General features: G+C 38.3%; 1 protein-coding gene across 1 annotated transcript; it reads left to right on the top strand.

Moving 5' to 3' along the window:
* The first annotated feature begins 38,689 nt into the window (after positions 1-38,689).
* LOC131073925 (RNA-dependent RNA polymerase 6) lies at positions 38,690-115,346 on the top strand. The gene is made up of 2 exons (XM_058010443.2): positions 38,690-42,162; positions 113,930-115,346. Exons 1-2 carry the CDS (start codon positions 39,472-39,474, stop codon positions 114,812-114,814), a joined length of 3,576 nt encoding a protein of 1,191 aa, XP_057866426.2. The 5' UTR covers positions 38,690-39,471; the 3' UTR covers positions 114,815-115,346.
* Positions 115,347-144,179: the final 28,833 nt, after the last annotated feature.

Below are 144,179 nucleotides of genomic sequence, written 5' to 3'. Positions count from 1 at the left end.
AGTCAGAAAAAATGCCCCCCATGACAAAAAGGGCACCAATGAGTAGAGAAGTGGTAGGCTCTGATGATGGCTTTGTGTTCCACCCCTATACTCATAACCACTTTCGTAGACAACATTTTTCATGAAATTGCCACACTCAAGATTTGGTGTCATTGAATATGAAGGCAAATAAATTTGGGCCATGATTGAAGAGAGATCAAATCTTAATGCTCTACTACAACACATGTTATGGGCGACAACAGTAAATGTACTAATCAGACAAAAAAAAATTCAAATCCTGTAGAAAATTGAAGTTGATCCCTATTGGAAAGGAAAACATTTGGCAACTATGAATGCCTACCAAGACAAATGTGAAGGTACTACTAGCCAAAAATGCTTGAGCCTACAAAATACCTCATGCTGCAAGCATAAAATGCGGGCCCAACAACCAAGCATGATCAAATCACATCACATGGAACAACAAATCACATAATAAATGTACTAAAAAAGGAGTGAAGAAGGCCAATATATCAATGCTACTCAAACAAAGTGTTTCAAGTAAAAATGAATGCAATAATTTCTAATAACAAATCCGCCACTACAATGAAGATGCAAGTACAATCAAATGAGAGTACGACTCAAATCTTAAACAACAAATAAGAAACTAAAAAAATGTCTCGATATAATCATTGCAAGAATCTCCACCACGTAGGATGATAAGATCCTTATCAATAGGACAACCACAAAGACATGTCTTTCACAACAAATGCTCTAACCTCCAAGGAAAAGATAATACACCTGGCCAAAGAAAAATGCAGTTTAAGGAGTTTCTCCACCCAGTCATATTTGCTAGATTGTTGATAAAAAAAAAGATGCCCAAAAGCTTTTAATGTGCCAACAAATTGATTGACATGGACCTAATGTACCCAATATTGCAAACATAAAATCACATGAAAAATATGGAGGCCAACCAGTGAATTTGAGGACAAAACTAAATGAAATTTGATGTAGTTACATGACAATACACAAGCAAAAATACCTTTAGAGAGCATTCACAACAAATCTCACAAGTCGAGCAAGTTTCCTCACGAAAAAACGTCTCTCTTAATTCTACAAATCCACGATCAAGTGGAATACTTCAGTGGTGGGAAATATGACCTCTCACAAAAAAATGATGCAAATAAAGGCCCCAAACCATACAAACTATCGATCTAATCTAAAGTATATAGTTCAAGCTCAAGAAAGCAATGACTAGAGACTGACATAGATCCCACAAGCTTAAACAAGAGATTGATGCATGCCAATAATCACTATGACAAAACTAGTCATCAGTCGCTCTCGAAAGAAAGAACCAATTCCTATTAGAAACATGCAATTTATTGCAATAGAGGTGCATGGTTGATAATTGAGGGTAGGGAAATTTGATCACCAAAAAAAGACAAGCTACTAGTCAATGAAATCATTTGACCACAATCAAATAAGCCACCAGTGAATGAAATCATTTGACCACAATCAGGCACACCAAGGTTGATCCAAGGATGAGGAACTTAAAAAATTGAATGCCTCCAATAACCAGACAGGTCAAGACAATCCAAGACCTCAAAACTTAAAAGTGACGAAGACTATCTAAATAAGAAGGAGAGAATGGGAGGCTTTGATACCATGTAGGTGTCTCCACTCAACCTAGGAGACAATTTGTAGAACATCCTCCACAACTAAGAGAGATCCAACACACGATATCATATTGAAATGAGGTGAGTGTGAATGTATAAGGAGCCTTGCTTAAATAGGCAAGAAAAAGTGATAAGAGTACACAAGCTTTGGACATGTGTCTCCATCTGGAAGAGTTAGAGTCTAAATAAAATTCCACAACTATCCATCTACATAATAAATGATGTTACCTAAGTTAAAACTTGAGTAAATGTAAATATTTAAAACTATTTACTCCAACAAATCCATCATAAATCTTAAACCAAATTAAACCTTAACCCTAACACCTAATAAAATTGAACCCTAATACTAAACCAGATTAAAGCCTAACTCTAAGCCCAAACCTATATTGCACACTTACACCTAGAAAACCTTAACATGAATTAAACACTAACCTTAAACCTAATTGAATATTAAATTGAACTATAATGCTAAATCTTAAAGCCATTATCATCAAGTTTATCTATTCTAAGGTTTAGAGTATTTGACTTTCCAAATTCTACTACCATGTTCGATGAATTTTTAAAGTCATTGTTAGATTCAATTAAGTAATATTAAATAAAAAATACAACCATATTATAAATGAAATTGATAGAATATTTAGTTTTGTCTATTATATAATTGGATCATGAATTAAGATTGATTGATTATTATTTTTTTTGCTCGATAATAATTTTGATTTTATTATTATCCAAAAAAGAGTTCACACAAAATATCCATACAACACCTTAAGTATATGAAACTACGATAAAGGCAATTTTGCCACCGCAACATAAGACTACAAAAAACCTACCAAACTTGCCAATTAAAGACAACCACAAAAAAACTACCTTATTACATCAAAAGCTCCTGACCAATCCAAGTCTAAAAAGACGTATATCAAAAAAGGCATGATACCACCAAAAAATAGAAACATCACCAACTCACAAGACTTTTCTCCTAGGCTTGCTCCTCGCCACCCCTACATCTTTATTCTCTATTACCTTCGGCTATCCAGGATGCAACACACGTCTCGAAACTCCCTCGGCCTCTCCCTTGGCTTGTGCAATCACCTCATCTAGTTCTTTAATTTCTACTATCAACTTCAAAGCATCCCAACCCCTTCTTGCCTCTTGTCTGCGATGAAATTTGCACATACCCTTCACCCATAAAAGAAAAAGATACACGCCTACATTTCCACTGTTTACACCTATCTCCAGTCCATCCCCACTAGAAAATCATCATGTACAATCATCTGCATTACCCTTCTCACCGTTGCAGTGGACTCTCCCAACTCCAAACCCCAAGCCATGATGAGGGAAAACACATCCATCTTCATTTTGTACCTGAATTTAAGCAAGTTGAAAGCACCCCCACCACAATTGAAGCACTTTGAGCCAACAATTCATCCGAAAATTTAAACATCCTTTGCAGTTGTCTAATGGTTATTTCCCCGTAGAAGGAATAAAAATGTTTCCTACTATGCAACGTGAAATTTGCTTCCATATTTGCCACTCTCCCCGCTTCACCACCTCTCAAAACTATGATAGTTTGCTTCCAAGAAACCCTTCTATGATTTTGGCTTTCTTCTCAATGAAGCCTCAAGAAAATGAGGATAGTTTTAAATACAAAATCAAATACTTGAAAGCCATCATTAATAGCCTTCCTCGCCTAACACAAATGCTACCCTTTTTTTATCAAACCTCTGGCATCCGTACTGAACTAGTTGTTGTGACATTAATGCCCACTACCCGCTTCCTCCTCAAAACACACACTCTGAAAGTCTTCCATTCTAAAATCACCAACTGCATCAAATGTAAGAGCCCATTTGGAAAGAATATCTGCCTCTACATTACCAGTATGCCTCACATGGATTAATTGGAAATCATCAAAATATTTTAGTTCTTCAATGATATTGTAAATCCAACCTTGCAGGTGCCATGCCTCAATCCCCTCCTTCATTAATGCCAGAATAATAATTAAAGAATCTCCCTCTAAATGCAATTGTCTAGTGCCTAATTGTTTACACATCCTAACAGCTAGCAACGTCGTTGGTGCTTCAGCCAAATTATTTGTGCCTTCAACCAATCTCTAAGCTCCTAGAGCTAAGACCTCACCCTTCCAATCCCTCACAATGATCCCTACCCTTGATGGTTCTGAGTTGCCTTTAGAGGCCCTGTCAAATTTCGCTTTCCACCATCCCTCCATAGGTCTCTCCCACTCAAAATTCAAACACCCTTTGTTGGTTTGAACCCAGCTAAGCCCCTTAACGGGCCAAGATTGATTGATTATTATAATCAAATATATAATACAATTAAAATAGTGATAAGGAAAGAGCATAGAGCATAGTGATAATAGATTAAGATTGATAGATTATTCATTTGAAAGCAACGTTTTATTAGATTCTATTGCTAAGTTGTAGGTTTTATTACATTCAATTTCTTGCATGTATATCTATCTTGTAAATAAGGCTCCAATACCAATGCAATATGCGTTTTAATTGTTTTAAATTGTAAATCTTGTCATTTCTTTATATTTATGAATACGATTTAAAAAATAATAATAATTGATATCTCTCGGCGTCCTCTACATGAATTTTATTTATATAATATATGTATGCTAGTTTTTAATTTTTGGACTAGTAGGTGGTGGGCCCATTTTAATTTGTAAAGAAATTGATGCTCTGCAAAATGGGAGATTGTTAGACAAAAACTTGTGGTGGTATAACACATAAGAAGCACAAGAAACAAAGAGAAATGTTAGTGTTATTCAACCAAAGACTAATCTAAGCAGGCATACCAAGAGAGACACTAAAAACATAATGAAGCATTTAACTATGAAAATAAATGCAAGAAGGCATCTCCAAATGTCTTCCACCATGCTTGTAGCTCCTCCTCCCTTGTTCCTCTCCTCTCCAAGTTCCAAGTTAGTGTAGCTCTTAGCAGCTTTTTGCACTATGGATGCCTTATGGAGGTTCAAGATTGAAATGCTTTAACTATGCTATGCAAGTGTGAAACAAACTAGTTATGATATGCTATGAAATGAACTAAGATTTCTTTTAATTCAAAATGACAATATATTTGTGATTTATGCTAAATGCTCTCTAAAAATAACTATAATGTAAATGCATACAAGTTTTCTGGATTATGGCTAAGAATGCTAAATGCTTGAGGATGCTTGAGGATTTGAAAATGAGGAATGTGAGTTCTATTTATAGGTAAAATGGAGCAATGAATGGTTGAGATTGAGTAATCTCAAGAAGGGTCAGGATTAAATGATATTTAATCCATGTGAGAGATTTCAACCTAATCCCAAGATGACAAGTGTCAACATGAGATGGGTTGAGAGGAGAGGGAAGAAGCATTAAATGTTTGACATGACCGGAGGGTTAACTTGGGAGGTAAGTTTAATGTTGAGTTGAGTGAATAAATTCATTATTCAAAGAATAATGCTTTTATCCAATGGATATACTCTTGTGCAAGAGTTAGTGAGGATAATCATGGTCAAAGAAATAAATTCTTGAGGAGACACATGGGTTACATGAGGGTTGAGTTAGGAGTCAAAGTCTCTAACCATGTGGGTGAGTTGAGTCAACCATTAATGGTCATGTAAGAGCTATAAGTGGTTTGGAAAACTTTAGATGTTAGCTTGTTGGACACATAAAGCATTAAATGCTTTTCAAAGACTTTGGAGTCTTTGAGAAGTGACTCCAAGTTGCTTAGGAATGTGACAATATTTAGGGGATGGATTACGCTAATTAGGAAGGGGTTAGAAGAATCTAGAAGGGGGTTAGGATTGCAAGTGGGTTTGGTGGGTGAGGGAAAATAGGGTTTTTATTAAAATAAAATTCATTTATTTCAACAAATAGGTGCAAGTTGCATTTTTAGGAGAATGCAAGTGCGGGGGGGGGGGGGATTTAATGATTTAAATAAATGTTTTATTTAATTTATTTAAAAGAAGAAAGGGGATTAAATTAAATAAATAGGATTTATTCATTTAATTGAATGTGAATTTAGTTTAATGAATTAATTAAAATAAATTGAATAATTTATTTAATTAATAGGAGAATGTTTGCAGATGAATTAATTAAATATTGATTTAATTAATTGATGGCTAGTGGATTTTTAATCAAATAAATAGCAAATATTCATTTAATTAAACTGTATAGATTTATGTAAGTACATTTGCCCCTCTTTGAGACGGTGTGGTTTATCGTGTCATTTCAAAGAAAGAAAAAAATAGGTGTGAAGAAATATGCCCCATAAAATGTTGATTTAATGGGTGGTATGCCCCCTCGAGAGATGGGCCGAAAATTTTGAAAAATTGGGCGATCTCTCGAAAAAGAACGAAAATTGGCGGGGTGGTAGAAGAGACGAATTTAGCAATACTAGTGAAAACATAGAAGAAAATCGGAGATAAAATGGAGAAATGGGAGGCTCTGGAAGTTCACGGGGACCACGGCAGTGAGCGGGGGAAAATTAGGTTTACGACGGAGGGTATATATGGGGGTGAAGGGGTAAAATCAAGGTCATTTGCATTCGTCTCCATAGTGATTTTTGAGCTCTGATAGTGATCGTTTGAAAGAGAAAGCAGCAGTCAGGATGCCGGTATCGATAGAAAATCATCGGCTAGAGCGAGTTCGTCGATTCCAGCGGTTAGATGACTACGGACCAGCGGTATGTGAATTTCAATTTTTGAATTTTATGCATTTTTGATAGGTTTTTTAGCTTGTCCAAGTTGACTCAAAACAATAGCACTAAAATTATGTTTTGGTGTTGTTGTCAACTAAATTAGCACTTTTGTGCTGCTATAACACTTTTGCATAGTGGTTTTAGCGCGTTTGCAAAGTGTAGCGCTATTGCATAGTTGATTTAGCGCTTTTGTAGGTTTAGCGCTATTGAGCATGGCTTGTAGCACTTTTGTTTTCATGTGGCGCTATTGTATAGTTGATATAGCGCTATTGTTGGTTTAGCGCTATTGGGTAGTTGATTTAGCGTAGTTGTCAGAATATTAGTGCTATTGTTTGCAGAGTAGTGCCTTTGTTAGGAAGGTAGATGCCCTAGTGTTTTGAAAAAGAATCTCCTGATGCCAATGGTGGATGGATGGAGATGTGAGTTGAGAGTTGTTTTGAACCATAATAGCCCTGTTGAGACTTAGGTCATTAGGATAAATGTCTGTTGTAGTCTAGGTGTGCCATGATTGCTTACCTATTGAGACCCGAAGATACTTGATCAAAGTATTTGTTGATAGTCTAGGTTTAAAATTAAGAAAGTTTGAAACAAAACAACTGATGATGATGGTTGATGCACGTGTGTAGGAGGATCTTCGCGTCTTACAAATGCACGAGAGGCATCCAGCCACACAGGTGCTACGCAATCGATTGATAGAGGCCGAGGTGGATTGCATTACAGCGATAGGCCTGTATGATGTTATGTATATGCCCGTGATTCAGACGAATCACGGTTTGATCACAACATTGGCAGAGCGGTGGCATAGCGAGACATGCACATTCCACTTAGCGCAGGGGGAGATGACGGTTACATTGGAGGATGTGTGGCACATCCTACACATTCCCATTTGAGGAGAGCTAGTGACGTATGATCGAGCTTGGGGGACAACAACAGTGCAAAGATTTTTTTGATGAGGATGTATTTATTCATGATGGCTCGTTAGCATGGGAGGATATAACTTCTTTGTATGAGCCACTACCGTCTGTTTTATCAGGTATTGTTGGGGGATTGCTATGCCTAGATCGACGATCGCATGGACTGGCCATTGGTTGGGGCCAGGTGATAGAGCAGATGATGATAGAGTGGAGCTTCTTTGCATGGGGACCATGCGTGCTATCACACTTATATCGGGAGCTACATGAGGTAGTATATCGAGAGGTGATCTCATTGGGAGTGGGGATCACTCTTCTTCATATTTGGGTGTGGGAGCACCTTCTTGTGACTCAACCGGTGAGTTTGAGATTTAGGGTAGTAGACCAGCCCTATGTATATATGTATGGTGGTATGATGAGTCAGCCCCACCTGGGGAAGTTAGAGTGGTGGTGGTGAGCACTGGATGATTTAGATGCAGTGACCTGGAGGTCCTACATTAAGTGTGATCCCTGAGAGGATGATGCAGAGGCCTTTCCGTATGTGTTCATGACATGATACCTCATTGGTAGGACAACCCACAATGTGGAGAGACAGGTACTTGGGAGAGTGTTGAGATAGTTTGGACAGAGGTAGGGATTGCCTAGTAGATTTGGAGAGTATGCACGAGTGGTCCGAGAGAGGTTCCAGTGGGGACCAGTGTTACCTTATGATTAGGCTTTGGTAGAGTTCCGCACATTATAGGCAAGACCATGGAAGATGAGGCTAGGGGTGGTAGATGTAGGGGTTACGAAGGAGTATACACAGTATATCGTGGCACATTTGATTTCTCGGATATCAAATCCAATAGAGCCTATTCCTTCCTTCAAGGAGGAGAGGAGATAGAGACAAGGAGGAGAGGAGATCACGTAAGTGGACAAGGGAGAGGGGATGGAGGTGGAGGGGATGGAGGAGGAGGTGATGGAGGAGGAGGAGGAGGAGGGGGAGGAGGATTTGGAGGAGGAGATGGGGGTGGTGGACGGTTACAACAAGGAGGGAGAGGTGGGTAGCGTTTGCGGTTATCACAGGGACCTTTGATGCAGGGAGGTGTGAGATTAGGTGGTAGGGATGCAGGGGAGGGACAAGCACCTATGGATATAGGGGAGGGAGCCATTGGAGAGGGAGCCACTGGAGAGGCAGCTAGAGATACAGGGGAGGGAGTTGTTGGAGGAGATCTGCGGGATCATATGATATTAGTTTTGCAGACGCGGCTAGAGGATATGGAGGCAGAGGTGGCAGCTAGAGATGTGCAGCTGTTTGCATGAGAGTCAGAGTTGACTGTGGTGTTGCGGGAGAGAGATTAGGCCATTGATAGGGTGATCTAGTTACAGGAGAGAGTGTGGGCCTTGGAGGGAGTACAGGGACATGGTTCATCGACTGATTCCCTGGCGAGAGAGTTACGGAGAGTAGGTGCAAAGGTTGATTACTGGCGGGGTCTATATGAGAAAGAGGTGCCATTTAGTCTGCGAGCACTGAGTTATTCATAGATGCATCGAGAGAGATCAGAGCAGTCTCAGAGGATGCAGAGCAGTGATGGTGTGATGGGTCCTCCATGGTGAGGTAGTGCGGGTTGTGCATGGGTAGTGGGGGAGCAGGTGGTAATGGTGGTGCAACATCTAGTCAGAGTGGCATCTGAGAGAGCATTTATGTATGTTATCATATTGTCATTTTGGACTATGTCTTGGATGGCTCTTGGTAGCCGATATGTTTGGACTTCATTGTACTCTGATACATGTATGTTTTTGCGATGATATGATATATGAGGAGATCCCATATTTTTGTGATAATATGTATGTTGATGATATGTATGGTTTTATGCAGGATGATGATCTATGATGTATGCTTAGATTGATATTTGTACTTTCTATATGTATGTGTTTTATGAGATGATGTATTTATATGATGTCTATATGCATGTTTTTTGAATATGGTACTAACATGTGGATGCAGGTTTTATATGTATGCATGATGTGTTGGTGAAATGCTTTATGTATGTATGAAATACCATGATGATGATGATGTATGCATAATAAAATGATACTAATGATGTTAATGATGGTACTTTGTATTCTATGTTGATGAGATAATGAGATGATGATATGCAGTGATGATTGATGTAATGTATGAATGATTTATGTAAATGCATCTAGATGGTTAAAATGAATGCAATATGGATAAACAAATGTAAATTACAAATGTTTATATGATGATATCTAAATGAAAAATGTATAAACCAATGTTGAGACAAATGGTTTTGTTATGATTCTAAATGTTGATAAAATATGACTAAGCGAAATGATAATGTGATGATAATGCAACTTATGGCTAATGAATAACTTCACCTTAATTAAAAGGATAATGAATGCTTTCTAATGAATTTTGTTGTAAAATGCAATGAATGAGTATAAGAATATATTAGTGTTGGCAAATGTACACTCCAATGAGAAATTATAGGTGATTGAAGGTTTTGTCATTGATGGCAACCTTGAAATCATATGACACCGACAAGACAAAGATATCGGCACCGGCACCAATAGACTGACTCTACACCGATATACAGAACACCGGTAGTGAAAGGAAGGATACCGACACCTTGGCCGACTTCAATTTTGTTTATAATGTATTTTGTAATTAATTGTAAAATCATTGTAAGCCGACATGGCGAGTTGTAATATGACTCATATATGTATGAGATCATTGTAGATCATTTAAGTAGCGAAGTATGCAAATATAATAGCAGACCTAATATGCGAATTATTGGTTAAGGGTTTATGTATGTAGCAGAGCTGAAACCGGTACTGGATCTGGCATAGCAGATGCTAATCTGAAGTAGTACAAGACATTGGATTAGTATAATCCAATTTTGTAAGTCAGTGTGACTTCTTTTGTATTTGAGCAGTGATCTCTAGGCACTTGGCCTTCCTACATGTGCAGGCCCCTATTGTAAAAGTAATATTCTCTTATTGGCCAGTAAGCGAATATTGTGGGTCACAAATCCCACCGAGGTTTTTCCCACACTGGGTTTCCTCGTTAAAATACTGTGCTTCTTATGTGGTTATTGTTATTCTTAGTTACTGCATTATTTTTGGTTTACCGGTACACAGTTTTGATATGCTTTTCATGTTTTAAGTCAAGTAAACTCATATACCGGTTAGATACTGATTCACCCCCCCCTCTCAGTATCTTTGGGAATCCTAATAATTAGATGAATAAATAAATGCACTTAACTAATGGATAGATAAATAAATGTATGCAACTATGGAAATCTAAACAAATGTATGGTAAACAAGTTTAAATGAAGATAAATGATGAGGTGTGAATAATACTACATGAATGCATAGTAATGGCTAAAAATGGCGGTAAATGCAATGATGAGAAATTTATCATACAAATGAATCTAAATGTCATGATTGTGCAACAATGGAATGATAATGAACTTTAGGTATGTAAATAAAACTAAATGTAATGAAATGATGATGTGCTCATGATAGATGAATGCAAGGTTGTTTAGACTTTGTGTGATGAACTGATGATGTATTAGAGAACTTTGTCGTGATTGTATCCAAGACCAATTCGTTTTTCAAATAACTTCTCATATTAGTCGTGTTCACACTTGCATACAAAACCATGCATATGAATAATGAATGATTAAATGGATTGGTGACATGCAACGAAATGCAATATAAACAGATGAGATGGAATGACGATCCATAGTGCTTTATTTTCATCATTGAGCATGGTAACATCAAACTTGGATGAGGCAGTAGGAACCAAGGATGGAGCATTGTACCTGCAAACAAGTAGTATAAATAAAGAATAAAGAATATGGACCCTCCATAATGGTTCATGCTCATATGGTTGAGGTATACCCTGTAGTCAGCAAGCCTTAGTGATCCATGACTGTATTTTGCATAGGATCACGTAGCTTAGTGAACTTCCCATGTAGACACCATTAGTACATGCCCTAGAACTTCATTGGAATAAATCGCAGAAGATACACAAAACAATACTTAGGATCCATCCCGGCCACTCTAATCACTCGTGGATATCCCGGAGTAGCGTAGGAACCTGATATAAATGAGTAAATAACCTACAAACCAACCAAGTACTTGATAGCTGAAACAAAATTTTCTTGTCAAAGAAAATGTGATCTTGTCTGTGTTTTGATAAGGAAGGATGCATCCTTGTTAAGACAATGTGCATATCGATGTTGATTGTTTGGTTGATGTGATAAGTGGTCATCGTTGGAGTATTTCAAAATGTGTGTTTGGTATCTACTTGGATTCATATGTACAATGTGTTGCCATGTTTTTTTATTGATTTTTTATGTTTTACCATGTTTTTGGATTTTGTGAGTGTTATTTGAATGTTTTTGGTATTGTGTGATTGTTTTGAATGTTTTTGGTATTTTTGCGAGACAGTTTTCCAAATGAAGAACCCAATGAATTGCAAGTAATGCAGAATCCACTTCCATCAATAGGTTAAGGGCATTGCCTCCAGTTTTAGACATGACTATGAAAAAGCGGGATGCAAGAGGCACGAAGTACTATCCTTGATTGCAGATCAATAAGAAGCTATGATTTGAATGATGGATGAGTGGATGTAATGAATGTGACCACAACAAGTCTGAAAGACACTGGAGCCATATTCTTTACGAGTGGCACCTGTTTGCCAAGTTTTCACCATCACACTTACCCAAGGTGCCACCAGAGTGGTTGTTCACCGTTTGGATGCATGATTTTTCTTTACTATTTTTATTTTTTATTTTGTTTTTCTTCAGGACAGTTATTTGAATGTTTTTGGTGTTTTTCTGGTATGTATGGGAGATTGATGGTCTATACAGCTTATGTATAAAACCGTTTGAGGTGCATGTTGTTGATTGGATCTGTGAGTGGTTCTCCTTCTGAAGTAGCCAACTGATATGCCCCGGACCCAGATACGACAGTGATAACATATGGACCTAGCCAGTTGGATTCAAACTTTCCCTGATGTTCCCTGTTTGGTTGGTTACGAGGATTTTTACAAAGAACAAGATCACCTACCTCAAATGTACGAGGTCTAACTCGATGATTATAGCTTCTTCTCATGCGCTGCTGACAGGCTGTGAGGTGATTGTATGCAGCTTGTCATTTCTCATCAAGTAGCTCTAAGTCTTGAAGACGTGAGACTCGGTATGATTCATCATCTATAAGATTATGCAAGGAAATCCATAGAGATGGTATCTCAACATCAATAGGAAGGATGGCTTCTACGCCATAGACCAATGAGTAGGGAGTTGCGCCTGTAGGGGTTCGAATGCTAGTTCGATATGCCCATAGTGCTAAATTTAATTGAATGTGCCAATCACGACCGACATCATTGACTGTCTTCTTGAGGATTCTCAATATGTTTTTGTTTGATGCTTCGGCCTGACCATTTCCTTATAGATAATAGGGAGTGGAAAAGTGGTGTTGGATGTGAAACTTCTCACAAAGCTCACAGACATCCTGATTTTTTAAAGGAAGACCATTATCTATGATGATGGACATGGGTACACCATACCGACAGATGATGTAATTAAGGATAAATGAGGCGATCTGCTTGTCATTGATTTGGGTAAGTGGAACTGTAAGGAAGTTAAGTAGCGGAAATAACTTCCTACGCTAACCTTGAGAGGAGGGTAATGCAAAACTTTTTCAGATCGTTACAACAGTTACAGAAAATAGAAATAGATATAATAGCATTCATACCACAACACAGTGATTTACGTGGGGAAAACCCTTTCGGGAGAAAAACCCCACCCTCCAAAAGCAGCTCAATATTTTATTCAGCAATCAAAAACAGATTACAACATACTTGCAGAGCAAGCTCTTCACAGGAGTACCACTAATCAGAGATTCAGAGGCAACTCAATAGCCATGAGACTCTTACACACAACCTCTATCTCACACACCTCATAAATAGGAGATACAATACAAGAAATCGTCAAACGGTATTACAAAACCATGGGCTAAAACCACCCAATAAGGTGTAGCCGACCTTATCTCCCTTCTATGACATGTTAAAGCACACATCAACACGTGTTGCTCCCTTTTACAGCTCATTTATGTATCCGATACAAATTATTTTTCCTATTTCAGGAGTACAAACTTCCGGAGGCCATAACTTGAGAACCGGGTGTCCGATTGATGAACCGTTTGAAGCGCCGAAAAGCTCGCGAAGTGCTCTATCACCTCGTAACCCGCTTTGCCAGTTACGGCCACTTTTCAGGGTGTTTCGGAGCTTCTAAAGTCCCCAAAATTAAGTTTAAACATTTTATTGCACCCCTCCAAGATGAAAACTTTAATATCTTCAAAACTAGCCGTGACCTTGCGACGCAACTTTACCGGAATGCTTATCTAGCCAACCAGAAGCTTCAGGGAGAGTTTCGCACCATTTTGTGCTCAAATGAAAACTTACTATAAATAGTAACCTCACATAAATGCAAGGTTGAGACACCATTTTTCCCAACAAATCTCCCACTTGTCGAACACCTTGCATGAGCGGAAGGGAATGTCAACACAATGAATCAATTGCTACGGGCCATAAGGCCCATAGACTCTGAACACCATCTGAACTTCTCTGTGCTCACAGCCTTAGTTAAAGCATCTGCAACATTCATCAAAGTTTCCACCTTAACCAGCTTCACCTTACCATCTTCGACCATATCTCTAACAAAATGATACTGAACATCAATATGTTTGGTCCGGGCATGAAATGTCGGGTTCTTAGCTAGGCTAATTGCACTCTGACTGTCACAGTAAATTGTCACTGTACCTTGTTTTATTCCAATATCCGAACACAATCTCTTAAGCCAAATGGCCTCTTTACAAGCATGAGTAGCTGCCATATACTCTGCTTCAGTAGTGGATAAAGCAACCACAGCCTGTCGCTTACTCATCCAACTAATTGCACCACCAAACAAAGTAAACACATAAGCACTGGTGGATCTTCTGCTATCAATATCACCTGCCCAATTTGAATCCACATAACCATGGATATCAAGGGAAGTCATGTCTCCAACTGAATTACCATGATAACACAAAGAATACTCTGAAGTACCCTTCAAATATCTGAAGACTCTTTTGACTGCATCCCAATGAACTCTACCAGGATTAGACATATATCTAGAAAGTACTCCCACTGCTTGGGCAATATCTTGTCTAGTACAGGACCATAGCATACATCAAGCTTCCAACTGCACTCTGGTAAGGCACTCTGCTCATTTCTTCCATCTCCAATGGGGATGTAGGACAATCTGAAACAGATAGTTTCGTTCCAACTGTAAAAGGAACACTCAATGGTCTACAATTCTGCATGTTGAACCTCTGTAACACTGAATTCACATACTTACTCTGGCCTAGCCATAGCTTTCTGTTCACCCTATCTCTTCTAATTTCCATCCCAAGAATGTGCTTTGCTGCACCAAGATCTTTCATTTCAAATTTAGCAGCGAGCTGAGACTTCAGTTCTAAAATCATACCTTTCCCTTTACCAATGAATAACATATCATCAACATACAATGCAATGAATAAGAAATGATCACCATCAGATTTATAATAAACACAGTGATCTGATTTAGAATGTTCAAATCCCAAACCTAACACATATGTATCAAATTTCTGGTACCACATCCTAGGACTTTGTTTGAGGCCATACAAAGATTTCTTCAATTTACAGACCAAATTACTTTTGCCTTTCACCACATAGTGCTCTGGCTGTGTCATATAAATATCTTCCTCCAAATCACCATGAAGGAAAGAAGTTTTCACATCCATTTGTTCAACCTCTAAATCATAAGCAGTAGCAATAGAAAGCAAAAATCTAATAGACGTCATTTTTGCAACAGGAGAAAATATCTCACCGTAATCAACACCCTCAACCTGAGAGTAGCCTTTTGCAACTAACCTTGCTTTATACTTTTCAATGCTTCCATTTGAACCAATCTTTTTCTTGAACACCCATTTACAACCAACAGGTTTTCGTCCTTCAGGCAATGGTACAAGATCCCATGTATCATTCCTTTTCAAAGCTGCCATTTCTTCCTCCATAGCAATCTTCCAGGATTCTGCATCATTCATACCTAATGCCTCTTCTACAGATTTCGGTTCATCCACACTAGTATTCAGAGAAAAAATACATCTCCAATCATCAGGTGAATACCTTTCAGGTGGTTGTCTATGTCTTATAGACCTTCGAACAAGCTGAGTTGGAGGTTCTTCCTCCTCTTCTGAAGATTCAAAGCTAGACGAGCTCTCCTCAAATTCTTGCCTATCTAGGGGTCTCGATTCAATTCTTTCAGGTGTAGAAGGAAGTTGAATCACATCTTCTTTTTTAGTCTGTTCTGGCTGCAATGTAACAGAAGGAGATTTAATTTCTCTAAAAATAACACTTCTACTGTGAATTACCTTTTGTGCAATAGGGTCCCAAAGCTTGTATCCTTTCACACCATAACTATACCCGATGAAGATACATTTCACAGCCTTGTTCTCTAACTTTGTTCGCTTCTCCTTTGGCACATGTGTATATGCCTCGCAACCAAAAACTCTAAGATGTCTCAATGAAGGCTTGTGACCTGACCATGCTTCCATAGGCGTTTTATCAACAAGAGCTGATGTAGGAGACCTGTTAATCAGGTAGCAAGCAGTGGCAACAGCTTCAGCCCAAAACTTTTGTTCGAGACCAGCACCACTCAACATACTCCTAGCCTTCTCCATTAGTGTCCTGTTCATTCTTTCTGCAACTCCATTCTGCTGTGGAGAATATGGAGTTGTCTTCTGCCTGTTAATTCCACAGTCTTTACAGAATCTATCAAAATCATTAGAGCAAAACTCACCGCCATTATCAGTTCTCAAACATTTTATTTTCTTTCCAGTCTGCAACTCAACCATTGCTTTAAATTCTTTAAAATGACTAAAAACTTTAGATTTACTCTTTAGAAAATAAACCCATGTCCTTCTACTAAAATCATCAATAAATGAAACATAATATGTGGATTTTCCAATCGAAGAGACATCTACTGGACCAAACACATCAGAATGGATAAGATCCAAAACACCACAAGTTTTATGAGAACTCGAGTAAAACTGAATGCGGTTTTGTTTTCCATAAATGCAATGCTCACAGAAATCAAAGTCAAGGTTACAGTCATTCAAACCTTCAACAAGGTTTTTATTTTTCAAGGTCCTTAGACCCTTTTCTCCAATGTGGCCAAGTCTCTGGTGCCATAACATAGTCTTCTCTGCAGGTAACTTTGCTTCAGACGAAAGAGCACCCTTAGGTACCCAAAAACCATTTCCATCTGCTGAAGGTGAAACCTTCAAATCTTCCAGTGAAGTATCCGCAGATTTACTTTTTATAGAAGTGCTATTACACTCAACAGTGTATGCTTCAAGCTTATACAAAGTGCCAAACCTGACACCTCTAGCAACTACCATAGCACCCTTAATCATCTTACATCCTGCTTCAGAAAAGACTACTTGCACACCTGCATCTATCAGTTTGCTCACAGATAACAGGTTTTGTTTTAATCCAGGGATATGCAGCACACCATTAATCCTTTTTATTCTACCATCAGAAAACCTGATTCTAACTTTACCTCGACCAACAATGTCTAGATGTGAATCATCACCCAAGTACACCTTACCTCCATTAAATCCTTCATATTCAGAAAACCAATCTCTATTGGAAGTCATATGAAAAGATGCACCTGAGTCAATTAGCCAGGCATCATTACCTGCATGAGTCGCCAAAGCCGCAATAAAGGCATCGCCATCTTCCTTGTCGGACTCAGAATCAGAATCGAACTTTTTCTTTTTCTTCTTCTTTTCTTCTTTGCAGTCCTTATGGATGTGACCCAGTTTACCGCAATTCCAGCAAATGACTTTGGACTTTCCAGGAGATTTCGATCTCCCTTTGGATTTGGACTTGCCACGCTTCTCATTCTTCTTGCCTTTCTCTTTAGGTCCTCCACGAACGGTTAGGGCTTCCTTTGAACTGATGGATACCTTCCTTCGCATCTCTTCACCAAGTAGGGCACCCACCACATCTTCAGATTTCAAAACAACAGAAGTACTACCGATAGCCATAACAAGAGAATCCCACGAATCAGGCAAAGAACAAAGCAAGATCTGGCATTTCTCCTCCTCGTCTATCTTAACACCGATGGATACTAATTGAGCCACCAACATATTGAATGCTTCCAGGTGGTCTGCAATTCGTCCACCCTCTTCCATCTTCAAGGAATACAATTTCTTTCTTAAGAAAATTTGATTTAATAAAGATTTCACTTGATACATCTCACCAAGCTTAGTCCATAGCTTCTTTGCAGAGTTTTCTTCATGGACATTGATTAGAACAGAGTCTGCCAGGCACAGTCTGATTAGACCCTTGGCTTTTCGGTCCATAACATCATACTGAGTTGCCGCAGTAGGATCTGAGGGCCTTTGGACATTCGCATCAACAGTATCCCAAAGATCTCGATCTATTAGCAGATCTTCCATCTTCAGCTTTCACATCTCAAAATTACTTCCATTAAATTTCTCCACCTCTATTCTCCCTGACGAACTCGCCATCTAAATATTCCTGCAACAAGATCAAAAAGTGTCTTCTGCACAAGCTCCCACTCAAATCTGGATTAGTTCAAAAAACCCAACTGCCCACAATTGAAACCAAAGGTGATCAGGCTCTGATACCACTTGTAAGGAAGTTAAGTAGCGGAAACAACTTCCTACGCTAACCTTGAGAGGAGGGTAATGCAAAACTTTTTCAGATCGTTACAACAGTTACAGAAAACAGAAATAGATATAATAGCATTCATACCACAACACAGTGATTTACGTGGGGAAAACCCTTTCGGGAGAAAAACCCCACCCTCCAAAAGCAGCTCAATATTTTATTCAGCAATCAAAAACAGATTACAACATACTTGCAGAGCAAGCTCTTCACAGGAGTACCACTAATCAGAGATTCAGAGGCAACTCAATAGCCATGAGACTCTTACACACAACCTCTATCTCACACACCTCATAAATAGGAGATACAATACAAGAAACCGTCAAACGGTATTACAAAACCATGGGCTAAAACCACCCAATAAGGTGTAGCCGACCTTATCTCCCTTCTATGACATGTTAAAGCACACATCAACACGTGTCGCTCCCTTTTACAGCTCATTTATGTATCCGATACAAATTATTTTTCCTATTTCAGGAGTACAAACTTCCGGAGGCCATAACTTGAGAACCGGGTGTCCGATTGACGAACCATTTGAAGCGCCGGAAAGCTCGCGAAGTGCTCTATCACCTCGTAACCCGCTTCACCGATTACGGCCACTTTTCAAGGCATTTCGGAGCTTCTAAAGTCCCCAAAATTAAGTTTAAACATTTTATTGCACCCCTCCAAGACGAAAACTTTAATATCTTCAAAACTAGCTGTGACCTTGCGATGCAACTTTACCAGAATGCTTATCTAGCCAACCAGAAGCTTCAGGGAGAGTTTCGCACCATTTCGTGCTCAAATGAAAACTTACTATAAATAGTAACCTCACATAAATGCAAGGTTGAGACACCATTTTTCCCAACAGGAACAACTTCGATCCACTTTGTGAAGTATTCGGTAGCGGTAATAATGAATTTGTGGTCGTTGGATGAAGATGGATGAATATTACCCACAAGGTCAAGTCCCCATTGACAAAAGGGCCATGGTGTTGTGATTGGTTGCAATTCCTATGCTGGAGCATGTATCAGGTCTCCATGAATTTGGCATTTCTTGCATTTTCTGACAAAATAATAGGAGTTCTTTTCCATGGACGGCCAATAGTATCCAGCGCGTATGATCTTCTTTGCTAGGAATGGGCCACTTGCGTGAGTTCCACAAATTCCTTCATGTACCTCTTCCAAGGCCTTTGTTATCTCATCCCATTCCAAACATCGAAGGAGAGTACCATCAAGACTGCATCGGTATAAAGTTTCAGCAATAATGGTATATTGAGAGGTTTGGCGAATGAAAGTTTTACGTTGGTTATTCGTTTGGTTAAGAGGAAGTGTGTGATCACAGAGATAGGTGTAGAACTCATTGTACAATGGGGATTCAGAACCAACAAGGTGACATATCATCTCGGATTCAGGGATATCATAAGAGGGAATCCAAAGTTGTTCTACCAAGAACTCATAGCGTGTTAAATTCTGTGGAAGATCGAGGAGAGATGCGATAGCAGCCATAGCGTTAGCAACTCGATTCTGATCTTGGCGTATCTGCTCAAAGGCGATAGTAGTAAATGATGCCTTTAAACTATCCACCATTTGTTTATACAACATAAGCTTATCATCCTTGGTCTGATATTCATGGGTTACTTGTCAGATGACTAGTTGGGAGTCACCATATATCTATAGCTCTTTCAATTTCCATTGTATGGCTAGTTTGAGTCTTGTGATCAAGGCCTCATATTCTGCTATGTTGTTCATGCATGGAAATGTGAGCCTGTAAGACTCGGGATGCTGTCACCTTGAGGTGTGATAAACAAAATGCCTTCCCTCGAGCCATGGCTAGTGTATGAACCATCAAAGTATAGTTTCCATGGTTGTGTTGTTGTGATCATGAATATCTCTTCATCTGGAAAATTGGAAATGAGAGGATGATCTCCTATGAGTGGTGCATCGGCCAACTAATTAGCAATAACTTGACCCTTGATAGCCTTATGGTCCACATACTCGATGTCAAATTCACTTAGAATCATCACCCATTTGGCCAAGTGGCTAGTCAATGCTGCTTTGTTGAGTAAGTATTTTAGTGGATTGATCTTGGCAATGAGTTGTACTATATGTGTTAATAGATAGTGCCTCAGTTTAGTGGCTGCCAAGATTACTGCTAGGCAAGCTCGCTCAATAGGTGTGTAATTTAGTTCATAGCCGACTAGTGTGTAAGAGATGTAGTAAACAACACACTCTTTCCCTTTTGCATTGTGTTGAGCCAGTAGCACTCCCAATGATGTATGTGTTGCTAAAATATAGAGAAATAGAGGTCTACTCAGATCTGGTGGGATCATCAATGGTGTATTCATGAGATAGTCTTTAAGCATCTAGAATACTTACTGGCATCTGGTATCCCATTGAAAGTGGATGTTCTTGTGTAATAAGTGTGTAAAGGGGTGGCACTTATCTGCAAGTTATGCAATGAATCTTCGGATGGATTGTAGTCGCCCTTGTAATGTCCTTAGCTGACTGATGTTGCGTGGAGGTGGCATGTCCATGATTGCTTTGACCTTTGCAGGATCGACCTCAATGCCTTTGCTTGAGACAATGTATCATAGAAGTTTCCTTGAGGTTACTCCAAAGACACATTTCTTTGGGTTGAGTCGAACATGATATTGTTCCAGTCCGTCAAAGATTTTCTCTAATATGTCCAGATGACCCTCTCTTGTTAATGATTTTGCTAGTAAGTCATCAACATGATCTTTCATTATGGTATGCATCATATCATGAAAGATGGTGTTCATAGCTCTTTGATAGGTTTCTCTTGCATTCTTTAGACTGAAAGGCATTACATTCTAGCAGTATGTTCCCCATGGACAGGTGAAGGTCATCTTATGTTGATCCTCTGGTGCAATCTTTATCTGGTTGTACCCTGAAAAACCATCCATGAGAGAAAGCGTAGCATGTCCTACTATTAGATCTATGATTATATCGATGTTTGGTAGGGGGAAGTCATCTTTAGGACATGCTTTGTTCAGATCTCTGAAGTCAGTATAGATACAGATGGCCCCATTTGGTTTGCCAACATGCACAATGTTGGATATCCAATCTGCATAATCAATTGGTCTAATAAAACCAGTTGACATCCAGGAGTTTCTTAAGTTCTGCTTTGACTAGTACTACAATCTAGGGATGCATCTTGTGAAGCTTCTGCTTGACAGGTTTGTCTCCTTCTGCTATGGTGAGGTGATGCATGACTAAATCAAGATCAAGCCCAGGCATATCTGCATATGACCATGCAAAGTTAATCTAGCGCTTCTGGAAGAATTTGACAAACTTAGGCTATTCCTTTGGAGTTAAAAGAGATGTCAGATGTATGCGTTGAGGAGTTTCAGGAGTCCCTACGTTTTATTCTTTTGTTTCCTTGATAAGAATCGTTGATCATTCCTGCTGTGTACTAGAGGGGAGAATGTCAAACCTTTCATCCTCTGGCACCTCAGAGAGGTTTTCACGGTTGGATACGCTCTTTCTTTTTACTTTTGTGGGATCAAATAGTGCCACAGTGTGGTTTTCACTGAAAGATCCATGTTTTATTGTATATTTTTGTAGCTGAAAGGTTTGGCATTTGCCCCAAAGTATGTTGCGCTATTAAGTTCAATGACAAATCCAACTTTGTGATCCCCGCTTGGTATGTTGTCCCTTAGTTCCAAAAAGTCATTGATTGCCTCATCGTTTTGGAAATGGTCAAGACATGGGGGATTAGGTTGGTTCCATTCAATGAGTTCAGGATGTTTAATAGGCATTACCTCATCGATCAGGTTAAGTCCATGAGATGTTTCAGTGAGGCTCAAGACGTTGTGGTGAAGGTCGTTGATGGTACTTTCCCTGTCAGAATCAGGTAGAGGATGTGACGTAGGGTCTGTGGAAGATGTTTCCAGTTCAGGAACGCAAGAGGTCTTTATTTGTGCTTCTCCGTAAATAGGGGTGTCTTTGCAAGGTGGAGGTAGTGATGTGTCTTCCTCATTTGAAGTATTAAGCTAGACGAAATCAAATTCTCACTCATGTAAGCACTTCATTTTGGTGCTTAAAACATAATGAAGCATTTGACTATGAAATTATTATACAGAAAGCTAACAACGCTAAAATAGGAACAAAAGTGCTACCTAATGGTCAATAGCGCTATATTATAGACAAAAGCGTTAATTTTGGGACAATAGCGCTAAAAGACCAAATTTGTGATAGTGCTAAAGCGTGAACAAAAGCACCGAAGCGCGACCTGTGTGTCAAGTAAAAGAGTCAAAAAAGTGAGTATTTCAATAGTTTTTTGTTCGATTCACGTCAGTTTCACCAAATGATGCTCTACAAGATGGGAGATTGTTAGACAAAAAATTGTGGTGGTATAACACATAAGAAGCACAAGAAACAAAGAGAAATGTTAGTGTTATTCAACCAAAGACTAATCTAAGCAGGCATACCAAGAGAGACACTAAAAACATAATGAAACATTTAAGTATGAAAATAAACGCAAGAAGGCATCTCCAGATGTCTTCCACCATGCTTGTAGCTCCTCCTCCCTTGTTCCTCTCCTCTCCAAGTTCCAAATTAGTGTAGCTCTCAACAACTTTTTGCACTATGGATGCCTTATGGAGATTGAAATGCTTTAACTATGCTATGCAAGTGTAAAACAAACTAGTTATGATATGCTATGAAATGAACTAAGATTTCTTTTAATCCAAAATGACAATATATTAGTGATTTATGCTAAATGCTCTCTAAAAATGACTATAATGTAAATGCATACAAGTTTTCCGGATTATGGCTAAGAATGCTAAATGCTTGAGGATGCTTGAGGACTTGAAAATGAGGAATGTGAGCTCTATTTATAGGTAAAATGGAGCAATGAATGGTTGAGATTGAGTAATCTCAACAAGGGTCGGGATTGAATGATATTCAATCCATGTGAGGGCTTTCAACCCAATCGCTTTCAACCCAATCCCAAGATGACAAGTGTCAACATGAGATGGGTTGAGAGGAGAGGGAAGAAGCATTAAATGTTTGACATGACCTGAGGGTTAACTTGGGAGGTAAGGTTAATGCTGAGTTGAGTGAATAAATTCATTATTCAAAGAATAATGCTTTTTTCCAATGGATAAACTCTTGTGCAAGAGTTAGTGAGGATAACCATGGTCAAAGCAATAAATGCTTGAGGAGACACATGGGTTACATGAGGGTTGAGTTAGGAGTCAAAGTCTCTAACCATGTGGGTGAGTTGAGTTAACCATTAATGGTCATGTAAGAGCCATAAGTGGTTTGGAAGACTTTAGAGGTTAACTTGTTGGACACATAAAGCATTAAATGCTTTTCAAAGACTTTGGAGTATTTGAGAAGTGACTCCAAGTTGCTTAGGAATGTGACAATATTTAGGGGATGGATTAGGCTAATTAGGAAGGAGTTAGAAGAATCTAGAAGGGGGTTAGGATTGCAAGTGGGTTTGGTGGGTGAGGGAAATAGGATTTTTATTAAAATAAAATTCATTTATTTCAACAAATAGGTGCAAGTTGCATTTTTAGGAGAATGCAAGTGGGGGGATTTAATGATTTAAATAAATGTTTTATTTAATTTATTTAAAAGAAGAAAGGGGATTAAATTAAATAAATAGGATTTATTCATTTAATTGAATGTGAATTTAGTTTAATGAATGAATTAAAATAAATTCAATAATTTATTTAATTAATAGGAGAATGTTTGCAGATGAATTAATTAAATATTAATTTAATTAACTGATGGCTAGTGGATTTTTAATCAAATAAATAGAAAATATTCATTTAATTAAACTAGACAGATTTATGTGACTATAGAAATTAACGATTTTTTTTATATTAAAAATATATATCAAATGGACAACATATTTGATGGAAACATTAATAGTTTTCAATCTAATTAAAATTTAAATTTTTTACATTAGTGGAGAGAATTTTGAAATAATTTTGTAATTATATAAAAAATAAGAAAATGTATACAATAGTTTTAATTGTAAAAGAATATAAGAATAGGTAAAATTAAATTTTAGGTGAAATGAAATTTCATCTAAAATTAAATTTAATATATATTATAAAGTAGTAATTTTTTTTTTATATGAATGGTTTAATAGATTTAAATTATTATTATTTTTAATTTAGAAAGATAAGTGTAAGCTATTACATCTTTATTAAGAGTTTGATATTTAAAAATATTTATTCAATTAAAGTCATTTGAGCGATGATTCTAGTCTCTCTTATAGTAATAGAGGTAAAATTTGATTCTTACTAGATTCATTTAGAGCCATTCAATTTTGTTAGAAATAGATTAAAAAAAAAAAAAATTACTTATCTAGATATTAAATTACCAAATCATCTATAAATTACAAAATTCTTGTTCCAAAAATCAAGAAAACTTATTTCTAAATTCATAGGTAAAGTCAGATTATAAATTTAAAACCATTTCAAAGTGAGACTTAAACAATTAAATTTTTCAAAATTTATTGTAACTAATTTTTTCTAGAATCCTCCTCTAACTTATTTAAGATTACATGCATATTTTTCTCTCATTATTTTCATCTTTGAAATAAAAATATAAAATATATTTGTAGATTTAACAAATTTCAAACTTTCAATTATTAATATCAATTTTTTTTTATGGCATTACAATTTAAAATGTATACAATAATGTCCTTGCCTAATTTTAGCTGTTCTTCCATTTCCTCTTTGAAAAACTAAATATTTTAGATTCATAAATAAATAAAATGTTTAGATTTTATAATATATCTAATATAATCATGCTCCACTCTTATGCCTTTTTTATCGAATCAAGTAAACGAAAAAAATACATTATAAAAGGCAACCAAAATTAAATCTTATCTTTCTCCAAAGTCTACAGGAACGCACGAAGCTCTGCAACCAAGAACGCGATCCTCTAAAACCATAAGTCAAGAGGTTGTGAGGGTCGGTGACAGGGCTGCAGGCGGCCATTGCAGGAGAACGTGAGGCAACAGTGAGGGTCGGTGGTGGTGACGGGAGTTGCAGGTGAGGTCATGCCAGGCGTTGGCGATGGGAGATGCAGGCGAGACCGTGAGGCAGCGAGACTATGTAGGCAGCCATCGATGGAGGTCGTGAGGCAACGAGATCGTGCATGGTGAGAGGAAGTTGTGCATTGAGTAACTTGGAGTGATGCAGCGAAACATGCAACCAGGGTTACTAGGACCTGGACTTGTGGGAGTTAGGTGGGCTACGTAGCAGCTACACGATGATATATCAGAGAATAGATGCTCTTTTAATGGAGTCCAGCGGTTTCTAGGTAGGCTTCATGATAAGGGGAGAGAAAGAAGATTCATGTGACATCGTTTTGCATGCCGACTAGATAGAACACCAACATTTGCGAGGGGACACCACCGTTCTCACATCATTCTTTATATGAATCGCAGGCTAATCCTGCTAATATTCCATCATATGTGACTTGGCCAAACAATACCCAGTTAATAAACTCCAAATTTCTTTCAACCCCAAAGAATTTCCCAATAAACTACTTGCACCAAGGAGCACCCTTCAAACCAAAACAGATTACAGATAGCTGGAGAAAGAAAACCCCTTGCATATTTCTACCCAATCTACAAGCACAAAATTTGGATGCAGAAGGTAAAGGGCAATGTCTAAATGATACAGCTAAAGAGGGTAGCCGGGCTCCAGTCTCGCCAAAGAACAAGATTGTTGTTAATACTGGAAAATCAGGCAAATCTGAAGGTGTGAATAAGTCATTTTTCTGGACCACCTTATTCAGCCTCAAATAGATCTGCTACACACCACAACCCTCATTGGTAAACTTCATTCTACTATTTTCTTTATGCAACTTTCATTTTGGGCTAAACAGAATTGGCTGGGCTTGAAGGATATTTTTTTGATGGATAAGCAGTCTCTCTTTTGTATTGCCATTTTTGATTCTAAAGAACATAGAAATTGTGTTCATACATATAAGGGATGGTTCTGTAAGGGTGTTGGTATTATCACTTTGGCATGGGTTCCAAATTTTAGCCTGGCGTCAGTTTCCCCTCTTTTCATGCCTTTTTGGATTACTCTCCCGGGGCTTCCACTTGAATATTGTGATCCAGATATTGTGGAAATTTTGGCTAACCAAATGGGTATTTTTATCAAGCATGATCTTATCCCATATGAACTTGCCCATTTAACCGTCAGGGTATGCTTGTTTCTAAACCTCACAAAGCCACTTCCCAAGTCCATTATAATGACTTCCTCCATAGGGAAATGGAATCAAGACATTTGCATATAGGGTACTAGAGATATTGATGACCGAATAGATAAATTGGGTCATTTTAATTCGCGGTGTCAAGGATTGGGCATTGATGTTATTAGGGTCTGCAATGACTTTATGACTGATTACCATAAATGCTCCTTTTATCAATATGCTCCATCTCCTCCTTCTACACCAAATGGGATAGCAAGTGTAGTTGACTCAATAGAGAGATCCATACCTCTGAACAATGTTGATAATATTGCAAGACCTTTCCAAGGTGTTCAGTTTCAGGATGCTCCTCCTCTCTCTTTGATTCCTTATCAATCCTTTTTGGACTCTATGACCAACGTTTTACTTCCAGCAGAAAAAAGAACAAAGCCCTCCAATTTGAAGAAATCTCCTCACAATCAGGTTGTTATTTATGGTTTAAGTTCTCTGCAAAAATTTAGGGGTAGATACAAGAAAGTATCTTTTAAGATCTACTGCTCTTCAATCCTAGTTGATTGGTTGTATAAGAAAATATTTGCTTCCTCTCTCTTTAGGCAGCCCACTTCTTCTTTTTTGAGTCTAACTTCTTTGGGAACCTCAGATACTCAATTCCAGGAAATCTATATATCACAGAATGCAAAGGTTAACCTGATTCATAGCTTGATGTTTAATTGCCAACCTTTCCATGTGATTCATCGCAGTCCTCCCATTTTTGGATCCTCTTCGGATACTCCAAATATTGAATTAATGGGACATTATATCTTTATCTCTGTTGCATCGAACTTGATAGATGAAATTGCTCTTGAGGAATATTTGGAAATTCAGGGTGTCCCTGCTGTTGATTCTATGCCTCTTGCTCTCAATACTTCACCACCCATTTCCTCACCCTTATTAGAATCTAGTCATGTTGAACACCTTGTGGTTGACGATAATTCATATCAGCCCTTTCAACCTCCCACACAACTTGACTTTGATTTTGCTCAACATCTCTCTCTTGCTCAAATAGTTTCTTCATCTCCTTTGTTATATAAAACACCTAAAAAAAGAGGTCAGAAGCCAAATATTATTAAAACCCAAGAAGAGATCGCAATAGGTATCCAGACTAAAATTGTAGATAAGCTTTCACCCCACACAAGATCGAGAAGAACATGTTGTTCTTCTCGGAAGCAATGAGGATCATATCTTGGAACGTCAGAGGTTTGAATGCCTTTGACAAGAGGGGACGGATCAAGCAGCAACTGGATACCTCCCAAGCAGACATCATTTTATTACAAGAAACAAAACTTTCAGATGAAGCCTCTCAAAAGATTTTTTAAAAAAGGACTTAATGGGATTTCATACATATTCCTGCAGTAGGGGCTTCCGATGGTATTTTGACGTTGTGGAATACCAGGACAATCAAAGAAAAAAAATTGAGCCAGGGGACAAATTGGCATCTTATTCTTATTGAAAATTTTGATTTATCCTTTGTTCTCTTTAATATCTATGGCCCAACAGCTCCTCAAGAGAAACATGCTCTTTGTAATACTATAACTTGTCAGATCCAACAATAGGGAGTTCAGAAAATCATCTTAGGAGGTGATTATAATGCCATCTTGTCTCAGGATGAGAAACAGGGAGGCAATCCTACTGCATCTAAGGTGATTGAAGACTTTAGATCTTTTGTGTCTGATAATGCCCTTTCTGACATTTCACTTTCTACTGGTCAATTTAATGGACAAACTGGAGAACTTCCCTTCAAATTGCAAGTAGATTGGACAAGTTTTTCACTTCATATGAATGGATCCTTCAGAAATATACTTTCAACTCTAAAATTTTATTGTTCTCTGAATCTAACCATTTTCCTATCTCATTATGCCTAGATAAAAATCAAGTTTCTCATCATATATCTTCTTTTAAGTTTGAAAGAATGTGGTTTCGACATCCACACTTTCATGCTCTGCTTCGTCAATGGTGGGTGAGTGCCCCCTTCTGTAGGGGGAACAAAATGTTTCAACTTTATATGAAAATGCAGTTTGTAAAAGCAAATATCAAAGTCTGGAATAGGGAAGTATTCAAAAATATCTTTGCAGAAAAAAACAAATGTAGAGAAGGAATTAAAGGACGTCAATGAACTTCTCTTTTCTACTAGGATTAATCTAGAAACTTTCTCAAAGCAGAAGCATTTACAAAGCTACTGGGAAGAATTGTGCTCTAGAGAGGAGGAGTATTGGAGACAAAAATCAAGGGAGCTATGGCTAAGAGAAGGGGATAAAAATACTAAATTCTTCCAGGCATCTGCAAAGATTAAGCAAGCTACATCTACTATCTTTTCTATAAATGCCTCTTCTTCGGGGGTAAAATTAACTAATGAACAAGAAATTAGGGAAGAGGGTGAACTCTTCTATAAAAATCTTCTTGCTCCCTCTCCTCCTTTTGTTCCTGAGGAGTCCAATGTCAACATATTGCTAGACTCCATCCCTTGTCTGATTTCACAACATGATAACGATTATCTGATGCAACCTTTCTCTCTTGCTGAATTACAAGAGGTGGTAGTTTCAATGGCTCCTGACAAGTCTCCAGGCACCGATGGTTTCACCATACTATTCTTTCAAAAGTGTTGGGATGTTTTAGGCTTTGATATTTTAATGGCTTTGGAGGAGTCAAGACAAAAAACTTTTATTCTCAAGAACTTCAATTTAACTCTGCTCTTATCCTTAAATCCAATAACCCTCAACCTTTTGCAGATTTTAGGCCTATCTCCTTGTGTAATTTAGTGTACAAGATTTTCACAAAATCTATCTATCTTCAGTTAAAATCCTTGATACCTAAAGTAATATCTCTTCAACAAGGAGGTTTTGTTCCTGGTAGGGAAACATCAGAAGGTGCACTTGTGGCCCATGAATTTTTGCACTCAATTAATTCTTCACAGTCCCCTGCTTTCATAGCTAAATTAGACATGTTGAAAGCATATGATAAAGTATGTCGGTCCTTTCTTTTGAGAGTGCTTAAAAAGTTTGGCTTTTCAGATAAGTGGTGCAAATGGATCAAAAATTGCCTCTCTGGGGCACATTTTTCAGTTATTGTTAATGGTAATCCTTCTAGTTTTTTTTGAGCCACCCAAGGAGTTCGACAAGGTGACCCACTATCACCTTTTCTCTTCATTATCATGGCAGAAGCTTTTAGCAGATTGGTCAATATGCAGTTGAGTCTGGGTCTTTGGAAGGGGGTATGCATCCCTAATACCTCAATTTCTATCACCCACACTTTATTTGCAGATGATACACCTTTATTTGGTTGTTCCAATACACAAGAAGCAAGGCATATTAAGAAAATATTGGACATATATACTTCTGGATCTCGACAAAAAATCAGTGCGCATAATTCTAAATTATTCATATTCAATACTTCTAAAATGGTGTCTAACAACATTATCCATACGTTGGGCTTTCTAGTGGATTCTCTTCCATCATCGTACTTGGGTATCCCTTTCTTTATGGGAGCAGGGAAACCTTCTTTTTGGAATTTTGTGATTGACAGATTAAAAAGAAAAATCTATGTGTGGAAAGCTAGATTTTTATCTCTGTTAGGCAGAATCCTTCTTGTCAAAACTATTTTGGCTACAATTCCAAACTACTACATTTCAGTCCTTCAAGCCCCGAAATCTATTGTTTCTCATATCGATAAAATTATTCAAAATTTTATTTCGAAAGGTAATCTTTCATAAGATAAAAAGATCCCGCTTGTGTCTCTCAACAAAATGAATCCAAGCAAATCTACGAGTGGGGTGGGTCTGCACGATATTTCAAAAAGGAATAAGGCCTTTGGGGGAAACTAGTTTGGAATATATATGAAAAACCACATGCTTTGTGATGTCAAATTATGCAAGCAAAGTATTTAGATACTCCTACCCCTTCATTTATATTTACTATCCTTGATCCTCCATCAGGGTCTGTAGTTTGGAACTTCATGATGGACTCTAGGAATGTGATTACTAGATACTTATCGTGGAAAGTACATAGTGGCAAAGAAGTCAACTTTTGGCATGATTCACGGAGTGGTCTCCCCCCTCTTAATCTTGAGGAATCCCTAGTAGATGCGATCCATATATTTACTGCTCATTGGGGTTCTCACCTTTATGATTACATAGATGATCTTGATAAGCCTTCAAATTGTGTCATTTGGAAGAAGCCAACTCTATTCCCAATCTCCACGGGTCAAAAGGTAAAATTTTCTTTGATTCTCAAGAACTGCATTATATTTATCTCTAATGGTTTGGACAAATTGAAATGGTGCCTTGCGAAGAATGGAAAGTACTCTATCAAGGAAGGGTATAAGGCAATTCATCAGATGTCTATTCAATCCTATTCACAAAGAGCCTACAATTTCTATTGGAACAACAGTGTTCTTCCCAAGGCAGGGATGTTTGCTTGGCTTCCTCTACATAAGAGAATACTCACCAGTGAGAGACTTGTTAAATTGAATATTGCACATCCATTTTCTTGTGTACTTTGTGGTGAACACAATGAAATGTTAGATCATCTCCTCCTCTAATGTGATTTTGCTCACTATTGTTGGATGTTTGTGCTTGATAAGATTTCCTTTAGCACCCCTCTTCCAAATAATGTATGGGATTTGTTCCAGTCATGGCCAGTCTTATATTCATTCTCTCTTTTTGCATGTATTTGGAAAGTGATCCTATCCATAGTAGTATGGTCACTTTGGTGGGAAAGAAATAAGCGTATTTTTAGAAAGCAAACATCTCCTCTTTCTGATATTTTCAATTATATTGAAAAATCAGTATCAGAACTAGTTAATGCTCATGTTTCAAATAAGTTAAATTCAAATAGGGAATTTACTTCTTGGGATGGTCAAGTTATTAATTGCTAGAAAGGCATCTCTATTCCTGTATCACCTTGTCTTCCGAGAGTGAGAACTAGTAAAATTGATAGAAATAAAGTGAAATGGTGTCATCTGGATTCAATGCATTTCAAATTGAATTTTGATGGCTCCTCTAAAGGGAACCTAGGTGATGCAGGGATAGGAGTATGCATAAGGGATCACACAGGATGTGTTTTTGCTTTAAAATCTTCTTTTATTCCACCGGGTACGAACAACTTTGCAAAGACAAATGCTTTACTTGAAGGCATTCTACTAGTAAAAAAACTGAACATCTCTTATATTCACATTGAAGGCGATTCAACTATTATTATCAATGCTTGCATAAAGAGAAATATTGATAATTGGTAGATAAGATATTTACTTGAACAAGCATGGACACTAATTGATACATTTGCAAACTTTACCATTTCACATGTGTATAGAGAAGGGAACCGGGTTGCAGATCATTTGGCAAATATGGGAAGTTCCAAGGAGGAACTTAATATGATGGGTCTGAATTGTGATTTTGATTCTTATCCAATTCTCAAGGGGAGAATTTTGGAGGATATGGGTACAGGATAATATTACATATAGCTATGTAGTGGTATTTTTAATTATGATATAAACTGGTATGTGTGGTATTATAAGTGTAGGGTCCTATGGTTCTGTTGTATTTGTATGTTGTGAATGGATGTCGATTAGAGAAGCATGTTGGATTGTAAGTTGGATAAATGCATAAGTGAGACAAATTGTGGACTGCTATGTAAATGTGTACAACTCTTGTGATGTTTTGGTTCAGACTGCACCTTGTTCAATATATTCCAGAAAGCATTCGATACTGGGGGATATTTTGTGGCACTCGGTATTTTGGACATTATAAGATATTGTATTTATTTGGCATATTTGAGATTTAAGTCTGACAACCTTTCTATGTATTATAGAGAAAGGATCGAAGTTTTTCTTACTGGTTCTTTTCTCCGGGAGCTCTTTGAATCAGCTTTATATAAATAAAATATATTAAGTGGCACTGCCACCTTTAAAAGAAAAAAAAAAGGCAACCAAACAACTACCAATGTCCACCAATAATACAATAGCCTATAACATCATGGAAGATGATGGAAACAAGAACAACTCCAAATGATCATAAGACCATTACAATATAGTTATCCATAACAAGTGTGAAAATGAATAAAACAAGAGCAACTCTAAGGAAGCATAAAACCATTACAAAACAAAACCCTCAAATTTTGAATTTCAACATTTGTTGTAGCTTTTTGGAACATGAAGTATCACTTCTATGAAGGTATAACAACTAAAAATTGATTCCATCTAGAGGGTTTTTTTATTTTCATTTGTTCTTTTTAGGTTGCAAAATGCATGTCATTGAATATGTTTGTTATAATGATGCTCCTCAAAGTCTTATCAATTGACATATACCCTTAGGCTTACTTATTTAATTGTTGAAATTTATTTTGTCTCTATTCCAATAAACACCTATGTCATCTATCCATCATCGATTCTAGAACTATGTACAACTATACCTTTATATAATTATAATACATACTTCAATTTTAATTTTGTGCATTAGATGAAGTTCATGATAATTGAGATCAAACTCATGGAGCTTGAGGTCCATCTACATCATTCTCTTTATCAATTTAGAGTTTGAAACATTCAACAAACTAAAATAACTAATCTTCCAACAATGACAAAATATTCCAATCAACACCTACACCATCTATCTATCATCGATTCTAGAACTATGCACACCTATTCATATCCATAGAACATTTTTAAAAATATCCAATTAATTTTTTCTTTAAAAAGTTAAACATAAATATAACTCCCCGCACGCATTACACAACTTATCATATATAACCACCTTTCATATACTTAAAATAAAATATAAATTCTACTTATTAAAAACTTGTACTTCATATAAAAATGTGTAACTAAATGGTCTTCCTTCACACACTATTGTTAAAATAAAAATAAATAGAATATATACTTATCTCTATCTCTTTATCGCTCTATGATAGCGCCACATATATCTTTATTTCTCCCTCTCCTTCTCCCTCTATATCTATATATCTATATCTCTTTCTCTCCCTCTCTCCTTATCCCTATATATTTCTCTCCCTCTTCTTCTCCCCTTTATCTTCATCTCTACTTTTATCTACTATAAATTTACCAAACTAATGTCAGGAACATGATGCTTTACGTCCCTTATTCACCTTGCTATCAAGAGAAAGTATTCAAGTGTTTTACACAATCAACAAATCAATTTTTTTTGCAACAATAAGGGTTTTTCGATGAAGCGATAAAACAATAAGTTTTCCAATTTGTACTAGTAGTGTTATAAGGTGTTAAAGGTTGATTTGTTAATATTAATGTCAATTTTAGGTTGTGGTGATTGATATTACACTCTAAAACCCTTTGCCTATAAACCCTAGCTCTCTTACACTAGAAATAATGAGCCAAACTAGCCAAGTATCCACCCTTGCTGGTAAATGGCGACCTCTTTACCAATACCTTTTAGACCTCCCTGTAATAAAAATAATGTTTATATTGGATAAAAACCTCTTGACAAATTTCTATGAGCAGTGTCGGGATGTAGACATCCTTATCTCTAGATGGAATTTATTTAGATATTTCTATAGTAACAGATTTAGGGAGATTCTTGTGTCCAATGTATGACATTATAATTTGGGAGAGCTCATTGTGTCCAATATGTTCATGGATGTTGATTTCCTCAAGGTCTTAGCTAGGGCCTATGACCCAATTACTAAAATTATCAGGAGGTGGGATGTGGCACCATTGGTTGCCACAACAAGAAAATAATTTTAGATGGCTTTGTGTTGAGTAGAGAAGCAACAATGGAGATTGATTTTGAAGAGATTAAGGAGAAATACGAGAAGAAAAAGGGAACCCTAAGATATGGGGAGGTCCCATTGTACAAGTTGGAGGGATTTAAGAACCAACCTATTGCCAACCCTATGAAGGAAGAAGAGCCCTTCTTAATAACCACTTTTGAAAGGTACTTTGTTAAGACCTTTCATGCACTCTACCAAGTCTTGGGAGAAGATAGTTGACAAAAAATACATGTGGAGTTCATGTGCATGACAATACACATCCAAAATAGCAAAGTTAATGTAGAATAAATGATTACGCCTCTTATATTATTAAAGAAATTCATGAGCGATTGATCGAGATAAAGGAAAATGAGAGAACATAAATTCCAAATTTTATTCTCTCTTGTGCCACTTTATATTGTATGAAGGTAGAGAAGGTTGGGACAAGAATATGCAGCTACAAATGTATGATGAGAATAGTAGAAGACAACCTATCCAATGTTGGACATATGTCTAGGACATGCATTGTTTCAATGTAGATTATATTTTTCATTTTTCACAATTGTTTTGTTGTAAGGACCGTTGGATTTCTCAAAGCCATTTTGGAAAGATCACTTGAATAAATTGTAACCTTGTTGAGGCCATTGGAAAGAAGACCTAATTCTGATCACGAGCACAATTGGGGCGACTCCTTTATCCATTCAGATTTTATTCTGTAGGTTATATGGTTGTCTTGTGACACCCCACATTTTGGCAAGATTTGTCCCTCAAAGAATTGCATTTCTTGAATTCATATGGCAATTAATGTGGGTAGAAAAGGAGCATATGGATGGACAGAAGGACACCTTTTTGCTCTACCACGTTAAATTTTCTTATGTATTTATAAGAGTATGTGGATTGGAAACCATTTATTCCATCCCTAAGAAATATAATTTGAAATTTGCTCCCTTAAGGGCTTTTGACCCAAAGAATTTTGAAATCTATTAAAAAGGAGATCCTATAAGCATGAAGTGCTTTATAGTGATGCCATTAGAAATTGTCAAAATCTACATGATGTGTTTGGGCAAAGGAGGAAGAAATGGGAAATCCTTTAAAAGAAAGACAGAGAAAGAAAAAATGATAGATTCTAGTTTTGAGAGATTATATGTGGAGATTGAATATCCCATTAAGAGGATTGAGTTAATTTTGAAATATTTCAAGAAATTATATGGTAAATCTCCTATTGAGGAGGAAACACCATCTTATAGGTCACCTTAGAGATAGACTCTCGAGTCCACTATAATTCATATAGTTGAACAAGATGTGCAATCTATTCAAGCACCCCCTCCTAGTCCTCCATGACAACAATAAAAAAGGTAGAGGGCCAAATAGCAACCACCATTGGTTCAATATTCCATGGTTGTAGGGGAAGAAGAAGTAACAGAGCAAGTAACAAAAAGTGTGGATCAACCAATTGCATCTCCACCAAAGGAGATTGATGCCGTCAAGATACCTGGAGATAAGGTGGATATGCACAAAGAGACACCCCTTGGGCAACAAGATGATGAGAGGATCATAAAATCAACTCAATTCTTGGTTGATGATGAATTCATAAAGACTCCCAAATTTAAGGGATTTTAGTTGAAGAAGAAAGGGAAGGAATATTTAAAAAATTGGAGACCAATAATATTGGGTTTGAGCCCTCACAAAATAGAGAATTTGAGGCCTCTACAACGAAAGAGGTAAATTTTGATGAGATTAACATTACCCTTGAGGAGGGAAGACAATTGGTAAAGCAAAGTGGTATGCTTCTTCTCACAAATTAGGATATTTATTTAGTATTTTTATTAGACCAAATTAGAAGTAAAAAAGATACAATGTATGTTTTAAAATTTGAGGATGAACAAGGAATAAGAGGGTCAAGATATAGCCCTAAAACAAAGACATTGACATTGTGGGCTATGGCCCCTCGAACCCAGAAAACCAAGAATACTGAAACACAAGAAATTATGGGAAGTATAATGTTTAAAACATTCAAAGATACATTGGCCCTTGAAGCTTTAACTTTAACTCTTTATATTGCTATGTTTAGTCGAGCAACTACACAACCTACATGAGGAAAATGATCAACTGAAAAAGCAACAAGTTAATAGCTAGACCTCATACAATTTTATCTAATGTAGAAAATGTAAGACTAAAGCAATCCTTGACATCAACCTTTGTCCTTTAGACCACATCTACAATGGTTGTTTACCAATTAATTTCCTCTACTGCTCCATCTAGTGATATAGAGCAACTAAGAGAAAAATGGGCAGGGAGGATTGAAGTGTTAGAAGAAGCCTTGGTGAGAGAAAGCACTAAACATAAAAAGAAAATTTATGAGGCTTTAGAGGAAAGCAAGAATTATTATGTCAACTATATTTATGATCTTTTTTCATGCTTCAACTAAATGATACAATTAGAAAATAGAATTAGCTCTTACATGCAAATGTAAAGAGCCAAATTTCCATTCAAGATGACTCAATTGTAATATCATATTCACATACAAGTAAAAAAAAAATGATTCAAGTATATGTAAATAAGTTGTTACAGTTTTTTCATCTTCTTATCTCCTTGGCATACGCATTGCACACTAAGGTTCAATTGCTAGCATAGATTATTTTAAAGATATACAAGCATTCCTATATTTTATAAATAAAATTTATGTAGAAGACGCTGAGGGATATCAAATTTAAAATTTTTTACCTTTAACATAAAGTAATTAATTTCATATGGTTCGTATTTATTAGAATTTAGTTTTTTTTAATTTTTATTTTATTTTTATATTTTTTATATTCACTATCGTGGAATCTGGAGGTGTCCTTGCCGAAGCGAGACTAATTCCCTAGTGTGTACGACCCACTCACAAGGTAGCAACACACACAAAGTTAACACAACCGAGGACTCGAACTCAAGACCATGGGGAGCATACCCACGCCTAGGGCCGAAGCCCCTTTAACTGCGGAGTTTTGATGGGTTTCGGTGCACTAACGCTGGTATGATCGCACCTTGTTTAGTTTTATTTTAGAATATGAAATTATTTACAATAGAAAAAAAGAAGAAGTTTCTTTTAAATCTAAGTTTAAAAACATAATTTTTTAAATTAAAAGTTTCTTTTAAATCTAGATTTAAAAACATAATTTTTTAAATTAGAAGTTTCTTTTATATCTAGATTTAAAAAATATCCATTGTTAGTCATTAAAATGACATGGCTAAGAAAGTTGGGTGGGTGCCATTGTAGTGTTACGCCTCTCGGAGTAATAAATAGTTATAATAGAAAGGAAGAAACCAAAAGAAATAATATTATTCCTATTTTGAAATTTGTAAATGTAGAAAAATATTTTTAACATAATCTAAATGATTATTATTATCATTATAGTTTATTGCAAAACAAAATAATATGCATCATTTTTTCCCTAGTTATATATGATGAATTGTTGACAATTTAAAGCCCTCCACAATTTGTCTTCAACTTCCACAAGCTAAATGTACACAAATAGACATTTTAAAGTCCGGTATTCAACTTCCACAAACTAAATGTACACAAATAGAAATCATTTTTTATTAAAAATAATAATAAAAAACCAATTTTTATTAAATATAATAGTAAGATGCCAATAGAATTTTTTTTCATTTAAACACTTTACAGTGTAAAAAATAAAATCTTAAACTAATACATAAATTGTTTTTAGATGCTTGATAACATCAAGGAAGAAACACCATTTATTCCAAAAGACTGTAGGGTCTGAAACAACAAATAATAAAAAATCAATTGCAAAAATTTGGCTTAGTTATAGATTGAAATCTAATAGGCAATCTTGTCCTTATCCCGATTAAATATAGAATGTTAACTATTGAAGATTTAATTAAAAGAATGTCTATGTTTATATAGAATGATAAAAAATAAATATAAAACAATTTGAGAGAATTTTGCATTTGAAGAATATATTTATATTACAATTTAAAAAATTAAATCATGATTATGTTTTAATATCAATTTAGAAACTTATTTTTACATGATATGAATATAAAAAATGATATGAATATAAAACTTAATTTGAAATGATGCAACTTTAATATGAATATAAAAAATATTTATGTTTGTTTTGTGTTCAAATTTTTTTTCTCGTTTTATCATATTTTTTGGAAAAATATATATTAATTTACAATATTCAATATTAATTTAAAAATTTATTATTGAAAATGATGCATATTGTAATCCTCTTACAAACATTGATAAAAGAAATTAATAGATTAAGTTTATATAAAAAATAAAAAATAACATTTATCAAAATTATTATATGCCTCATCTCATACCCTGTGATGACTAATGTTCTAATATTGAACAACTTAGATCACTCTAAAATTGATATAGAACTCTTAAAAAAATTCCATTCATGTATAAACTCTAATAATAATCTGAATATTTCACATTTATCTCCTCCCTTCAAATTAGATTCTAAAATACAGTCAAAATGGAGAAAAAACATGCCACGGACCGTCAATTTGTAGGTATTAATGCATTCCAATTGGTAGATATAAAAGGATCTTCGGAACAATTTGAAAACCATAGTGCGCATCAATTTTTCTCTTTTCATGTCGTCTGAACTACGTTGCTTCACTTCGAAGTTTCCCCTTATATATATATTAAAACGGATAAGTTTAAATTCGATTGGAAAGCTATTGCTTTTGATTATACTCTGCAATACTTTTAATGTCCTTTTCGATCATTAATAATATAAACTCCTCCAGTTGCCATCCATTCTTGGGCATTGGGATTCGACTTATTTACAAGCATTTTCGTGGGAACAGCCTTCCTGCTGTTAAGATAACTGACATTTGTACTTTCCTATGAAATTCAGTATTCCCAAATTAATAGGACTTGAAATTGCTTATGGGTTTCCTTCAGGACCTACATATGTAATTTCCTATGAAATTCAGTACTCTCAAATTAATAGGACCCGAAATTGCGAATGGGTTTCCTTCCTTGGAAGTATAATTTAGAGAAACAGAATCGACATTTGTTCTTTACTGTGAGCTGTAAAATCATTCCCTACCGGACAGTGAGATTTCCATAAAGATTATGACATCATCTGTACTGTAATGTGGAATTGAGTGAGAAGATTACATCTCAGTTGCGGTGCAATATGCATTTGGATCCTTGTACTATGGGATGGAATATGCCATACTTACACATTTATGTCTGTAATATGGTGTGTATATTCACTTGCAAAATTTGTGGCAGAAGAATCATAATTAGCAGAGTAATAGATGACAGTCAAAATTAGGGGCAGTGATTTGTTGATTGGTATTTTGGTATTTATGCAGGGGGTGTTGGGTGTAGGGTGTATATACATTTGCAGTTGAGTGTTGAGTATATATACATTTGTGCCTGTGGGTATTACTATTGTGTGTATATCCATTTGCGCAGGTGGGTGTTGTGGAGTTGCAGTGATGGAACCAACTCAGATAAGCCTGGGAGGATTCGGAGTCGGAGTAACTGCCAAGCAACTCACAGAATACTTGGAAGAAAATGTGGGAATGGTGTGGAGATGCAGACTGAAGACATCATGGACTCCTCCCTTTGCATACCCAAAGTTCACAATCAGTAGCAACTACTTGTTTGAGAACAGAGACGTGGTGCCTCCACATGCCTTTGTTCACTTTGCAGTTCCAGATGCTGTCAAGGAGGCCGTCAAGCTCGCCAGCCATGGAAAACTGGTGTTCAACAACCAAGCTCTCAAAATCAAGGTTGGTAGCGAAACCTCATTTAGAGTAGTTAAAAGAAGAACAATGCCACCGCATAGATTTTCCCCTGTTACGATTGAAATTGGCTCATTATACAACCTTGATAAGTTTTTGGTTGCTTGGAAGGGACCTACTTCTGGGGTAGACTTTCATGTGGATCCATTTGATAAAAGATGTAGAATTATATTTACTCGAGATCAGTTGTTTGGTTTCCAGAATTTGAATGAAGATACTCTCATAAAATGTGACTTCAAGATTGAGTTTTTGATCAGAGACATTAGAAATGTAAGGTTTCTCAATGAGATGGGAAAATTGGTAATGCTTATCCAGCTTTGGGTGCCTCCTTGCATATACTATAGGACTGCAGATGACGATGTTCATGTAGCAGTTCCTTTTGCTCTATTAGATGATGATGATCCATGGATAAGAACCTTGGATTTTACTCCCAATAATGCGATAGGCAGGTGCTTGGTCTATAAGATTACGCACTCTCCTCGTTTGGGTCACACCATGGAGAAAGCCAAAGAATACTTCAAACAAAACCGATTGCTGGATGAAACTATTTCTAAGGTCTCTAGTCTGAAGAGTTGGAATGAACCTGTTGTTCCTAGACCAAGGTTCTTTTTGGTCCTGCAACAACACCCAGAAATCCCCTTTGATACTATGTTCCTGCTAACCGCTCTTGTACACAAAGGAATTGTGAATTACCACAGGTTAACCCCCGAACTTTACAATTTGTTGAAGAGCAAAGTGACACCTACCAAATTGTCCACTATAGCACTAAGGCAGATGCTTTCATATACCTATCCAATTTTTGATGCTTTTGAAAGACTTGAGACCTTGCCTAGGTGGATCAGAAAGAACCCAAAGCTTTTGAAAAACCCAAAGATTGTTGAGGAAACAATTGAAGTTAGGAGATTGATCATAACTCCTACAAAAGCCTACTGCCTGCCTCCGGAAGTAGAGCTGTCAAACCGGGTCATAAGGCAATTCAAGGATTATGCGGATAGATTTCTGCGAGTTACTTTCATGGATGATAGCATGGAAAATATGTCTTCAACAGCATTGATCGTGCCCATAGCACCTATTGTTAAAGAGGTATCCTCTAGTTCTCCTGCTCATAGGACTGCTATTTTTAGGCAAGTGAGACAAATACTGCTTGATGGGTTTGAGCTCTGCGGTCGTAGATATTTATTTCTAGCTTTTTCTGCCAACCAGTTGAGAGGTCGTTCTGCATGGTTCTTTGCTGGCAATAGATATATTGATGTGCATCAAATTAAGAGGTGGATGGGGACCTTTCCTGAATATTATGTTGCCAAGCATGCTGCTAGAATGGGTCAATGCTTCTCTGCAACATATTGCACAATACAGGTTCCAAGAAATCAGCTTGAGAAAGACTTTCTTGAAATTGAAAGGGGTGGTTATAAGTTCTCTGATGGTATAGGAAAGATTACTCCAGATCTTGCCATGGAAGTTGCTCAGAAATTGCAATTGACCATCAACCCTCCCTCAGCCTATCAGATCCGATATGGTGGCTATAAAGGTGTGGTTGCAACTTGGGAGGCAGAACCGGGAAGCAAACATAAGCTGTCATTGAGGCCCAGCATGGAAAAGTTTAAATCTCCACATGACATGCTAGAAGTCATCACTTGGACACGTTTTCAGCCCTGCTTTCTGAACAGACAGATAATTACATTGTTATCTACTCTGAGAGTTCCTGATAGCGTTTTCAGTGAATTACAAGATTCAATGGTGCATAAACTCAGTCAAATGATTGAAAATGATGAAGTGGCATTTCATATATTAGCCACATCATGTACAGGGGATTTACAATACACTGCTGCTATGATGCTAAGTGCTGGTTTTAAACCTCAAACAGAACCACATCTAAAAGATATGCTCTCTTCTATAAGATCTGTCCAGTTAGAAGAGCTCCTTAGAAAATGTAGGATTTTTGTCCCTGATGGAAGATGGTTGATGGGTTGCCTAGATGAAATAGGTACACTTGAATATGGGCAGTGTTTTATAAAAATTTCAAGCCCTCCCTTGGAGGGCTGCGTTCTGAAAAATGGCTCAAGCTTTTTAGAAAATAAAACGAGTCCAAGAGTAATAAAAGGAAAAGTGATTGTGGCCAAGAATCCTTGCTTACATCCTGGTGATATACGAATCTTAGAAGCAGTTGATGCTCCTTGTTTGCATCACTTGGTTGATTGCTTAATCTTCCCACAGAAGGGTCATAGACCTCATCCTGATGAAGCTTCTGGTAGTGATCTTGATGGGGATATCTACTTTGTTTCTTGGGACACCAGGCTCATACCAGAAAGTGGTGAGAGTTGGGAGCCAATGTGCTATTCTGCAGGTGAAGCAAAAAGGTCAAAAGCACCCGTGACGAGAGTGGTATGGCTATTCTTATCATCCTTATCCACCTTCTTGCCCCCTGTTTTTTTCTTGATATCTATTGCTGCTTTAATATGAAATATAAATTTTCAAGAATTGCATGCATTATGGCTTGTGTTAGTGGATTGCATTTTATTTCAACTGCTCTGATGAACCCATTTCATTGCTGAGTAGAATTATGATGCTTTATTATTACATTGAAATGAAAATGAACTATCAAAATCAGCTTTTCAAAGTTTGTGCTTGCATAACCATTAAACCATGCTGCTTTAACTGACAAAATCAATGGCAGTAACTATATCTGCTCTGCTGTGTAGAAAAGCAAAATCAATTACCTTATCTGGAATTGATATGGTGACTATAATCAAGACTGGGTAGTGGGTAACTGCAGTAGAATACAAAAAGAAAGATTTCATGATAAGCTCAACGCTCTGGTGCGATATCAGGAGAATATTGACATACTGAATGCAATCTCTGGAGTAAATCTACCCTTTTCCAATTTCATATTCTTTCTTGTAAAGGCAAAATAAATGCTATCCAAAACCCATGTAATTGTCTCACTGAAGCAACTAAACAAATTGACACAGGGCTGTAAAGCCTGGTTTGAAACAATACCTCCACATAATAATATACCACCAAAAGAAACAGTTGGAGGAGCTCCCTGACTTCGGTCTACACAGGAGAGCCTCAGCTCTTCACAAGTCTGCACTGTAGATATTGCGGAGCTCCTCTTTACTTCTTTGTTTATATGCAAAACTCAAGCCACAAGGGAACAAAATAAAATTAGATAATGAAATAAAGATTCAAGGGCTTTTTTCCTTTGCTTGTGTTGCGTTGCTGTTCTAAAGTTATACTGCGTTCTAGGTAGAGGAAAACTGCTATTCTGTCACATTTATTATGGGTTTTTCTTTTAGTTTGTCTTTTCTATAGCTTCAAACTTTACCAGCCCAGCAATTTTTTCTGTTATTGATGGTTTGGCAGTTCTAGATGATGGCTCCTCCAAAGAAGTGATCCAAAAATTTGTTCACAAGGTGTTTCACAGGTATAAATTCTGATCCTACTCCAGATGTGGTGTTATCCATCTCAGAGTTCATAGTGCTTGTGAATGGCTTCAACATTTTACTTTAATAGACTATTTTATTGGAAGAACTCCCCTTGAAAGTATTCTTAGAGAGTGGGTCAACAAGAACTAGGTTTAGCATGAAGTCTGTCTTGATGCTGTCCAAAATTTCATCAAAGTTTTTTTTCTTTTTGTTGAAGCTAGCCATGCAGAGGTCATCCTTAAGCATGGCCCTTGGTATGTCTGTGTTCATTTTGTTTTTTCCAACCTTGGACTTAAGACTTTTTAGTCTCTAACAAAAAGTCTCTTCATGTGTTGATCTGGATAGAACTCCTAGGATTGTCTTTACCTTGCTGGATTTTTTAGACCATAATTGCTGGTGTGCTTGGCAAGGTTATTTGTGTTTTGACAAGATTTGCTTGGCTCATACACAAAAGCATGTTTGTGTTGATGTTTATTTCTCCAAAGATTTGATAGACATTGTGGATATTCAAATCAGTGATTTGCATTATATCCAATGTGTCATTTCTCAATTTGCCAAACATTTGTCAATCATCTAATCATAAGGTTAAGGATTGTCCTTTGGTCTCATCTTGCAATAAGCCTTCCACTTGGTTTATTGAAGCTCTGGCTTCTAAAAATGGAGGGTGGACTAAATAGAAAACTATAAAAATAATTGAAACCCCAATAATGGTTGAGCTCAAGCCAAACCTTCAACTATCATTGAAAACCTAGTTCTTAAGCCACAAACTATTGTCTTCGGACCCTCAAGAAAAGGGGAAAGAGGTGTCCTACATCTAATGAAGAGCCTTCTACTTAGCCGAAATTTTCCATAATGCCATAATTGGATTTGTGTTATCTTCTCAGTTGCAGGCTATTGCTCATTCTCCTTCTCTCCCATTGTCTTATGCTAGCCTTGTAGTTTGTCAGAGCATTTGGAAGGAGAATTTATTGCCAAAAAAAGTTGCAAATTCCCAATATAGGTAGTTTTTTTAGATGAGTTTTAGTAAAATAGCTACTTCACTCTTCATGAGCTAGACAAGTATGGCATGCCTCTTGAATCTCACCAATGAATTTTGTCTCCTAGAATGTTTGACGTCTTACAAACCTCTTCAAAAAGTATGCTGTGAGAGATGCTTGTAGAAAAAATGTAGCTTTAGATATCCTTTGCTTCCAAGAGGTTATATTTTTTATTTTTTTTGCTCTCTACTACTTGTATTATTTTACCAAACAACTCATTCTTCTATAGCAATCATGACACGAGTTGTGGAGGGTTCATCACTGCCCCTCCACTTTTCTCTATCTGAAGCAGCACTTGCATATGGTCGACCATGGATGTTACCTCACCAACTAGGTGATTTGGACACTCTTTGATATTGAAAATAATAATTTTGACATTATTGTTTATGTTTCCAATAATATTGTTGAGAGATTTCTTTCATGGCACTAGATCATCGATTCAATGCCTTCCATTACTTGGATATTGTGTGGATACTTTTATATGGTTGAGATGGCTTATAATAAAGATGACTCTTTTCTTGTGCATTGGATAGCTAGTGAAAGGGAAGCTTGGTTTCATCCACAATAAATTGGGCCTTTTGGATTCCAATATGAGACATTGCCACAATTATTTTGTACAAATGGCTTGATCATGTCATGATTTCTACTCAATCGTTTTTCTCCTTTGCTAGTTGTTTCATTCTTTCGATGGAGCCTTAGAGTATACTATTTCAAATCATTATTCTATTCAATTCTACATTGAACAATACTTTGCTTTTCCCAAGGATCGAAACACAATTTCTCTTAACATCTCTTTACTAACTCATCAATGCACATTGGTGCACATCCATTGGGTGTGGAACCTTAAGGTTGGGTCTTTTCAATGACATGTTAGGTTAATTGGGGAATGGGGCCATCAAACACACCTCTCACTTTCTTCACATATATGGTTTCTAGTTGGCTAGATTTTTTATGAGGCTAATACCTCGGATCCTTACCAAGCCACCATGGTGCTCGAATCCAACCCCTTCAGTCTTTCCTTGCATTCGTTGGTGGTCGAGCTTTGCCATCAGAAGAAAATTGCTGATAATCATTCAAATAGAGGTGCCAAGATTAAAGCTTGATTGTATTGGCTGAATGTGGAAGATAGAGCTTTGAAAGAGTTCTTTCAAGCTCTTCATACTTGATAGATCTCTCAAGGCATTAAACATATTAAAAATAGCCATTAGTTTCTCAAAGAGGTTTGTTATTGTAATGGTGAAAAATTAGGGTTTCCACCATTAGATGTATGAAAACCACTAATTTTGTGGCTTAAAGACCATTACATTCAAAAGAGGGTCACAATCAATAGGTCCAGTCACAAACCAACAAGAATTAGGATTGAAAATTCTAATTGGATTGATTGGATCTCTTTTGTGAGTTGAATTGCTGAAATTAGGGTAAAAGTGCTGAAAATGAAGGTAAAAATACGGAAACAGTAAGCTATAGTCATCGGATGGAACTATGAACTTGGATCTAAGCAACATAAGAAGATTCAAACTTGTTCCCAAAAAGAGCTCCTAAAATGTTGGGACCGTTTTGCAGATGCCCTGGTTCTCTGAACTTTTCACACTCCAATGAGGGATTGATTTGTCATTGTAAATAATGCTTATTCTGAAGATCGCAACTCCGTACATGTTTCATACACCAAAAAAAGAGGTTGGGAATAGGGGTTTGCCTAAGTCAAACTCTAGTTTAGGAATTAACCTTGAATGAAACGTTGCAAATACTGAAATAAATAAATGAAAGACATACCTCAGATCTATAATGACTGATAATGATGCTTTGCTTCTTGAATGTAACCACATATGTTGTATGAAATGGCATGAACATGACAAAACCCTAATCACACACATGCATGCATTTGAATATTGTAATGTTGCTCCACAATGGATAAATGAAGGATATGCAACCTTGAAAAGCTTGATGATGAATACTTCAATGCTTGAATGAGAAATTGCTTGAATGCGGATTGATTAGAGGCCTTATGATTCTCCTATGATCCTCCTCTATGTTTATGTATATTCAAATCAGAGGTATGGACCTCCTTATATACTTGCTTGCTGAAAAACACCTTAATATCCCGACATAGGCTGACATGGAGATCACAATCATGATAGCTCATTGTGACTGCTGAGGGGCCAAATTAAGGTCCTATTTGAGAGGACCATGGTGCTACGCCCTAGTCCTACCCCATTTTAGGGCCAGAATCAAGGGACCATGTGATGTGCAAAGTGGAAATAAGGCTAGATTTGAATGGTATGAGTAGAATTATGTCCTACTCTAGCTTCGGGACATGGACGCTAAGAGGAGGGCCAAAATGTGGACCAAATTGTAAGGGAGTACAATTTAGGATCGTACATTTAGCCCCCACTTCAGCGGGAGTATAAGCCTATACAAATACTCATTGTAAAGTAGACGAACGAGAGATGAAGAAGAGGAGCAATGAGGAGCATGATCACAAGGAGTGTAAGACATCACTAATTTCGAGGGATCAAGCCCCCAATTTTAGGATCTTAACTCACTCAAACATATGAAAGGGCACACAAAACAAGACAAAAACAAAAAGACAAACAAAGACAAAAAGACACAAAACACAAAAGCTAAAGACCAAAAACAAGACCTCAAGTCAACTAGCCGAAGAGACCTTGATATCAAAATGTCTCAACAACTAATATCATTCTTGAAAAATACCATTATAAGCAACCACATAAAAGAGCAAAGCATGCATCATCCATGAACCATCAATAGCAAAGCTATGAGTTGATGAGAAGAAGGAAAGAGAGAGCACGAATACATGCTAGATGTGTTTTTCTAGGTAATCCATGAGAATAATGATGAGAAAGGACATGGATACTTGCCCCTAGATATGTTTCTAGATAATCCATGTTGGGGAGGAGAGTAGGAATAGTCTAGCCATGTTCCTCTAGTTCCACTCATCCTTGTGCGTGTGTGCATGTGATGTCTGGTTTCAAGTATATAGTACCCCATATAAGACTTTGTTTTCTTTGGTTTCGAGCGTGCATCAACCTGTTTAAGACATATAATGCAAATGCAAATGACAAGGGGTGAATGCCTGGGAACATCTCGTTTAAGAGTTTGTTTTCTTTGGTTTCAAGAATGTGGAACCCCGTTCAAGATAGATACATGCCTGGTTTTGAGGATATCCTGTATAAGAGTTTGTTTTGTTTGGTTTCCAGAACGAACACCTTGTTTAAGACATGCGAAAATGATATGCAAAAATATGGTACAAAGAGGGCAATATGGGTGCCCCCCCCTTAAGATGTCAACAAAGCCCTATGTTGATGTTTTAAGGAAGTTAGGAACAAGGATACCCTGCCTTCAACATCAAGGAGATATCCTTTAGGCAACAATGTCATAAATCCAAGCTAAAGAGGGGAAACTCTTATAAGTTGTAGTATCCTAAAATTGCACCCCTATACCTTAGCGTTTGCGCCCCTAGGCTTGACCGGGACTTGTTTCTACTCATATCAGTCAAGTAAGACTTCTTTTTTACTTTTACATCAATTTGGCATCTTATCCTAGCCCTAAATTGGGGTAGGACCAGAGTACCACACCCTAGTCCTAATTAGGACTAGGCCGCCACGCTCTGGTCCTCTCTAATTGGGCCCTCTTTAAAACCCTCTTCCCTATTTCAAAATTGAGTGGGAATTCTAGCTTCATGTCAGCTCATGTTAGGAAATCAACAATTTTTCCGATGGGCAAGTATAAAAGGAGGCTTTCCCCTCTCATTTTGATATACATCAACAAGAATAGACACACGATATCAAGCATTCAAGCAATTGAGGAAGTAATCAGTCTTCCTTCAAGCCTTAGAGAAACAACAAAGTCAAGATTCAAGCATTGAAGTGGAGATTTACATCCTATTTTATCAAAGACTTCATGAAACCCTAATTTCGTGTGGAGACAAACAAAACTTTACATAGAGGTATATCATTTGGTTTTCAGTCATTATTCAACATCTCCCTCAAAAGGAGAATCTTCAATTACAATAATTCAAGTATCTTTCATCTCTATTTCATGGTTAATTCTGAAATCGGGGTTTGACTTAGGCAAGCCCCTATTCCTTGTTGAGACATGGACCAGCTAGGACTCGAACCTAGGACCTTTCATATGCTGTTGGAGTGCTCTACCACTGAGCTACTGGCCCCTCTTGGACCAGTCCATCGTCGGTCTGAGTGTGGCTTATTTCCAACACCAACACCTCCCCTTAAGCCACACCTCTCATGTGCTTGGGGCTCCTAGCTTGGACCTATCTATAATACCATTTTGAGACATGGACCAGCTAGGACTCGAACCTAGGACCTTCCATACGCTCCTGGAGTGCTCTACCACTGAGCTACTGGCCTCTCTTGGACCAGTCCATCGTCGATCCAAGTGTGGAAATAGGTATGGAGCTGCAATCTTCAGAATAGGCATTATTTGTAGAGACGAACCAACCCCCTTTGGTGTGTGAAAAGTTAGGAGGACCAAAGCGACGGGCATTCTGGTCCTGACATTTTTGGGGCTTTTCCAGGGATTAGATCTGAATTTTCTCATAGTCCTTAGATCTAGGTGTGTGTCTCAATCCCACATCTGTAGCTCACTGTTTCTGCATTTTTACCTTCATTTTCAACACTTTATCCTAACTTCAGCAATTCAAATCACAAAAGAGGGTGAACAAATCAACTCCCTTGAAATCCAATCAGCATTTAGTCCCTATCTTTTTGGTTTGTGACTAAATCTATTGGGTTTCACCCCTCTTTTGAATGTAATGGTAAAAGAAGTGATTTTCATACATCTAATGGTGGAACCCCTTATTTTTCAACCCATTACATAAGCAAGGATAAGATAGTTAAAAAATAGATATCTCGAAATGAGTATAAAGAGGATCCTTGGAGGAGAAGAGACCTTTGTTCAAATGACATCTACCTCATGTTGATGTGTTTTTTAGGCACATGCGAATACAGAATAAACTACCTTAAGTATCTTATCCTCTCTTGAACAAAATCTCTCAGATGCTGAAGATTAGCTTAAGGATCATTTGAGAAGACTCCAAGGTTCATGAATGTAGGGTCACTACGTGTGGATAAGCTCTGTTGGTTGTTACCATTGTTGTTTCATCAAGGGGCATGTGTGGTTACAAAAGATTTCATGAAGTAATTTGCGAATGATATGCAATGAAGTTTCTTCCTAATACTACTGAATGACTATACAAAAATGGAAAAAGATAGGGGTTTAGAGATGTTCTAAGCTCTCCTAAAAATGAATGGATGAAGAATGACACAAGTGAAACTCAACTAGTCATAGCATCGCCATATATGAACAACTCCACTAGAACTAGTGCAATCTTCTAAGGATGTTTAGAGATTTTCAAATCATTACTAATCATAGACACCATTAGTTGAATGCATATCGATGATTGACCAATAATCGAACTTAAACAACTTTAAAGGTTTCAGTTGACCACACAAGGCTATCTTACAATCAACAAGAAGCTGGTGGTATGGATAACGAGCTTCACAATATATCAAGTGCAACATTCCATCATTTTAATCTAATGCTTAAACTAACATCAAAGATTGACTTGAGAAGATAAAGAACCATGCAATAGACTTCAAGGATTGAGTAAAAACACCATAACTTTAGTGTTTTATTGATCCAATAGCCAAACAACAACAATTCTTCAAGTCTTTCTCTTGTCACTATTCTATCAATTTAGCCTATTTCTCTCCTATTGCTCTTAATCTTATTCTATTCTATTAACCTTTACAAATGAAATGAGTAGAGTTTATATAGAACTCCCAAATACAATGAAGGGCCAAGATCGAATGAAGATCAAGGGCCAAGATCTTGCCACCTAAACCCTAATTAGGGTTTGATACAAATGAAATCATATCTAGATAAACATCACCAAGAAATCAACCAATGATAAAATAGCATGTGCTGACACGGAAATCGAGGAAGCATCCTTCAATAGGAAAATAAAATGCCAAATAGGATCGTAACAAACTGTCTTCTAGAATCTGGTTCCCTTTCTCATGTTCCTTCTTGGCATATTTGACGAATCTGGTCACCATATCATCTATCTCTGTCATCGGGATCTTAGGTAGAGACTTCAACTGCTCCTCCATGTGCATGACCTCATCAAAAGCTTTGACAATGACATCCTCCCATTCAGGCTCGAGTTCTTGAGTTTTGCTTGCTAAGACTATGAACTCAAGCATATTATTCAATTGCTCCTTGGTGATCATTCCATCAGTCCCATGGAAGATAGCTCTTATTCTTTCCTCCAATTCCTTAGCTTCTATAATTCTATAATCGTTCCTGTTGATGTGTTTTTTATGCACATGCGAACACAAAATAAAATACCAAAAAGTATCTTATCCTCTCTTGAACAAAATCTCTCAAATGCTGAAGATTAGCTTAAGGATAACTCAAGAAGACTTGAAGGTTCATGAATGTAGGGTCACTACATGTGGATAAGCATAGTTGGTTGATGTGATTACTGGTATCACAAGGGGACTTACGTTTGAATGCCTGAATGCTTGATTTGCTGGAACTTAGATCATCTGATGTTGCAATCTAGTGATGCTTTTGTCCTTAGACTAGCTTGAGTTTGAAAAAAAAATAGCAAAAGATGAAGGGTTGAGAGAGTCTATTCTAAGACCTAGAATGTAAGAAGATAGTCGAATGATTAGCTGGAATCCTACTGGGCGAGGTCTCACCATCAACTCGAACAATTTGACACAAGCTCAGTGCAATCTTCTAAGGGCATTTCAAAGATGTTTGAATCAATACCATCAAACATTGATCACCATTCAAGTTAATGCATAAGCAATGAATGTAGAATGATTCGAAGTTAAGCTCATATCATTCTAGTTGACCACACAAGGCACACTTACAATCAACAAGATGCTAGTGTTATGGACTAAATGGATTCCACATAAATACATGCAACATATTCTTCCATTCAATCTAATTTATTTATCATCTAACATGAGGATCCAACATGAAACCATGCACATTGTAAAGAAACAACACACTTAACCATAACTTCAATGAAAATAGAGTTCATTTACAACTTAGGCAACAATTTCTGCCTTCTCCTATTCTACTCTAACTTCTATTCTATTCTCTTTAGACTATCTTTTCACTATTGCTATTCTACTTGCTATTAACCTTTACAAATGAAGAGCTTGAGCTTTATATAGAGAGCTCATTTACAATTAATGACCAAGATCAAATCTCTATCAACGACTAAGATTTTTCAATAAAAACCCTAATTAGGGTTTGTTACAACAAAATCTCTTTAGCCAATGAGAAAATTACATTCAGAGAGTGTGGACCAATAGATATTAGGGATAGGTACCGTTGTGAGGTATTCACGCATCGCCCCATTGCAAATGGGGACCCCCACTTTTTGCTTTCTAGGATTAGTCCTTTTTGCTCAGTCCTAGGTTGTCTTGGAGTCCTTGCTATTAATATTTGCATTGAAGGGATAAAATTTCTTGAGTAGCCAGAGAATTCATCAATTCATGTGGAAAGGGATTGAATGAGGAGTCTTCCCTAGGGTCACTTTTGAAGATTAATTGGACATGGACATTGAAGTGACTCAAGAATTGGAAGTTTGGATGAATAAAGTATAGGCAATGGGAGAGATTGAACGAAGTGTCTACATAGGGTCATGTCCCTTGCTGGAGCAAACTTGCCTTAGAAATGTCCTTGGCCTCAAGATTAGAGCGAATTCCTTCCTAGGGCCTTTTTGAAAGGTAAAAGTTAACATGTTTCGTGAAGATTTGGGATATGATCTAGTTGAGTGAAGGGAAGTGAAGGATTGAGTTTAAGGTTGTTTGAGATCATGTACCTCTCTAAGGACTTAGGGCAAAATTTTGTTTTAGGTCCTATACCTTGCCAAGGGTCAAGAGAGAATTTGGAGTCTCTTGTCCTTCCTAAGGTCCTAGAGAAAACTTGATTCATGTTCTTCCAGAGGTCTTAGAGAGAAACCTCTAAGTCTTGTCCTCATTAGGGTCCTAGAGCGAGGCTTTGTTTAAGTCCCATCCTTCCGAAGGTCACATAGAGAAATTCCTATATAGGTGTTCTGAGGAGGCCAAATTGATGATGCTTTCATATGGAGAGGTTGGAAAACTTAAGATGAGGTACAAGGAAGTGGTGACTGTCATGTCCTTGTAAAAGTCCTAAGGTGAACTGCCAAATCTTGTGATAGAGGTCCTGTCCTTGGAAAGGATGGTGAGAAAATTTCTCACCTTGACCTTGTCCTTGCTAAGGACGGTGAGCGAATTACTTTGATCTTGTCCTTACAAAGGACATAGAGCAAAATTCTCATAAAGGACATTGAGCAAGCTTCTTCACTTAACTATGTATCCTGCATCAGCTTGGAACGAATGAATCTTTTAGACCTTGTCTTTGGAGAGAGCATGAAGCAAGTTTTGATAGGGCCTGTCCTCCTTAAGGTCATAGAGTGAATTTTCAATTATAGGGCCTGTCCTTCCAAGGGACATAGAGCAAATTCCATATTTGAAGCTTGTCCTTAGAGAGGTCTTAGAGCAAAAATTGCTTTATAGGCCTGTTGTGACCATTTCACACATCGCCCCATCGCAAATGGGGACCCCCTCTTTTCGCTTGTTTTCGTTCGTTTTTGCTTTCGTTTTTAGGATTTTGTTAGTGTTGTGACCATTTCACACATCGCCCCATCGCAAATGGGGACCCCCTCTTTTGCTTTCTTTTTTTTCTCGCTCGTTTTCGCTTTCGTTTTTAGGGTTTTGTTAGTTAGTTAGTCGTCTGGATTTAGGGCCAAGCCTTAGGGTTTTAAATTTTTGCCTTTTCAAGCCAAAATCCAGTCATTTTTGAGAGCTTTTTGAGCTTCTTTCCTAGAATGCAAAATTTTGAATGCAATGAATTCGCCAAAATGGTCTAATTTTCAATTGGAATGTTCATGCAGAGCTTAAACTTGTCTAAATGATGACCGTCAATGTGAATTTTTGTCTGATTGAATATTTTGACCAAATTTTGACTTTTTTGAAGTTTGATCCTGGGCATTGGAATTGATTTGTTTTCGCCTCGTGAAGTGTTAAAATGTGAAAAATCTTGTTATTTTGGCCTGTAGGAGCAAAATCGCTCCTGTCCCTCAGTGAAGGACGGGAGCTCATTTCCAAATATCTCATTGTCCTTGCAGAGTCCAGACGAAGTTTACGTTTGAAGTGATGGAGAACGACAAGATCTTTCATTCGAATATAAATTGAAGATTTTCATGAGCACAGAAATGCCTCCAGGAGGAAAATCGCTCCTGTCCCTCAGTGAAGGACCGGAGCTACAATTCAAATTTCACCTTGTCCGTGCAAGATTTTGATGACTTAGCAATTGGAGGACGTCCGAAGGAAGATACTTTGCCAAATGAATATAATTTGAGATGCAAAAAATGAAGGAAAATGACCTATATTGACTAAATCGCTCCTGTCCCTCTCCAAGGGACCAGGGCGAGGTACCTTGTAGCTCTCGTCCCTCTCCCAGGGACCAGAGCGATTTCCTCCATTTTGCAAAATCCAGACAAGGGTCAAGGCAAGTTTACGTTCAAAAACAAGGGAAAGCATGAGATGAATGCATTGAATATAAATTGAAGATTTTTGGGACGTCCATAACAGTGCTAAATGCCTAGTTCGCTCCTGTCCCTCAGGAAGGGACCAGAGCGATTTTTGATATAATTGCTTTTCTTGCAAAGTTACAAATGATGTCAAAGCATGAACGAATGGAGGGAAGAAGGACGAGTCCGTTGAATATAAACTTAGAGCATGGCAAAGTAAGATGAAGGCCACAAGGGAAGGATCGCTCCTGTCCCTCTCCAAGGGACCAGGGCGATACAATGGTGAAGATACGTCCCTCTCAAGTTCAAGGTCGTCCCTCCAAGGTTCAAGACCGATCCAAGCCAGGACAAAAGGTGGCGAGGACATCTCAAGGCATTTCCATCAAACGCAACGTCGCAAGGGTCATCACATGGAAGGATTTGCACTCTATAACCCAGATCGCTCCTGTCCTTTGGCAAGGGACCAAAGCGATATTTACATAATGGCGTAAATTTCAAAAGGCAAACAAGTCTCAAGTTACCAAGAGGGTCGAAAGGACATTATTCCACGCAATGAAGATAATTGCGAGTTGGTACAAACAAGATCAAGCATGTTATGATGAACTTCGCTCCTGTCCCTCAGGAAGGGACTAGAGCGATATTGATATATTAGATTAATCCATGCGAGATTTACGTAAAGACAAGGGTACACAAGGTTACATATGCTCCAGGACATCGTTTGAAGATAATTTGCAAGAGTTTTGAACGTCCAAACATCGCCAAATGGTGTAAAGGCCCCACATCGCTCCTGTCCTTTGGACAAGGACCAGGGCGATCCTATCAAAAGCGCTCATATTCCTCCAAAATCGAAGCAAGGCGAAGTTAAGCAAGACAAAGGACGGCGTTTGGAAAACATCACAATGAAGGATCGAAGGTCAAAAATGCATATTGAACGTGAAAAAATCAAGATCGCTCCTGTCCTTTGGACAAGGACCAAGGCGATACTATTAGAACACTCCCGTTCCTTCAAAGATCAAGGCGAAATGAGGTTAGGAAGTGCGAAGGACAACGTTTGAAAGACATTGCAAAAGAGATCGAAGTTTAAAATCGCCAAGACCAAGGAAAACATGTGGATCGCTCCTGTCCCTCTCCAAGGGACAAGGGCGATGATCCTTATAACATCGAAGGTACCTTGCAAAAGCAAGTGGAAATAAGCGCAAAGGACACAAGCAATGATATTTCGAAGGTCAAAGGACGCAAGGTGAATGCAAAAACATGGAGATCGCTCCTGTCCCTCTCCAAGGGACCAGGGCGATAATGGTCATGGGACGCACTTGCTCGCACAAAGAAGAGATCCAAGTTAGAAGGACCACCAAATGATTGATTTGGGACGTGAAAATGAAGGAATTGAACGTTAAAAACGCAAGAATCTAGACCAAAATCATGAATCGCTCCTGTCCCTCTCCAAGGGACCAGAGCAATGAGGTACGTCCCTTTTATTTTCATATTTTTGGCGCCAAACTAAACAATTCGGATTTCCTTAAATGCTAAATCGATTTAAAAATTGAAAATCTTATTTAAATTGGCATTTAATATGGCGTAAATCTTTATTAGTTATTTTTGCCTTTATTAAAATCGAAATTTGCAAATAAAAACGCAAGGCATTAATAATTAATTAATTAATATAAAAAGAAATCGATTGGAGCGCTCATTTATGGAGGTCGGCCTTGTTATGTCATTGCAAATCATTTAAAAATCGTTTAAAATTGTTATATTTCATCAAGTCGGCCAAAGAGATAAATCGATGGGAGCTATATATATAGGGAGGTGAAAACTATTATTTTCACATCATTATTTTACCTCTCTACATGCGAATTAAGGAAGACGAAGGGAAGTGTTAAGTGTGTTCAAAGATAGTGCGAATATCATCCAAGGTGGCGCAAGTTTCATTCATCCAAGGGTGGCGCGCTTAGCTATCAAAGGTGGTGCGATTCCAAACCAAAGGTGGTGCGAGTTTGAAGGTTTATTTGAAACCACGTCCAAGGCGAACTTGAAGACCACGCCGAAGTACGAATTTGAAGATCCATCCAAGACCACGCCTAAGGCGAACTTGCTAAAGACTTGGTGATTTATTAATGCGAAATTGAAAATCACATTCTCTCCAGAGGTGGCGAAGTCAATTTTGAGGGGATCATATTGAAGATTATCTTTATACCTCAATTTTGCCTAGGCGAATTTTGTTTTTTGCATTCTAGAGTTAGCTCTCTATCGAGGTATGGCGATTTATTGTTATTGTTTTATTCATTCATCGTCATATTTCAAATTTTGAAATTTTGATTCTTTAAATCTCTTAGCTCAATCGTTGTATTTTAGGACATGATAACTCTAGGGACTTATCATGAGGTTTCCTAAAATCTATCTCTCTTATTTACGTTATTTATTGCAAAATCTATTTCTTATAATGAAATGTTGTGTAGGTATGGCGACCCCAAAGGCGGGAGCATCCACCAGTCGCTCGGCCCTCATGAAAGAAGATCAGAAGACCGAAGAAGTGGAGACCAAGATCGTGTCCAAGTGGAGCAACATTGGAGATACAAACTTGGGGAACTTTAGCACGAAGAAGTTCCGAGAGGTCCCTTACATCGGCAAGCCATCACCTGTCGCCCGGAGAATAATAGAAAGTGGCATCATTAAGGCGGCCGGTTTTCCTCCAGCCATTCAGTGTCACGAGTTGATGATCGAGTGTGCCCGTCATTACAATCCACAGTCCAGGACAATTGTGTCCAATGAGGGAAACATTTTGGCGTACCTTTCAGAGGAGGCCATAAGTGAAGCCTTCCATCTTCCAGAGCACAGGGACATGATATACAAGAGCATTGAAGGAGCCAGATCAGTGTACGACGATGATCCAGATGCTTGTCTAAGCATAATCAACAAGAACTGGCTACTCAAGAGTCGTCCCCGTCTGAGCAAAGTACCGAACACACCACACCGGATCGATTTCCAAGAGGAGTACAGAGATTTGATCACCATGCTCAACAGAGTTACAGGAGCACCTCATGCCTTCTATTTTGAGAAATGGATGTTTTACTTCATCCAGGTGATTGTTCAAGGGAAGGGTACAATACATTGGGCTAGGATAATTAGCCATTGCTTAGACGTACAGTTGAGAAGACTCAGGGCTACTAAGTCCTTCCACATGAGTTCATACGTCATCTATGCCTTAATCAGGAGCGTTGAGTACGCAGGACTACCTCACAGAGGAGTGATTGGAAGAGGACCCGGTGAGGTCAGAGTTTGCGAATCCTATACCTACTTGCATCATCCACCAGGGAAGAACTACAAGTTAATCAATGATACTTTCACGATGAACATCACAAGGACGTTGCAAGGAGGGATTCACAACAGATTATCTCAGGATGCCCAGGAATTCATCAAGAGGTACGGTGCTTGGTTCATTCAGTTTCCCAAGTTCACTTACATCAGAGTGTATGGATGTCCTTTACCTCCATACATGTTGCCAAGGTATCCGACAGATAGAATTGTGTTACTTGAAGTAACAAGGCAGTTGGCAGCATATGTGAAGGCATTCAGACACCGACATCAGAATGGAGTTCAGGTACCTATTATTTTGGGTAATTCGGTTGAGGTATGTCCCAATGTCTCAGCCATGGATGATGCAGAGAGGGAGTTAGCCTTGTATCCTTTTTCATCTTTTGCTTGGAGGAATAGTTTTGATCCTCATGGACATTTAGAGGAGACAGTCGGTAGAAGATTTAGACATGAGTACCAGATTGAAGATTTTATGATGAATCTCCTAGATGATCTCGAAGTGAAACGTAAGATACATTCTAGATTGCCTCTGGATTTCATCAGGAAATGTAAGATTTACAGAGTAGCCGACCAAGCTCAGGACAACGGCAGGCACATCCAATCTTCATATGATAGAGAAAGCAAGACAATAAGTTTGAATTGGAATGAGCCCGAGGCCGTGGATTTAGATGAATTGATGGCACCAGTCTTGTCTTGTACTCGCAGATGGGTAGATGTTCAGCACCAGAAGTTGAGAGAACAAGGCATAGCCATGTCTTTTACTTTGGAAGAAAAGCCAGCCGAAGGAGGAGCCAGTGTTAGTGAAGGCAATCCTAATCCTAGGAATTCAGGTGAAGGTGACCTTCGATGTGCCAGTGAGGGCAATCTCCATTCGAGAGGTTCAAAGAGAAAGGAAAGATCAGAAAAGAAAGAACCTTCCAAGAAAAAGCAAGGTGCCAACAAAGATCAGACACCAGGTATTTCTTCCAGGCCAGAGGATAGAACAGTTCGAGTGGAAGAATCCATGGAATCAATGGTACAGAATGACAGGCAGGAGGAAGAACAGGCACAGCATGTTTCATCCGATGGATCTCTCCAAGACTATGATTTAGAAGAAGATAATGAAGTAACATCTCCTCCCAGACAAGAAGAAGTAGTACACAAAGAAATTCAAGTTCAAGAGACAAGATCAAATATCCCAGATTGGTTGAAGGAAAGATTGACTAAGGTGATCGTAATCGAGGACGAGGACAGTGCAATCGATCTAGAGAGCCTTGTTGGACGTTCACATATGACAACAGAGAAGAAGAAGGCTACAAAGATGTCCAAGATGATTCGAGATGAGACTGGATCTAGAAAACTGCAGATAGCTACACCGGCAGCAGACAAATATGAGGGTGAGATCCTAGCAGAGGACTATCATATACAGACTATTGAGTTAGGACCATCCACAGCAGAGCAGACTTTAGATGATGCCACCGACACATTTGAGGCATTGAAGGATAAGTTCAGAGAAGAAGTAGAAAAGAATAGAAAGCTTGAGAAAGAGGTCGGTGCATGGAGAACATATTTCAGTCACATCAATGAACCTTTGGGACGTCAGGATCCAGTTAGGTCACCATTGCAGGCATTGCCCCTTCAATCAATCAATGAAGCAGAAAGATTCAGGAATATGGTCCAGCGTACATGTAATTGGATGGATAGATCTCACACGGTGGCCATTGAGTTTATTACAAGGATGTCGAAGATCACCCACCAGGCTATCCAAGTCCTTGAGATAATCCACAGACTGATGGCAACAGTAGCTGCATTTGCCCACACCAAGGACGTTGTCATTCCTGTCTTGAAAGTTATAAGACATACATCCAGAAGAATTTTAGCACAAGAGAAGATCTTGGAAGGCGATTCTCACAGTTTGTTTCAGTGGTCGACCTTACTCCATATAAAGAGTGTTCTCTTCGAGGACATCAGTATTAGATGTGGTCAAGTTGAGGAGGTGATCAATCCGATCCAGGACAGAGTATTTGAGGTACTTCGTACCATTCTTGGCAGAAGGATCGAGATCGAGACAGATGTGGATTTACAAGAATTTGAGGATAGAATCAAGATCATCTTTCGCAAGGACGCAGATGTTACAGATGAACAGTATGATCAGATGTATGCCACCATGCTCCTGATTGATAGAACGAAGGAACTTGAACCTACCTGGGACACAGCTCTTCTAGATGCATTTGATCAGGTTATCCACTTAGAAGAGAGTATCAAGAATCTTCCCGAGATTCCAAGCACAGAAATCGAAGAAATTGTGACAAAATTCATTGCATATGCTAAGAAAGAAAATTGGAAAGGGAATAAGATTCTAGATGAAAGGTTGTTACAGATGACATGACATCTTATTTCTCATTGGCTGATACCTCCTAGATTTTTGTGCCAAATTTAATATTTGGCTATGCATTTAATATTGTTCAGTAAAAAGGAGGTCATTTGTAACAAACCCTAATTAGGGTTTAGGTGTCATGATCTTGTCCATTGATTTACTTTCAATCTGGACCTTTCATTGTAATTGGGGATGCTATTTATACCCCCATTTTTCATTTCATTTATATTAGAATAGTCAATAGAGAAATAGAGAATAGAGTTGAAGTTGTAAGCAATTTTTATTTTGTAGCAAGATTGAGTCTTGAAGAGAGAAGTTCAAGCAATTGTTGTATATGATGACTTGGAAATCAATAAAATATTGAAGTTATGGTGTTTTGTTGCAAATTTCTTAAGTTATCTTCATGGTTGTTGGATGTACTTGAATCACGCTCAATCAAAGTAGTTTGTTAATTTGAAAGACTAAGTGTGAGATTTGATATTTGGTAGGATTCGCAATCCAAACCACTAGCTTCTTGCTGATTGTAGGAACGCCTTGCGTGGTCAACTGGAAAACATTTTGAGTCCTTAACCTTCAAGCATTTTCGCATCTAGGATATGTACCTTCGTAGTAGTGTCCTTGGTCTTTGATGCATTGAACACCATTATTACCTTAGAAGATCGCACCAATTTCAATTGAGTTGTTATCTTATGGCAAAATTGAAGTTGGTTGAGTCTTGCCAAATCTCATTCATGCTAAGTCGTTCATAGGGTTAGACTAGATTAGACCTCTCAAACCCTGTCCTTTCCTTTTTTTTTGAAAGTTCCTTTTAGATTAGTAAAACCTTCGAACTTTTGAATCCGTAAGAAGCCTTGAAGGAAACAGCAAATCACATCATACCACTAAAAAAGCTTGTCCACACGTGGAGACCCCACTAAAAGAACCTTGGAGTCCACCTAACTGATCCTTTTTGCAGATCTTCAGCAGTTAGAGACTATTTTCTCAAGAGAGGATAAGATGCCTAATGGTATTTTATTCTGTGTATGATTGTGTATAAAATACACGTCAACAGAATTGGCGCTAGAAGGAGGGGCTCCTCCGTTTCAAAGTTCGAAGTCCGAAGATTTTGAAAAGAGAAAAATATTGCAAACATGATCATGAAGTACGATGGTGTTGCCGAATGAAGGACTGAATCAAGTGGTGCAACCCAATTTGCAAGTAGGCAATACCCAAGAAGACATCATTTCCCAATTGAATCAAGTAGCTTGGAACGCAAGGAGAAGCCAAGTCGAATATAACAGAGTCAGAATCATCTTAGAGCAAGAGGAAGATATAGCCGAAGAACATCAAAGGATCATAGCTAGGAATCTTCGCAATCAAAGGAACGTACAATAATCCTTGCAAGACTTCACGCTGGATCGCATTGGTTCATTCTCGCCCGAGAAACATCAAAGGTTGTTGAGGTCCACACCAGGCATCAAAGATCTAAGTGAACTTCAGTTTACTTCCAAAGCAAAGCGAGCTAAGAGAGAGGACACTCCCAAAGAGTTCGAACTGAGATTGGAAGGATCTCCTGAGTCATCACAAGTTCTCCAAGAACAAGTCCAAGCGGCGATCCAATCTAGTATCCAAGCAATTTCACAAACAAAGAGCCAAGCTAGTTCATCAAGTTCAGTTTCAAGGAATACAATGGCTCATCGTGCTCCACCACCACCTCCTCCTCCTCATGTACTCAATGGTGCGACGTGGCTAGTCAACAATCCATCACCGTTGGAATTTGCAGTTTATCATGATATGCCAAAGAATCCCGAACACTTTTGTTCCAAGTTCAATGTTAGTGATTTCCATCGCACAGCAGAAGATCACATCAAGATGTTCGAGGACCTTCTTCGTAACAGACAAATTGAATATGGAGATGTGGCATGTAGGCTTTTTCCCTACTCATTGGGAGAAGAGGCATACTTTTGGTTTATTCATTTGCCTACAGGGTCCATCAGGACTTGGGACGCGATGAAAGACGCATTCATTGCTAAATTTGGCATCCCAACTACACCAGCAGAGTTATATAGACAGTTCGTTGAGGTTCGAAGAAGAGAGCATGAACCTATTACTTCCTTCAACGACAGATTTCACCGAGCATACACAATGCTACGTCCTCCTTATCTTATTGCAGATCCAAGGGAAATTTACTATGGAGCCTTAGATCATCTCACGGCCATGTTCGTAAGGACACACCCAGCTCCGAATGATCTAAATGCGGCCTATACCAGAGCCATTGAAGTGAGTAAGCACATGGGACAAAACATCACTGGACCACTACTACACATGGGATCCGTCGCAGCACCTAACCAGATGCAAGCAGTTGGCACGGCTTTAGCCAACCAAACTCCAGTCATGAACCCAATCCCGCAAGCGACCTATCCAAACGTACAGCCGGCAAATCAGTTGGTCCTTCACCCAGGAGTTCCAATTTCTCAAGCTCCACCCGCTCAACCTGTGTACCTGCAAAATGCCACAAATTCATCAAGGACACAAGAAGAGAAAGATGAAATGAAAGAACTGATTGAGCAAGTCAAGAAGTTATCAACTGAGGTCACCCATTTGAGGAACCAAAATAATCAAATTCAGAGCATGCAAAGGATCAATCACAATCAAAATTTCCAAGGGAATAATAATCAAGGATTTAGAAACAACTATCAAGGAAATAACAATCAAGGTTTCCAAAGAAGACCATGGAACACGGCTCCAAACAATGGAAATGTGGTGACGCCTTTGGACAATCCACCAAATGCGCAAAGTCAAGAGAACCCCTCTTCGAGCAAAGTGTTTTTAGCCGAAGCAGCCTTGTCTAGTTGGTGCAGACTCCACAACACGAACCAACATTCCGAGTTGCAATGTCCTGAGTTTAAAATTGCGGCCGACATTTTCCAACAAGAGATGCGTACTACCAGTTCGCCTGAAAATCCTCCCACCACAGGGTACGAAATTGTTCCAACCACGCAGTATGGTCAAACCATGATCGTTGAAACCTGCAAATATTCACAAGAAGAAATTAGTCAAGTGCAAAATAAGAGATTTCCTCCAGAATCGGCCAATGGACCATTGGTGCCACCAGGATCTCAGTTTCCGCCAGCATCTGCAAATGGACCTGTAGAGGATTCAGAATACTATTTCCCACCATTGAACGACAGTGTCCTAGTAGAAGGAATCAAGGAAGTATTCCACCAATCGTCAGGAGGTGCAAACCAAAGAGTTTATCATAGGAATCAGAGAAATCCCGAACCATTAACAACATCGATTCCTCCAAATAATTTTTCAACTCCGCCGGATCCCCAAGCTAGTAACGTTCCAGAATACCCGCAGAACACTCAAGAATACAGACAAAGGAACACTACGCCTCCTGCGGGAAATGAAATGAAAAGATTGGCCGCCTTGGTATTAGATGAACTTAAGAAAGTCAAGGTGAGTTTACCACTCTATGAGTTGCTCAAAGTGTCTGAAATTAAAGAGGCAGTGATCAATAGTTTGAGTGAACCTAGTACAACAAGGTCAAATATTCAAGCCACTATCAATGTGACTCAAGAGGAAGCCGATTCTCAAGAACAACCTGAACAAAATGAGTGCATGGTTCAAACTATAACCTTCCCAGCTAAAAAGGAAGATATGTTAGAAGGAAAAGTATTACTCAAAAGAGGCGAAACCAAGAAAGCTCAGCCTACAGTCAAAGAGAACCTCACTACTAACTTGGTTCTGCCTGAGAAAGAAGTTACAATCAAGAAAGATGTGGTTAAAAAAGGAAAATCTGCAAACCAAGCCAGTCACTCAAAAGAGGAGAGCCCAGCGAAGGAAGATCACTCAAAGGTCAATCAAATTAAACATCAAGAACCAAGTGAAGAAAATTCAGTGCCTTCTCAAGGAAAGGACGAACCGGCCCCGTTCCTACTATCAGTCAGAATATTTGGAAAATTATTACACAATTGCCTTTATGATTCCGGAGCCTCAAGCAATGTCATGCCCTTAGCCGTTTGTCAAAGACTTGGAATAACTCCCTCACCTACCAAGAGAAAAGTCACTCAGCTTGACAAGACAGAAGTTCCAGTCATGGGAGAATTGAACAACATTCACATGCAATTGGCCGCAGACCCAAGAGTCCAGAATTTTATAGATATATCAGTAGTGGATATTCCAGATTCATATGGAATGCTCCTGAGTCGAGATTGGTCCCGAAAATTGAATGGATATGTATCGACCGATTTCGCACACATGTGGCTACCATGGAGAGGAGTCCCGAACCAGATTAAAATTGATAGCACCCCAAGGTTGAGATTGATGATAACTGAATATGGAGAAGACAATGAAGTCCTATTTTTAGAGTCCGACCTAGGAACGTATAAACCCAAAGTAGAGGAGATCTTAATGATACAAGATATGCGAGATGAAAATACCCTACAAGAGGTCATAGAGTCAACTGAGATCGTCATTGAAAGCGATCAAGGATCCGACCAAGAGGACGAAGGGATGTTTGAAAACTTCAGAAGGTTTGTACAAAGAAACATCCAGCAAAGTGTACAACTTGGCAATATAGCATCCGTCCGAGATCTGCTTCTTCCGAATTGGTGTAGAATCCACAATGCCATCCACTCAGAATTATCTTGTGCTTTATGCCAGACCGCATTGGAACAAGTATACAAAAGGGTCCCACAGACACCAATTATAGAAGAAATTCAGGATTCAGAGAATGAAAGCTTTACAGACACCGAAAGTTCTGTGGAAGACGAAGTCTCGTCCAATACATCAAATGAAAGTCATGAAAGTCCAGAAACAGACAATCAAGAAAATCAAATATGGACCCTAAGGTTCGACGGATCTAAGTCCAAGCAAGGATCCGGAGCTGGATATGAATTAATTAGTCCTAAGGGAGAAACATACCTTGCCGCTCACAGATTGCAGTTCCCTTGCACCAACAACGTAGCAGAGTATGAATCTTTGGTTCATGGATTACTGTTAGCCATCCAAAAGGGGGCAAAGATACTGCAAGTATACGGAGACTCAGAAATCGCAATAAGACAAATCAGGAAGCAATATGTCTGCCATGACAAAAGGCTAACTAAGTATAGAAATCGAGTCTGGGATCTAATTGAAAGTTTTGATGCTTTCAATATCAATTCAATTTATAGACATCAGAATCAAGTGGCCAATTCACTTGCACAGGCCGCGAGCTCATTGATTCCATTAGCAATGGAAGGATTAAAGAAGTTTACAATCGAGTTAATATCAGTCCCTTCAGTCCCAGATAACATTACTAATTTCCAGGTTTTTGAAGACGACAAGCACATTTTAGACTTCCTAACCAGCACGGACGTCTTCTTAACACAGATCATAGATGAAGATGAAGTAGGTGAAGCTGAGTTCGATGCCGAAGGAGTCCTGAACTTAAAGACAAACACTATTCCGAAAGGAATGGTCGAATTAGAAAGGATTTTTGATCCTGATAAGTTGAAAGAAAAGAAGAATCACAGTGTAGAAGGCAATATGTGCGACGCGATCAATCTAGGTGACGAGACACAAGTTAAGAATGTTTTCATTGGAAAGTCTTGCACAGCAACTGAAAAAGATGGAATCCTAAACAACATGAGGGACTTCCCAGATGTCATTGCATGGAGCTACGAAGATCTCAAGACCTACGACACTGCGATTATCACTCACACAATCCCGTTGAAACCAGGAAGCAAACCATTCAGGCAAAGACAAAGACCCGTCAATCCTTTGTTAGAACCGCTGATATACCAAGAAGTGAAGAAGTTACTCACTGCTAAAATCATCTTCCCAGTAAGACACTCGACGTGGGTCGCCAACCTGGTACCTGTTAGAAAGAAAAATGGAGAGATCAGATTGTGTGTTGATTTTAGAAATCTCAACAGAGCATCGGAGAAAGATAACTACCCGCTTCCATCATTAGATGAAGTACTGCAGATCGTCAATGGATCACAAATGATGTCCTTCCTAGACGGATATTCAGGATACAATCAAGTCCTAGTCGAACCTGAAGATCGAATAAAGACTGCTTTCACCACCAAATGGGGAACATTTGCCTATAAGAGAATGCCTTTTGGACTCATAAACGCCGGGGCCACATTCCAGAGAGCTATGGATATCGCTTTCAGAGATTTAATTGGTAAAAGCATTATTATATATATGGATGATATCACAGTTTTTTCCAGACAGAGAGAAGATCATGTGGAAGATTTGAGAAGAGTCTTCCAAAGATGTAGAAGATACGGTGTCTCCCTTAATCCAAAGAAATGCATATTTGGAGTCACAGAAGGAAAGCTTTTAGGACATGTCATTTCAGAGAAAGGAATATCTATTGATCCTGAAAGGGTGAAGGCCATATCTACTATCAATTTGCCAGCAAGTAAGAAAGAGCTCAAATCATTTTTTGGCAAAATCAACTTCGTCCGAAAATTCATTACTGGATTTGCCGAGATTGTCAGGCCATTGAATGAAATGTTAAAGAAAGATGCAAAGGTCGAGTGGACTCCACAAGCCAGAAGGGCATTTGAAGAAATAAAGACCGCAATTATGGAGGCGCCAGTCTTGATTAGTCCTGATTATCTCAAACCATTTTATGTATATTCCTTCGCCTCCGAATACACTTGTGCCGCCATTCTCACCCAAAGAAGTGAAGAGAGGGATGAAAATCCCATTGCTTTCATGAGCACCCCGTTGAAAGACGCAGAATTAAGATATCCAAATGTTGAAAAGCAAGCATACGCATTAGTAAAGGCAGTTAAAAAATTCAGACATTACCTCCTGAGAGCCAAGATTTATGCAATAGTGCCTGATGCGGCAGTCAAGACTCTTCTCATGCAAAATGAATTAGGAGAGAGAAGAGGAAAGTGGGTCGCCATTATCCAAGAATTTGATATTGAGATACAGCCCATGAAACTTGTCCGAGGACAAGCTTTGGCGCAGACATTAGCAATAGATGGGCCAGGATTAGTTCAACAAATTTATGAATTAGAAGATGTCACACCTGATGAATGGTACAAAGACATTGTGACATATTTGCTTAATCACAGATGTCCTGCTCACATGACACCTACACAAAAGAGAGCATTAAGGTTAAAGTGTCAACATTACGTGCTTCAAGGATCTGTCCTATACCGGAAAAATTATGAAGGAGTATACCTGAGATGTGTTGGCAAAGACGAAGCAAAGCAGATAATTGAACATTTCCATTCCAAGTTTGGAACCGGACATGGAGCCAACCTCGCCACAACTCACCAGATCCTAAGAGCAGGATATTACTGGCCTACGCTTTTTAAAGATACGTTCAATCACATTAAGACGTGCCACACATGTCAAGTCGCAGCTATAAGAGAGAGAAATCCTGCCATGCCACTGAATCCCGTGATTGAAGCCAGACCATTTGCGAAATGGGGAATGGACTTTATTGGTGTCATCAATCCCACATCCTCAGCACAACACAAGTACATCATTACAGCTACAGATTATTGTACCAGATGGTCAGAGGCACAGGCACTTAAGGTTTGTTCTACTGAAGTTGTAATCAAGTTTCTAGAAGAGAACATAATCACAAGGTTTGGATGTCCCTATGCGTTGGTTTGCGATAATGGATCGGCATTCACATCATTGAGATTCTCAAATTGGGCTTTTGAGTACGGAATAACCCTCAAGTTTTCATCAAATTATTATCCTCAGGGTAATGGATTAGCAGAATCTACAAACAAAAATTTGCTCAGTGTTATCAAGAAATTAATAGAGAGAAGCCCCAGAGAATGGCACACCCAGTTGAGATTTGCTTTATGGGCAGACAGAATCAGAACAAAGAACGCATTAGGCATTTCGCCTTATTTTCTAGTCTATGGCCAAGACCCAGTCTTCCCCATGCAACTCAGGATTCCAACCTTGAGATTCATTCAGGAGTACATGGAAGACACTGATGCAGTGCAGGCCAGGTTGACACAGTTGATGAACCTAGAAGAGAAAAGAGATCAAGCACTGGATAACTTTGCTAAACACCAAGGAGTGGTGAAGAGATGGTTTGATCGACAAGCAAGAGTCAAGGCGTTCCGAATTTCGGATCTCGTCCTGTATTGGGACAAAGCTCATGAGAAAAGAGGAGAACATGATAAGTTTGATAAGCTTTGGAAAGGTCCTTATCAAATTTCAGAGATATTGGGAGAAAACGCATTTAGATTGCAGACTTTAACTGGAGAGGACATCCCGTTGCCTGTTAATGGGAGATATCTCAAACATTATTTTCAATCCTAAAATGCCAAGGCCTTCCCTTGTACATAGTTAGTTTAGTTCGCTTTCGTTGTTTTTTGTTTTGTTTTGTTCTCGTTTTGTTGTAGTTTGGGTGCTTTTGCTTTTAGGTTAGTTGTTTTTGTCCTGAGGGGTATCCATTTGACATTGGGTGATTTTGTTATATTACGCTCTGACTTCCTGCTGGATTGTTGGATGCATTTGGAAAATCATGAGGTCTTTTGGAATTACTAAGGGAGTTTCTTTTAATGAAGCTTTGAGTCAGGACGTATTTGCATTGAAGTAGGTTAGCTTATTGAACTCACGTATTTTGTCCTTCAGTTATTATATTTTCACATACTTATAATCTCCGAGTCATTATGGTTTACAGGCGAAGCTGTGATCAGTGAAAAATCTAAAGTCTAGCTTCAGCGCCACCGCAATCCTCAAACCCTAGTGAGTTTCATTACTCACGAGCCAAAGAATTGACAAAACTGAAAAGCAGTATCAAAAGAAAAGATGAAAAAATAAAAAAAATTTAAAAGAAAAGAAATAAGCTAAGAGGAAATATCAAATTGGCAAAAGGGAATTTACGAGTAACTCCATCGGGGCTATAGACGCCTGACTGGCAATGGAGCAATGTTCGTGAGCTTGCGGCGATAACCTCGTCGGGACTATGGACGTCTGACCGGCAGCGAGGCTCTATCCAGGATGCTTTTGGAGTTTAGACGAACCATGTAGCTTATCACAGGGGAACCCGGAGATCATGATTGTCTTGTTGAGGGGAATTAACGCATTTGCACACACATGGGTAACTGTGGACTTGATACTTTGTCTCAATATGATGGTCTCTTCTTGTAAGTGTTTCTTAACTCCTAGATTTGTTGAGGGAGGTTTTCTGAGTCTTCCTTTAGAAGGATTGATTCCCAAATGTTTTGCAACATTTCTCAGTGGTGTCGCCAGATGTTGTGACCATTTCACACATCGCCCCATCGCAAATGGGGACCCCCTCTTTTGCTTTCTTTTTTTTCTCGCTCGTTTTCGCTTTCGTTTTTAGGGTTTTGTTAGTTAGTTAGTCGTCTGGATTTAGGGCCAAGCCTTAGGGTTTTAAATTTTTGCCTTTTCAAGCCAAAATCCAGTCATTTTTGAGAGCTTTTTGAGCTTCTTTCCTAGAATGCAAAATTTTGAATGCAATGAATTCGCCAAAATGGTCTAATTTTCAATTGGAATGTTCATGCAGAGCTTAAACTTGTCTAAATGATGACCGTCAATGTGAATTTTTGTCTGATTGAATATTTTGACCAAATTTTGACTTTTTTGAAGTTTGATCCTGGGCATTGGAATTGATTTGTTTTCGCCTCGTGAAGTGTTAAAATGTGAAAAATCTTGTTATTTTGGCCTGTAGGAGCAAAATCGCTCCTGTCCCTCAGTGAAGGACGGGAGCTCATTTCCAAATATCTCATTGTCCTTGCAGAGTCCAGACGAAGTTTACGTTTGAAGTGATGGAGAACGACAAGATCTTTCATTCGAATATAAATTGAAGATTTTCATGAGCACAGAAATGCCTCCAGGAGGAAAATCGCTCCTGTCCCTCAGTGAAGGACCGGAGCTACAATTCAAATTTCACCTTGTCCGTGCAAGATTTTGATGACTTAGCAATTGGAGGACGTCCGAAGGAAGATACTTTGCCAAATGAATATAATTTGAGATGCAAAAAATGAAGGAAAATGACCTATATTGACTAAATCGCTCCTGTCCCTCTCCAAGGGACCAGGGCGAGGTACCTTGTAGCTCTCGTCCCTCTCCCAGGGACCAGAGCGATTTCCTCCATTTTGCAAAATCCAGACAAGGGTCAAGGCAAGTTTACGTTCAAAAACAAGGGAAAGCATGAGATGAATGCATTGAATATAAATTGAAGATTTTTGGGACGTCCATAACAGTGCTAAATGCCTAGTTCGCTCCTGTCCCTCAGGAAGGGACCAGAGCGATTTTTGATATAATTGCTTTTCTTGCAAAGTTACAAATGATGTCAAAGCATGAACGAATGGAGGGAAGAAGGACGAGTCCGTTGAATATAAACTTAGAGCATGGCAAAGTAAGATGAAGGCCACAAGGGAAGGATCGCTCCTGTCCCTCTCCAAGGGACCAGGGCGATACAATGGTGAAGATACGTCCCTCTCAAGTTCAAGGTCGTCCCTCCAAGGTTCAAGACCGATCCAAGCCAGGACAAAAGGTGGCGAGGACATCTCAAGGCATTTCCATCAAACGCAACGTCGCAAGGGTCATCACATGGAAGGATTTGCACTCTATAACCCAGATCGCTCCTGTCCTTTGGCAAGGGACCAAAGCGATATTTACATAATGGCGTAAATTTCAAAAGGCAAACAAGTCTCAAGTTACCAAGAGGGTCGAAAGGACATTATTCCACGCAATGAAGATAATTGCGAGTTGGTACAAACAAGATCAAGCATGTTATGATGAACTTCGCTCCTGTCCCTCAGGAAGGGACTAGAGCGATATTGATATATTAGATTAATCCATGCGAGATTTACGTAAAGACAAGGGTACACAAGGTTACATATGCTCCAGGACATCGTTTGAAGATAATTTGCAAGAGTTTTGAACGTCCAAACATCGCCAAATGGTGTAAAGGCCCCACATCGCTCCTGTCCTTTGGACAAGGACCAGGGCGATCCTATCAAAAGCGCTCATATTCCTCCAAAATCGAAGCAAGGCGAAGTTAAGCAAGACAAAGGACAGCGTTTGGAAAACATCACAATGAAGGATCGAAGGTCAAAAATGCATATTGAACGTGAAAAAATCAAGATCGCTCCTGTCCTTTGGACAAGGACCAAGGCGATACTATTAGAACACTCCCGTTCCTTCAAAGATCAAGGCGAAATGAGGTTAGGAAGTGCGAAGGACAACGTTTGAAAGACATTGCAAAAGAGATCGAAGTTTAAAATCGCCAAGACCAAGGAAAACATGTGGATCGCTCCTGTCCCTCTCCAAGGGACAAGGGCGATGATCCTTATAACATCGAAGGTACCTTGCAAAAGCAAGTGGAAATAAGCGCAAAGGACACAAGCAATGATATTTCGAAGGTCAAAGGACGCAAGGTGAATGCAAAAACATGGAGATCGCTCCTGTCCCTCTCCAAGGGACCAGGGCGATAATGGTCATGGGACGCACTTGCTCGCACAAAGAAGAGATCCAAGTTAGAAGGACCACCAAATGATTGATTTGGGACGTGAAAATGAAGGAATTGAACGTTAAAAACGCAAGAATCTAGACCAAAATCATGAATCGCTCCTGTCCCTCTCCAAGGGACCAGAGCGATGAGGTACGTCCCTTTTATTTTCATATTTTTGGCGCCAAACTAAACAATTCGGATTTCCTTAAATGCTAAATCGATTTAAAAATTGAAAATCTTATTTAAATTGGCATTTAATATGGCGTAAATCTTTATTAGTTATTTTTGCCTTTATTAAAATCGAAATTTGCAAATAAAAACGCAAGGCATTAATAATTAATTAATTAATATAAAAAGAAATCGATTGGAGCGCTCATTTATGGAGGTCGGCCTTGTTATGTCATTGCAAATCATTTAAAAATCGTTTAAAATTGTTATATTTCATCAAGTCGGCCAAAGAGATAAATCGATGGGAGCTATATATATAGGGAGGTGAAAACTATTATTTTCACATCATTATTTTACCTCTCTACATGCGAATTAAGGAAGACGAAGGGAAGTGTTAAGTGTGTTCAAAGATAGTGCGAATATCATCCAAGGTGGCGCAAGTTTCATTCATCCAAGGGTGGCGCGCTTAGCTATCAAAGGTGGTGCGATTCCAAACCAAAGGTGGTGCGAGTTTGAAGGTTTATTTGAAACCACGTCCAAGGCGAACTTGAAGACCACGCCGAAGTACGAATTTGAAGATCCATCCAAGACCACGCCTAAGGCGAACTTGCTAAAGACTTGGTGATTTATTAATGCGAAATTGAAAATCACATTCTCTCCAGAGGTGGCGAAGTCAATTTTGAGGGGATCATATTGAAGATTATCTTTATACCTCAATTTTGCCTAGGCGAATTTTGTTTTTTGCATTCTAGAGTTAGCTCTCTATCGAGGTATGGCGATTTATTGTTATTGTTTTATTCATTCATCGTCATATTTCAAATTTTGAAATTTTGATTCTTTAAATCTCTTAGCTCAATCGTTGTATTTTAGGACATGATAACTCTAGGGACTTATCATGAGGTTTCCTAAAATCTATCTCTCTTATTTACGTTATTTATTGCAAAATCTATTTCTTATAATGAAATGTTGTGTAGGTATGGCGACCCCAAAGGCGGGAGCATCCACCAGTCGCTCGGCCCTCATGAAAGAAGATCAGAAGACCGAAGAAGTGGAGACCAAGATCGTGTCCAAGTGGAGCAACATTGGAGATACAAACTTGGGGAACTTTAGCACGAAGAAGTTCCGAGAGGTCCCTTACATCGGCAAGCCATCACCTGTCGCCCGGAGAATAATAGAAAGTGGCATCATTAAGGCGGCCGGTTTTCCTCCAGCCATTCAGTGTCACGAGTTGATGATCGAGTGTGCCCGTCATTACAATCCACAGTCCAGGACAATTGTGTCCAATGAGGGAAACATTTTGGCGTACCTTTCAGAGGAGGCCATAAGTGAAGCCTTCCATCTTCCAGAGCACAGGGACATGATATACAAGAGCATTGAAGGAGCCAGATCAGTGTACGACGATGATCCAGATGCTTGTCTAAGCATAATCAACAAGAACTGGCTACTCAAGAGTCGTCCCCGTCTGAGCAAAGTACCGAACACACCACACCGGATCGATTTCCAAGAGGAGTACAGAGATTTGATCACCATGCTCAACAGAGTTACAGGAGCACCTCATGCCTTCTATTTTGAGAAATGGATGTTTTACTTCATCCAGGTGATTGTTCAAGGGAAGGGTACAATACATTGGGCTAGGATAATTAGCCATTGCTTAGACGTACAGTTGAGAAGACTCAGGGCTACTAAGTCCTTCCACATGAGTTCATACGTCATCTATGCCTTAATCAGGAGCGTTGAGTACGCAGGACTACCTCACAGAGGAGTGATTGGAAGAGGACCCGGTGAGGTCAGAGTTTGCGAATCCTATACCTACTTGCATCATCCACCAGGGAAGAACTACAAGTTAATCAATGATACTTTCACGATGAACATCACAAGGACGTTGCAAGGAGGGATTCACAACAGATTATCTCAGGATGCCCAGGAATTCATCAAGAGGTACGGTGCTTGGTTCATTCAGTTTCCCAAGTTCACTTACATCAGAGTGTATGGATGTCCTTTACCTCCATACATGTTGCCAAGGTATCCGACAGATAGAATTGTGTTACTTGAAGTAACAAGGCAGTTGGCAGCATATGTGAAGGCATTCAGACACCGACATCAGAATGGAGTTCAGGTACCTATTATTTTGGGTAATTCGGTTGAGGTATGTCCCAATGTCTCAGCCATGGATGATGCAGAGAGGGAGTTAGCCTTGTATCCTTTTTCATCTTTTGCTTGGAGGAATAGTTTTGATCCTCATGGACATTTAGAGGAGACAGTCGGTAGAAGATTTAGACATGAGTACCAGATTGAAGATTTTATGATGAATCTCCTAGATGATCTCGAAGTGAAACGTAAGATACATTCTAGATTGCCTCTGGATTTCATCAGGAAATGTAAGATTTACAGAGTAGCCGACCAAGCTCAGGACAACGGCAGGCACATCCAATCTTCATATGATAGAGAAAGCAAGACAATAAGTTTGAATTGGAATGAGCCCGAGGCCGTGGATTTAGATGAATTGATGGCACCAGTCTTGTCTTGTACTCGCAGATGGGTAGATGTTCAGCACCAGAAGTTGAGAGAACAAGGCATAGCCATGTCTTTTACTTTGGAAGAAAAGCCAGCCGAAGGAGGAGCCAGTGTTAGTGAAGGCAATCCTAATCCTAGGAATTCAGGTGAAGGTGACCTTCGATGTGCCAGTGAGGGCAATCTCCATTCGAGAGGTTCAAAGAGAAAGGAAAGATCAGAAAAGAAAGAACCTTCCAAGAAAAAGCAAGGTGCCAACAAAGATCAGACACCAGGTATTTCTTCCAGGCCAGAGGATAGAACAGTTCGAGTGGAAGAATCCATGGAATCAATGGTACAGAATGACAGGCAGGAGGAAGAACAGGCACAGCATGTTTCATCCGATGGATCTCTCCAAGACTATGATTTAGAAGAAGATAATGAAGTAACATCTCCTCCCAGACAAGAAGAAGTAGTACACAAAGAAATTCAAGTTCAAGAGACAAGATCAAATATCCCAGATTGGTTGAAGGAAAGATTGACTAAGGTGATCGTAATCGAGGACGAGGACAGTGCAATCGATCTAGAGAGCCTTGTTGGACGTTCACATATGACAACAGAGAAGAAGAAGGCTACAAAGATGTCCAAGATGATTCGAGATGAGACTGGATCTAGAAAACTGCAGATAGCTACACCGGCAGCAGACAAATATGAGGGTGAGATCCTAGCAGAGGACTATCATATACAGACTATTGAGTTAGGACCATCCACAGCAGAGCAGACTTTAGATGATGCCACCGACACATTTGAGGCATTGAAGGATAAGTTCAGAGAAGAAGTAGAAAAGAATAGAAAGCTTGAGAAAGAGGTCGGTGCATGGAGAACATATTTCAGTCACATCAATGAACCTTTGGGACGTCAGGATCCAGTTAGGTCACCATTGCAGGCATTGCCCCTTCAATCAATCAATGAAGCAGAAAGATTCAGGAATATGGTCCAGCGTACATGTAATTGGATGGATAGATCTCACACGGTGGCCATTGAGTTTATTACAAGGATGTCGAAGATCACCCACCAGGCTATCCAAGTCCTTGAGATAATCCACAGACTGATGGCAACAGTAGCTGCATTTGCCCACACCAAGGACGTTGTCATTCCTGTCTTGAAAGTTATAAGACATACATCCAGAAGAATTTTAGCACAAGAGAAGATCTTGGAAGGCGATTCTCACAGTTTGTTTCAGTGGTCGACCTTACTCCATATAAAGAGTGTTCTCTTCGAGGACATCAGTATTAGATGTGGTCAAGTTGAGGAGGTGATCAATCCGATCCAGGACAGAGTATTTGAGGTACTTCGTACCATTCTTGGCAGAAGGATCGAGATCGAGACAGATGTGGATTTACAAGAATTTGAGGATAGAATCAAGATCATCTTTCGCAAGGACGCAGATGTTACAGATGAACAGTATGATCAGATGTATGCCACCATGCTCCTGATTGATAGAACGAAGGAACTTGAACCTACCTGGGACACAGCTCTTCTAGATGCATTTGATCAGGTTATCCACTTAGAAGAGAGTATCAAGAATCTTCCCGAGATTCCAAGCACAGAAATCGAAGAAATTGTGACAAAATTCATTGCATATGCTAAGAAAGAAAATTGGAAAGGGAATAAGATTCTAGATGAAAGGTTGTTACAGATGACATGACATCTTATTTCTCATTGGCTGATACCTCCTAGATTTTTGTGCCAAATTTAATATTTGGCTATGCATTTAATATTGTTCAGTAAAAAGGAGGTCATTTGTAACAAACCCTAATTAGGGTTTAGGTGTCATGATCTTGTCCATTGATTTACTTTCAATCTGGACCTTTCATTGTAATTGGGGATGCTATTTATACCCCCATTTTTCATTTCATTTATATTAGAATAGTCAATAGAGAAATAGAGAATAGAGTTGAAGTTGTAAGCAATTTTTATTTTGTAGCAAGATTGAGTCTTGAAGAGAGAAGTTCAAGCAATTGTTGTATATGATGACTTGGAAATCAATAAAATATTGAAGTTATGGTGTTTTGTTGCAAATTTCTTAAGTTATCTTCATGGTTGTTGGATGTACTTGAATCACGCTCAATCAAAGTAGTTTGTTAATTTGAAAGACTAAGTGTGAGATTTGATATTTGGTAGGATTCGCAATCCAAACCACTAGCTTCTTGCTGATTGTAGGAACGCCTTGCGTGGTCAACTGGAAAACATTTTGAGTCCTTAACCTTCAAGCATTTTCGCATCTAGGATATGTACCTTCGTAGTAGTGTCCTTGGTCTTTGATGCATTGAACACCATTATTACCTTAGAAGATCGCACCAATTTCAATTGAGTTGTTATCTTATGGCAAAATTGAAGTTGGTTGAGTCTTGCCAAATCTCATTCATGCTAAGTCGTTCATAGGGTTAGACTAGATTAGACCTCTCAAACCCTGTCCTTTCCTTTTTTTTTGAAAGTTCCTTTTAGATTAGTAAAACCTTCGAACTTTTGAATCCGTAAGAAGCCTTGAAGGAAACAGCAAATCACATCATACCACTAAAAAAGCTTGTCCACACGTGGAGACCCCACTAAAAGAACCTTGGAGTCCACCTAACTGATCCTTTTTGCAGATCTTCAGCAGTTAGAGACTATTTTCTCAAGAGAGGATAAGATGCCTAATGGTATTTTATTCTGTGTATGATTGTGTATAAAATACACGTCAACAGTTAGTCAGTTAGTTGTCTGGATTTAGGGTCAAGCCTTAGGGTTTTTATTTTGTCTTTTCAGGCCAAAATCCAGTCGTTTTTGAGAGCTTTTGGAGCTTCCTTTTTTAGGATGCAAATTTTGAATGCAATGAATTCGCCAGAATGGTCTAATGTTCAATTGGAATGTTGATGCAGAGCTTAAATTTGTCTAAGTGTTGAGAGCCAAATGTGAATTTTTGTCCGATTGAATATTTTGACCAAATTTTTGACCTTTTTGATTTTTGATCCTGGGCATTGGAATTGATTTGTTTTTGCCTTGTGAAGTGTTAAAATGTGAAAAATCATGTTGTTTTGGCCTGTAGGAGCAAAATCGCTCCTGTCCCTCAGTGAAGGACGGGAGCTCGTTTTCAAATATCTCATTATTCCTGCAGGGCCCAGACAAGTTTCGAGTTGGAAGTGATGGAGAACAACGAGATCTTTCCATTGAATATAAATTGAAGATTTTCATGAGCACAGAAATGCCTCCAGGAGGAAAATCGCTCTTGTCCCTCAGTGAAGGACCGGAGCTACAAATCAAATTTTGCCTTGTCCTTGCGAGATTTCGACGACTCGATGATTTGAAGACGTTCAAAGGGAGATGCTTTACCAAATGAATATAATTTGAGATGCAAAAATGGAGGAGAATGGTCCACAATGCAAAGTTCGCTCCTGTCCCTAAGGAAGGGACCAGGGCGAAGTACCTTATAGCTCCTGTCCCTCTCCAAGGGACCAGAGCGATGTCCTTCATTAGGCAAAATCCAGGCAAAAACCAAGGCAAGTTTACGTTCAAAAGCAAGAGAAAGCATGAGATGAACTCATTGAATACAAATTGAAGATTTTAAAACGTCCACAGGGGTCCCAAAAGGCCTAGTTCGCTCCTGTCCCTCAGGAAGGGACCAGAGCGATTTTTGGTATAAATGATTTTCTGGCTAAGTTACAAGCAATGTTAAGGCATGGACGAATGGAGTGGAGTATGACGAGTCCGTTGAATATAAATTTAGAACCTGACAAAGTGAGATAAGAGCCACAAAAGGAGGATCGCTCCTGTCCCTCTCCAAGGGACCAGGGCGATATAGTGAATATATTGCTTTTCACTCAAGTTTGAAGCCGATCCAAGTCAAGACAAGGTGGCAAAGGACATTTCAAGGCGTCTTCATCAAGCACAGGCACTCGAAGGTCGTTATAATGGAGAGATTTGCACTCTAAGACCTAGATCGCTCCTGTCCCTCAGGAAGGGACCAGGGCGATGTTGGATATATTGGCCACTTCATGCAAGTTTTACGTAAGGACAAGATTTTGCAGGGTCTTAGAAGGTCCATGGTGCCTTTTGAAGATGGTATATAGAGATTTTGAACGTAAAATGATCATCATTTTGAACATGGAGACCATATCGCTCCTGTCCCTCTCCAAGGGACCAGGGCGATTTGCTTTGGACTCTTTATTTTGCTTCAAGTTCAAACTAAGTTAAGACTTCACAAGGTTATACAAGGTCCAAGGCGTTCTTTGAAGATAATATGCAAGAGTTTTGAACGTCCAAACGTTGCTAGTCAGGCTAAAAGACTCACATCGCTCCTGTCCTTTGGACAAGGACCAAGGCGATCCCATCAAAGGCACTCATGTTCCTTCAAAACGAGGCAAGGCGAGGATAAGCAAGGCAAGGGACCAGGGCGATAAACATCCAAAAGGCACCCATGAATGAATGCAAGATGATCTAATTCGGAGGACCCATTAAAATGATCGATATTGAACGTGGAGATGAAGGAGTTGAACGTAAAAAAATGCAAAAATCACGACCAAATCATGGATCGCTCCTGTCCCTCTCCAAGGGACCAGGGCGATGAGGTATGGCGACCCCGAAGGCGGGAGCATCCACCAGCCGCTCAGCTCTCATGAAAGAAGATCAGAAGACCGAAGAGGTGGAGACCAAGATCGTGTCGAAGTGGAGCAACATTGGAGATACAAACTTGGGGAACTTTAGCACGAAGAAGTTTCGAGAGGTCCCTTACATTGGCAAGCCATCACCTGTCGCCCGGAGAATAATAGAGAGTGGCATCATTAAGGCGGCCGGTTTTCCTCCAGCTATTCAGTGCCACGAGTTGATGATCGAGTGTGCCCGTCACTACAATCCACAGTCCAGGACAATTGTGTCCAATGAGGGAAACACTTTGGCGTACCTTTCAGAGGAAGCTATAAGTGAAGCTTTCCATCTTCCAGAGCACAGGGACATGATATACAAGAGCATTGAAGGAGCCAGATCAGTGTACGATGATGATCCAGATGCTTGCTTAAGCATAATCAATAAGAACTGGCTACTCAAGAGTCGTCCCCGTCTAAGCAAGGTATCGAACACACCACATAGGATTGATTTCCAGGAGGAGTACAGAGATTTGATTACTATGCTCAACAGAGTTACAGGAGCACCTCATGCCTTCTATTTTGAGAAGTGGATGTTTTACTTCATCCAGGTGATTGTTCAAGGAAAGGGTACGATACATTGGGCTAGGATAATTAGCCATTACTTAGACATACAGTTAAGGAGACTCAGGGCTACTAAGTCCTTCCACATGAGTTCATACGTCATCTATGCTTTGATCAGGAGTGTTGAGTACGCAGGACTACCTCACAGAGGAATGATTGGAAGAGGACCCGGCGAGATCAGAGCTTGTGATTCCTATGCCTACTTGCATCATCCGCCAGGGAAAAACTACAAGTTAGTTAATGATACCTTCACGATGAACATCACAAGGACGTTGCAAGGAGGGATTCACAACAGGTTATCTCAGGATGCCCAGGAATTCATCAAGAGGTACGGTGCTTGGTTCATTCAGTTTCCCAAGTTCACTTACATTAGAGTGCATGGATGTCCTTTACCTCCATACATGTTGCCGAGGTATCCGACAGACAGAATTGTGTTACTTGAGGTAACAAGGCAGTTGGCAGCGTATGTGAAGGCATTCAGACACAGACATCAGAATGGAGTTCAGGTACCTATTATTTTGGGTAATTCAGTTGAGGTATGTCCTAATGTCTTAGCCATGGATGACGCAGAGAAGGAGTTAGCCTTGTATTCTTTTTCATCTTTTGCTTGGAGAAATAGTTTTGATCCACATGGACATTTAGAGGAGACAGTCGGTAGAAGATTTAAACATGAGCACCAAATTGAAGATTTTATGATGAACCTCCTAGATGATCTTGAAGTGAAACGAAAGATACATTCTAGATTACCTTTGGATTTCATCAGGAAATGCAGGATTTACAGAGTGGCCGACCAAGCTCAGGACAATGGCAGGCACATCCAGTCTTCCTATGATAGAGAAAGCAAAACAATAAGGTTGGATTGGAATGAGCCCGAGGCCGTGGATTTAGATGATTTGATGGCACCAGTTTTGTCTTGTACTCGCAGATGGGTAGACGTTCAGCATCAGAAGTTGAGAGAACAAGGCATAGCTATGTCTTTTACTTTGGAAGAGAAACCAGCCGAAGGTGGAGCAAGCGTGAGTGAAGGCAATCCTAATCCTAGGAATTCAGGTGAAGGTAACCTTCGATGTGCCAGTGAGGGCAATCTCCATCCGAGAGGTTCGAAGAGAAAGGAAAGATCAGAAAAGAAAGAGCCTTCCAAGAAAAAGCAAGGTGCCAACAAAGATCAAACACCAGGTACTTCTTCCAGACCAGAGGATAGAACAATTCGAGTGGAAGAGTCCATGGAGTCGATGGTACAGAATGACAGGCAGGAGGAAGGACAGGCACAGCATGTTTCATCAGATGGATCTCTCCAAGACTATGATTTAGAAGAAGATAATGAAATAACATCTCCTCCCAGACAAGAAGAAATAGTACATAAAGAAATTCAAGTTCAAGAGACAAGATCGAATATCCCAGATTGGTTGAAGGAAAGATTGACCAAGGTGATCGTAGTAGAGGACGAGGACAATGCAATTGATTTAGAGAGCCTTGTTGGACGTTCACATGTGATAACAGAGAAGAAGAAGGCTACAAAGATGTCCAAGATGATTCGAGATGAGACTGGATCTAGAAAACTGCAGATAGCTACACCGGCAGCAGATAAATACGAGGGTGAGATCCTAGCAGAGGATTATGATATACAGACTATTGAGTTAGGACCATCCACAGCAGAGCAGACTTTAGAGGATGCCACCGACACATTTGAGGCATTGAAGGACAAGCTTAGAGAAGAAGTGGAAAAGAATAGAAAGCTTGAGAGAGAGGTCGGTGCATGGAGGACATATTTCAGTCACATCAACGAGCCTTTGGGACGTCAGGATCCAGTTAGATCACCAGTGCAGGCATTGCCCCTTCAATCGATCAATGAAGCAGAAAGATTTAGGAACCTGGTCCAGCGTACATGTAGTTGGATGGATAGATCTCATACAGTGGCCATAGAGTTTGTTACAAGGATGACGAAGATCATTCATCAGGCTATCCAAGTTCTTGAGATTATCCACAGATTGATGGCAACAGTAGCTGCATTTGCTCATACCAAGGACGTTGTCATCCCTGTCTTGAAAGTAATAAGACATACATCCAGAAGAATTTTAGCGCAGGAGAGGATCTTGGAAGGTGATTCTCATAGTTTATTCCAGTGGTCAACCTTACTCCATATAAAGAGTGTTCTCTTCGAGGACATCAGTGTTAGATGTGGTCAAGTTGAGGAGGTGATCAATCCGATCCAAGACAGAGTATTTGAGGTACTTCGTACCATTCTTGGCAGAAGGATCGAGGTCGAGACAGATGTGGATATGCAGGAATTTGAGGATAGAATCAAGATCATCTTTTGCAAGGACGCAGATGTTACAGATGAGCAGTATGATCAGATGTATGCCACCATGCTCCTGATTGATAGAACGAAGGAACTTGAATCTACTTGGGACGCAGCTCTTCTAGATGCATTCGATCAGGTCATCCACTTAGAAGAGAGTATCAAGAATCTTCCCGAGATTCCAATCACAGAAATCGAAGGAATCGTGACAAAATTCATTGCATATGCTAAGAAAGAGAATTGGAAAGGGAATAAGATTCTAGATGAAAGGTTGTTACAGATGACATGACATCTTATTTCTCATTGGTTGATACCTCCTAGGTTTTTGTGCCGAATTTAATATTTGGCTATGCATTTAATATTGTTCAGTAAAAAGGAGGTCATTTGTAACAAACCCTAATTAGGGTTTAGGTGTCATGATCTTGTCCGTTGATTTACTTTCAATCTGGACCTTTCATTGTAACTGGGGATGCTATATATACCCCCATTTTTCATTTCATTAAAAAAGAGTAATAGTTGATGTAATAGAGAAGAGAGATTAAAGCTAGAAGCAATTTTATTTTGTAGCAAGATTGAGTCTTGAAGAGAGAACTTCAAGCAATTGTTGTACATGATGACTTGGAAATCAATAAAATATTGAAGTTATGGTGTTTTGTTGCAAATTTCTTGAGTTATCTTCATGGTTGTTTGATACACTTGAATCGTGCTCAATCGAAGTAGTTTGTTAATTTGAAAGACTAAGTGTGAGATTTGATATTTGGTAGGATTCGCAATCCAAACCACTAGCTTCTTGCTGATTGTAGGAACGCCTTGCGTGGTCGACTGGAGAACACTTTGAGTCCTTAATCTTCAATTATCATTGTGTCTTGGATATGTACCTTCGTAGTAGTGTCCTTGGTCTTTGATGCATTGAACATCATTATATTACCTTAGAAGATCACACTAATTTCAATTGAGTTGTTATCTTATGGCAAAATTGAAGTTGGTTGAGTCTTGCCAAATCTCGTCCATGCTAAGTCATTCATAGGGTTAGGCTAGATTAGACCTCTTAAACCCTATCCTTTTGCTTTTTTTTTTTTGAAAGTTCCTTTAGTTTAGTAAAATCTTCGAGCTTTAGAATGCGTAAGACCCCTTGGAGGAAACAGCAAATCACATCATACCACTAAAAAAGCTTGACCACACGTGGAGACCCCACTAAAAGAACCTTGGAGTCTACCTAACTGATCCTTTACACGAATCTTCAGCAGTTAGAGACTATTTTCTCAAGAGAGGATAAGATGCCTTTAGGTATTTTATTCTGTGTATGATTGTGTATAAAATACACGTCAACAAGGCCCTGTCCTTCCAAAGGACATGAAGCGAAATTTTCAACTTTACTTGTCCTTGCTGAGGGTCCAGAGTGAATTACTTGACTTGTCCTTGTTGATGTTCTAGAGCGAACTGACTGACTTGTCCTTGTCGTGGTCCAAGAGCGAACTTGATCATAGAGCGAAAATGTTATATGGGTCTTGTCCCTGCCAAGGACAAAGAGCAAACAATTATATAGGTCTTGTCCCTACCAAGGACAGAGAGCGGACCTCAATTTTAATTCTTGTCCTTGCAAAGGACGATGAACGAACTTCATAGATCAAGATGGGTGAGCGAATTCCAACTTGTACTTAAAAGATCAATCAACCTGTAAGTGAAATTCAAATCTAAACAACTGAGTCGGCCAGCTGGAAATAATGGTTTGTTATCAAGGCAAGTCGGCCTCACCCTAAAAGGACACTTCTCCTCATCAAGACACCTATATAAGGAGACTTGAAGCAATCATTTAGTCACCAATTTAAAGCAATCCTTTCTCCTAGAGTAAAATTGATCAGCAGATCAGCAGTCTCCATCAACTCCACTAGCTAATTAAATCAGCAGGGTAAGGAGTCCAATCAATATCAACAACAAATCTGATTCAGGAAACATATCATCAACGAATCTGATTGCATCCACAGTGAGTTCAATAAGCATCAACATCAAATCTGATCCACAAGCAGCAATTCCAATCATTGGTGACAACAAAAGTCACAAAAAGAAGAAGCGAATTCATCAAGACAACAAATTTGCTTCAACCAAGGAGTGACCCCTTCTATAGATGCTCTTGTTAAACCTACAAATCATATGAAATTGCATAATTACATCAAACTAGGAGATTATAATATAAGGGATATCATATGTATTTGATGCTTGTTTATTTGTTTTGCAGGAGATGAAGAAACAAATCAAGTAGATCATATTGGTGGAGGATTGAAACAAGCCGCTCCAGGATCAAGTTTCAACACCAAGGACAAGATACAAGGGGACCACTTCAAGGAGCTTCATCAACATCAAGAACACCTCAAGTGCATGAAGAAGACTCAAAGTGCTACTAGGTTGAAAGAATTCAAATTTTCAACGGCTGCAAGCAGTAGGGTGGGATATCTTTAAGGTTATTCTTCTATCACATTGACACGGAGAGATCATAAAATGGCAAAGGGGAGATCATACAACCATCCTAAGGCAAGATATACAAGTGAGGATTGAAGGAATGACTTGACCATGGCAAATACTTCCTATCACCACTATGCAAGTTAAAGAAGAAGCTTCATCAAACACAAGGGTATTTAGAAAGGAAGAATCTCAAGACCCCCATCACATCCTGACGACATGAGGAGATCAAAAGTTGCAAAGAGATCATCCAACTACTTTGAGGCACCAGAGCATGAAGGATAACTTACATGGTGAGAGAATGTTTTACAATCTTGAATTTCCTTTGGGAATCCAAGAATTGAAGTCAGTATAATGAAGAGCTACATTCAATCAATTGCATCATTCATCAAGTGTGTCAGAAACAAAGGAGGATCAATCAAGGTCATCACACAATATCAAACATGATCAAAGAAGCAGATAGTTTTAGAAGAGTTAATCAAAGTTCGCTTCTCATCAATCATCACATTGAGCAACTGAATAATGTTGAGTATCAAGAAATATTCCTTCATGATGGTCTATCAAGCCTTCAAAGTTCAAGTTAAAGGTAGCGTCCTAGTCATCGTCCTAATCACCACTCGCCAACCAAAAAAGTTCCACATCAGCAAGTCTTGATTCAATGTACTCGACTCACCAGTGATGACACAAACTCCGATGTACCTACCCTTGTTATCTATTGGTCATACCAAAAGTGTTGTAATCATTTCATTGGCCAAATTGAGTTTGTTGTAACAAACCCTAATTAGGGTTTTCATTGTAAAATCTTAGCTGTTGATAGAGATTTGATCTTGACCGTTAATTATAAATGATCTCTCTATATAAAGCTCAAAATCTTCATTTGTAAAGGTTAATAGTTGTATGCGGGGAAAGTGGGTTGATGAAACTTAATATATGAAAATATTCCAAAAGACTTGTCCACACACACACATGGGACTTCTTGGTGCAAGTTATGGAGCTATGAAGGATAGCTCAACTTCCCAAGGTTGGTTCCATGGTTCTCTATCTCACAAGGTCCCTCAAGCCAATGTCTTTGCTCTCAGATCACTGAGCAAAGTGACTTAGGGATGACTAATACAAGAATGAGGGATGCTTTAGATTAATTCTAACATGAATGCATCCTATTTATGCATGTTTCTACAAAATAGATTAAACTAGATTATAAGATGACAAGGTTAGTAGCAATACTATCCTAACATGATATACTAGTTAATGATTTAAGCTAATGATAATAGAAATACTCTAAAATGCATATTAGATTAATTCCTATTGCAAAGAGAGGCTAAATGCAAGCTAAAATTGAGCATAAATGAGATACTAAAAGCTTGGATGATAAAATGGAGGTATGGAGAGCTCTATTTATAGTGAAAATAGGGCAATGGAGGGTCAAGATTGGAGGAGTTATCAAGGGTCAGGATTGAAAGTTATCAATCCATGTTTACAATTTTCACCAATGAAATGGTGACAATTGTCAACATAAGACTGTTTGAGAGGAGAGGTAGGAAGCATTAAATGCTTGAGGGGGCATGATGGTTACCTTAAGAGGTAAGGATTAGGATTAGATTAAGGTTTATCCAATGGATAAAGCTTTTACCCAAAGGATAAACTCTTGTGCAAGGGATTAAGGAATAACCATGGTCAAAGCATTAAAGGCTTGATGAGACCCTTGGGTTACATAAGGGTTAAGTTACTCAAAAAGTCTCTAACCATGCAAGAGGGTTGAGTTAACCATTAATGGTTTGGAAGACTTTCAAGGTTAAGTTGTTGAAGACCTAAAGCTTTTAATGGTTTTCAAAGACTTTGAAGGTTTGAGAAGTGACTTCCCTTTGCTTAGGGATGTGACAATGATTAGGATAGGATTAGGCTAATTAGAAGGAATTAGAAGAATCTAGAAGAGATTTAGGCATGCAAGTGGATTTTGTAGGAGAATGCAAGTGGGAGGAATTTTGGGATTTTCAATTAAAATAAAATCATTTATTTCAATTAAATCGTGTAATTTGCATTTGAATAAATATTTAAATAAATATTAATTTATTTGAATGTGAATGTGAATTTTGGATTTAAATAAATCTTAATTTATTTACATGAGAAAAAGGAAGATAAAGCATTAAATGCTTGAAGACTCTGAGGGAAACCATTAAAGGCTTAAAAAGATTCTAGAAGGAAGCCATTAAGTTTGAAGACTTTAAGGGAAACCATTAAAGGCTTAAGAAGACTCTAGAAGGAAGCCATTAAGTTTGAAGACTTTAAGGGAAACCATTAAAGGTTTCAAGTGGGTGAGGATAAATAGGATTTTAAATAAATAATTTTTATTTAAAATAGTTGTGCAACTTGCATTTGTAGGAAAATACAAGTGGGTGGAGGATAAATAGGATTTTAAATAAATAATTTTTATTTAAAATAGTTGTGCAACTTGCATTTGTAGGAAAATACAAGTGGGTGGAGGATAAATGATTAATTAAAATAAATTGCTTTATTTTAATTTGGTTGCAAGTTGGAGATTTAAATAAATTAGATCTATTTAATTGGGGTAAACTATTTAATTAAATGTAAATTTAATTAAAAGTAGAGAGAAGGGGTTTAATTAAATAAAATGATTCATTCAATTAAATGATATAAAGGGCTTAAGTGAATTTAAATAAATAAATTGAATAATTTATTTAATTAAATAGAAGAATGTGGTGATTTAATTAAATTAGATTTAACTAAAATAGAGGAATGAGAATAAAATAAATATTAAATATTCATTTAGGAATATGGTCATTTTTATACGTCTACAATAGTCAATAGCTAATAGTTGATAGATAGTTAGTGAATAGAATAAGATATAATAGAAACTAGATTAGGAGAAGGCAAAGATTGTTGTTAAAACTTGTTGCATAGAACAATTGATTTCATTGAAGTTATGGTGAATTTGATTTGTTGCTTCAACAACTCGCATGGTCTTTACTTCTCAATTTACTTTCATGTTGATTAGTTTGAATAGAGGAAATTGTTGAATGTATTCATGAGGAATCTGTCTAATCCATACCACTAGCCTCTTACTGATTGTAAGCAACTTTTGTGTGGTCAACTGGAATGATATGAGCTTAACTTCGAATCTTTCTACACTCATTGCTTATGCATTAACTTGAATGGTGATCAATGTTTGCTGGTATTGATTCAAACATCTTTGAAACGTCCTTAGAAGATTGCATTGAGCTTGTGTCAAATTGTTCAAGTTGATGGTGAGACCTTGCTTGGTAGGATTCCATCTAATCATTCCTCCATCTTCTCACATTCTAGGCTTTAGAATAAACTCTCTTACCTCTTCATCTTTTGCCATTTTTTCAAACTCGAGCTAGTTTAGGACAAACAACATCACCATATAGCAACATCAGATGATCGAGTTCCAGCCAATCAAGCATTCAGGCATTCGAATGTAAGTCCCCTTGTGATTCCAAAATGATCACATCAACCAACAGAGTTTATCCACACATAGTGACCCTACATTCATGAACCTTGGAGTCTTCTCAAGTGATCCTTAAGCTAATCTTCAACATTTGAGAGATTTTGTTCAAGAGAGGATAAGATACTCTTGGGTATTTTATTTTGTGTTCGCATGTGCATAAAAAACACATCAACAGGTACATCGGAGTTTGTGCCATCACTAGTGAGTCAGTACATTGCATCTAGACATGCTGATGTGGAACTTCTTCGATTGGTAGAGATAGTGACTAGGTTGATGACTGGGATGATGACTGGGATGCCACTTTTATCTTGCACTTTGTAGACTGGATAGATTATCATGAAGGAATATTTATTGATATTCAACATTATCCAGCTTCCGTGATGATGATGATAATCTTCTAACTTTGATTAACTCTTCTGAAAGTATGTTCTTGAGGGCTCCAATCCTAGATGTGCAAGGTGTAGATCTTGTCTTCGAAGTATTGATGTGCCTTAGGACAGATTCTTGATATCACTACTACCTCCATTTTGGAATTCCTTCTCTTGTGACTCCCCTCATGTCGTTGATGTTGTAGATCATGTTTTTGTGCAAATGAATGCATCTTATGTAATCACATTCTTGTATTTGTCTATGAAGACCCCTTGATGGTGAACTTTGATCCTCGAGCGACTTGTTTCATTCTTTCTCCAAGGCGATCTCCTTGATTTCCCTTTTCATTTCCTACAAAACAAACAAGCAAGTATCAATTACACTTGATATATAACCTTTACGTACTCCCATCTTAACTTGATCTTTTATTCTATATGTTGCAGATCTGATATGTTTAGGCTTAGGGGGGGGTCGATCCTTTGCTTGAGCAAATTTTCTATCCTTTTGATGAATTCATTCCTTCCTTTGTGAATTTGTTGTTGTTCTAATATAATTCACCCCTTAAAGTGATTGATTCTGCTCCTTTGCCGATCAGATTTGCTAATGATGTTGATTGGGTTCCTTGCCTTGCTGATGAAATTCGTTGACTTGCCGCTTATAGAGAGGAATTGTGCTTTGACTTGATGTTAAAATGATCTTTCAACCTCTCTTATATATGCAATTAGAGATGTGTCTTTTGGGATGCAAGTCCGACTTGGTTTAATGTAAACAAAATGTAAATTGTCTTTCTTGATGCTGGCCAACTTGATAGATCATACTTTCCCTCCTTAGCAATTCGAATTTAGAATTGATCATGGTGCCAAAATGCTTGTCTTGTTGAATTTCTCTCTAGGTCTCTTGCAAGGTCCACACAATTCGCTTGAGGTGGTGATTTCGCTCTACATCCTTCCCAAGGACAAGACCTATAATGCCATTCGCTCTCTGTCCTTTGGAAGGACAAGTTCTATATCAAAAAATTGTCCTCTGTCCTTTGGAAGGACAAGACCTAAATGAAGTTTTCGCTCTATGTCCTTGACAAGGACATGACCCATAATGAAATTCGCTTGATGTCCCTAGCAAGGTACGCTATCTTCAAACCCATTCGCTTTATGTCCTTTGAGCAGTCAAGGTCAAGGTGGGTGTTTCACTCCATGTCCTTAGCAAGGACAGGACCTATATGATATTTTCGCTCTATGTCCTTGACAAGGACAAGACGCATAATGCAGTTCGCTCTCTGTTCTTGGCAGGGAGAGGACCTATAATGCTAGTCGCTCTTTGTTCTTGGTAGGGATAGCTTCAAATGATAAATTTCGCTTTGGATCCTTGGCAAGGTACGCACCTTGGTGAGAATTTCGCTCTGGACCCTTGGCAAGGTACATTGCCTTAAGGTATTTCGCTTCAGTTGGTGGCCAAGGTACATGAATCTTGGAGAAATTTGCTCCAAAGTTGAAGTAAGGGACTGAGCCTCAAGGTGAATTTGCTCACTTTGGAGGGCAAGGTACATTGTTTGAATGAAAATTCGCTCCAAATTGAGAGCAAGGGACAAGGTCTTAGTAAATTTGGAAATGAGGGGATCCTTTGCAAGCCAATTACCTTAGCGAAATTTTGAAAGAGCATTGCAAGTTGATCTTCATGCAAGAATTTTGATTCCCCTTTGCAACTCCAACACTTGATTGGCTTTATTTGTTTGTGTTGATGAGATCTGATCAATCTTTGATTGCTTTGATTGATATCTTGCTAAGCAGAAGTTTCATGTCCATTTGCATTGACAAGTTTACTTGATCAGATTTCTATTATCTCACCTTATTAAGACCAATTGGCTTTAATGGCTTGATTTGTAGGAGTTGATCTGATTGATCAAACTTTAGTTGCTCTTTTCCAATCCATCCTCTAGCACATCATCTGCACTTGATAACTTGGTCATTATCATTTGGTTTGCACAAGGAAGCCTGATTTTATTTTATCCTTGATCAAAATTTAATCACCTGCCTGTGAAGACCTCCAAGCAGTTGAGCTAGTTTTCATTGCATTGTTGAGAAACATTCATGATTGTGAATGCAATAACAAATTGTAACAATGAAAACATTAGTTCATAATCTTGCATTTAAAATAACTTTTATGAAATCATTGTTTAAAAGGAGGGTTGTAAAGAAATTTTCATCATGTAAACCACTGTTTCACTAATCCTTTCCATGATGTCTAAAAATCTGGAACTGATGTTGATAATGAAGTCCACTCAGATTTGTATGTAGTCCAATTGTTTCTAATTCACAGTTTCTCCCTATCGATTTATTAGCATCTTGATTGTTCAATCATACTTCGGAAATTATAGAAATGCAACAGTAAAAAAAATGATGAAACAAAGTGCTCAAATTTGGGCATGAATGCCCTATCGCTTCTTCCAAAATCCTCCTCCTTGGCTTCCTTGTGTTTCCTCACTCCTAGGAAGATATTCAAGTTGATTTTGCACTTTATCTCGATAGGTTTCTTTGTGTTTAGCTCAAATTTTTTGGCAAATTTGCCTAAGTCCAGATAAGTTTTATTGAGTTTTGAAGTTTCCTAGTGATTTTGAGTGGAAAAATCATCATTTTCCGGATGAAAATCCATATTCTAAGGGTTAAAAGGTCAAAATTCCACACTAGAGGTACTTTTCCCCTCATATTCCTGACTACCCATGATTTTCCCCCACTCAAAATCTAGTCTGGACACGGATTTCCCCTGGAATCCAAACATGCCTTGTTTTTCCACCATTCAAAATCCATATTAGGGGCGATTTCCACCAGATAACTGAAAAATTTGCTTAGTGTTGGAGATTTTTTTCCTGACAGCTCACGTTTTTCCATTGGGAGTGTGGATGAGGTTGCAGACGACTTTTATGATGATTCTTGCATGGATCGATTTTCCACCAGGACTTTTGTGACGGGATTTTGTGGATTTTTATGCGGATAGTCATTCTAGACCCTAGGCAAATTTCCGTTGGGGATGATTTTGATGATTTTTGTGTCTGGATGACTGTCTAGACTGTCTAGATAGGGGTCGATTTTCCCCTAGACCTATTTTTGTGCAAGTTGATAAATTTTTTGATAGGGATTTTTATCCCTACTTGGGGCGATTTTCCCCCAAAGGGGATATTTAATAATTTTTAATGATTTTTATTGGGATTTTGATTTTCCCCCAAGTGGCCATTTTGATTCAAATTTTGAAATATTTTAAATGAATAGGCCCCAAATTTAATTGTTTTTATGAAGTGCAAACGATTATTTAAAAAATAAAAACAATTAATAAATGATTTGCAATAAACATTTAATGATTTCACCTACTAGAAGCAAATTGATTTTTGCCAGGCAATTATAAGAACACGTTTTTTTATCCCACATTTCTTGTGTGGTGAAAGTTCAAGGTGAAAACAAGTTTAGAAGGAAGAGGCCAGCATTATTATATTATTATGTTTGCCAGGTGTGTTCATACTTAAGCGATTTTTTTTCTCCAGCTGGCGAATTTTGTGAAGTGTCAAGTTGACACCATTGGAGCTTGAAGTTGATTTCTTGTTCATTTTTCTTCATTCCCAGCCCTAGGCGATTTTATTTGTCTGCCATTGGAGAGCATTTGTTGCAGATTTTTCAGACTTCGGCGATTTTTACCAAGGTGGCGTCATTTTTTGGAGAAGGGCGATTTTGTTTTGGAGGTCATTTGCCTTCATTTTTGGGTGAATTTATTCACCATTTGTGACACCTTGGCTGGGAGATTGCTCGTAATTGTTTTCAGATCTGATATATCCACCATTGCTGGTTGTGCATGACATTTTCAGATATATACTTCCTTAACAGCTGATTTCCACCTAAGGTGATTTTGCCTAGGGGCTGATTGGAGGCATTTTCAGTGCATTTATTAGAGATTTTTAAGTTGTTATAGGTTTGAGACTCCATTGATAGGCGGCTGTCCTCAGAAATACTCCATTTCCAGCCACTTGTCATTTTTGGCGATCTTGTTTGGAAGACGTTTTTTTGATCATTTTTCAGGGATTTTTATTGCTTTGCAAGGTGCTGGTAAGTCTGAAACAATTCACTTTCAGACTTGCCCTCAGGAAATATTCTTTTTACCAGCCATACTTACATTCCTGGGATTGATTGTTTTCACCATTAAAGTCGATTTTTATCAGGTTTGTGCACATATGGGTGATTGCAACATGTTTTTAGAGATTAATTGGTGAAGTTGCAGATTGTCTTCAGATTTGCTGGCAGCCATTGTTGACTTCAGAAGGTGTCTTAAGATATAGTTTTGTGTGAAAACACAACCATTCACACCTTTCCTTAGTCATTGTTTGATCCGGTATACTCCTTTGCACTCTAATTTGAATAGAATTTCTAAGTATAAGGAGGTGAAAATTATTAATTTTAATTAATTTCATGAGGGTTTTATACCCTAAACTTGTCACATTTTGCATTCTATTGTTGAAATCTATTGAGAATGTGGATTATTTTCCTGATTTCCATACCCAAATTTGTCTAAATCATTAGGAAATCAGAATTTTTTTCAGGAATATCTTCCAAAGTTCTATCTTCTAGCTTCGTTCAGGTACGATATTGAAGTCCGGACTCAAGGAAATGAGAGAACAACAGAAGATAGTTGAGACTGGATTCTATCTAGAATCCAAGATGTCATCCAGATGGAAGGAGGTTACAGACATGAACATGCATTTCCTGAACATGAGCTAGATGCGGTAGCCGATGTTTGGAATTGGGAGCCAGATTCCTTCCCCAACTTATGTGAATATTATGAAGAGTGGCATTTATCGGGTCGTTGGATTTCTGCAATCCATACAATGCAGTGATCTTATCTTGGAGGGTGCATGATGTTATGATCTTTGCTCCCGAATCATCATGACTCCTAAGGGTGCCATCATTGCCTACCTTGCTGAGTATGCGATTGCTGAGATGTTTGGAATTCCACGTGGAGCGGACATGAAAGATATAACTAATGATGAATATGAAGACCAATATAAGAAGAAGACGGATGCGTGCAAAACCATAGTGAACAAGGAATGGATGATCGAGCCTAGGACTCATCATTCCAAGGCTTCCAAGACACTCATGTGCATAGACTTCAAAGATGAATACAGTGATTTAGTATTCCTGCTTAACCAAGTGATGGGTATGCCACAGGGTGCAATATACGATGGATGGATGTTCTATTTCATCCAGGATTGTCTAAAAGGAACATTGATAAATTGGTCTAGAGTCATAAGTGACAATTTGGATTTTCAGCTGAGGAATGTGGAGCGATCCAAGTCATTCGCTATGACTTCCTATTTGGTATACCTGCTTGCACGATTTGTTACTTACAAGGGATTGATATGCAGAGGTGAAGTCGGGAATGGACAAGGACAATTCAGGAGCTATGAGTGCTATCCACAATTGAACATGTATCGAATTGAAGGTTATAAGAGAGTGAATGATGTATTCACAATGTACATAACGTGAATGTTGCAAGGTGGAGTCCTGTTGTGACGTATTCACACATCGCCCCATTGCAAATGGGGACCCCTACTTTTTCGCTTTCTAGGGTTTGTTTTCTTGGTCTTTTAGGTTCTTGTCTATTAACCTTTGCATTTGGGGTGTTGTCAGAGGGATCATTAAGATAGAAGGCTCTGCTTGAGCTAGGGTGAGTCAGTGGATGCTCTAGGTCAGGGTTTCTTTGAAAGTCTTCCTTAGGTCAAATTTTGTTCTTATTACTAGTTGTGTCATGTTTGAGTTTGAGGAGGTCTGTGAAGTTTTGTGAGTTAGTATCATCTTTTGAGGGTTTGAGATTGGTCCAACTAATAAACGATGAAGTCCTATGCATGATTTGATGTGAAGTTGACCTATTTGTCTTTTGAAGATGCCTTGGACAAGTCTAGACTTGGAAATTTGATGAAAAGGTCGAAATTTGAGCTGAAAATAGAAATTTCGCTCCTGACCCTTCCAAAGGGGCCAAAGCGAAATTCTAGGATAGGTCTTGTCCTTCCAAAGATACTTGGGTGAAATGGCTAAGATGTCTTTGTAATCCAAATTTTGAGCCAGGAACTCTTCAAGGTGGTTTATTAGGGGTATGGTCAATGTGATTGAGGGAAAACTTTGAATGTTTGAGTGGTGTCTAAGGCAAATTCACCAATTTCGCTCTTGACCCTTCCAAAGGGTCCAGAGCGAAATTTTACAAAGGACCTAAGATTTGACCCAAGTCATTGAATAGTTGGGTGAATTTGCAAGGATATGGAAGGAAATGGATCAAGGGGTGAGTCTAAGGCAAAGTCAAGTCAAATTCAAGGTAAATTAAGCCTAAAGAAGGAATTTCGCTCCTGAACCTTCCAAAGGGTCCATAACGAATTCCTCCATAAGACATTCCACCTTGACCCAAACTAGGAACTAACTCATTCACAGGAATTAGTGAAGGCAAAACACTTGTTTGGATAAGGAAATGTGGGAAATGAAGTCAAGATTTGAGCCCAAAGATGAATTTCGCTCCTGACCCTTCCAAAGGGTCCAGAGCGAAATTCTTGTACGACCCTATTTCGTCACAAAATCTTGAAGTAAATGCCAATTTGAGGAGCAAATTGACTTGATAATGATAGGAGGAGGCCTGAGAAGTTATATCCAAGGCAAGAAAGGGAGAAAAGAAGTGTAGAATGAGCTCAAGGAAGAATTTCGCTCCTGACCCTTCCAAAGGGTCCAGAGCGAAATTCCCATCACCTCTATGTTCCTCCTTGTTATGGCCAAGGTTTTTGACTTCTAAGGCATGGTTGGAAGGATTTTGATGTGTTCTTGCCTTTGAAAGATGGATTGAGGCAATGGAGTAGTGAAAATCAACCCAAAATAGGAATTTCGCTCCTGACCCTTGCAAAGGGTCCAGAGCGAAATCCTTAATTTGACCCTCTATTTTGCCTAAGACATTGAAAGGACCTTGTTTTGAGTTAAGAGGATGGCAAATTCACTTGATTGTGGTGAGGAGAGATGGGTTTGATCAAGTTTGAAGGTGAATTGAATGGAAGAAGTATGAAATCAACCTAGAACAAGAATTTCGCTCCTGACCCTTCCAAAGGGTCCAGAGCGAAATTCTCCATAGACATCATTTTCTTCTTTGTTTAGACCAAAATCTTTGTTCCTTGGACATAGTGAGGGTAGATTGACATGTTTTTGCCTTTTGAAGTGATTGAAAGCAAAGGAGATGAAGGATTTTGTCCAAGATCATGAATTTCGCTCCTGACCCTTCCAAAGGGTCCAGAGCGAAATTCCTCAAACCACCTATTTTCTCCTTGTGTGGAGTCAAAAAATTGGTTCTTATGGCGTGGTTGAGGGTGGAGTGATGTATTTTTGCCTTTCAAGATGAATTGAAGTTAAGGAAATGAAGGATCAAGCTTAAAACTTGAATTTCGCTCCTGACCCTTCCAAAGGGTCCAAAGCGAAATTCTCAAAATCTCCCTTTTCTCCCAATTTCATGTTGAGCCAAGTGTTGATCAGGGTGAATTGAACTTGAAGATACCACTAGGCATGTCTTTGAATAGCTTTTGATCATCAAAAGTGAAGATTTTGAGCTAGAGCATGAATTTCGCTCCTGACCCTTCCAAAGGGTCTAGAGCGTAATTCTAAATAGGTCCTGTCCTTGGCCATGGTCTGGAGCGAATTTATCCTTTCAGGCCTTCCTGAGAATCAAGCGAGTGTTGTCTTCATGAGAGAGGAATCCAAAGGTGAGAATCATGGCAAAGCAAGGTAAAAAGAAGGTAGAGTTCAACCTAAAGGAAGAAAATCGCTCCTGACCCTTCCAAAGGGTCTAGAGCGAATTTCTTCATAAGACACTATTCCTTGCTCCAATCTACAAGCTAGTGCATTCCCAAACAATTTTGAAGCCCAAAAACTTGTTCTTAATGACTCAAGGTAGGAAGGATAGACCTAAGTGAGGGAAAGCAAGCAAAGTATGAATTTCGCTCCTGACCCTTCCAAAGGGTACAGAGTGAAATATCTCAAAAACACCTAATTCACTCATGATGGAGGCCAAAATATGAATTCTTAGGCATTGGTGGAGCAAAGATTAAAGTGTACTTACCTTGAGAAGTAATTTGGAGTAAGGAAGGGATGGAATTGTGTCCTAATCATGAATTTCGCTCCTGACCCTTCCAAAGGGTCCAGAGCGAAATCCTAAGATGGCCTAAATTCTTGCCAAAAACACTTTGAAATTGACATCACTTAAAGGGCTAGTTGTGAGATCATGATGGGAGGAGGTTTGAAGGTTAAGTCCAAGATTGTGAAATGTTGAAAATAAGGTCTAATTGAGCAAAATAGCAAAAATCTCTCCCGACCCTTCCAAAGGGTCCACAGCGAAATTTCTTTTAGGGCTTGTCCCTAGAGAGGATCCTAAGCGAATTCCATTTTGATGCCTTCATGTTAATGATTTAAGGTAAGAAATGCTATGTTGGGATAAATATATCATGTATACTTAATCATCTTTTGGTTTGTTTTGCAAATGGAAGAAGATCAGGCCAGGACAAGGACGACCTATTCCAGTACCATCATCATCAAGGACACTTCAAAATTGTTCAAATGCATGGAGGAGGACTCAAGGTGCTTCTAAAGCATTGGAAGACTTCAAGTGTTCAAGGAGAAGAGGGATCTTACAAGCACTTCAAGGAGAAATATGTTTCCAGAGAAGGAGTGACTTGACCATGAGGTGGCTTCATCAAACACATGGGAGTCAAGGAGAGGTACATCATTCATCAAGCGCATCAAAGACAAAGGAGGATCAACCAAGGTCAGTGCAAGGGTATGTTGAAGAAGCAGATAGTTTCAGAAGAGTTAATCAAAGTTAGCTTCTTAGCATCACCAAATTGAGTATCAAAAGAGATATGAACAAGTACCAGATAAGGTGGCATCCCAATCACTGTTCCTCTAGTCAGATAGGTCCACCTCAGCATGTCCAGATTCAATGTACCTGACTCACTAGTGATGGCACAAACTTTGGTGTACCTACCCCTGCTTCCTGTTGGTCCATGCTTATGAAATGTAATTTTCTGATTGGCTAAGGGAGTTTGTTACAACAAACCCTAATTAGAGTTTCCATCTTGTAATCATAGTCATTGATTCTAAATCAATCAGAGCCATTGAAATGTAAGGAGCTCTCTATATAAAACTTTGGCTCTTCATTTGTAAAGGTTAATCTAGTTAGTTCATAGAGGTTAGAATAGCTAATGATTAATAGCAAATAGAATAGCAATTAGAGTAGATTAGGAGAAGGCAAGAAATTGTTGCCTAAATTGTAAATGAATTCCATTTTCATTGAAGATATGGTGAAATATGTTGTCCCTTTGTAATGTGCATGGTTTCTTGTTGAATCTTCATATTAGATGGTAGATAATTAGATTGAATGAAGGAAGTTATTGGTGCAGGGGCACAAGACTAAAATTAATCATTTCTTCTTCAATGAATTTCATGTTTTGTTTCAAGGTGTTGTAAGGGACCTTAGAATCCCATTTTCATGTTTATTTTGGATAATAAAGTCCTCATAGTCCATTTTTGTAAGGCCTAGTGGCCTAGGGTGCTTTATAAACTCTATGGTCAACTATGGTCAAAAGGACTTAGGATGTGTGGATTTAGTGATTCAAGTGTATTTTGGTCTAATTAGGTCCAAAATAATATGTTTAGGCTCCTAGGTCTATGTTTGAAGATAGTTTGTTGGTAAAATACAAAATTGTCAAAAAATTGACAAATGTTGTCAATATTGGTGAACAACTTTTTGAAAAGTTGTTAAAATCAATTCCTAACATTCACAACCACCTGATTTCGGTTGGAACATGTTGGGATGGCTATATTATGCCTCAACAAACCAATTTGGAGGTTGGTTGAAGAATAATGTGAAAGTTGATAATTTGAAGCAATAAAAATTCTGTATTTTCCTGCAAATTTGCTGCTATTTTGGTTGGTACGGGCTTGTATGATCTGAAAACTGAAAAATTCTTCCATGATGAGTTAGAGGGGTGAAATACCTTTCATTTGAGTCCAACTAGAGCATTTGAAGTGGAGAAATAAGCGAGATATCAAAGTTTTAGTGAAGACAGCCCGTGAAAGGGCATAAACCTAGGGTTTCACATTTCTTTTCCCTTTTCTTCCATTTTAACCATGAAAAAAATCTAAAACTCGGTTGGATGGAAGATTTGGGACTGTATTTTAAGATTTTATTTGTTTCAAACCTGGAGGAAGTGTTTGGAAAGAGCAGAAATTAAAAGAAGCCAGACATCTCTATGTGGCTGGCAATGCAAAAGTAGTAAAAAGACACAAAAAAAACCCCATAACTATTGGTGAATTGTAAACCAGTGTATAAAACCTTGGAATTGGCATTATTTTGGATTCCCATAAATTCTCAAAGTCATACTTTTCTGATATGGTGTGTAAAAATGGTACTTCCTTCATTAAGTGCTTGAATTAGTCCTTGTTGTCATCATTGAGGGTTTGGTAGAAATGTGGTTTGTTGAAGCCTTCAAGCCCTTTCCTTTTGGAAAAAGTGCTGCCCAGGGGAGTGTATTTGATGTGTGCAATAAAATCTAGGTGTCCTTTGGAGATTTTGTGTTGTAAGCCAAAAAGTTGTTTTTGGAGACTAGTGGGCCTAGAGAGCCAAATTGGGCTTGGATACCTTGGGGACTTGGAGGAGAAAACCAGAGGGTGGATTTGGATATTTTATGATCCATTAGACCTATCAAACCTGTACAAGGCTTTGGGAAACATATAAACCTTACTTGGAGGGGAGTGAGCCATTTGAGCACTTTTTGAGCATTTTGCCTGTGGGGTTGTTAATCCATTAATGGTGACTTTTGTGAAATGTCTCAATGGGGGGTTATGGGGAAGGAAAAATATGTGTTGAGATGTTATATTTGTTCTTGTAAGGTGTGAGGTCTGGTTGGGAGAACCTCTTTTCCCAAAGGGGTAGTGTTGCCTATTGAGCAAGTGAGCAATTTGGGTTTTTCCAAGTTGTGTAGACCATACCTCTACATCAATTGGTATCAGAGCAAGTGTGATCCTTAGGAGAAGGATTGTTTCAGTTTAGCCATGTCAGGGGAAGAAGAAGAGGGTGAGTTGTCCTCAAGGATGACTAATGCACAAATAGTGAAGTTTTTGAAGGATCAAAACTTGGTTCACAAGATTGATTCCTTGCAGAAGGAGGTTGATAGACTTAATGGGGAACTTCGTAAGAAAAGTGGTGGAAACTTTGATTTTGTTGAAGAGGGGAGTGATGAGGAACCCCTTGAGCAGGATAAAGAAGAAGAAGTGCCTGCTGATCAGAGACTACTTGTGAAGACCTTGAAGGCCATGGAGAGAAGGACCATGGATGTTAGGTTGGACCTACCTTCCTATGATGGAAACTTGAATCCAGATGCTGCTGTGGATTGGATTGATGCCCTCACAAGCTTCTTTGAATGTGAAGACATACCTGAAAATCAGAGAGTTAAGATTGCTAAGTCTAAGTTGAAGGGACCAGCCCTTACATGGTGGAATTTCACTCAAGATGATAGGGTGAAGGAGAAGAAGAATCCAGTGACCACTTGGAAGAAGATGGTTGCATTGATCAAGGATGCATATGTTCCTGATGATTATGAAGTCCAACTTCATAAGAGGAGAATGAGTTTGAGACAAAAGGAGATGAGTGTCTCAGATTATACTCAAGAGTTCCATAAATTGGTGATGAAGTCCAAGGTAGTGGAGCCTGAATGTGTGAAGCTTGCAAGATATTTGCAAGGGTTGAGAATTACCATTCAAGATGAACTCAGTCTAAGCAGCCCTCCCACAGTCCAAAAATGCTTTCAACTTGCTTTGAAGGTTGAGGAGAAACTCAAGAGGAAGAGTGATCAAAGTGGAAGAGGGAGAGGGCAAAAAGACTTTGGAAATAGGGGCAGAAATATGTCTCAAGGAAGAGGACAAGGTTCCAAAGACCTTGGTGAATCAAGTCAAGGAAATGAACAAGGGGAAGGCAGCTCTAGAGGATCTTTCAGAGGAAAGAGAGGAAGCTTTAGAGGAAGAGGTAGTGGAAGAGGCCTAGAAGGCATAAAATGCTATAGGTGTCATCAAATGGGGCATGTTGCATCCAAATGTCCAGAGAAGGCAAACAAACAAGGTGAAAGGAGAGCAAATTTGGTGAGAGATGAAGACACACATAGTGTTCACTCTCATGGATCCTTTGTGCAGCCTGAACAAGGAGAGATCATGATGATGAGGAGGACATTGATCAAAGCACCTAGTCCACTAGAGCCACCCCAAAGGAAGGCACTTTTTAGAACTACTTGTAGAAGTGGTGACAAAGTATGTCGTGTGATGATTGATTCAGGTTCTACTGATAATTTGCTGTCCATTGAGGCAGTAGAGAAACTAAAATTGAAGAGGATTAAGCATCCAAGACCCTACAAGGTCTCATGGCTTACAAAGGGGCAGCAAACCATCATTGAAGAACAAGCATGGGTGGAGTTTTCTATTGGCAAGTACAAGGACAAGGTACTTTGTGACATTGTACCCATGGATGCATGCCATTTGCTGCTTGGCAGGCCATGGCAATATGACATGAAGTCAAGGCATGATGGTGAGAAGAACACATACACCATTTGGTATAAAGGTGAGAAGGTAACTTTACTACCCCTACCTGATAATGGTGAAGAAGCAAAGGACTCTAAAATCATGTTTGTAGGTGAGAAAGAGTTTTTAGAATGCTTGAAAGAGGAGGATACTCCTTGTTATGCTTTGGTTGTGTTGCCAAAACAGGAAGAAAAGAAGGTGCACAAAAAGAAGGAAGAATCTAGGAGGATAGGACCAAAGGAGGTGGCTGATTTGCTTGAGACCTACAAAGACATTGTAACCAAGGAGTTACCTGATTCCTTACCTCCTATTAGAGAGATTAGCCATAACATTGATCTGATTCCCGGGGCTATACTTCCCAATAAGGCTGCCTATAAGTTAACACCCCAACAAAATGAGGAAATGGCAAGACAAATCCAGGAACTCTTAGATAAGGGTTTGATTTCTAAAAGTATGAGTCCATGTGCTGTTCCAGCTGTGCTAGCACCTAAGAAAGAAGGTACATGGAGGTTATGTATAGACTCAAGGGCCATTAACAGGATCACTATCAGGTATAGGTTCCCTATGCCTAGGATTGAGGACTTGTTGGATCATCTAGGGGGTGCAAGGTGGTATTCAAAGGTGGATTTGAAGAGTGGATACCATCAGATCAGAATAAGGGCTGGAGATGAATGGAAGACAGCATTCAAGACTAATGAAGGCCTCTATGAATGGAGGGTTATGCCCTTTGGTTTGTCCAATGCACCTAGTACATTCATGAGACTCATGAATGAGGTCTTGAAACCTTTTCTTGGTAAATTTGTCATTGTTTACTTGGATGATATTCTCATATTCAGTAAGAATAGAGATGAACATGTGCAACATTTGAATTTGGTCCTTAAAAGATTGCAAGAGGCTAAGCTCCTAATCAATATAGACAAGTGTCTTTTCATGCAGGAAGAGTTGGTGTATCTTGGTTTCATTGTTTCAGGTGGAAGTGTCAAGATGGATCCTGAGAAGGTGGAGAGCATCTTGAATTGGCCTTCTCCAAGGTCAATGACTGAAGTTAGAAGCTTCCATGGCTTGGCTTCCTTTTACAGGAAGTTTATAAGAGGCTTTAGCCAAGTTTGTGCACCTATCCTAGATACAATCAAGGGAGGACGAAAGTGCAAGTTTGTATGGACCAAGGAGGCTGAGGAGGCTTTTCAAAGTCTCAAACAAAAGGTAGCAAAGCAGCCTATACTTGCTTTTCCAGATTTTCAAAAGGTTTTTACTATTGAATGTGATGCATCTAATGTTGCAATAGGGGCTGTTTTGAGTCAAGAGGGTAGGCCCATTGCATTCTTTAGTGAGAAACTTAATGAGGCAAAGAGAAAGTATTCCTCATATGATTTGGAAATGTATGCACTTGTACAAGCTTTGAAAAAGTGGAGGCATTACCTCCTTCCAAAAGAGTTTGTTGTTTTTACAGACAATCAGGCACTTAGCTTCTTGAATAGCCAAGAGAAGTTGAGTCACAAGCATATGAAATGGGTAGAATCAATCCAAGCATATACCTTTACAATCAAACACAAAAAGGGAGTTGCAAACAAGGTGGCAGATGCCTTGAGTAGAAGATCCTTGACAGTGCAAGAGGTGAAGTTGCAAAGTGTGGGGATTGACTCCTTGAAAGGTATGTATGAAGGTGATGAAGACTTTCATGAAATTTATAAAGTTTGTTCTGATTTTTCTGAAGCATACCATGTTGAATATGCTGATTACTTGATCCAAGATGGTTTATTGTTCAAAGGACATCAACTATGCATTCCTAGGTGTTCAATGAGGGAGAACATTGTGAAAGAAAAACATTGTGGAAGCATGAGTGGACATTTTGGTTTGGATAAAACTCTTGAGCAGGTACGAAGACATTATTATTGGCCTAAAATGCAGGTTGATGTGAGAAGATTTGTAGAGACTTGCAGCATTTGTCAAAAGGCTAAGGGTACTTCCACCAATGCTGGTTTGTATCAACCATTACCCATACCTACAAGGCCTTGGGAAAGTTGTAGTATGGATTTTGTAATGGGGCTGCCTAGGACTCAAAAGGGATTTGATAGCATCTTTGTTGTTGTTGATAGGTTCAGTAAGATGGCACATTTCTTGCCATGTAAGAGCACAAGTGATGCAACCTATGTAGCAAATTTGTTTTTCAAAGAGATTGTGAGGATTCACGGACTTCCTCTAACAATTGTGTCTGACAGAGATGTGAAATTCATTGGCCACTTTTGGAGAACCTTATGGAAGAGGTTGGGAACAAACTTGAACTTTAGTTCAGCCTACCATCCACAAACAGATGGGCAAACTGAAGTTGTGAATAGGTCCTTGGGAAACCTATTAAGATGTTTGACAAAGCAATATGGAGAGAAGTGGGATGTTGTACTTCCACAAGCTGAATTTGCATTCAATGACTCTGTGAATAGGAGTACAGGAAGGAGTCCATTTCAGATTGTGTATGGGCAAAATCCAAGAGGCATCTTGGAGTTGAGAGACCTTCCACATGATGGGCAAATAAGTGCTCATGGAGAGCAATTTGCTGATAGCATGAAGGAGATCCATGATCAAGTACGGTTGGCACTTGAAAAGAGCTCTCAAAAGTACAAGGAGATTGCTGATAAGAAGAGGAGAGATGTACAATTTCAGATTGGTGATATGGTGTGGGTGTATTTGAGGAAGGAAAGATTACCAAAGGGGAAGCATACTAAGTTACTCATGAAGAAAGTGGGTCCTTGCAAAGTGTTGAAGAAGCATGGGTTGAATGCCTATGAGATTGCTCTTCCTCCTAATCTTGGTATTTCTCCTATTTTCAATGTATGTGATCTAACACCATATAAAGGTAATGTTGTTGCAGGTATGGACTTTCAGATTGAAGAAGTTCAAGAGGATATGGCTGCCATACCTCATCATGCACCAAAGAAACTTGAGAAAATCATTGATGAGAAAGTCATCAAGAAGACCAGAAACAAAGAGTACAAACAATACCTTGTGAAATGGGTAGGAAAACCTGTTGAAGAGGCTGTATGGATGGATGAGGCAGAGATTCTGAAGCATGGTACTTCATTGGACCAACTTATCTCATGTGGAAATGAGATCAGCCCACCCTGGGAGTATGGTGCAGGGGCACAAGACTAAAATTAATCATTTCTTCTTCAATGAATTTCATGTTTTGTTTCAAGGTGTTGTAAGGGACCTTAGAATCCCATTTTCATGTTTATTTTGGATAATAAAGTCCTCATAGTCCATTTTTGTAAGGCCTAGTGGCCTAGGGTGCTTTATAAACTCTATGGTCAACTATGGTCAAAAGGACTTAGGATGTGTGGATTTAGTGATTCAAGTGTATTTTGGTCTAATTAGGTCCAAAATAATATGTTTAGGCTCCTAGGTCTATGTTTGAAGATAGTTTGTTGGTAAAATACAAAATTGTCAAAAAATTGACAAATGTTGTCAATATTGGTGAACAACTTTTTGAAAAGTTGTTAAAATCAATTCCTAACATTCACAACCACCTGATTTCGGTTGGAACATGTTGGGATGGCTATATTATGCCTCAACAAACCAATTTGGAGGTTGGTTGAAGAATAATGTGAAAGTTGATAATTTGAAGCAATAAAAATTCTGTATTTTCCTGCAAATTTGCTGCTATTTTGGTTGGTACGGGCTTGTATGATCTGAAAACTGAAAAATTCTTCCATGATGAGTTAGAGGGGTGAAATACCTTTCATTTGAGTCCAACTAGAGCATTTGAAGTGGAGAAATAAGCGAGATATCAAAGTTTTAGTGAAGACAGCCCGTGAAAGGGCATAAACCTAGGGTTTCACATTTCTTTTCCCTTTTCTTCCATTTTAACCATGAAAAAAATCTAAAACTCGGTTGGATGGAAGATTTGGGACTGTATTTTAAGATTTTATTTGTTTCAAACCTGGAGGAAGTGTTTGGAAAGAGCAGAAATTAAAAGAAGCCAGACATCTCTATGTGGCTGGCAATGCAAAAGTAGTAAAAAGACACAAAAAAACCCCATAACTATTGGTGAATTGTAAACCAGTGTATAAAACCTTGGAATTGGCATTATTTTGGATTCCCATAAATTCTCAAAGTCATACTTTTCTGATATGGTGTGTAAAAATGGTACTTCCTTCATTAAGTGCTTGAATTAGTCCTTGTTGTCATCATTGAGGGTTTGGTAGAAATGTGGTTTGTTGAAGCCTTCAAGCCCTTTCCTTTTGGAAAAAGTGCTGCCCAGGGGAGTGTATTTGATGTGTGCAATAAAATCTAGGTGTCCTTTGGAGATTTTGTGTTGTAAGCCAAAAAGTTGTTTTTGGAGACTAGTGGGCCTAGAGAGCCAAATTGGGCTTGGATACCTTGGGGACTTGGAGGAGAAAACCAGAGGGTGGATTTGGATATTTTATGATCCATTAGACCTATCAAACCTGTACAAGGCTTTGGGAAACATATAAACCTTACTTGGAGGGGAGTGAGCCATTTGAGCACTTTTTGAGCATTTTGCCTGTGGGGTTGTTAATCCATTAATGGTGACTTTTGTGAAATGTCTCAATGGGGGGTTATGGGGAAGGAAAAATATGTGTTGAGATGTTATATTTGTTCTTGTAAGGTGTGAGGTCTGGTTGGGAGAACCTCTTTTCCCAAAGGGGTAGTGTTGCCTATTGAGCAAGTGAGCAATTTGGGTTTTTCCAAGTTGTGTAGACCATACCTCTACATCAGTTATTGAATGCACTCAAGTGGAATCCGCCTAGTCCAAACCACTAGCCTCTTGCTGATTGTAAGGGCACCCTGCGTCGTCAACTGGCATTGAATGAGCTTAATCTTGAGTCGTTATGCATCTATTGTTCACGCGTTAACTTGAATGGTGATCAGTGTCTGATGGTGTACGATTTGAATATATTTGAAGCATCCCTTAGAAGATCGCATTGAGTTGGTGTTGGATTGTTCAACTTGATGGTGAGACCCAGCCCAGTAGGACTCCACCTAGTCGTTCATCCATCTTCTTGCATTCTAGGTCCTAGAATAGATTCTCTAAACCTTATTCTTTTTGCCATTTCTTTATCTTCCAGCTAGTAGATAGGACTTGAGTTTCAACAAATCAAACGCTCAGGTATTGGAACGTAAGTCCCCTTGTGATTCCAGCAAGATCACATCACACCAACAAAACTTATTCACACGTAGAGACCCTACATATAAGAACCTTGGAGTTGCCTCAATTGATCCTTAGGCGAAGTCTTCAACATTCGGGGAAAATTTGTTCAAGAGACGATAAGATACCTTGGTATTTTATTCTGTGTTCGTATGTGCATGAAAAAAACATCAACAAGTCCACAGGAGGTTGTCCAAGGAGGCAACAAAGTTGATAGAGATATATGGATCGTGGTATATACATTTTTCCACTTTCACATACCTTAGGATTCATGGATTTCAATCCGAACCCTACAGGCTTCCTAGGTATCCTTTTGATAGAGTGATCTTGTTGGAAGTGGTGAGACAGCTTCTGGAGTCTAATTCTATCAAGAAGGAAAAGCACAAAACGAGCATGTCATTTCCTATTTCAGTTGGGAAGACATTGGAGGTTTGCCAATCCGCCTTAGCAGCCAATGAGGAACTTGCATTCTATCGATTTTCAACATACAAGAGAAGAGAAAGGTTTGATCCAGATAAGAAAGTTGGAAGCATCAGGGGAGAAAATTTCATCCACAAGGTAAACATAGAAGATTATTGGGCCAACCCGATGGACGAACAGGCAGTAAAGAGAAGAATGTGGTCTAGAATGTCAATGGATTTCATGAGGAAGTGTGGACTTTTCCTCATTCCTGACCAAGTGTTAGATGACATGGATCATACGCATCCACAATATGAAAATGAAATGAAGAAAAGGCGATTCTATTGCCTAATTGGTCAAAACCAGAAAAAATAGATTTGAATGTATTGATGAGAGAGGTCTTGAGTTTCTCCTGAGCATGGGTGGATATTTAGATGAACATATTAGTTGATATGGGTGTTACCTTCACTTATGAAAAGATGAAACCGAAGGAATCCTCTTCCGAAGATGATCAGAGGACTATCAGTGATATCAAGATTCATGTGGATGAGGAAAGTCAAGCTCTCAAGAGAAGGAAGAACACACCAGGAGAAGTCAAGGCTAGAGGGAAGAAGATTGAGGAGGTCAAGTAGAAGAAGCAAAAGACTATCATTTCTTCACCTATCATTCCTTCACCACCCCTCAGTGTCTCATCAATCAAGGAAGTTGAAGTGCTAGAACAAAACAAGGAGACTGAGCAATGTTCCAGCACAATGATACTACTAGAGAATATTCAGGATTTACATGCCACATCGACATCTGCTCCACATAATGAGGATGATGATCAGCGAGGATCCCCTACTATCCTTTTGGAGGTTAGTTTGGGAAAGAATGTATACGATTTGACCAGGGATAATGATGATGATGATGATGATGATGTTATCTTGGCATTGAGAGGGCTTAATCGAGAGATGTGTCTCGATGGTGGTATGGAGATGACCGCTATTCTTGATTGGCAGATGAAGAGTATGGAGAAAAGTAAGAAGATGATAGAGGTGCAGCCTATTGATGACATTGATGACTACTTAGCTAGGAGCAATAAGGAGAGAGAACTTAAGAGAGCTGAGATTTTGTCACACATAGCTAGAGATGAGACAAGAATGTGGATTGCGCAGGTGGTTGTTCCAATTGGAGGTGTGACAACGGACATTGCTACTCCCATGGATTTCCAGATTACTTCAGTTGCCCTTGGCCATGCTACAAAAGAGAAGGAATTTTAGGAGGTTGGTGACACCCTTAAGACTATCAGTGCGAGATTGGATGGAGAAATAGAGAAAGGAGAGAAGTACGAAGCATAGAATATCAGACTTAGAGATTACATTGTAGGGATAAGGCGTGATAATCCCACCCTTATTTCCCCTATTGCAATTGATCGTGAACTACATTCACATTATGAGGCAGCGAGAGATACACTCTCGAAGGTGGAGAAATGGATTGAAAATACAAAGAGACAGGCGGATGATTTCCTTACTCAATTTGTCCAGGCATTTGACAAGACAACAAGGCTCATATTCAGAATATAGTATTTGGAGGGAATTTGGGAAGAATTTTGACCTATTCAGGTGAAGACTATTCGACGCCTCAGAGCTTTGAATAAGATTCCTAAGTCTACATTGGTCAGGGAGAATGTTGTGCACAATGGAGATAGATACAATTTCCATGGTTAGTATTGTTCATTAGCCATGAAGAAATAAACTTATGAGAGCGCACAACTGAGTTATGCAGAGATGGAAGGATCAACTCATGATATTCAGTTGAGGATCCTTGCCTCAATTGAGGAGTTATTGGGGGTTGATGTCAGTGAAGCCAATGGTTTACACTTAGCAAAATTAAGAGACAAAATGAAATTCATGTATTTCAATCATTTGGACTCTTTGAAGAAGAGTTAGATAGATGATTTGGTCCCTTTGTTGATTCATGTTTATAATTCGCATAAGTTTACGCTAGATTGGGAGAACACTTTGGATGCTTGCTCGAATGCTTTGGACGTGATCGATTTACAACATGATACCTTACCTAGCATTTCCATGCAGGAGTTAGATTCTGTATTGGCTAGATTCTTGGAGTATGCTAGGAGAGAGAGAGATGCAGGACAAAATCTTCTAGAAGATTCCCTATTTGATGACTAGGTGTCTTTTTATTGGGCCATATGTTGGTGGCTCCATTTTTTATGTAAACCATAATTAGGGAAATTCTAGGGTTTTGTTGGCATGATCTTGGCCCTTGATTTAGTTTTAATCTTGGCCATCCATTTTGTATGAGACTCTATATATACCTCATTGCCTCTCATTTGTAAGAGAGAATTTTTGTAGAATTGTTGGTATATGTTGCATCTTTTTTAATATAAATCATTGTTCGATTTGATGGTGATTTTTTTTTCAAGTGTTTTTTTGCAGTCAAGGTTCTCAATTCCTCCAAGTTAGATTAGAATTTTAGATTTAGAATTTGCTTTCAATGTTTGTTAGATTGAATGAAAAATTTATTGAGTATATTTGTGTGGAATCTATTAATCCATACCACTAGCCTCTTGCTGATTGTAAGTGTGTCGTGCGTGGTCAACTGAAAATTTGTGCAAACTTAACTTCGATTATTATATATCCATTGTTATGCATCAATTTGGATGGTCTCAATACTTGATGGTAATAGTTTGAAAATCTATGGAGTATACCTTAGATGATTGCACTAAGCTTGTGTCAAAATATGTTCGACTTGATGGTGAGACCTTGCCTAGTTTGATTCCACTAAATTTTGTTCATCATTTCCTACATTCCTAGGCTTAGAATAGATATCTTGAACCCTATTCACTTTTGCCATTTTTTTAGAAAGTCTTGTTAGAATTGAATCAAGCTTCAGTGCAAAATCCTAAGTCATCAACATACCTATCCTAATCCATGATAAGATTGAGCATTCATGTACAATGTAAGTCCCCTTGTGATTCTAGCATTATCACATCAAGCCACTGAACTTATGCACATGTCAAGACCTGACATTTGATAACCTTGGAGTTGTCTCATTTGATCTCGAAGCATAACATATGAGAGACTTTGTTCAAGAGAAGGTAAAGTACTTTGGTATTTTATTCTGAATGTTATGCACATAAAACACACATCAACATGACCTTTATACCCAAATTGTGAACTTCATTTCTCATTTCCTTGGTCATCCTTTCCGCCACAAGATTGAGTTGTATCTATTGTCTCCGTCTAGGGTTCTTCCTGACTTGGGATCTCTTATGTCCTTTCTTCTTCTATGTTCTTTATTTCCTTTTGCAAGTCATACAAGCCGAACAAACTCCGCAGGAAATACCCCCGCATCTGGTTTTGATGTCAAAAGAAGTGGATGTCATAACCATTTTGAAGCGTAAAGCGGAGGCTATGGATGAATGGGTGCAGGATGTTTTGTCCTAGGTAAAAAGAATGCTACAAAAGGCGGTGGACCAACACTTGGTATTGGTACAATTGTTGGACAAAATGAGCAAATTATAGTGGAGATGCGAAGAAGTATTGGAAAGGGTAGAAACGGAACTAAGGAGGCTAGCTGAGATGGGAAAAACAATCATAAGTGTCCTAATAGCCAATGGAATAATGATAGAGAAGCAGATCAGTGAGATGGAGGCCTGGAAGATACAGGAAGAATGTCAGCTAAGCAGATTAAACGAATGCATGAGTAAAGTGAAAAGGATGATAGAGACTGAATAATTCTCGAGCACAAGACAAGATACATATTGAAATTCTTATGGAATAGTTGATTGAGAATGCTATGCAAAACAGTGACAGAGTTTGAGAAATGTTGGACTCTACGAGTCTTGGACCCACAAAAGGGTGCGAGCCTGCAATTCCTCGGTGACTTAACTCAAATGGAATATACAATGAAAGAATATGAAAATATCACTAACTCTAGAGATAATGAAACCGCAGAGATAAAGTATTCATATAAGGCCCAAGAACTCAACTGCTCCTTAGTAGAAGGCTTTGAAAAGGGAGAAATATTGAAGGCTGTAGCTGCTTTCGAAAAGTATCTGCTGCGGGAATGAAAGTATGCGGGTTCTCAGTGACAAAAGCACATCCAAAGATAAAGTTTCCAAAACAAATCCGAACCAGATCCACAAACTCGAACTGGATCCAAAAAACTGAACCAAATCCACAAACCCTAACCGGGATCAGTACAAGAACCAAAAACTTAGTCTCTTTTTGTAGTTTCCATAATCTTGTTTTATTCAACAATTGGTAGGTAGAGTAGTAGTCTCTATAGCTTTTTTGTAGTTTCCATAATCTTGTTTTATTCAACAATTGGTAGGTAGAGTAGTAGTCTCTATAGCTTTGTTTTTCCAATAGAGTGGTATTAAAGCTAAGTTTCTAGATTGTAATCGAATGGTAATTAGGGAATCATGAGCTAAAATCATCTAAAATGTGTTACTTAAATTTGAAGATGGGTCTATGGGCTAAAAGTAACATATTATTTTCACTTGTCATGAGTTATCATAATCCACTTACATTCAATACCAATTGGGTACTCCATCTTATGGCATGTCATAATATGCATCATAAGTTGGTCAACAAATGTAACTCCCTATTATAGCTCTTTTATGTGTATAAATGCTTTTAGATTTCCAATGTGGGAAGCCAAAGTTCAAGAGGCCATAACTTCTGATTGGGGAGGTTGATTGGGCCAACTTTCTAAAAAAAATTAGGTCTCTTTGTGGGGCATTAGGGAACCAATGCCAAACAGCCTAGAATATTTATTTTGGTATCTATAGCGCATAAATTGAGTTTTTTAATTTTATAGCTTGAATTTTTTTTACAATCTTAACCTAAGTTACCGGGTTCTGAAGGGGGACCCCATGGGTTATGGTCCTGGTCTGGTTCCCTCTGTGTTTAGATAGAGTCCTGCCCACAGCCTGTGGGTTCGGCCCTGCGAACCCAGGCAGAATTTTGGAGAATATCAAGGAACCCAGGAAGAATTTTGGCATTGAAGTCAATTTTTTTAACTTATATAAAATGTTTTTTTTTTGTTCAAAAAGGTCTGATATGTTTTTTTTGTGAAGTGTGTTTTTAACCAAATACAAATATATAAGACTAGTTCAAATCAGCCATAATGGAATCCTAGATTTGTACCAGTGAAAAAAGAATTTAAAAGCTCGTGTCTTGGTAAAGTTAGGTCCACACTAAGCAACCAAAGAATCTTTAAGTAAAAATATTCTTATTTGCTCTGAACTTTATCCAACACTCAAAATGAAATGAGACTGGTGCATTTGCTTTCTAGTCAAAAAAATCATGAAAAAATTCAAAGAAACAAAGATGATCTAAAGGGATCCAATGTTATTAGACACCTTACCTACAAGACAGATATAAACAGAAAGCAGTGAATTATGTATTTGTTGAAAGCTGTTATTACAAAATGTGTGCTACTGCTAATATCTTGCAGCCCAAATTGGACGGTATGACCTCATTAATGAAAGTAAAAACACCTCAGCAAAGAGATAAAGTTAGGAAAACAACCTTAGAAACTTAAGGAGAATAAAATAATGTATTGAGATCATGGGGGATTGTCTAGTAAGAATTTAGCTCAACAGAAATACAGAAGCACAATTGAACTCCACTCAACACCTTTGGATTACAAACATGAAGACCATGGTATCAAAAAAACAATGTCCATGAAAAAGAAATTACCACAAAGAATTGAGCCTACACACTTTCAACAAATAGTTAGAAATTAATCTTAGGTATACATTGCTTCACGTTTTGCCTGAACTTATCTTCCAGGATCCTGGATCTAGGCATATCATGACAATTATGTAATTTCGAATTTCAGAAACGAAGATCTTATGATAAAATATTTGGCTGAATGACGAAATCTGGTTCTCTAAACTTAATATGGTGATGTATTTTGCTATGTTATTTAACTATTAGCATAGTGGTGTATTTTGAACTTAACTACTGTTGCACGCATGTATTTTTTTTATTTTTATATGTTTTTGTACCAACGAACCCAAAACCCCCAAAAAAATTTGGCCGAACCAGCAAAACCAAATCTCGAACCCGAACCCGAACCTGAACCCAAGCCCGAATCGGAACTAGCAACTTAAATCTTAACATTAGGAGCAAGTTTGAGATACCTCTCCTAACAAGCAATAAATTATACATTCTTCACTTACCCCTAGCAATCCATGACTTTCAAAATCACCCATTAGGGGATACTACAATTACATTTATCAAGAAATTATTTTTAGCATCTTTTTATCCATTGAAAGTGCTTACTTAAATTGTTGTAATCACAATTTAAAGGTAGAGAAATTGTTGTAACTACTATATAAAGGCAAAGATTTTGACATCTATGTATTCCAATTTGTTTCCATAAAAAAAATGATAAGACATCTCTGTCTCTTTCCACAAGTCATTGATGGGTGGCATTGATTCATTTAAATTTTTTACCTTCTTTGTCAATTAGGCATGCACACTTCAATACCCAAGTCCTTATACCCTTTTGGAGTGTCCTTAATTTTTCTCATCATTTCTTATCAATGTGGTGATCAAACAACATTGAAAGTCAAACCGTTTCCATTGACAAATCTTACAATGTGTTGGTCAGCAATCTCTCGTGATTCATTTTTAAATATTTTCCAGTGGTCCCTTCATTCCCTGATTTGTAATGGGATCTTCTTCATGTGTGGCAAAAATTAGGTGGCTCTCTACCATAACTTTAGGGATATGAAGAAATTGAGAAACAAGGGATCTTCTTGATCCTTTTTTTCTTATCAAAGAATGATTTTTTTAAAGGACCACTACTACTTTTGCTTGCTCATCCTCTCTAATATATTCCAACACTTTGGATGTTGGCATACGTGCATCCTTCTTGTCTTGGCAAGCTTTGATGCCCATTCTAAGGATATCACACATGGGTTCTCATTTGACCATATGAGCTTGTATATTTGACAGTTGACATTACATCCATTGTAAACCCAAATATATTTTCCACAACATGAAACTTGTATCATTTCTATATTTTTCCACAGCAATAAAATTAGGTTGTTTAGAAGTAATAATTGTATTTCTTATAGCAACAAGTTTAGAAAACAACACGAGTTAATGTATTGTAATTCATTTGAATGTAGACGAATGAAATACAGAATAAAAAAAGAGTTAGTTTGTAAATGAAAAAAGAAAACTTACCTCCAATCCAAGAATCTTCTTCCACCATCTCCTTGGCAGCAAATAAATTCTTGTATATTGTAAGAAAAACAATCTAACCACATTGGAACCTTCAATGATCAATCTTTACTACAATTTGTGCAATTACAAGCAAAAAAAACTAAATAAATAAATTCAGCAAATATATTTGATTGATGTCTTTTATTTTAAAACGAAATACAATCAATTTATTTTTGTATTTCAAGATTATCAAAATTAAAATTTCTAATTAACCTAAAAAGTCCAAAAGAAAATAAAGTAGAATTGAAAAATATGTTGGGTTCTTCCCACGTTCCCTGGGTACTGCAAAGTGCACCTGGGTTTGCCTAGGTCTTTTGAAGAGCGAAACTGGACAAATTAGGGTCCATTTTGCAGGTTCTTTGGCCATTCCTACAAGGGGCTCTGCATACTAGACCCGGATCCAGGCTGCAGGAGGGCCAAATTTGGTAATGTATCTTTTCTACCTTGCCTTATCAAAATTCTTAGTTTAAAATCTGAATATTGATTATCATCTGAAAGCTCTCAGTTTAAAATCTGAAAATTGATTCCAGTTAAATAGTTTCTGTACTTCTACAGTACTTTATGGTGACTAATATTTACATCTAGGAACTTTAGCTCTTGAAGATTGTGTTTTTCATTTACCTCTGCACAGTGGGAGTTGACAATGATTCATTGTGGTACAACTCTTAATCTGCTAGCCAAATTATTGGCAGAACTGTCTGCATTATGTTTTTTTGATGTCCACAATTAAGTGTAGGTATGTATTGGATAGAGTGAAAGAGAAAATGTTTATGATTTATGATGTTGTGCTTCAATCATCCAATAAAACTTAGGCTTCTTACAGGAAATAATTGACTTTTCGTTTGACAGTTTTGGCAGAATGGACTTTTCTTGCTTTCATATATTTCTACAGTGGATGGTGCTTTAGTTTTAGTTAAATAAAAATTATCCTGAGATTGAAAGTTAAAGGAAGAAAACTCCTCAGATTTAGAGTTTTATGCTTTAATCATTCATTAACATTAAGACATTTTGCAGGATGTAATTGAATTTTTTGTGCAACATATGGTCAATGATAGTGTGGGAGTTATTTGTAATGCTCATGTTGTACGGGCAGATCTAAGTGATTGTGGTGCACTTGAGGAGGACTGTCTTAAACTTGCAAAGTTGGCAGCTGAGGCTGTAGACTTTCCCAAAACAGGGAAGGCACCAGTAATGCCACAGTATCTGAGACCCAGACAATATCCAGATTTTATGGACAAAGTGGATTTGGTCTCTTATAGGTCAGAGAAGATTTTAGGTACACTGTATCGCAAAGTGCTGGATATGTTTGGAGAAGAGTTTGATGAACAAAAATGTTGCATTGACATTACAAATGCATCTGAAACATTGCCTTATGACAATGATTTAGAAGTCAGTGGATTTGAAGAATATATTGAAGAAGCTTGGCAATACAAATGTTCTTATGACAGACAACTTCAAGCTTTATTAGGCCAGTTCAATATTAGAAAAGAAGGGGAAATAGTCACTGGAAAGATTTCTTCCCTCTCCAAGTACAACAGCAGGCGACAGGACGAAATCAAGAAGAGGTTGCATCATGCATACAGAGCTCTGCGAAAAGAGTTTCGGTTGATTTTTGAAGGAACAATAAATTCCCAGAATTTGGAGCCTTGTGAGCAATTTAAATACAAAGCCAAAGCATCTGCATGGTACCACGTAACTTATCATTCAACATGGGTGCAGAAGACCGCTGAACACCTAACAGAACCAGGTTATTGCCCCAGTGCTCCACTTCTGAGTTTTGCATGGATTACTGTTGATTACTTAGCTCAAATAAAGTTGCAGAAGCTCTGGCCCAATGTGGATTACAGTTCAGCAATCAGATCTATTTTACCACCTTTCAGGTTGGTAACCCATAAGTAGAGTAGACATTTAATGAGGCTAAATCACTTTTAGACCTACTCATTGGGTTGGGGATACCAAGCATATGGGTTTGAAGTAGTAGGTCAATTTGTTGCCAGTGGAAAAACGGGAAAAGTTTTCAAGCATACAGCCATTGGGCAGCAAGGCAATTCTGATTTACATAGGTGCAGACTCTCTTACCAATCTTATGTGAAAGTTGTTCCAATGTTTCCTCTTGTTGTTTCTGTTGTCGTTTGATGTATTTATTAGTCCTATTAAGGCATTACCTACCCATTAGCATATCAAGCAGGATTTTAAGTTATATTGCTGCCAGCTTTGTTGGAAACTCAGTGGGAAAGTTTCCTCCCAAACAGACATTGGGCAGGAAGGCCTCTCTGCCATTATATAAGTCAAGACTCTTCTCTACCTTCTTTGGTGGGAGATGTTTCAAACTATTATTGTTCGTTTAATGTACTTGTTGTTTGAAGTATTTGTGTCCTAATGACCTATATGTGTCATTCATGCAATTGATGTATTTTTCTTCTTGGTTATATATCTACTTATGGTTCTGCAATTCATGAGAAGGGAAGATTTTTGGAAAAATTGTCAAGGATGACGTTTTTGGATTGATTTTAGAAACACATTTTGTGGGTTAATTAAGGCTAATGATAGAGATTGTAAAGTCGGTGGTTCTCATGTAGATAATTTTGTTTGTTTTATGAGATTAACAAATCATATAAGTATCAAGTTAGTACATCAAATTAGTTGATATTTGCAAAAATTAGAGTTTGGCAGAAACAACAAATCTCTTAGTAAAGATTCATGGTAGAAGGTTCAAGATTAAAATGGAAATGGATTTCTCTCCTGCATAATTTGAGCAACAACTTTTAGAAGATTTTTGTATGCAAAGAAACTTTGTTATCATCCTTTGATCCCACAGATTACATAGTCTCATTGACATTATTAAAAATATTCATTCCATCAAGCATTTGTTATTATTATTTTCTAATATTTTATACAATGTATTTCCATATGCCTCTTTGTTTTCAATCATTCATATCAGTTTCAAATTTTCAATAATTATAAAATTTCCTACATAGAATGTTTCTTACTCTTCTTTTCATAAAATTGTCGCTTTAACTAGAATTATAGTAATTACAATGCAAATCAAATGTGAAGATAAGGAGAAGTGATTTGCTTAAGTTAAAATTTTTGACTTGGCCTTGTTAAATATAATGTTCCGTATGCTGAAAAGTCCTTTATGTTTCAATGTGCACTAGTGATTGGCAAGTGGGGGAGGGATATGTTAGTTTGTTAGCTTTGGACAGCTGTTTGTCCAGATGTGATTAATTAGTAAATAATTGTTTTACTAACTAATTAGTTAGAGTAGGGACAATTATTTGTTAATTAATTGACCACTTTTGGAAGCAACAAGAAACCGATTTTGTTATTGGTTGTTGGGTTGTTTTAATCTCAATCGTTGATTGAGAATCAATCTCGGCCGTTGGTTTATCAACGAGGGTAGTATAAAAGGAGGTCTAGGGGCATTTGGAAAATACATCTTGGAGAGCATTTGCAGTGTTAGCAAATGTGTTTGCAGTAATAGCAAACAGTCCTGCAGTGTTAGCAAGAGGCGCAGTGATAGCGTTGGGAGATAGCAGTGGAGGAATATCAGCAGGAGGAATTGGGAGATTGTCGGGGTTCTGTCAGTGAGAGGCAAGGAATTTTGTATCTCTTAATTTGTTGAAGTTTAATATATTTCTCATTTGCAGTACTGGTTTTCCCTTTGGGGTTTTTCCAGGGACAATTTGTTTGAAAATATCGTGTTCACTGTGTTGAGTATTTTATGTGTTTTGTGGAGTTGTAGTTGTGTTATTTTTCAATATTTGTTGAGAAGCAAATAATCTGTATGATATAGGAGATTAATAATCAGTAACTACAATAGAATTTCCACAGGATAGAGAAGGGGGAGATTAGCGACAAGGGACTATAGACAGTCAGCAAGGGGGTTGTCTAGCAATGCAAGCGACCAACACATAAACACAATAAAAGGGATCACCATAACCAATAGCAGCTACATCGATTGGGGGTTTTTCTATCTATATTTTTGGAAATTTAGTTGAACCTCCTTTGTCATGTCCTATTCTTATTGTTTGATGCGTTGTTCATAAATCACAAGCCTTGTTTTATTTTCTCAAACTATGTTGTGGATCAACTTGCTTACTCATGTCTTTTCTTGCAAATCAATAATGTATTTATTCTCTATGAACAAATCAATATTTTGCTAAAAATCACTACTTTTCCATTGAATTCAATCTTTCTTCTTCTTCCTATTTTTTGCTTTGCTTTGTTGAATACGATTTGCACAAAATTTGAAACAAAATTAATGACAAGGTTCACTTGGCTTATGATAAGCTCCAGTTTATTTGAGTGTTATTAGAGTACATGAGTCTCTCCCTTTGTGTTAGCCTTCTATTGATTCTATAGATTATTTGCATAGAGAGAAATTCTTTTATGTGCATTTACACGTGATGTGGTCCATTATTAGCATCATCATGATGAAAAGGATCACGAGTTTAACTTAACGAAACTAACACAACCTTTGAATGTCAGAGAAACTAAGAATGTATAATGAGACAATAGGTTGGTATAGGTCCCATGGACATATTATCCCCCCTTCCCCTTATTGTTCAAGCTAGTCGAACATCATTAGGATATTGGACTTCATTCCTCTATCGAACCACCACATAGATATTGGGCCAAGCCTTTGAAACTTGAGCACATTGCACACCTTCATAGTTATTAACATTGCAATAGCCATTGGCCTCCTACCAAAGATTATTATTGTTTCTTTACTGCTCAAAAAGAATTGTGTGTATTTGTTTGAAGAAAGTTTCTTTAGAATCTTACTTACATGATCCCACTAGTGTCATCTAGGATCATTTTCTTATTATTTGTCAGCCTAATTGGATTTCCTCAATACCTATTAAAGTTCGCTAATGATTATGTTAAGAATTCGCTCCTAAACTTGCACAAGTCATCTCAAGATGATTGTGTTGGAGGTTAAATGGGTCTCAACAACTTATTCACAAATTAAAAATTAAAAACAAAAAAAAAATCATTTACAAAAAATAAATTACTAAAGTGAAACATAAAATTTAATTGTTTCACTTATAGAAGCTCCAATTTTGAGGTGATTTGAATATGCTCTCTAATATCTATTGGTTGATGATGAACTTCTTGATATCTTATGCCTTAGTATACATCTATTTTATCCAATCAATTTTTTTGTCAATCTATTGTAGCATAATGTTGAGTGAGTGGATAGTATACAGTGTTGAAAATATGTATGAATAGTATGCCTCAACCAAGAAATGGCCATTTTACAATTTTTCTTGTTGTCAATTATGACTTGGACAACACTATTAATTTTTACTTCCTCAGTGGCCTATATGAGGATGTTAAATATGATAGAAGTTGAGGTGCAAAATACACTTTCTACAATAATCTATGAGAGGAGATACTTACAAAAATCAAATTAATCACATAGTTAAGGAAAACCCTCCACTTCAAAGTAGGACAAGGAAAAATGGGAACTATTTCAAGAGGAAAACTATCCACTCCAAAGCAACTCAATATATTCAGTAATCAAAGGTTAGAATACGTTTGCAAAGTCAAAGTTTTTACACATGTAGCATCAATTAGAGATTTGGAGTAACTTTGACAACATAATGGTACCTAGAAAACTCACTATCAAAACCTCCATATCAAACACCCAATAAATAGGAAATATACATGAAACAATCAAATGGTAATCATGAATCCATGAGCTGAAACCACCCAAAATGTGGCATCCAAATCTCAAGATGAATACATAAGCTAAAACTAACGTCTTTCACTTGTCATAAGTTTGTCATAACACACATCCCAACTTGGCTGCTCCATTTTGGCTCCATTTTCCCCATGAAAAGATGTCTTATGATGTGGTGTAACATGCGTTACAAGTATGTCAACACATGTAACTCCCTTTTATAGCTTGTTTATGTCATAGATGTTTTTAACATTTCTAATGTGGGAAGCCCAACTTTCAAAGGCCATAACTTTTGATTGGGGAGGCTAATTGGATCCCCTTTAAAAAAAAAATCTTGATCTCTTTGCTAGGCATTAAAGAACCATTGCTATAAAACTTGAAATATTTATTTTGATAAAATATGATCTCTACAAGGGTTGGAGGCTTTGCTCGATTGGTGAGAGCTTCTCGTGGTAAGCATGAGGTCCAATTTTCCCGTAGCCCATGTGGCACTAGAGGGCGTGTCGTGCCACCGTCACAAATAATGTTAATAAGTTTACCCAGTGCACTATAGTTTATTGGGGGGCTATCCGATTCTTGTAGCCTAAATAAAATTAAAAAATGATCTCAACCTAGAAATTGAGTTTTTATTTATTTTATAGTTTGGAAATTATATTTTTTACAATCTAAACATTAGTAGCAAGGTTGAGATGCCTCTCCCGACAAGCAATAAATTATACATTCTTCACTTGTCTCCAGTAACCATGACTTTCAAAATCATTAGCCTTTTAAAGGACATTGTGATTACATTTAGCAAGAAATGATTTTTGGCATCCTCCTAACCATCGAAAAGAATGTATATCCTTGTCTCTTCCCACAAGTTATTAATGGGTTGCAATGATTCATCTACATTTTTCACCTTCATTGTCAATAAGGTGTTGCATAATTCAAAATTTAAGTGGTTGTACCCTTTTAGAGTGTCATTAATTTTTCTCACCATTTCTTGTCAATGTGGTGACCACACAACATTGGAAGTCAAACCGTTTGCATAGAAACATCTTGCAATGTGTTGATCAACAATCTCTGGTGATTCATTTTGAAATATTTTCTAGTGGTCCCTTCATTCTTTTATTTGAAGTGGGATTTTCTTCACATGTGGTAAAAAATGGGTGGCTCTCTACCATATTTTTAGGAGCATAAAGAAATAAAGAAACAAAGGATTCCCTTGATCTATTTTTTAATCAAAGGATGACATGTTTTAAAGACAACTACTTCATTTTCTTTCTCACACTTTCTAATATATTCCAACATATGTGCATCTTTATTGTCTTGGCAAGCTTTGATGCTCATTTCAAGGGTACAAAAGAAATGGGTTTTCACTCAACCATATGAACTTGTAAATTTGAGAGTTGACACTACTCCCATTGCAAATCCAAATATATTCTCCACTAGATGAAACTTGTACTATCATTTTAACATATTTCCTTGTAATGTCCCCTTCTCAATAATGTGCTTTCAGTGGTCCATTGGCCTATTCCGGAGACCCTTAGGCTACGTGGAATGGAGAATTAGGGTTTCAAACATTGGTGAAGCGAGAACTTACTATTTTTAGTAAGTTAGGGTTTGACTGTTTGGATGATGTTGTCTTACTAAGCTTTCCAAGTGTGTCTTTGGGTGCGAAGATCATGATTTTCAGAGGAGTAATTCACAATTTACTATTTTTAGTAAGTGGCAGTATGGAGCAAATCTATTTTTGGCAGTGGGCAGGGTCTTGATCCAACATCATTTCTATGGTCTTCTTTACTCCGCTTTATCTTGGTTTTGTTGATGATCAATATGGGAGTCATAAGTGATTTAATTAAATATTATTTCTTTGTTCTAAGGTTTAATATTTAATTATTTATATTTACTGATTAAATGTATTGAGGATGACTTAGGGAAAAATAATTATCTAATATTAATGTGTTATTTTCCTAAGTCAATGGCGTAATTTTTGGGTGGCAATTTGGGATAATAAAACATCTCATGTTTTATATTTTTATGTTGCAAAAATCGTCACCAAAGGTAAAGTTCGAACTTTGCCTAGGAAGAAGGGAAGTGGGCGCCATGTTGGGTGGAGACTTGAAATGAAATGAAAGGAGTTTGAGTTGAGTTTGGGCACTATTTGCATTTGAATTTGGGGGATCATGAAGTTATAAATATGAGCCTTGGGCTCTGTTGTGACCATTTCACACATTGCCCCATTGGGATGGGGACCCCCTCTTTTTCTTGGGTTTGTTGCTTTCCCTTAGCTAGTTTCTTTTCTCTGCTTGCTAAATGTTTGGAGTGAGTGAGTGGTCGCCCAAGCTGGGTAGATTAGGGTTTGCTTCAAAGTTGAGTGAAGCCTGGTTTTATGAAGTCATTTGTTGTCTGCCTTGAGCCCTAGGGTTGTTTTAGAGGTTTTACCTTTCAGGAGAATGAAGACGGATAGATTGGGTGAAAGAGATGAAAGGTCTCAGGTTAGGGTAGGTCAGAGTCCTGTTTTCCTCCAGGTCAAAGTCAGTTAAGCAGAGTCAGTGGCTAAGGGGAGATTCAGGAGGCGATTTCAGGAATTGATGAGCAAATTCACTTGATGATGGTTGAAGAAGTCTTGAAAAGTTATATCCAAGGAAAGGAAAGGATTTTTGAGGTATGAAATGAGCTTAAGGAAAGATTTTCACTCCTGACCCTTCCAAAGGGTCCAGGGCGAAATTCATATTTCCTCTGCTCTATCCCTTGTCTTGATCAAGTTTGAAACTTCTACTGCATGGTGTGGAATATTGGGATGTATATTTGCCTTAGGAAGGAAGTTTGAAGTAACAAAATGATGAAAATTAGCCTGGAAGAGGAATTTCGCTCCTGACCCTTCCAAAGGGTCCAAAGAGAAATTCTTTGAAGTCACCTTTTTTCTCCTTGTTTGCGCTGGAAACCTTGATTCCTTAGTGTAGAGCGGAAAAATCGAACCCTAGTTGTTCTCCCCTCCCCAACTCCAAGGAGAGAGAAGGGAGATTCACTAGGGTTGATGGTTTTCACTTAGGAGGGACTTTACATTCAAAAGAGGGGTTGAAACCCACAAGATCCAATCCCACGCAATGCAAGATTGGATTCTATATGAGTTTCAAGGGTTAAGACAGCAAGGCTACCCTCTTTTGTAAAGAATGTAGATAGAATGATTAAGCTAGGAATACATAGAAAGTGAGAAAGATTCGCTTATAAACTGAGATAGGGATATAGGATGAAGCTGCGGACCTGGAATTAGCAGTAAAACGTCGATACGGTGCTGTTCTGCAAATTTGAGCGAAAGTTGACGGGACGATGGCGCCCGACGTGCACACGGTCCTCCGAAAAATCCGCGAAACGAAGGGGGATCTGTTCGTCTCTGCACAAGGATTCCAGATCTTCAATTTCAGCCGCGTACCTGCAACCTACACACAGAAAAGCGAAGACGATTGGGGGGTTAGGGATGAGGGGTTTGCCCTTAGGTCAAACCCCAGTTTTGGAATTAACCAAGAAATGAGAAAATGCTGTAAATGTAATGTAAAACAAGTACTAATACCTTGTTGTAAGGATGTTTGTATCCTTATATGTGAAGGTATAGATGTTGTTGTATGTTGTGTGTTGTATGTTGTAGTATGTGATCTCCTCTTCAATGGTTGAATCCTTGTCTTGAATGCAACACTTAGCCTTGAATGGAGACTTAGAATGCTCAATTGCTTGAAGGAATGTTTGAATGCTTGAATGCTTGAATGCTTGAATATTGTTTCCACGTCTTGTACACATATGTCCCTCCTCCTCAAATGGGAGAGGAAATGTAGTTTTTATACTTGCCAATTAGGGTTGATAGACTGATTTTCCTGACCTTAGGCCAACCAGGAAATGTTATTTTCCAATTTGCAAACAAAAAGACCCGAAGTCCCATAGGAGACCGGGCCCAAAATAGGGCCAGGGACCAGGGCGCTGGGCGCCATGGTCCTGGGGGACCAGGGCGCTGGGTGCCCTAGTCCTGAAGGACCAGGGCGCTGGGCGCTCTGGTCCCACCTCCCGGGACAGCAGGGTGCAAGGAGGATCAGGCCAGGGTGCTGGAAAAATGCAGTTTTTGATGTCATGAACAAGTTTCGGGGTCTCCATTCAGGTTCAGTGTTGCGTCGCCATCATGAAGACCCAAATGCGGTCGAAATTGCAAATGTCGCAATTTTAGGACGCTACATTTAGCCCCCACTTTAGCGGGAGTATAAGCGTACGCTCATACTTCCGGTAAAGTACAAGGAAACAATATTGAAAGACTTTCACCACGTCAAGGAGGCAAGATACACCAAGCCCCCAGTGGACTAAGGATCTTACGACTTCGATTGACAAAGTAAAAGGGAAGATCACAAGGGAGAACCATGACTGTCATTAGTAAGGTTCCCTCACTATGAGTCATGCAAGAAAGATATCAAAAATTTTCAAGGCAAAGCTAAATTTGTCAAGAAATTTTCAAGTACCTTGAAAAGATATGGACGGGATGTATGCCCCCCTACGTTAAAGCGATCGTACACACCTTACCGGGGGTGATTGCTTTAAGGTAGTGATACATATAAGAAATGAGAAAGGAAAGGAGCACATTATCGCAAGGATTTAGCCCCCAAGTGTGAGATAAGCCCAAGGATAATAGACACAAAACACAAAGCACAAGGTGACTTCTCTTTCCTCGAGGTCAGTATGCTGTATGATAATTCATGTATATCATATGTATGTATGCATAATTGTTCTTCATTCCCCAATCAAGGAAGGTCACCTAGAAGAAGGGAACACATGTGTCTTTTGAGTCAACATGAGAGAGATCGAGAGATCTCAATGTTTTGCATCGTCCTCAAGTAGACAACACTAAGGACAACAAATAGAAGAATGAGAGTAACATATAGAAGAAGTAACAAAAGAAAGAGAGGAGGAGAGAATCTGCTATGCTAATGAAACTAGTCTAGCACGTCATCTACCCCCCGATCTTGCTGATCAACGTTTCGGGAAGGCAGGGAACATGCTAGAGGAGGAACATTCAACACAGCAGATGGAGCTATCACAAGATCCAAACAAGGGCTATGTTCATGTTCCAAGCCACGTTGTTCTTGTCTAGGAGCTAGGATAAGTGCTTTAGAAAATTCATTAGATAAATGGTTATCAACATCAACAAGTTCATATTCACTATCAGAAGCAAGAGAAGTAACATTTTCATCTATATCATCATCAAGATTTATAAAAATAGGATCTTTAACTCGCACAGGATCAAGACCATCATGCATCTTATGTTTAGGAGATTTCGGCTCAATCGTCGGCTGAGGAGAAAATGGAATAATGCTTGTTGAAGGTGTTTTTGGGGATTGCAAAGTTTGAGCTCTAAGACGACGCTTTCGCCGGCATTCACGTGCAGAACGATTTCGTCTAGTCTTAGTAGGAAGTTGCGAAGATTGAGGAGGAGGAATGTTCTCATCCTTATCACTTGGGTGTTTAGGTTGTGGTCTCTTAGGTTGAACAATAGGAGAAGAGGAAGGTCTCTTCTCTCCATAAGAGGAAGGAAGAGGAACTGCTCCATATAAGGGACGAATATTTGGTTTTGGAAGGAGACCAAGTCCATCATGACGAGGAGGGATAGGTCTACTTTTGGGAAGTTTATTAGATATAGGCATAGTCACATCCATAGGAATGGGTAAGGAATCTTCTTGAGGAAAGACATTAGTTTTATCTTTCAAAGGAAGAACTTCCTTCTCAAGAATGATAGGAATATCAAGTTTGGGTGTTCTAGGTTCACTTAGAGAAAGGATCATATCTTTTTTCCATTTTTGATAAGATTTGAAAAGATGATCACTTCGCGGAGGAAGAGATTGGAATTGTTTAGGCCAAAAGTAATCAATAGGAATGCTAGAAGTTCTTTCAGCTGGTTTAAAGAGAATATGATTGACAGTAACAACTTCACCATTATGGGGAAATTTCAAACACTTGTGAATAGGAGAAGCAATAGCTCTCATGGAAGATAGCCAAGGATAGCCAAGCTTCACGCGAAATTGTTCGGAAGATGGAATAATAGCAAAGTTCACATCAAGGGATTTGTTATGAACCTCAATAGGTAATGTAATAGAACCAATTGCAGGAGAAGAAAATGCATCAAATAATTTCACAACCACATCTGTTTCATCATAGATCACTTGATTCAATTGCAAAGTGAAAATAAATTCTTCAGTAATGACATTAACCATGCAAGAAGGATCAATAAGCACTCCACGACAAGGTGTATTTTTTACTTTTGCAACTATATATAAAGGACCATCAGGTGCCCTGATAGTTTCACTAGAATGAAAGGTGATGGAGAGTTCTTTAGGGATTTTCTGCTGCTCTACAAAGTTAATCACATTCGGAGTCATAGACACGAGATCATCAGGTGAGACAGAGGAATCAGTAGTATCAATCGCATTAGAGGTATGAGAAGGCAATGGATCAGTGAAAATCTGAAGATTTTGGTTAGGAGGAGCTACAGATGTATTGCCTTTATCATTCACTCCAGAAATAGAGATAGTATTATTATCAATCAAATCTTGAATTTTCCCCTTTAAAGCAAAACATTTTTCAGTATCATGCCCAGGTTGACGATGAAATTGACAAAAAGATTTGTTATCAAAACAGGGTGAAGTAATCTTTGCAAGATCAATTTGCCTTATAGGAGGAAGAGTAAGCACATTTTGTTCCAATAACTTATTCATAATACTATGCAATGATTCATTCAAAGGAGTAAACTTTCTTTCTTTCTTGAAAAACTTAGAAATAGGAGACACACCTGATGCTGCATTCACATTGTTGTTGATGATGTTTTCATTGAATTTAATGGACTCTCTGTTCAGTTTAAACTTCCCAAATGGTTGTTGACTACTATCACCCTTATCACTCGGAGCCATAGGATGTGATTGTTCCATTTGACTCACAGTCAGTTGATAATTGTGAAGAGTTGCGCACAACTGTTGGAAAGAAGTAAACTCAGAAAACAAGAGTTTTTCTCTAATGTCTTTTTGTAAATTAGAAATAAAGATTCTTTGAATATCATTGTCAGGCACTGGAAAAGAAATTTGAGCATACAAATGCTTATATCTACCAATGAAATCAGTCACTTTTTCTTTAACACCTTGTTTACAATGCATTAAATCAATCAAAGTAACCTTAGGACTTATATTGTTTTGAAATTGTTGAATGAAAGCATTTGCAAGTTGTTCGAAAGAAGTAATAGAATAGGAGGACAACGAGCAATACCATTGTAGGGCTTTGTCTCTTAATGTTCTAGTAAACAGTTTTGCAAGCAACCTTTGGTCATAAGCAAAATTAGTACATATTGTTTGAAAGGTCTTAACATGTGTTAGAGGATCACCCTTACCATTATAAAGCTCCAAATGCGGAATTTCAACATGTTTAGGGGGAATAGCTCGAACAATGTCAAGAGAAAGTGGGTTCACAACATCAAATGTGGGCACACTAAACTTAGATTGATTCATAGAGGCAATTTGTTGCTGTAAAGAAGAGATAGTTTGTGCAAGATTGTTAATGGTCGCTTCAGTCGAAGAGTTCATATTAGACGTGTTAGATTGTGATGGAGGTGTTATGTTATTGAAAGAAGGTAGAGAGTAAGGTGGTGGGACACTATGATAGTTAGTCGTAGGAGATGATTGGACAGGAGGAACACTACAAGGAGGAATGGAAGGGTTAAATGAATTGCCCCCTTGCGTCATGTTCATTTGTGGAGATATAATAGGAACACTCATTGAAGGAATGAATGAAGAAGTCGGATTGAATGAAGGAAGAGGGTTAATTGAAGAAGAAGGATTGCCCCCATGACTAGTGATCATAGGAGGAATGTCTTGTATTGAAGTGGTCATTATGTTTGATGTAAAAGTAGGTATACTAGCAATAGAAGTCGTCAAAGGAATAGAATGATTGACTTGAGTAGGAGGTTGTGTATAACCTAAAGTTTCGGCACAACTCTTTATAGGCATCACATTCGAATCCACAATGTGTGCAATACCACGCAAAATATCAATTCCATTCTTATCACTTTGAAGCATACGTTTTAGACCCTCAATTAAAGGAAGAGCTTGACTATCAGGGTATTCTTGAGACATCCATTGTCGAAAATCGTCAAATTGGTTATCCAATTTTGAAAGTTGTTCTACAGAAACCTCATGGAGAGCTTCTTCATCATTAAGAGGATTAGAGGAATTACCCATGTCCTCGTTAAAAAGACCATTCAAATTAGGTTCCATCTCCTCAGTAATTAAACCTTGGAAAGACTTAATTCTAAGGCTTCGTCTAACGGGAATAGTGTAGGTAGGGCTTATTGTTGTAAAACTCATGCACTAAAGAAAGAGAGAAGATTTTGAATTTTAGAGGTAGCAAATTTCAGTAAAACCAGCCAATCTTCTAGATTTAAGCTGTTAAATACAATCAGGACAATCTCCCGAAATTTCAGAAAAAATGTCCGGGACCGTGGCGCTCGGGGTGCACACGGTCCTCGCAACTTTTTTTGAAATTTGCAGGGATGAAAGTTATGATGATTTTACAGCTAACCTGAAAAAATTGAGTAATTTTACGATCTGTAGATAGGCCAAATTAAAGTTGCAATCTCAAAATTGAACCCTACCAAGATTGTCGAAAAATGCAAAATTTGAATTTTGAAAAAGAGAGGGAAACTGAAATTTTGAATTTTATGATTTTAGAGGGAATACCAAAAGCAATGCAAGTTTTGAAAATTAACAATTGACTCAATTTCACGCAAAATTCAATTTTGAAAGCGGAAATCAAAGTTGTTGTAATTAAGCACTTAATTTCAAAAGTCACAAATTGCAAAAATTTGAATAAATCACTGAAATTTCGAATGAATGATAACACACTTTTCAGATTTAGGACTGTAAGAAACACAATTTTGACACAAATTTCAATTTCAACAATTTTTGAATGATTAGAAGCCTCAATCCAAGCAATCGCTAGACCAACTTTGACTGTAATTTTGAAGGTGTTAGAATTGATGAAATCAGCCAAAATTCTGGATTTTAGCAGAAAAATACAGTAAGATCTAGCTCTCGAAATTTCAAAAAAAATGTCGGGGACGATGGCGCTCGGGGTGCACACGGTCCTCGCCACTTTTTTCCAAATTTTCAGGGATGAAAGATATTGTGATTTTATTGCGGAATCCAAAGTTACAGCTGATTTGGAGATGTTTTGATCAGTGAAATTGTCGGACAAAGGTTGAATCAAGAAGGTTTCAAAAATTAGGGTTTTGACACTTAACCACTTAATTTTCAAAATTAAAGCACAAATATGAATTGACAATTTGTAATAGAAGGGCAGATCTGAAACAAGCATTAACAATTAAACATTTCACAAGATTAATTACTTAAAAAGAAAATTTAGGGTTTTTATGCAATTAACCTCTAAAATTTTGCAAAAGATCAAACATGGAAATGTAATCAAGGAATCCAATTTTCAGATCTAACTATGAATAATCAGAAAGGATGTTCACGTCAGGTTCACCAAAATGTAAAGCGGAAAAATCGAACCCTAGTTGTTCTCCCCTCCCCAACTCCAAGGAGAGAGAAGGGAGATACACTAAGGTTGATGGTTTTCACTTAGGAGGGACTTTACATTCAAAAGAGGGGTTGAAACCCACAAGATCCAATCCCACGCAATGCAAGATTGGATTCTATATGAGTTTCAAGGGTTAAGACAGCAAGGCTACCCTCTTTTGTAAAGAATGTAGATAGAATGATTAAGCTAGGAATACATAGAAAGTGAGAAAGATTCGCTTATAAACTGAGATAGAGATATAGGATGAAGCTGCGGACCTGGAATTAGCAGTAAAATGTCGAGACGGTGCTGTTCTGCAAATTTGAGCAAAAGTTGACAGGACGATGGCGCCTGGCGTGCACACGGTCCTCCGAAAAATCCGCGAAACGAAGGGGGATCTATTCGTCTCTGCACAAGGATTCCAGATCTTCAATTTCAGCCACGTACCTGCAACCTACACACAGAAAAGCGAAGACGATTGGGGGGTTAGGGATGAGGGGTTTGCCCTTAGGTCAAACCCCGGTTTTGGAATTAACCAAGAAATGAGAAAATGCTGTAAATGTAATGTAAAACAAGTACTAATACCTTGTTGTAAGGATGTTTGTATCCTTATATGCGAAGGTATAGATGTTGTTGTATGTTGTATGTTGTATGTTGTAGTATGTGATCTCCTCTTCAATGGTTGAATCCTTGTCTTGAATGCAACACTTAGCCTTGAATGGAGACTTAGAATGCTCAATTGCTTGAAGGAATGTTTGAATGCTTGAATGCTTGAATATCGTTTCCACGTCTTGTACACATATGTCCCTCCTCCTCAAATGGGAGAGGAAATGTAGTTTTTATACTTGCCAATTAGGGTTGATAGACTGATTTTCCCGACCTTAGGCCGACCAGGAAATGTTATTTTCCAATTTGCAAACAAAAAGACCCGAAGTCCCATAGGAGACCGGGCCCAAAATAGGGCCAGGGACTAGGGCGCTAGGCGCTATGGTTCTGGGGGACCAGGGCGCTAGGTGCCATGGTCCTGGGGGACCAGGGTGCTGGGCGCCCTAGTCCTGAAGGACCAGGGCGCTGGGCGCTCTGGTGCCACCTCCCGGGACAGCAGGGTGCAAGGAGGATCAGGCCAGGGTGCTAGAAAAATGCAGTTTTTGATGTCATGAACAAGTTTCGGGGTCTCCATTCAGGTTCAGTGTTGCGTCGCCATCGTGAAGACCCAAATGCGATCGAAATTGCAAGTGTCGCAATTTTAGGATGCTACACTTAGACATGTGGTGAAGGTTTTGATATGTTCTTGCCTAAGAAGTGATTGAAAGCATTAAAGGATGAAGATTATGACCCAAGACATGGATTTCGCTCCTGACCCTTCCAAAGGGTCCAGAGCGAAATCCACTTTTCTTCCACTTTGCTCAAGGATATGACCAATATTGTTGCTTTTGAGGCATAGTTGAGAAGATTTTCATGCATATTTACCTTGGAGGGGAAGTTTAAGACTTTGAGATGATAAAAATAAACCTGGAAGGAGAATTTCGCTAATGACCCTTCCAAAGGGTCCAAAGTGAAATCCTCCATTTAGCCTTCTTTTTGGCCTTAAGACCTAGTTTAACCTTGCCTGGTGCCAATTGGATGGTGGATTCTCTTGATTGCGATAGGAGGAAGTTGAATTAATCAATTTTGAAGGAGAATGAGATGAACCTAGGTGAGAAACTAGCGAAGAATAGGGATTTCGCTCCTAACCCTTCCAAAGGGTCCAGAGCGAAAATCCCCTTAAACCTCAATTTCTCACTTGTCAAGACCAAATTCCTAGTTTCTAAGGCATGTATGGAAGTGTTAGACATATTTTTGCCTTGAGGGAATGACTAAAGGTGGAGGAGATGAAGGATTTTAGCCTAAAGATTGAATTTTGCTCCTGACCCTTCCAAAGGGTCCAGAGCGAAATTCTTAAAAGCACTCATTTTCTCCTTAGATAAGGATATTGGCATGGATGCAAGGAGAGTTATGTATGTTTTCCTCCCAAGGAATATTGGAGTTGAAAAAATGAACAATCAAGCCTAAAACAAGATTTTCGCTCTTGACCCTTCCAAAGGGTCCAAAGCAAAGATCTCGATAAACCTCATTTTCTTCCTTGTTTGATCAAATTTTTAACATTCAAGGAATATTGGAAGAAGGATGAATATGTTCTTGCCTTAGGGAATTTTTGAAAAGCGATGGAAAGTGGAGATTTTGTCCTAGAAAAAGAAATTCGCTCATGACCCTTCCAAAGGGTCCAGAGCGAAATTTCACTAAAACTACCTTTTTTCTCAAGTTTATGCTAAGACAAGTATAGATCAAGGTGATATGAGATTGAGAGATATTTAGGCATGGATTTGGCTTGTTGATAATATTCAAACTTGAAGGAATTGAGCAAAACCAAGAATTTCGCTCTTGACCCTTCCAAAGGGTCTAGAGCGAAATTCCTAAAATCACCTATTTTCCTTGCAGGTCAGGACAAACTTTTGGTTTTTGTGGCTTAGATGGGTGTCGGGAGGGGTGTTATTTCCTAATGAAGTTGATTGAGGTTGAAAGGATGAAGAAAGAAGCTCAAAACAATATTTTTGCTCCTGACCCTTCTAAAGGGTCTAGAGCGAAATTTTGGATAGGTCATGTCCTTGGCTAGGTTTTTTAGTGAATTTTCCTTTTCAAGGCTTTTGAGGATCAATCAAATGTTGCCAAGTTGAGAAATGGATTCAAAATAGGAAGTATAGAAGGAGAAAAGTGAAATAAATGGAGTTGACTAAGGATAAACAAGCAAAACATGAATTTCGCTCCTGACCCTTTCAAAGGGTCCAGAGAAAAATTCCTCAAACTACCTATTTCCCCCTTGTGTCAAGTCAAGACTTTGATCCCTAGAGCTTGGTCTAGAGTTGGAATGATGTTACTTTGCCCTGCAAGACGTATTGAAGTGAAGGAGATGAAGAATTAAGCCTAAAAATTGAATTTCGCTCCTGACCCTTCCAAAGGGTCCAGAGCGAAATTCATAAAATGTCATGTTTCCTCCAAGATTGTGTTGAGCCAAGTCAGTGACCAAGGTGGATTGACCTTAGAGATTTCCTTAGAAGAGATTGTGAATGAAAAAGGGGTGAATTTTGACCTAAAAGATGAATTTCGCTCCTGACCCTTCCAAAGGGTCCAGAGTGAAATTCTCATAATCACCTAATTTACCCTTGGTAGAAGCTAAAAGGCTGAATCCCTAGGCTTTGTTGAGCTAAAACTAGCATATGCTTGCCTTTAAGAGAAATTTGGAGTGAAAGAATAAGGCAATTGAGACCTAATAAAGGAAATCACTCCTGACCCTTCCAAAGGGTCCAGGGCGAAATCCTTGGAGATGCCTATTCTTCACCTTGTTTGGACTAAGACAAGGGCAAGTTGCAAAGACATGATGACAAGAACATGAAGTGGTGGTAAATCAAGGTTGGGAAGGTCTTGATAAATGGAGTAAATAAACCTAGGTGAGAAATTAAAACAAACCTCCTTGGTGTGATTCAAACTTTTCTCATACCATGAACATTCTAGTGACTATGAAAAACATCTTCTAGATTTACCTTGTCTCTTTAAATAATCCACAAGCGAATTTATTCAAGGCACATTTTTCCTATTTAAAATCACTCACTAAGCCCTATCTTTGATAAATACTGCAAATATGACTTCATTAAACAATTGGCAAAATTGGCAAAATCGACCTTTAGCCTTTGAAATTAATTTAAAATAAAAAAATCCACACTTTGGCGCTCAAAACTATATTTTTTACTCCTATTGCTAAGTCGGCCAGCTTGTAAAGGTGATTTTTTTTTTTTTTTATGTATTCATTCATTCTCTCTTATGCGAATTGGAAGAGTGGAACTAAAGGTGCAAAATTAGGCAGATTTAGGTGAATTTCTAGATTTTGAAGGATGCTTGAAGGCTGATTGAAGGTTAAAGTCATCAAAGGGAAGGACCTGAAATTCAAATCAAAGACCTTTGTCCAGCAGATCTCCATTTTCCTTTATCTATTTTTTCAAGGTTGATAGCTAAAAATCAAGGAAAAGGTATCAAATGACGACCCCCAAGGCCAGTGGATCCACTACCCGACAGGCTCTCATCAAAGAGGATCAGAAGAATGATGATTTGGAGACCAAGATCATGTCCAAGTGGAGCAATATCAGAGACACCAATCTAGGAAACTTCAATGTGAAGAAGTTTCGAGAAGTGCCCTACATCGGCAAGCTGTCACCTGTTGCGAAGAGGATAATTGAAAGTGGCATCATCAAGGCTGCAGGATTTCCTCCTACCATAAAATGTCACGAGTTGATGATTGAATGCGCCCGACACTATGATTCACATTCAAGGATGATCGTATCCAAGGATGGAACTGTCCTAGCCTACCTTTCAGAGGAAGCTATAAGTGAAGCTTTTCATCTCCCGGAGCTAAGAGACATGATCTACAAAAGATTGGAAGGAGCTAGATCTATATATGAGGATGATCCTGATACCTGTTTGAGATTCATCAACAAGAATTGGTTGCTCAAGAGTAGGCCTCGCTTGAACAAGATTCCCAATACACCACACAGAATTGATTTCCAAGAAGAATTCAAGGACTTGATAACCATGCTCAATCGGGTTATTGGTGCCTCTAAGGTCTTCTTCTTTGACAAGTGATCGTCCAAGGAAAAGGAATACTCAATTGGGCTAGAATCATTTTCAACAACCTAGACACGCAGTTGAGGAGGCTAGCCCCTACCAAGACTTTCCACATGAGTTCATATTTTATATATTCCATAGTCAAAAGTTTTGAGTGTGCAAGGCTACCACACAGAGGAGTTGTTGGGAGATGACCCGGATAGATAAGAGCATGTGATTCTTATATTCAACTGCATCATCCGCCAAGGAATGACTACAAGCTAATCAATGATGCCTTCACGATGTACATCACTAGGACATTACAAGGAGGGATTCATTATCGGTTGTCTACCGAGGCACAGGAGATTGTGAAGAAACATGGTGCATGGTTCATTCAGTTTCCAAAATTCACCTACATCAAGGTCCATGGGTGTCCTTCATCTTCCTACATGTTGCCAAGGTATCCTACAGACAAAATAATATTACTTGAGGTGACTAGATAGTTGGCAGCTTATGTTAGAGCATCAAGACATAAGCATGGAAATGGAATCCCCATACCCATTCTACTAGGGAATTCAATTGAAGTGTGTCCTAATTCTCAAGCTGTTGAGGATGAAGAGAAGGAGTTATCTCTATATTCATTCACATCCTTTGCCTCGAGGGAGAATTTCGGCTCGCATGGTCACATGGAAGAGACAGTTGGGAAGAAATACAAGCATGAGTTTCAAGTAGAGGACTTCTGGATGAATATTCAGGATGATATAGAAGTGAAAAGAAAGATGCATTCTAGATTACCCTTGGATCTCATCAAGAAATGTAAAGTTTACAGAGTAGCCGATCAAGCCCAAGATAGTGGTAGATATCTCCAATCGTCCTATGAGAAGGAAGATAAGGAAGTGAAGATAGATTGGAATGAGCCAGAGGTTTCGGACCTAAGGGCATTAATGGCTCCTGTGTTTAATTTCACTTGCAGATGGGTGGACATATAACATAAAAAATTGAAGGAACAAAATGTAGTCATGACATTCACCCTGGAAACAAGAACAAAAGAAGGAGAAGCAAGTGTGAGTGACAATGCTTCTCATTCTAAGGGATCAAAGAGAAAAGAAGGACCTGAGAAGAAAGAACCTTCCAAGAAGAAACAAAAAGTGCATCCTGATCGTCCACCAAGTACATCTTCTAGGTATGAAAAAGAAATAAGTCAAGGAGAAGATCAAAGACAGATAGTGTATGAAATTGATGAGTCTATGGAATCCATGGTGTAGAATGATAAACAAGGCAAAGGACAAACACCACAACATTCATCGAGTCAATCTCTCCAGGTTGGTGCTAATGAACAAGAAGAAGAAAGGAATGATGATGAAGCAACATCTCCTTTCAGAGAAGATAGACCTCTACCTAAGGAAATACAAGTGAGGGAAAGGAAGTCTTCTATTCTAGATTGGCTAAAAGAAAGGTTGACAAGGGTAGTTGTGGTTGAAGAGGAAGAACAAGTATTCGACTTAGAAAGTCTCATTGGAAATTCCCATGAAGAGATCGAAAAGAGGAAGGATACAAAGATGTCAAAGGTAATTAGAGATGATGCAGGATCCAAAAAGGTATAGGTAGCCACACTAGTGGCAGACAAGTATGAGGATGAGATTCTGATAACTCAATGATGAACAATAAGTACCAAACTGGTACTGAGAGGGGGGGGTGAATCAGTACAGACACAAAAACCTTTCTCGAACCGGTTTGACTGTAAACACTGCAAATGTCTGCCAAACAGTAACACTGGTCTGAAACAGAGTGCAACCGGTAAAGCTAAGAATGACAGTGACAGGCATTAACCAGTTAATCACTTAGCTTTCCACTCAACCTACTACTACACTTCCATTTCACCTTTATGCATGAATAGGTAATCTATCATCAGAAATAAAATAACAACTAGCTCAGCATGATTTACCTTCAGACACATCACTTAAATCATCACATGAAAAATACTACACATGACACACAGATTTTTCACGTGGAAACCCAACTGGGAAAAACCACGGTGGGGATGAATACCCACAAGCTGCTTTTGAACTCTTTAGAAGTCCACTCTGTTAGGAGCCTAGTCTGGTTAAAGACTGTTACAACAGGTTCTGTTAGGAACCGATCCTGTCAGAGATCACCCGGTTGAGGGATGGCTAAATACCCGGTGAAGAGTTAAACCCTATTAGAGGTTGCCTTGTTAGAGGATTTCAAGAACTCAATGAGTTTGAGTCACCCTGTTAAAGGATTTACAACAAGCTAATTAAAGCTACCCGGTTAAGGGATTTTCCAAATGTAGACGTATAAAAATGACCATATTCCTAAATGAATATTTTATGTTCATTTCTCTATTTGATTAAATCCAATTTAATTAAATTATCCACATTCCTCTATTTAATTAAATAAGTTACTCAATTTATTTAAATTAAATTCACTATACCCATTTAATGAATAAATCATTTTATTCAATTAAATCCCCTATCCACTTTTAATTAAATTCAAATTTAATTAAATAGTTATCCCAAATTGAATAAATCAAATTTATTTAATTACAACCAAATTGAATGAAAATCATTTAATTCAATTAAATCCTATTATCTCTCCATCCACTTGCAAAATCCCAAACCCCTTCCTAATCTCTTCTAGAATCTTCTAATCGCTTCTAATTAACCTAACCCTCCTCTAAACTTTGTCACATCCCTAAGCAAAGGGAGGTCACTTCTCAAATGGCCCAAAGTCTTGGATAACCATTGAAGGTTTTCAACCTTCAACCACTAAAACCCTTAAAGTCTTTGAAAACCATTAAAGGCTTCCAACCTTCAACCACTTAATCCCTAAAGTCTCCAATAACCATTAATGGTTAATTCAAACCTTCCCACATGGTTAAAACATTTGTTTTGACTCAACCTCTATCCAACCCAAGGGTCTCATCAGGCCATTAATGCTTTGACCATGATTATCTCTTAATCATTTGCACAAAGGTTTATCCTTGGATTAACTCCTAATCCAGTGGGTAATCCTAACTTAGACTTGACCCTTAGCCTTTAGATAACCATGAGGTCTTCTCAGGCCTTTAATGCCTCCAACCTCTTCTTTCAACCCAATCCTGTGTGGACATTTGTCACCATGTCATTGGTGCCAATTGTGCACATGGATCCTCAACTTTCAAACTTGGCCCTTGATTAAACCATTCAATCTTGACCATCCATTGCCCTATTTGTGCTATAAATAGAGCTCTCATTCCTCCATTTTTAACAATCATCTTTCAAATTTGAAGCATCACACTTATGCTCAAATTCTTTCAAAGCTTTCATATCATTTTTATTCTCATCATTTAGCCTCTTTTAGATCATAAATTAGACTAAATATGCATGTTTAGAATAAGTTCTTTATCATTTTAGCTCAATCATAGAGTAAATATATCATGCTAGGATAGTATTTATACTAATCTTGTCATCTTATAGTTAGTTTATTGCATTTTAGCATCATACATAGCTTACAACACATCTCATACTAAAATCTAAAAAAAAGCATCTCTCGTTCTCATATTTGCAATCCCTAAACCATTTTGCTCAGTAATCTGAGAGCAAAAACATTGGTTTGAGGGACATTGTGAGATAGAGAACCATGGGACCCTCCTTGGGAAGCTGAGTAACACTACATTACTCCATAGCTTGCATCAAGAAGTCCTGTGTGTGTGTGTGGACTGGTATTAACTAAATTTTCACATTTTAAGTTTTATTCGCCCACTTTTCCCGCATACATTTCTGGCGCCCACCGTGGGGCTCGAACCCCAATAACCTATCATTTTTTGAATTTGAGGAAATTTGCAGGTACGCGGGAAACTAGAATTAGCGCGTCTAAAAGATATTTTAGCGCATCCGCCTAACAGTTTAGCGCTTCTAGCCTACTATTTAGCGCGTGTGCTTACTGTCTTAGTGCGTCGAAACTGTTCCCTAGCGCATGACACTATTTGACAAATTTTCCTGTAGGTGTCGATGCCGGCAAAACACAGATTAGCGCATGTACCGGACCGATTAGCGCATCCGATAAACCTTTTAGCGCTTAAACTGCATATTCCAACGTGTTGCAACAAACAGTTAGTGCATCAAATTCAAAATTTTCCTGCACAACAGACCGCGGGAAAACCAAACCACAGATTAGCGCGTCTAACACACAGAATAGCGCATCCGAGAAACAGAATAGCGCACAGAAAAGAAACAGTAGTGCATCCGCAGAGTATTGTAGCGCGTACAGTTATTTCTGTAGCGCATCCCAAATAAAACAAACAAAAAGAAATTTGTAACCGAATTAAAAAAATTTAGACTTGTGGAAGTCCCCCGAAACAAACTAACAGCTTTCTTGTTCTGTTTATTTATAGGGACTTAACAGTTTCTTGTAGGTAAAGCGAGGAAGTTTGCATTTACAGCGAAACGCTTTTCTTTTGTTGACCTCCGAAAATCGTATTTGCTTTGTTGACGATTTATTTTCCATAAATTAGATAATTATTGCTATGAAGGATTAAAAAGAACATCATGCTTGTTGGAGCAACATCTCCAATTAGAAGTTAGCAAATTATTGTCTTGAGGGTTTAAAAAGAACAAACTTATTTGCCCTGTCTCGAAAGTGGAAGGTATATGCTCTCCCTTTAACTGGGTGACCAAAAAGCCAAACCACTCTTATGCTTTCAGTATTTCAAGCAGTTAAAACCTTTAGCAGGCCTGCCTTCCCGAGGAGTTGTAATCAACTCTTAAAGCCGTTTATGGCCGGTGTGAAGGGAACGACCTAAGTGGGGAACGACTTTGAAGCCAAGTGTTCCAACCCACTATAATCAAATGTGGAAAGTGACGAAAGTCCTTTTCAACAGTTGCGCGCAGTGATTAGCCTTCCCCCAGTATCCTCGAGATACGTAAAGCCTTTGTTCTAAAGGTTGGGAAGCCTCCTGAGGGAGTTTATCACTGACGGCCGAACGGGAAGCCTGATTAAGAACCTTAGCATTAGAAACTTTGAGCTGAGTTAGTATCCAAACATTTGTAACATCATAGTGCAAGGGTGGGGAAGAATCCGCCCCCAAGATTACTCACCATATATCTCCCAAGATAACTACTCAACTGTGAAGCAATTCACTTTGGGTTAACTTCTGGCAAAAGGCAAAAAAATGGGCGCCCTCTAGGGGGTGACACGGCTGTTTGAGCTGACGGAGTATCGAGACTAGTGGGCTATGATGTTGCTTATGACCCTTGAATAAAGAGTCTTTCTGAAGTGTTTATCTTGTATCCAACCTGTTAAAACATTGGGGATTTGAACACATCCTCGACAGAACATACACTTTATGTTAGATTAAGTGAAATGATTGTGCTTTGTGTGTCGTGCTTGCATTTTGTATTTCAGAAAATCATCCATCACACTTAAAAATTCTCTCAACAAAAATCAAAATCCTCACAAAAATGCCAAAAAGGAAAAATCACGGTAGTTTAGCGCGTAAGAGCAACATCTTAGCGCGTGTAACAATTCTTTTAGCGCATCCACAGAACAAAATAGCGCGTGCAACAAAAAAAGTAGCGTTTCAATCATAAAGCAAAACAGTAAACTATTCTTTAGCGCATCTAAAATACATTCTAGCGCGTACAAGGAACATATTAGCGCGTCGGTGTCCAAAGTTAGCACATACAACAAGACAACTAGCGCGTATAAAGCCCAGTGTAGCGCATAGATTTTCCGAAACAAATTCCACTAAATTTTCCATAGTCCTGTTTTAGCGCGTAGAAGATACATTATAGCGCGTGGAACATACATATTAGCGCATTCGTCAAAACAGGTAGCGCATCTAATGCCCAGTATGGCGCGTATCTCTTCCAAACAAACTTAACATTAAATTCAACGACTTGAGTTTTAGCGCGTGAAACAAATAGCTTAGCGCGTAGAAACCATCTTTTAGTGCATTAACCGAAACAGTTAGCGCGTGTAAAAAATAGTCTAGCACGTGGATTTTTCACCTGTTACAGCAAAATTTTGTAGAAATCAAAATTTTAGCGCGTAACCGGGGGCAGACTAGCGCGTGTGAGAAACATTTTAGCGCATAAGGAAAATTAGGTAGCGCATTAAACGTCTGTTTTAGCGCGTGAGAAAAGGGAGAAAAACAGAGAGTTGGAAAAACCGAAAATTTTGAAAATTTCAAAATATTTTAAAAACAGTTTTTCATCAAAACACATCTTTTATCAAACCAGAGTGACAAAAATGAATCATTAAAACTATTTCTCAAGCCAAATTTGTGTCAAACAAAAGTTGTCAACATCCGAAAACGAATCGAGCAATAGAGGACGTCTTTCCTATCATAATCTGGAACATTTTTCATCATTAAGTATCAATCAAATCCTTGAAACATCTTACGGATTTTATCTCAAAAACACTTGTCTAAAAATTTCCAAATTGTCAAGTCCAGTTTCCAGATCGGGAAACTTTTATCCATATCATTTGACACACTTTATCGTGAAGGGACAGCTAAACCTTCATTTTGATAAAGTAAGATTTGAAATTTTCAAAACAAGAATCAACTAAATCCAAACAAATCAAAGGAAATCGTTGATCACTCATGCATGACTAATCCCCTTATTCTGAGAAGAAAGAACCTCTATCGTAACATCACGTTGAAGAAACAACAACCTAGCTTTTCCAAATTCATCAAGCGAAACAAGTTTTTATACATCAATCGTCAACTCTTCAAATCTCATTGGGTATTTCTTCATCACGTCAAACGTTATATTCAAAACAAATCCAGCGAATTTGACAAAGAACCCCTGAAAACAAGAGCATACTGTCAAAAGTATGCTTTTAATCAAAAGATAAACCGTGGAGGAAAGATCAATCCCGCATTCCTACCCGACGAGTGCATCACATATAACACATCTCGATCAGAACCACCAACGCCAGAGCAAAACATCAACGAGGACTTTGTTCCTTTCATCACTAAAAGTTTCTATTGAAATGCCTATCACTCGCTCTCAACGAAACAAACAAAGCGAGACACCCGCAAAATCAAGTATGAATCGTAGATTATCAAATCCTTTTGAAGTTCCATCATCAGACGATCCTGAAATTACTGACGCAATTCTTCAGGAATGTCAACAAAATCCTTCATTCCAAAAACTCATCAAAAAACTCATGGAAAATGACAAAGAAAAATATCTACTCATGCTTACAAGCAAAGGTGTCAAACTTCCAGAAGATTTCGACGCAAACGTCTTTCAAACAGGATCTCAACAGTATACATATCAAGAACAACAAAGGGAAGAAGAAACTCGCATACCTGAACAACATATTCCAGAACAACATATACCAGAAATGCGAGTACCTGCTTTTGAAACCCCAGAACAACACATACCATTTACTACACCTTTTCAGTTGAGAACAAATACGAGGGAAGAACTCTTCCCTCGACAAGATAATGCGCCCTTGGTTGCTCTTACTCAACAAATGCAAATGTTACAAAGACAAATACTCGATATGCAACAAGGGACAACAGTGCGGTATTCTATAAACGAAATCTGTCCTTATCCATTTGACAGAAGCTTAAACATGATACCTTTTCCTCCAAACTCAGACATTCCCAAATTTGATAAATATGATGGAAAAGGTGATCCTCAAGATCATGTTCGAGAATTTTGTACTATGAGTCTTGAATTTGCTCATAATGACACTTATCTAATGAGGTTGTTCCCAAGAAGCCTGGGAGGACAAACAATGGAATGGTTATCAAAGATTACACCACCTGTTAGATCATTTGACGAATTGGTTAACAAATTCATCACCCATTATTCTTACAACATCCAACATGCTATAACCATGCTAGATATTTGCAACACCAAACAAAAGAACAATGAAACATTCATGTTATTCCTTCAACATTGGCGATGCATGGTATCAAGATATCCTCGAGATATTCCTGAAAAAGAGAAAATGGAAATCTTCATTGATAACTTGAATGGTGAGATGAGTTATAGACTCAAACTTCAATGCATACCATCTTTTGACAAATTGATCGAAAATGGCATCCAAGTAGAGGAAGCTTGTGTCAAAAAGGGAACACTCAAGTTCTACAAAGAAGGGACGAACTCATCAAACTACAATAACCAAAACAACACTAATTTGGACAAAACTCAATTTTGGACTCGAAACAAAAACGAAAGCAACAATGAATCATATGATCCCAAATCTAAACAGCCAGTGCTTGCCTTATCAGGAAATACTCAAAATACGAAAAATCCTAAAAATGCTACTCCCAGTGCCAACACATATGCACCAAACAATGCTCAAGGACAACTCAATACCAACAACGCCAACGATAATCCAAACAAAAACCTGAATCCAGGGCCTAACAACAATTCACATAACAACACCAACAATTTCCATAAACGTATCTTCACACCATTGGGACAATCATTAGAGTCCGCATTCAGAGAACTGTTGGCAAACAAGGTTCTTTCTTTACCTCCAATCAACAATTATGAACCCCCAATCAAACCACCTTGGTGGAATGATTCACACTATTGTGATTTTCATCGCAACAAAGGTCATAGAACAAACGAGTGCATGAGATTGAAACACATAATCCAAGACATGATTGATCGAGGTGACTTAACGATGGATGGTCTCAAAACAAACAATGATCATGAAGCCTTCAAAGATCCTCTTCCAAATTATAACAAAGATGGAGCATCAACTTCAAATGATACACGCGGAGCTCGTATTAATCACATCTACAACAACACAATCAATCACATATCAGCTGCAGACCATCAAGTCAATGTTATAACCATTCAAGATAAACGTAATCATGAATCTGTCAATGTAACAACCCGGACTCAGAAATATGTCTTGAAGGGACATACTGCATCTCCAACTACCACACCAAAGATCCAATACGACTTAGTTAATCAACTACGCAAAACTCCGGCTCAGATATCTATCCTAGAATTGTTGAAACTGTCTCCAAAACACAAAGACATATTGGAGCAAGCACTCTTAGAAACAAATGTACCTCAAAATCTGGATACAGACAGATTCCAAGCTATGGTTGCCCACATGACAGAATTATAATACTTCATTGAGTCATCCGCATAATACTCCTCTCCATATTGACGTCATTGTTTGCAAACACCGAGTCAAGAGAGTCCTAATAGATGGAGGAGCCGGCCTTAATATCTGTACTTTAAAGCTTATCTGTGCATTAGGCTTCTCAGAAGAATCTATTGATCCTTGCAAAAAGATTACCATAAAAGCATATGATGATGAGGAACAGTCCTCTAAAGGCACCGTCATATTACCTATTCAAGTGGGCCCAGTACAAAAGGATACTATTTGTCAAGTCTTAGATATCGATCTAACCTACAATATTTTATTAGGCCGACCTTGGATACATGAAATGCAAGCAGTACCTTCCACATATCACCAGTGTGTCAAGTTTCCTTATGATGGACAGGAAATCTCCATATTAGCTGATCACAATCCATTTCAACATTGCAATGCGATGGGGGCAGCCCAAGACAGTTTGGTTCCTTATAACAGAGAAAAGCAGCGGTCTTCAACATCTGATCCACCAACAGCAAAATCCAACTCCTTATGGGGAGACTTCAAATAGAAAATGCAAATCAAAGACCAAGGCATGGGCGAATACTCTATGGAGCCTTTATGTTTGACCAGATTGCCAACATCACCTAGATCGCATGGTTTACCTACTATATCAATGCATCTGGCAACTCAGCCCATAACTAAATTTGATGGTACCTTCATCCAATTAGGGACTCTAGCACATGAATCAGAAGATAAGGATGTTCTTAACTGGCTATACAAAGATGAAGAAGAAGCTAATAGAGTGGCCACTCTAGACATTGTTCTACTGACACACCTATATGGAAAAGGCTACTTGATCATGAAACAAATGGGATATGGTGGCAAAGGACCTATTGGGAAACGCCAAGAAGGAGTTACGGAACCTATAGATCTTCCTTCACAACCTAGTAGAAATAAAGCAGGATTAGGTTCTAAATTCACTTTTCTATTGAAAAGACCACCACACACAAATGCAAAACCTCAATGGAAGGAAAAGAAGAAATACAAGGAAGAATCCTGGCAGGAAGCTCTCTTTGAGTCAGCAGAAACAATCCGCAAGGCAAGAGAACGTCAAGATCAGAAGATACATCAGGGAAAGCTTTTGAATCATAAGAAAGCCATCTCTGCAGCAGTGGCTCATATTCACACACCAATGGCTCAAGAACAAATCCTATCATCACAAGAAACCATCATTCCTCCCCGAGGAAGCACAATCTATGAACAAATCCAGACTGTAGAAGACGGCTCGGATACAGAATCAACACAGAATATCAAAATAGTATCCATCATCAAAGATTTGTTTTCGCCATACAACATACCTGTTTACAGCACAGATAGAATTTGGGATAATGCCTATGAGACAGATTCAAATGAATATGAATGGGGTGCTTGCTCTGATACTACTACAAATATCCCAAATGATGCTGATTTCATATCCATTTCTCAAGAAGAACATAACGCAGAAGATAGACCTCTTGAATTTGGACCACAACATATCTATGACGCTCCGGAAAGTGAACAGAAATATTACGAACAAGTCTATGTCGAAGATGATGCCATCGAAGACCTCGATGAAACCTTAGACTTCTTTAAAAACAAGACCCATCACGATGATAACTCTATCCTAACACTTACAGTAGCTGAACTTGACCCACCCCATGATTCCTTACCACTTGTCTTTCCTGACCTAATCGACTGGGACGAACCTGAAACAAGTGATATACCTATTTTCCCAGATGATGCATCTATTGTCCATTACCTATGTACCATAAATCCAGAAACAAGCTCTACTAGTGAACGACATAATGATATCTGTAAATCAGGGAGTGCCAAGTCTCTCAGTCGCAAAAATGAATCAAATAATGAATCTAATGCTGAAAACCAGTCAATGGCAGCAATGGATCCCAAAAAAGTAAAAATAAAGGACGCATCCGAGGGTGAAAACCTTTTTAAGGCACCTAACGATGGGAGACTTAACACTCTTCCTGAACATTTTCATGAACGATCACCCATATTGATTGAGCCCACTCAATCAATCAACATTGGTACCACCGAAGCAGCTAGAAACATTCACCTTGCAGAATCTTTGACAGAGGAGGAAAGATCGGCATTCATCATCTTCTTTAAAGGACAACAAATTAACTTTGCCTGGTCATATGCTGATATGCCCGGAGTGGATCCACACCTAATCATGCATCACTTGTCCATCTCTGCAGGAGTCAAGCCAGTCAAGCAAAAGCTATGAAA

Source organism: Cryptomeria japonica, chromosome 9 (assembly GCF_030272615.1).
Source record: "Cryptomeria japonica chromosome 9, Sugi_1.0, whole genome shotgun sequence".
NCBI lineage: Eukaryota > Viridiplantae > Streptophyta > Pinopsida > Cupressales > Cupressaceae > Cryptomeria > Cryptomeria japonica.
This window is presented reverse-complemented; position numbering and strand designations above follow the sequence as displayed.

Coding starts and splice junctions, on each gene's coding strand:
- LOC131073925 (XM_058010443.2), top strand. CDS start 39,472: ATGGAACCAACTCAGATAAGCCTGGGAGGATTCGGAGTCGGAGTAACT. Junction 42,163..113,929: donor AAGCACCCGTGACGAGAGTG/GTATGGCTATTC, acceptor GACATTTTGCAG/GATGTAATTGAATTTTTTGT.